This window comes from Schistocerca serialis, chromosome 1, assembly GCF_023864345.2.
Source record: "Schistocerca serialis cubense isolate TAMUIC-IGC-003099 chromosome 1, iqSchSeri2.2, whole genome shotgun sequence".
Taxonomy (NCBI): domain Eukaryota; kingdom Metazoa; phylum Arthropoda; class Insecta; order Orthoptera; family Acrididae; genus Schistocerca; species Schistocerca serialis.
In genome coordinates, this window is record NC_064638.1 from 84,359,725 (window position 1) to 84,495,681 (window position 135,957).

A 135,957-nucleotide genomic window follows, 5' to 3' on the forward strand; every position below is an offset into this window, starting at 1 on the left:
GCGTCATCCGCGATAGCAAGAAGGCAAGCTGGAAATACTTTATTAGCTCATTTAACACCTTCACTCCCTCCTCGGAAGTTTGGAGTCGGCTTCGACGGTTCTCAGGCGCGCCAAGTTTCTCCCCGGTCTCTGGGCTCACTGTCGCGCATGATACCTTAGTGGACCCCGTCGCAATTTCTAACTCATTGGGTCAGCACTTTGCTGAGATTTCGAGCTCTTCAAATTACCCGCCAGCGTTTCTCCCGAAGAAACGTGCAGCGGAAGTGCGACATCTTGCTTTCTCCTCTCAAAATCGCGAAAGCTACAATACTGTTTTCTCCATGCGCGAACTCCAACATGCACTCTCTTCTTCTCGCTCCTCCGCCCCAGGACCGGATGGTATCCATGTCCAAATGTTGCTGCATTTATCAACCCATAGCCTGCGTTACCTCCTTCGCCTTTATAATCGAATTTGGACAAACAGTACCTTTCCCAGGCGATGGCGGGAAGCTATTGTCGTTCCCATTCGGAAACCTGGAAAGGACAAACATCTCCCCTCTAGCTATCGCCCCATTTCTCTCACGAGTAGTGTCTGTAAGGTTTTGGAGCGCATGGTGAATTACCGTTTAGCTTGGTGGCTGGAGTCCCGCAGTCTTTTAACACCAGCCCAATGCGGATTCCGAAAGCATCGTTCTGCCGTTGACCATCTTGTTGCTCTCTCCACTTATATCATGAACAATTTTCTCCGGAAACGCCAAACGGTAGCAATATTTTTTGATCTGGAGAGAGCATACGATACCTGTTGGAGGACAGGCATCCTCCGCACACTGTTCTCTTGGGGCTTTAGAGGCCGGCTGCCCCTTTTTCTTCGCGAATTTATGGCAGAGCGCACATTTATGGTGCGGGTGAACACCACTCTCTCCCGTACTTTCTCCCAAGAAAACGGGGTACCCCAGGGCTCCGTGCTGAGTGTTGTACTGTTTGCCATCGCCATTAATCCAATTATGGATTGTCTCCTTCCTGATGTCTCGGGCTCCCTCTTTGTGGACGATTTTGCGATCTACTACAGCTCTCAACGGACCAGCCTTCTTGAAAGACGTCTTCAAGGATGTCTCGATCGCCTCCACTCTTGGAGCATCGAAACCGGCTTCCGTTTCTCACCCAGTAAGACCGTTTGTGTTAATTTTTGGCGACGTAAGGAGTTTCTTCCGCTCTCCTTACATCTAGGTCCTGTCAACCTTCCGTTTTCCGACGTCGCTAAATTCTTGGGTCTTATGTTTGACAGAAAACTGTGCTGGTCCTCCCACGTTTCCTATCTTTCGGCTCGCTGTCTGCGTTCCCTTAACACCCTCCGTGTCCTGAATGGTACCTCTTGGGGAGCGGACCGAGTGGTCCTTCTCCGCCTCTATCTCGCCTTAGTGCGCTCGAAATTGGATTATGGAAGCATAGTCTACTCCTCTGCACGGCCGTCTATTCTTCGGCGTCTCGACTCTATCCACCACCGTGGATTACGTTTAGTGTCTGGAGCTTTTTACACCAGCCCTGTGGAAAGCCTTTATGCTGAGACTGCTGAACCTCCGCTGTCCAATCGGCGGGCAGTCCTTCTGAGTCGTTATGCTAGCCATCTGTCTTCCATGCCTGCTAATCCAGCCCATAACCTTTTTTTCGACGCCTCCTTTGATGTCGGGTATGCAGGCCGCTCCTCCTCCCTACTACCCCCGGGAGTCCGCTTCCGTCAACTGATCCATTCTCTTTCCTTCCGCTTTCCTAAAACCTTCTTGACAACTTGGGGTACAGCACCGCCTTGGCTCCGTCCCCGGATCGACTTGCTCAGAGACCTATGTCAATTTCCCAAGGATGGTACCCCTACGCTTGTTTACCGTCAGGCATTTGCTGCTCTGTGCACAAATGACGGAAGCCACATTTATTTACACCGATGGCTCGAAAACATCGTTAGGTGTAGGGAGTGCCTATATTGTTGGCGACACCCCAAATCACTTTCGGCTTCCCGACCAGTGTTCGGTTTATACTGCGGAGCTTTACGCTGTTCTCCAGGCTGTCCACTACATCCGCCGCCATCAGCGGATACAGTACGTAATCTGCTCAGATTCTCTCAGCTCTCTCCTCAGTCTCCAAGCTCTTTATCCTGTGCACCCTCTGGTCCACCGGATTCAGGACTGTCTGCGCTTGCTCCACCTGGGGGGCGTCTCAGTGGCGTTCCTCTGGCTCCCGGGACACACTGGTATCTGTGGAAATGAGGCGGCCGATATAGCGGCCAAGGCTGCAGTCTCTCTTCCTCGGCCAGCTATTCAGTCTCTTCCGTTTACCGATCTACGGAGCGGTTTATGTCGCCAAGTTGCTCATTTATGGCATGCGCATTGGTCAACACTTCCCCACAATAAATTGCGGGAAGTGAAAGCCCTTCCTTGCGCTTGGACCTCTTCCTCCCGATCGCGTCGTCGGGAGGAGGTAATTTTAGCTCGACTCCGGATAGGGCACTGTCTTTTTAGTCATCGACATCTTTTAAGCGGTGATCCTCCCCCACTCTGTCCCCACTGCTCTCAGCTGTGGACGGTCAGACACCTTTTAATTGAATGCCCCTATTTTAATCCGTTACGCTCCCGTCTACAGCTATCGCCTGATCTATCGTCGATTTTAGCAGATGACACGCGCTCAGTTGACCGCGTTCTACAGTTTATTAGTGACAGTGAAATGACGTCAGTCATTTGAAGCTTTTTTTGGGGGACAACCAACCCCTTTCTATAGTGGATTTTTAAGCATTCCTTCTGCCTTTAGTTTCTCAAATTTTATGACTTTGTACCCATTGCTGCTGATTTTAAATTTCGTTTTTTTCCTGTTTTCTACGTCACGGGCTGGGCGCTAATGACCATAGAAGTTTTGCGCCCTAAAACCACAAAAAAAAAAAAAAAAAAAAAAACCGGCTGATCGCTGGTGGCAGGAGCTGCTCCTGACCAACCTATGGAACAGGATCTTCTGCCTTCGGCTGAATGCCATTCCATGCTGTCGGTCGCAAGCTCTGAGCAGTCGTTGAGTTGACAGCTACCTTGGTCACATTCCTCCATTTTCTGTTCACCCTATGTCCATTACCCACTGGAATATCCGCGGAATTCGAGCCAATCGGGATGAATTGTCTATCCTCTTACGATCCTACTCGCTGGTCATCTTCTGTCTTCAGGAAACAAAGCTGCATCCCTATGACCGCTATGTTCTCCCTCATTTTCAGTCTGTCCGATATGACCTCCCCTCTGTTGAAGGCACTCCAGCCCATGGAGGACTCATGATTCTTCTCCATGATACTCTCCATTATCACCCAATCCCCTTAAACAGTTCCTTCCAAGCTGTCGCCGTCCGTCTTTCCCTTTCTGGATACACGTTCTCTCTTTGTACTGTATACCTTCCATCATCCACACCAATGGCACGAGCTGATCTCCTTCATCTTCTTGGTCAGCTTCCACCCCCCTATTTGCTGGTTGGGGACTTCAATGCCCACCACCTGCTTTGGGGATCTCCACATCCTTGTCCACGTGGCTCACTATTGCTAGACGTCTTCCACCAAGCAGATCTAGTTTGCCTCAACAGTGGGGTCCCCACATTTTTGTCTGCCTCCACGACAAATTTATCTCATTTGGATCTTGCCGTCGGTACTGTTCCGCTAGCTCGGCGTTTCGAATGGTTCGCCCTTGGTGATACACACTCGAGTGACCACTTTCCATGTGTCCTTAGACTGCAGCCTCAACTGCCATATATGCGCCCTCGACGCTGGAAGTTTGCCCAAGCCGATTGGACACTTTTTTCGTCTCTAGCGACATTCGATGACCGTCACTTTCCCAGCGTCAACGATGAGGTCACACATATTATCGACATTATTCTTACAGCTGCGGAACGTTCAATACCACACACCTCCGAATTGCCCCGGCGCCTCCCAGTTCCTTGGTGGAACGAAGCATGCCGTGACGCAATACGTGAGCGGCGACGTGCTCTTCGCATTTTCCGTCACCATCCTACTTTGGCCAACTGTATCAGCTATAAGCAGCTCCGTGCGCGATGCCGTCGCGTCATCCGTCATAGCAAGAAGGCAAGCTGGAAATACTTTATTAGCTCATTTAACACCTTCACTCCCTCCTCGGAAGTTTGGAGTCGGCTTCGACGGTTCTCAGGCCCGCCTAGTTTCTCCCCGGTCTCTGGGCTCACTGTCGCGCATGATACCTTAGTGGACCCCGTCACAATTTCTAACTCATTGGGTCAGCACTTTGCTGATATTTCAGGCTCTTCAAATTACCCGCCAGCGTTTCTCCCGAAGACACGTGCAGCGGAAGTGCGACCTCTTGCTTTCTCCTCTCAAAATCACGAAAGCTACAATACTGTTTTCTCCATGCGGGAACTCCAACATGCCCTCTCTTCTTCTCGCTCCTCCGCCTCAGGACCGGATGGTATCCATGTCCAAATGTTGCTGCATATATCAACCCATAGTCTGCGTTTTCTCCTTCGCCTTTATAATCGAATTTGGACTGACAGTACTTTTCCCAGACGATGGCAGGAAGCTATCGTCGTTCCCGTTCCGAAACCTAAACATCTCCCCTCTAGCTATCGCCCCATTTCTCTCACGAGTAGTGTCTGTAAGGTTTTGGAGCGTATGGTGAATTACCGTTTAGCTTGGTGACTGGAATCCCGCAGTCTTTTAACACCAGCCCAATGCGGATTCCGAAAGCATCGTTCTGCCGTTGACCATCTTGTTGCTCTCTCCACTTATATCATGAACAATTTTCTCCGGAAACGCCAAACGGTAGCAATATTTTTTGATCTGGAGAGAGCATACGATACCTGTTGGAGGACAGGCATCCTCCGCACACTGTTCTCTTGGGGCTTTAGAGGCCGGCTGCCCCTTTTTCTTCGAATTTATGGCAGAGCGCACATTTAGGGTGTGGGTGAACACCACTCTCTCCTGTACTTTCTCCCAAGAAAACAGGGTACCCCAGGGCTCCGTGCTGAGTGTTGTACTTTTTGCCATCGCCATAAATCCAATTATGGATTGTCTCCTTCCTGATGTCTCGGGCTCCCTCTTTGTGGACGATTTTGCAATCTACTACAGCTCTCAACGGACAAGCCTTCTTGAACGACGTCTTCAAGGATGTCTCTATCGCCTCCACTCTTGGAGCATCGAAACCGGCTTCCGTTTCTCACCCAGTAAGACCGTTTGTGTTAATTTTTGGCGACGAAAGGAGTTTCTTCCACCCTCCTTACATATAGGACCTGTCAACCGTCAGTTTTCAGACGTCGCTAAATTCTTGGGTCTTATGTTTGGCAGAAAACTGTGCTGGTCCTCCCACGTTTCCTATTTTTCGGCTCGCTGTCTCCGATCCCTCAACACCCTCCGTGTCTTGAATGGTACCTCCTGGGGAGCGGACCGAGTGGTCCTTCTCCGCCTGTATTGCGCCTTAGTGCGCTCGAAATTGGACTATGGAAGCATAGTCTACTCCTCTGCTCGGCCGTCTATTCTTCGGCGTCTCGACTCTATCCACCACCGTGGATTACGTTTAGTGTTGGAGCTTTTTACACCAGCCCTGTGGAAAGCCTTTATGCTGAGACTGCTGAACCTCCGCTGTCCAATCGGCGAGCAGTCCTTCTGACTCGTTATGCTAGCCATCTGTCTTCCATGCCTGCTAATCCAGCCCATGACATTTTTTTCGACGCCTCCGTTGATGTAGGGTATGCAGGCCGCCCCTCCTCCCTACTACCCCCGGGAGTCCACTTCCGTCAACTGCTCCATTCTCTTTCCTTCCGCTTTCCTAAAACCTTCTTGACAACTTGGGGTACAGCACCGCCTTGGCTCCGTCTCCGGATCTGCCTGCTCCGAGACCTTTGTCGATTTCCCAAGGATGGTACCCCTTCACTTGTTTATCGTTGGGTATTTGCTGCTCTATTGTGCACAAATGACGGACGCCACATTTATTTACACCGACGGCTCGAAAACATCGTTAGGTGTAGGGAGTGCCTATATTGTTGGCGACACTCCAAATCACTTTCGGCTTCCCGACCAGTGTTTGGTTTATACTGCGGAGCTTTACTCTGTTCTCCAAGCTGTCCACTACATCCGCTGCCATCAGCGGATACAGTATGTTATCTGCTCAGATTCTCTCAACTCTCTCCTCAGTCTCGACGCTCTTTACCCTGTGCACCCTCTGGTCCACTGGGTTCAGGACTGTCTGCGCTTGCTCCACCTGGGGAGCTTCTCGGTGGCGTTCCTCTGTCTCCTGGGACACGCTGGTATCTGTGGGAATGAGGCGGCCGATATAGCGGCCAAGGCTGAAGTCTCTCTTCCTCGGCCAGCTATTCAGTCCCCCCCTGCGGGTCCGGGGATTAGAATAGGCCCGAGGTATTCCTGCCTGTCGTAAGAGGTGACTAAAAGGAGTCCCTCCCCCTCACGGGGGTAGTTAGCGCCTGCGTCCGGAGACGGACAGTTCCACGACCTCTATTTGCGGTCATTTTGCTTTTTCACTTCTCGTTTCTTCCTACCTTTGGTTGGTTCCTTTCTTTGCTCTTCTCCACCTCACTGTCTTCCTTAGTCTTTCCCCTGCAAAATCTCATTGCCTTCTTCTCCTTGCCTTCTCATTGCCTTCTTCTCCTTGCCTTCTCATTGCCTTCTTCTCCTTGCCTTCTCCTTGCCTTCTCATTGCCTTCTTCTCGTTGCCTTCTCTGGTCTCCGCCTCGGCGTTTGAGACAGTCTCTCTCTCTCTCTCTCTCTCTCTCTCTCTCTCTCTCTCTCTCTCTCTCTCTCTCTCTCTCTCTCCCTCTCTCCCTCTCTCCCTCCCTCCCTCCCTCTCTGTCTCTCTCTCTCTCTCTCCTTTTTCCTCTTCTTCCTTCCTCCCTGTGCGCGCCTGAAGGCCGACCCACGCGTTCGCACGCGTAGCCGGTGACGCGGTAACGCGTAATTCCCCGCCCTGGGTAGACATGTAAGGCACGCACATACCCCCTGGTAAAGGCCAGGCCCGGGGAGGGGTGATTGCCTGAGATGATACCTTCTGACCATGCCGATTGGTCCCTCTGTCTGTTTCTCGGGAGGTGTGACCTGAGGTGTAAACATTCACCTAAGGTGGGAGTGCCCTCTGAGAGGGTCCCCACAAGGAAGGAGCGCACCATCGGAGACGCTGGCAATCATGGGGGATTCCTCCGCAATGAATTTCACCCCATCTCTCTCGACTTATGCCCAAAAACGGGAACATGACCAGCCACCAGTGACAAAAGTACTACCACCTGCCCCACAGTTCCTCGTCGTTTCTCGATCTGAGGATGGAAAGGATTTTTCCTCTGTCAACCCTTTCGTTATCCAGAAGGACGTAGATGCCATAGCCGGATCTGTCAAATCTTGTACCAGGTTGCGTAACGGTACCTTATTACTAGAAACTGAGAGCGCCTTTCAGGCACAAAAACTGCTTCGGGCCACACTCCTGTACACGTTCCCTGTCCGGGTGGAGGCTCACCGAACTTTGAATTCGTCTCATGGTGTAGTCTATACTAGCTCCCTCGACGGATTGACTGACGAGGAGATTCAATCTTTCCTCGCTGAGCAGGGCGTGACGGCTGTCCACAGGGTGATGAAAAAGGTCAACAATGACCTTGTACCGACCCGGACACTTTTCTTGACCTTCGATAGTGTTAAGCTGCCATCGTGCATCAAGGCGGGCTACGAGTTTATTTCTGTTCGCCCCTATGACCCGACACCTACGCGCTGCTACTAGTGTCAGGGTTTCAATCACACTCGACAGTCTTGTTCCAATGCGGCTAACTGTGTCACTTGTGGCAGGGATGCCCATGAGGGTGACTGTCCACCTCCGTCTCCTCGTTGTGTGAACTGTCAGGGTGACCATGCCGCATCCTCCCGCGACTGTCCTGTCTATAAGGAAGAACACTGTAGCCAAGAAATTCGGGTCAAAGAGAAAGTGTCCACCTCGGCTGCTCGCAAGCTATTGGCTAGTAGGAAGCTCCCAGCGGGGAAATACAGTACTGTCCTCGCCTCTCCTCGGACTACCAGGGAGGTGGCAACCCAGACATGTGATCTGACCTTCAGCACCACGGTCGTCCGTTCGGCCAGTGCTAAGATCGCACGGTCGACGTCTCCTCTTCCTCCTATCACCCCACAGACACCAGCCCCTTCATCAGCTTCTGCTAAGACGAAGACCCAGAAGTCAGATGCACGGGCCTTCAAGAAGGAACCGTCCCGTGCAGACTTCCTACGTACCTCGACCTCCCAGCCTTCGACCGGTACTTCCACCAAACGTCCTTCCAAGAAGGCTCATAGGAAGCACAGTTCTCCTTCTCCGCCACGGCGCATTTCTTCTCCTGCGCCACCCAGCGGTTGCCGCCCCAGGCCGTCATCCGTTTCGCCTGGCCGCACCGCTGGTAGCCGAACATCTGGCCGTTCACCGGCGGAGGAAGCTCCCCCTCCCGGCCATCTTCCCAAGATGGCCGATGAACCTATAGACCCAATGGACGATGACTGTCCGCCTACTGACAGCGGCGGCAGTGCTCGCTCGAAGCCAGGCCCTCAGCAGCCTTCGAGGTGACCCCTTCTTTCATCTTCCTTTTCTTCTTATGATGGCACTTATTCACTGGAATATTCGCAGCATTCGCTCCAACTGAGAGGACTTGAAGTTGCTGCTCCGCTTGCACCGTCCGCTCGTCGTAGCCCTCCAGGAAACGAAGCTACGCCCATGCGATCAAATTGCCTTGGCACACTACACCTCTGTGCGTTTTGACCTACCCCCTGTGGTAGGTATTCCGGCTCATGGAGGGGTTATGTTGCTGGTCCGGGACGATATTTACTACGATCCCATCACGTTGCACACTGGCCTGCAGGCAGTTGCCATCCGCATCACTCTCCCCACTTTTACATTTTCCATTTGTACCGTTTACACTCCATCGTCATCTGCCGTTACCAGGGCAGACATGATGCAACTTAATGCTCAGCTACCTGCACCATTTTTGTTAACTGGAGACTTCAATGCCCACCATCCCCTTTGGGGCTCTCCAGCATCCTGCCCGAGGGGCTCCCTGTTAGCAGACCTTTTCAACCAGCTCAATCTTGTCTGCCTCAATACCGGCGCCCCTACTTTTCTTTCGTACACATCTCACACCTACTCCCATTTAGACCTCTCTATATTTACTCCCCAACTTGCACGCCGGTTTGAGTGGTATGCACTTTCTGATACATATTCGAGCGACCACTTCCCGTGTGTTATCCATCTCCAGCAGCATACCCCCTCTCCATGCTCCTCTAGTTGGACCATCTCCAAGGCAGACTGGGGGCTCTTCTCTTCCAGGGCGACCTTTCAGGATCAAACCTTCACAAGCTGCGATCGTCAGGTCGCACACCTCACGGAAGTCATTCTCGCTGCTGCTGAATATTCCATCCCTCACCCTACTTCTTCTCCACGTCGCGTACCGGTCCCCTGGTGGACCGCAGCATGTAGAGACGCTTTACGTGCTCGTCGACGTGCTTTACGCACCTTTAAACGCCACCCTACAGTGGCGAATTGTATCAATTATAAACGATTACGTGCTCAGTGTCGTCGTATTATTAAAGAAAGCAAGAAAGTCAGCTGGGCTGCTTTCATAAGCACCTTCAACAGTTTTACTCCTTCTTGTGTTGTCTGGGGTAGCCTGCGCCGGCTATCTGGCACTAAGGTCCACTCACCAGTTTCTGTCTTGACGGTCGCGAATGACGTCCTTGTGGCCCCTGAGGATGTCTCCAATGCCTTCGGCCGCTTTTTCGCCGAGGTTTCGAGCTCCGCTCATTACCACCCTGCCTTCCTCCCCCGCAGACAGGCAGAGGCGGCTAGGCCACCTAACTTCCGCTCCTCGAATCGTGAAAGTTATAATGCCCCATTCACCATGCGAGAACTCGAAAACGCACTTGGCCGATCACGGTCCTCCGCTCCAAGCCTGATTCTATTCATATTCAGATGCTGAAGAACCTTTCTCCTGCGGGTAAAGGTTTTCTTCTTCGTACTTATAATCGCATCTGGATTGAGGGACATGTTCCCGCATGCTGGCGCGAGTCTATTGTTGTCCCGATTCCTAAGCCGGGGAAGGATAAGCACTTGCCTTCCAGTTATCGACCCATCTCGCTTACCAGCTGTGTCTGTAAAGTGATGGAGCGAATGGTTAACTCTCGATTGGTTTGGCTGCTCGAGTCTCGACGCCTACTTACCAATGTACAATGTGGATATCGTAGGCGCCGCTCTGCTGTTGACCATCTGGTTACCATGTCGACCTTCATTATGAATAACTTCTTGCGGAAGAGCCCAACCGCGGCTGTGTTCTTTGATTTGGAGAAGGCTTACGACACCTGTTGGAGGGTGGGCATTCTCCGCACCATGCATACATGGGGCCTTCGCGGTCGCCTCCCTCTTTTTATTCGTTCCTTTTTAATGGATCGACAGTTCAGGGTACGTGTGGGTTCTGTCCTGTTAGACACCTTTCGCCAGGAGAATGGGGTGCCACAGGGCTCAGTTTTGAGCGTCGCTCTCTTCGCCATCGCGATCAATCCAATAATGGATTGCCTCCCAGCTGATGTATCAGGCTCCCTTTTCGTGGACGATTTTACCATCTATTGCAGCGCGCAGTGTACACGTGTCCTGGAGCGTTGTCTTCAGCGTTCTCTTGACCGTCTTTACTCCTGGAGTGTCGCCAATGGCTTCCGTTTTTCTGCCGAGAAGACGGTCTGTATTAACTTCTGGCGCTACAAACAGTTTCTCCCACCGTCCTTACGACTCGGTCCCGTTGCTCTCCCAATCGTGGAGACAACAAAATTTTTAGGTCTTACATTTGACAGGAAACTTAGCTGGTCTCCACATGTGTCACATTTGGCTGCCCGTTGTACCCGTTCTTTAAATGTCCTCCGTGTTCTCAGTGGTATGTCGTGGGGAGCGTATCGAACCGTCCTGCTTCGTCTATATCGGTCGATCGTCCGCTCCAAGCTGGCTTATGGGAGCTTCGTATACTCCTCTGCATGGCCATCCATCTTACGCCGCCTCAACTCCATACAACATCGGGGTTTACGACTTGCGATCGGAGCGTTTTATACTAGTCCCGTAGAGAGTCTTCATGCTGACGCTGGCGAATTGCCACTCACCTACCGGCGCGATATACTGCTTTGTCGGTATGCCTATCGGCTACTGTCAATGCCCGACCACCCATCTTATCGTTCCTTTTTTGACGACTCTCTCGAGCGTCAATACGGGTTGTATGTCTCTGCCCTGCTACCCCCTGGAGTTCGCTTTCGTCGCCTCCTTAAACACCTTAATTTTTCACTCCCTGCAACCTTTCGAGTGGGCGAGAGCCACACGCCACCTTGGCTCCAGGCTCAGGTCCGCGTTCACCTTGATCTTAGCTCGCTCCCAAAAGAGGTTACCCCCGGTTCGGTCTACCACTCCCGTTTTGTTGAACTTCGTTCGAAGTTCATCAATATGACCTTCATTTATACAGATGGCTCCAAGACCAATGACGGGGTCGGGTGTTCTTTTATTGTCGGGGCACAAAGTTTCAAATACCGGCTCCATAGCCATTGTTCGGTCTTCACAGCTGAGCTCTTTGCCCTCTACCAGGCTGTTCTTTACATCTGCCGCCACCGACATTCTGCTTATGTCATCTGCTCCGATTCCCTGCGCGCCATCCAGAGCCTCAGTGATCCGTATCCGGTTCACCCTTTCGTGCACCGGATCCAACGCTCTCTTCAGCAGCTGGTGGACGTCGGTTCTCCGGTTAGCTTTATGTGGGTCCCTGGCCATGTCGGTATCCCTGGGAACGAAGCTGCAGATGCCGCGGCCAAGGCTGCGGTCCTCCAGCCTCGGACAGCTTCTTGTTGTGTCCCTTCATTAGATTGTAGCAGGGTTATTTGTCGGCGCATTTTATCGCTGTGGCATGCCGATTGGGCTGCACTTACAGACAACAAGCTTCGGGCCTTGATACCTCTTCCCGCGGCTTGGGCGTCCTCCTCCCGCCCTTCTCGGCGGGAGGAGGTCGTTTTGGCCCGGTTACGCATTGGACACTGCCGGTTCAGCCATCGCCATCTGCTGATGACTGCGCCGGCGCCGTTCTGCTCATGTGGGCAATTGCTGACGGTCCGCCACGTTTTAATGTCCTGTCCGGATTTTAACACACTGCGTCTAGATCTTAACCTGCCATGTACTTTCCATGCCATTTTAGCGGATGACCCACGAGCAGCTGCTCATGTTCTTCGTTTTATCAATTTGACAAACCTCTCTAAGGACATTTGATGATGCTGTTTTTTAATCCTATGCCTGTCAGTCTGTCTTTTATCGTGTTTTCCCTTTTAGTTGTTGTTTTAAACTTTTGCCTTGCGGTGCATTCTTAACGTAGTCAGGGCGCTAATGACCATTGAAGTTGTGCGCCCTAAAACCACGAAAAAAAAAGCTATTCAGTCGATTCCCTTCACCGATCTACGGAGCGTTTTATGTCGCAGAGTTGTTCTTTTACGGCACGCGCATTGGTCGACACTTCCCCATAATAAATTGCGGGACATCAAAGCTCTTCCTTGTGCTTGGACCTCTTCCTCCCGAAAGCGTCGTCGGTGGGAGGTAATTTTAACTAGACTTCGGATAGGGCACTGTCTTTTTAGCCATCGACATCTTTTAAGCGGCGATCCTCCCCCACTCTGTCCCCACTGCTCTCAGCTGTGGACGGTAAGACACCTTTTAATTGAGTGCCCCTATTTTAATCCGTTATGCTCCCGTCTACAGCTATCGCCTGATCTATCGTCGATTTTAGCAGATGACACGCACTCAGCCGACCGCGTTCTCAAGATTTAGTGCCAGTGAAATGACGTCAGTCATTTGAAGCTTTTTTTGGGGACAACCAACCCCTTTCTGTAGTGAATTTTTAAGCCTTCCTTCTGCTTTTAGTTTCTCCAGTTTTATGACTTTGGTTCCCATTGCTGCTGGTTTCCATTTTCGGTTTTTTACTGTTTCCTAAGTCACGGACCGGGCGCTAATGACCATAGCAGTTTTGCCCCCTAAAACCAAAACATACAAAAAATCCTCCGTTTTTATCGTGCTCTAGTTCTGTCTCGCTTGGACTATGGTTGTCAAGTTTATGGTTCAGATGCTCCTTCCACGCTGCACGTGCTGGATCCAGTCGACCATCATGGTATCCGTTCGGCCACCGGTGCCTTCCCTACTAGCCCTGTTGATAGTCTCCTGGTTGAAGCTGGGACCCCCCCCCCTTTCTGTTCGGCAGTCCCAGCTTCTGGTGTCTTATGCACTCACTACCCGTTTCTCTCCCACTCATCCTTCCTATTCTATCCTGTTCCCAGACCATGGATGTCGCCCACCCTACTCCCGCCCTCGGGCGGGTTTACCGGTTGGGCTGCGCCTTGCGTCTCTTTACCGTGATTTTCACCTTCCTTCTTTGTCCTGTCTTCCTCGCTCCCTCCCCTCCGCCCCTCCTTGGTTAGTTACACGGCCTCGAATTCGGATGGATCTCCGCCGAGGTCCGAAAGATTCCATCCCCCCGGTGGTGTTCCGTTCCTTTTTCCGCCAAATTTTATGGGAGTTTCGGGATGCTGTTGTTTTTTACACTGATCGTGTTGGGTATGCCTTCACGTCCTCTGTTGGAACGGAAAGTCATCTGCTGCCACCTACATGTGGGGTGTTTACTGCGGAATTGATGGCAATTTTCCAGGCCGTTATCTTTATTAAACAATCCCAACACAACCGCGTTTTGTTATGTACTGACTCGATGAGTGGTTTTCTTGCTATTGACCGGTGTTTTTCGCGACATCCCTTGGTCTCTGCCATCCATGACCATCTCGCTGATATTCACCGTGCTGCTTGTTCTATTGACTTCCTTTGGGTCCCTGGCCATGTGGGTATCCTGGGTAATGAGCTCGCTGATCGTTTGGCTGGGGGAGCAGTTACTTACCCCCCGTTTTCTGTAGCCCCTCCTGCAGCGGATTTACGGCTTCACATCAAATCCCACTTCGCACAGTCATGGGCCAATTCTTGGGAGGCTACTCCCCTGTCTAATAAACTTCGTGCAATTAAGGTGACACCAGGCCCGTGGCGTTCTTCCTTTCGCATCTCCCGAAAGGACTCGACCACACTGTGTCGTCTCCGCATTGGCCATACTCAGTTGACCCATGGTTTTCTTTTGCGTGATGAGCCACCCCCACTATGTGGTTGCGGAGCCTTCCAGTCAGTAGCCCACATTTTGGTTGAATGCTCCCTTCTTTTGGCTCTGCGTGCTAAGTACAGGCTCCCCCACACTTTACCTTTGATGTTGGCTGACGATTCCCAGATGGTCTCTCTGGTTCTCGGTTTCCTCCGGGAAAGTGGTTTTTATTCTCAGTTTTAAGGTTTTTAATCTCTCTTGTGTTGGGGCAGGGCGGTGAGTGTTTGGGTGTGTCTCACTGTACGCAGTGTTCAGAGATTCCCAATTCACCGCCCTGACCGGAATCCTCTTTTCTTCCCCTTTTACTCTGTTTTTACCGTTTTTTTAAGGCTTGGTTAGTCTTTCAATTCCCATACGTACTTTCTACCTTATAGCAGTTGTACCTTTTAAGTCACAGGTGGTCTTGCCTATGCTGCTTCAGCATAGTGTTGGGTTCATTCTCTTGCCGACTTCCCTCATTTTGTTTTTTTACCAATTACAACATGACTGCCTTTTTACGTTTTTTCCATTTCTCCGTTTTATTGTTCTGACTTTACTGAGTTGTCCCATTAGTGGAATGGTGCATATTCGAAACAAGGGACTGATGACCTTGCTGTTTGGTCCCTTAACACTCAACCAACCAACCAACCAACCAACCAACCATCAAGTGAGATATTAATAAAAAAAAACCAAATTAAATATTTAGAAAGAAGGAAGGAAGAGAATTGCATAGAGAAGAGATAGGTATAATATTGCCCGTCACCTGCAGTTTGTCCAGCTCCCCACCCCCTCACCGGCACACTGTCTCCCCGCCCCCTCCCCAACGCTCCCTGTCTGGCCACCTGCCCCTCCCCCATACCCCCTGCCCAGCTTGTCTCCCCTTCACCCTTGTTATCTGTCCTGCTCATCCTCCATAACCCCGGTATCTGTGTCCATCTTCTAAACCCCTCTCCACACAAAATCTGTCCCACTCCTGACCCACTTTCACCACAATCTCCATCGCACTCCTAACCCCCTTCTCTGCAGTCTCCATCCTGCTGCTAACCTCCTACCTCAGCAGTCTCTGTCCTGCTTCTATTCCCCTTCCTCCACACACTCCATCCAGATCATCCTCCCCTCTATCTGCTTTCTCCATCCAGCTGATTCTTCTCTCTATCTGCATTCCCCATCTGCCTCCATCTGGTTGCTGCTCCCCTCCTGCCACACTCTCCATCTGGTTGCTGCTCCCCTCCTGCCACACTCTCCGTCTGGTTGCTGCTCCCCTCCTGCCGCACTCTCCGTCTGGTTGCTGCTCCCCTCCTGCCGCACTCTGTCTGGTTGCTGCTCCCCTCCTGCCGCACTCTGTCTGGTTGCTGCTCCCCTCCTGCCGCACTCTGTCTGGTTGCTGCTCCCCTCCTGCCGCACTCTGTCTGGTTGCTGCTCCCCTCCTGCCGCACTCTGTCTGGTTGCTGCTCCCCTCCTGCCGCACTCTCCGTCTGGTTGCTGCTCCCCTCCTGCCGCACTCTCCGTCTGGTTGCTGCTCCCCTCCTGCCGCACTCTCCGTCTGGTTGCTGCTCCCCTCCTGCCGCACTCTCCGTCTGGTTGCTGCTCCCCTCCTGCCGCACTCTCCGTCTGGTTGCTGCTCCCCTCCTGCCGCACTCTCCGTCTGGTTGCTCCTCCCCTCCTGCCGCACTCTCCGTCTGGTTGCTCCTCCCCTCCTGCCGCACTCTCCGTCTGGTTGCTCCTCCCCTCCTGCGGCACTCTCCGTCTGGTTGCTGTTCCCCTCCTGCCGCACTCTCCGTCTGGTTGCTCCTCCCCTCCTGCCGCACTCTCCGTCTGGTTGCTCCTCCCCTCCTGCCGCACTCTCCGTCTGGTTGCTGTTCCCCTCCTGCGGCACTCTCTGTCTGGTTGCTGTTCCCCTCCTGCCGCACTCTCCGTCTGGTTGCTGTTCCCTTCCTGCCGCACTCTCCGTCTGGTTGCTCCTCCCCTCCTGCCGCACTCTCCGTCTGGTTGCTCCTCCCCTCCTGCCGCACTCTCCGTCTGGTTGCTCCTCCCCTCCTGCCGCACTCTCCGTCTGGTTGCTCCTCCCCTCCTGCCGCACTCTCCGTCTGGTTGCTCCTCCCCTCCTGCGGCACTCTCCGTCTGGTTGCTCCTCCCCTCCTGCGGCACTCTCCGTCTGGTTGCTCCTCCCCTCCTGCGGCACTCTCCGTCTGGTTGCTGTTCCCCTCCTGCGGCACTCTCCGTCTGGTTGCTGTTCCCCTCCTGCGGCACTCTCCGTCTGGTTGCTGTTCCCCTCCTGCCGCACTCTCCGTCTGGTTGCTCCTCCCCTCCTGCCGCACTCTCCGTCTGGTTGCTGTTCCCCTCCTGCGGCACTCTCCGTCTGGTTGCTGTTCCCCTCCTGCGGCACTCTCCGTCTGGTTGCTGTTCCCCTCCTGCGGCACTCTCCGTCTGGTTGCTGTTCCCCTCCTGCCGCACTCTCCGTCTGGTTGCTCCTCCCCTCCTGCCGCACTCTCCGTCTGGTTGCTCCTCCCCTCCTGCCGCACTCTCCGTCTGGTTGCTCCTCCCCTCCTGCCGCACTCTCCGTCTGGTTGCTCCTCCCCTCCTGCCGCACTCTCCGTCTGGTTGCTCCTCCCCTCCTGCCGCACTCTCCGTCTGGTTGCTCCTCCCCTCCTCCCCTCCTGCCGCACTCTCCGTCTGGTTGCTCCTCCCCTCCTGCCGCAATCTCCGTCTGGTTGCTCCTCCCCTCCTGGCGCACTCTCCGCCTGGTTGCTCCCCCCCCCCCCTCGTGGCGCACTCTCCGCCTGGTTGCTCCCCCCTCCCCCCCGTGGCGCACTCTCCGCCTGGTTGCTCCCCCCCCCCCCCCCTCGTGGCGCACTCTCCGCGTCTCTTCTCTGTTTCCACTTTCTACACTCCTCTTCTCTCTCTGTGTTATGTTTCCCAGCGCAATAGGAGTTTTCTTGCTCTTAGCCCCACAGTATTTCTTTCCGGATTATAACTAATGTGTCAAATTATGGTGAAACCTATCCGTGGGCTTAGGATGAGCTTTTCACCCATGGATTCCTGTGTACACGTGTCACATTTATTTCACATGTCCACACACATTTCTCCTGTATCTTTAGCGAATATCACCTTGCAGTTTCATTTGCACGCCACTTCATGTTTATGAAGTCGCATCTCCTGAACTATGTATTGTACAATGATTTTGCAGGTACATCCAATGGGCAATGTGGCTGCTACCTGTGAATTGTACTGTGAACACACGTAATAAAAAAGTAATATAGTACAGTGTAATGCATGATGCGGCAGTTTTCACGCACCCAGATATTTGACGTCATACCTCCTGAAGCATGAATCGTACAGTGATGTAATTTTGCCGGTACGTTCAGTATATGTGAACACTGTCTGTAAAATGTGTTGCAAATACAGTTAATAGTATAGAAGTAATATATTAAAATGTAATGCTTTATGAAGCGGTTTTACTGAATGAACGGAGATAATGTAAGAAGCGTTAAACTTTTTTCCTTTCATCATTTTGTGGAGGTTGACAGCGAGAGAATGTTACATAAAGGTTTGATATTATGTGTAAAGTTGTTTGCAAGTCACTGAGAGCTTTCATTTTAAAAAATGAATGCATAATGTATAGGTATTCGCGCGTGGTGTGCTACCCTTCATCACCTCTTTCGTCTGATAGGTAGGTGCGTATAAGGTAACGAAAGTGTTAATTCAGTGTATAAGCTATCTCCAGTCCAAATTTCATGTAGATACGTCCTTGAGGTAAAATAGCTTGGTGTACAAGGTAATCTGTTTCTTCCTGTTCATGTCAGCTAAGCTTTCCATGTGACTGCAATTTATTCCAGAAACATGTATTCACTCCATAGGAAACTGGACAGCACGTCCCTGTTGGCAGCGAACAGAGCGTGTCCCACGTGGGCGACCGTCATCCAGGGCCACCGCGTGCTTCAGCTGCGGCTGCGGCGCCGGCGGCGGCACGAACGGCTCCTGCTGCATCACACGGAGGCGACGCTCGCCGCCTCCAGGTAGGAGCACGTCGCGCCGCACAGTGTCCTAAGTTTTCTGAAAGTTCGCGTACTGTTTTATATGTCAGTTTAGTGGAAGTCAATTTCAGCCTCACTTCTTGTCAGTACCGTTCTGGCATACCTGGTCCAGATTTCTTGAAGCTCACCCTTGCCACTTCTTCGGGAAGTAAGCATTTTTTTATTTCGTAAGATCGCGGCTGCACGATGGATGCATCGCATTGCACATTATCTATAATCAGTGCTAAATATAGGTTTCTTTCGTAGGGTGGTATCTACTATCTGATCTGCCAAAAGAGACCTTTCGCATCCGTCATATGTTTTTGCGTTTACTTTTTTTTTGTCATCAGTCTACTGACTCGTTTGATGCGGCCCGCCACGAATTCCTTTCCTGTGCTAACCTCTTCATCTCAGAATAGCACTTCCAACCTACGTCCTCAATTATTTGCTTGACGTATTCCAATCTCTGTCTTCCTCTACAGTTTTTTCCCTCTACAGCTCCCTCTAGTACCATGGAAGTCATTCCCTCATGTCTTAGCAGGTGTCCTATCATCCTGTCCCTTCTCCTTACCAGTGTTTTCCACGTATTCCTTTCCTCTCCGATTCTGCGTAGAACCTCCTCATTACTTACCTTATCAGTCCACCTGATTTTCAACATTCGTCTATAGCACCACATCTCAAATGCTTCGATTCTCTTCTGTTTCGGTTTTCCCACAGTCCATGTTTCACTACCATACAATGCTGTACTCCAGACGTACATCCTCAGAAATTTCTTCCTCAAATTATGGCCGGTATTTGATATTAGTAGACTTCTCTTGGCCAGAAATGCCTTTTTTGCCATAGCGAGTCTGCTTTTGATGTCCTCCTTGTTCCGTCCGTCATTAGTTATTTTACTGACTAGGTAGCAGAATTCCTTAACTTCATTGGCTTCGTGACCATCAATCCTGATAAGTTTCTCGCTGTTCTCATTTCTACTACTTCTCATTACCTTCGTCTTTCTCCAATTTACTCTCAAACCATACTGTGTACTCATTAGACTGTTCATTCCGTTCAGCAGATCATTTAATTCTTCTTCACTTTCACTCAGGATAGCAATGTCATCAGCGAATCTTATCATTGATATCCTTTCACCTTGTATTTTAATTCCACTCCTGAACCTTTCTTTTATTTCCATCATTGCTTCCTCGATGTACAGATTGAAGAGTAGGGGCGAAAGGCTACAGCCTTGTCTTACACCAATCTTAATACGAGCACTTCGTTCTTGATCGTCCAATCTTATTATTCCCTCTTGGTTGTTGTACATATTGTATATGACCCGTCTCTCCCTATAGCTTACCCCTACTTTTTTCAGAATCTCGAACAGCTTGCACCATTTTATATTGTCGAACGCTTTTTCCAGGCCGACAAATCCTATGAAAGTGTGCTGATTTTTCTTTAGTCTTGCTTCCATCATTAGCCGTAACGTCAGAATTGCCTCTCTCGTCCCTTTACTTTTCCTAAAGCCAAACTGATCGTCACCTAGCGCATTCTCAATTTTCTTTTCCATTCTTCTGTATATTATTCTTGTAAGCAGCTTCGATGCATGAGCTGTTAAGCTGATTGTGCGATAATTCTCGCACTTGTCAGCTCTTGCCGTCATCGGAATTGTGTGGATGACGCTTTTCCGAAAGTCAGATGGTATATCGCCAGACTCATATATTCTACACACCAACGTGAATAGTCGTTTTGTTGCCACTTCCCCCAATGATTTTAGAAATTCTGATGGAATGTTATCTATTTACTATCCCCGTCATTCTAATGGTAGTGTGGTAGTTCTCTCTACGAGCTGTTCCCTACATCTTCACTTAACAATATTCGTTACAATAGCATCGCGGTCGGAAATTCTCGCCGGCCGCTTCAGTCCGGAACCGCGCTCCTGTTTCGGTCACAGGTTCTAATCCTGCCTCGGGCATGGACGTGTGTGATGTCCTTAGGTTAGTTAGGTTTAAGCAGTTCTAAGTTCTAGGGGACTAATGACCTCAGCAGTTGAGTCCCATAGTGTTCAGATCCATTTGAACCATTTTTTCGGAAATTCTCCTCAGGAATAGTACGTTACTAAAACCGATCTTATTCTTAGCTGCAAGCATTCCACCTGGCACCACACATCCTTCCGGTACACATCGCCCATTTCGTGATATAACTGTAATAAGAGCTTTGCGTCATGATATTGAATTTCAGTGTCTACGAGTCACTGCTCACCAGACTTCTTGACTCCAAGTCCACAGTTCATTGCTTCTTGGATCCGTAGGTGACTAATGAAGACAGTCGAAGAATTACCGTACGGCAGACACAACCAGTCCGTGACATAACTAAAATTTTGTTTGGGCAGAGATGAGGTATCTTTGTCGTACTGTGAAAATGGGGAAATTGGTAATATTAGATCGCCATTTTTGTAAGTAAATCTTGAGAGTTTGCGGAGAACTATATGAACTGGAGCTGTTGCTGCAGACAGATCATGGTCTTACCTCTACGTAGGCACATTGTCCAGTACAGAGCAGCAGCAGCATGTTGCCGACACTCAGACTCGTGTGTTATAACCAGCCGCAGGTTGCAGTGTCACCCGAGTTCAACTTACTTTGCGTCACTAACTCGTCACATATGCTTCCTGTCTTATATTTTACGAAGTTCCGTGCATTTCCAAATATACTCCGCAATCCACGTTATTGTGTGTCTGAGGGTACGCTGTGTACCATTGTCGTTCCCACCACCCCCTATTCCAATCTCGAATGTTCCCCAGGAATAAAGCGTGTTATTAATCCTCCGCGTAAACTCTAATCACCCTCATTTGGCCTTTATGGTCTTTCCACGAGGTACACTTAGGAAGAAGCAATAATTCATTTAACTCTTGCAGGAACGTCCACTCTCTGGGTTTTATCAGCAACCACAACGCCTCTCTTGTAGTGCCTGCAACTTGAGTTGGATGAGCATTTCCATGATGCTTTCACTCTTACTAAATGAGCCTATGAAGAAGAGCGCTATGTTTATTTGGGTCTTACCTGTTTCTTCTGTCAATCCTAACTGGTATGAATCCCACACTGGCGAGCAATATTCTAGTATTTTTCCAACAAGAATTTTGTATATTACGTCCTTCGTGCAAGGAGACGTACTCAACGGATCTGTCTGGCGTATGCCTTACCTGCGATTAATTTTGTTATCTTTCTACTTGAAATCGCTTCGTATACACACCCCAATACATAATTTAGAGGTGCAACTGGCCCCAGTGATCGTTCTGCAGTCGTGATACTACAATAACGCGCCTTTGTCTGCTCATGTGCCACACGTATTTGTTTAGATTGGTGGACCCCTGCACCAAGCGCCGTCCCGCTGTAGATCTTCCTACATATTCCTAAAATTTTCTAGCGTTGCTACTTCTCTTTATACAACATCATCTTTACCGAAAAGTCACATGGAACTTCACGTTATTCACTATATCGCTCTTATATGTCGCGAAAAGTAATGGCCCTATAGCACTCCTTTGGAGTACGCCAGAAGATATCTTTCTCTTACGAATGACGCTCTGTATACTGTTAGACAGATACTCTTCAAGTGAGTCATAAAGCTGGTCTGATGTTCCGTGCGCTCCTTAAATATCATCGCTTGTCACGACTGGAAAAATATCAACGTTCCCAGTAGCAACTAAGATGGTTTGTTTATTAGCGAATGGATAGGAGTCTCTTTTCGTGGAAGTGTGATGAAAGCCACGTGATGGAGAATTCAGTAGTGCCACCACGCAAAGTACATGGCAGGTTCCCTTCCCATTCTTTAAAACAAAAGCTGTCTCCAATGACCTCAACATCGGTAGAACGTCCAAGACTGAACTGTTTCTATATCTCTTAAAATCTATATTTATATCTTTACCTTTCAAAGACATAATGCTTAATCACGTGTTACTCAGCCTTAAGCCATCTTCCCTGTAAAACAGATAGGTTATTAGCCAACTTGTTTGTCATACTAAGGCTTCCTGAACTGTAAATTTGATTGACAAGATCACTTGACAGTCGATCCGAATATGCTGAAGAAGTTAATATTAATGGCTTGTGATTACAGATCGGAAGAGCCTATAATTAATAGAGCAGAACTACCAAACACAGCTGTTGCTTGATACCTTAAGTCAAAAGTGATTTTATTACAGATCTGAGTCGTGCCAAAAAACACCCACACCTTGGAAACAATGTAATTGCGTTTCTCTCAAGCTTCCTTCGTTCATTTGTATCGCCTTAATCATGCTTATTGATATAGATATTATAAAGCTTCCTTTCCTCTGTAGCACTACTTGTATCTCGCAGGTAATATTTAAGGTGCGGTTACTGCATCAGAAGTTGCTGCATGTCTGTTCCTGCCACTAGAAAGCCAAACTCTCGGCACCAAAAATATCCGATTACAGTATAGTGTTTCAGAATTTGACTCCTTGTCTATGACATCCTGTGTACAGCGTCTAAGACTACATGAATGTGATGTATTTTACAGGCACCAGCGACACGAGAAACGAGTACCTGAAGACTATTACGTCGTTAACTACGAATGTGTGACGCGGCCGAATCGTCTGAAGGAGAGTCCGGATGACAATAACCAGCCTGGCGCGTCATACATTTCCACTGCGCCTTCGTATGAAGTCCCTCTTGATTCATAACACAGGGGCACTCAGTGCTTGCGGACAACTTACAGTTGCACCGTGTCGTGTGGTTACTGCTGGAAAGTTATTGCCGAGAACTTGAAATCGCACATCCTAAGTAATTACTCACAAATGCTCACTATTTGAAGCTGTTGCTCCAATGCCTAGATGAAGCAAAGTCGTGAAGATGGTACATCGAAATTAGAATCTTAGTGCCGCCCACCTGTTATGTCGTTCCTCTACAGTACGGATCCTGAGAAAAGCATGCCTGTTTGGCATACGGGAGGCGAGACGGACTCATTATTCCTATCCAGTTAATGCTGGACATACGCCGGCGACGGTATTCAGATCCTACCGTTCAGGCATTGTTGACATACCAGTAGCTACTGTGGATGGGACTGACCCTAACAAAAATTTACACTTTTTTGACGGCCATCCAACTTTGGAAGCAAATGTACAGTTACGTACTGTCTTTTTATGAGGATTAAACTGACGACGCTCTTTGGTAACAGCCTTTTGAGACGCAGAGAGCGGATGATACATCATACTTTCCACGATAAGATAATGAAGTGGCGAGCCTACAGCATTCAGGGCACCTGGAACAGTCCATAGACCTCACCTGTGCTCAAGTAACGCCCGTACGATGACGCCGGCTTAGAGCAGCTCTGTGTACATTAGCCAGTTTACGTTTGAAAATGCTCAAGAGACTCTGCATCGAAATATAAGTAGCAGTAAAGTATGAATTTTCGCCAGTTTTCTCGAAATTTTATCACACAGTTGACTTACATTGTTCTCAAGTAGAGCTTTGCTTGTTGTGTAAAATACCTGCTGTTTGACTCTTTTTTATGATGAGATTATTGTAATAATAAATACTGATCATAGAATAAAGAAAATATAACTAATTCCATACTGAAATGGAACATCAGCATAAAACTTTAATCATTGGAAAACAATGTTCTGTTTCTTTCTGCAGACAATCAAATCTTTACTTAAGTAAATCTCTTCCTAGCTCACGCTTAGAAAATAATAATAATAATAATAATAATAATAATAATAATAATAATAATAATAATGTTTCCCGTGGAGGCCCGGGAAAAGAATAGGCCTCCGGTATGTTCTGCCAGTCGTAAAAGGCGACAAAAAGAACAAACCACTAATAGGGCTAACCCCCCCCCCCCCCCCCTTTAGTGTGATTACTTGGTTCAGGACAGAACTAAAGAAGCCTCGGACAAGTGCTGTCATGGTCGGGGACGACGCTTGAACCCTATGCCCGCCCACAATGGTAACGACACTGCTAGCCAACTGGAAAAGGATTTAAATCCGAATAGAGGTGTTTTGCAGGATATGCTTCCTGCAACCACCCTAGAAGGAAAACAACGACAGAGGATGAGATGGTCATATGAAGTTAATCGACACCTCATGTTCTGTTATTACCAAGCAACAAACCTAGGAACCAACACAACTGGATACAGATCACAAGTATACACAACATTTATTACCAGATACCCGGAATTAAAATTTTTAACAGAACAACGACTAGCTGATCAGATCCGTGTAATAATCAAAAATAACAGGATACCCCAGTCAGAATTAGAAAACATCAAACAACAAGCACAACAAATACTGGAACAAAATAATGTGCAATCAGAAGAGGAAGAAAACACAGTAATGGACTCAAACATCCCAGAGCAAACAAACAAAGACCAACACGCATCAATTAAACAATCAGAGGAAAACGAAATCTTAAGACAGCCACCAGAACAAGCACAAATAGAACACAAAGAGAGACACGTGTTAGATATAGAAGAGAAATTTCAGCTGACATATATAGAATACAAAGACACAAATACAGACATTAGACCATTCTTGCATAGACCGCCAAATAACCCACAAGTCGAAACAACAATAAAAACTATCAACACAATCATACACAACAAAATAAATGAAAACACAACTATGGAAGAGTTACAACTACTGGTTTATATAGGAGCACTCACTACACTAAATATACACACTAGGCAGAGATCAGAACAAACCAACACACAGAAGAAACGCACAAAACCAGCATGGCAACACAGGTTACAGATCAGAATAGAAAAACTGAGAAAAGACATCGGACAGCTAACACAATTTATAAGAAATGAAATATCAGACAAAAAACGAAAAAGGTTAGGTAAAATCTCACAACAAGAAGCAATAGAGCAATTAGATGAAAAAAAGCAGAAATTGCAAGCATTGGCCAAACGACTTAGAAGATACAAAAAAAGTGAAAATAGAAGGAAACAAAACCAAACATTCATCACAAACCAAAAGAGATTTTACCAAACAATGGATAACACACACATTAAAATAGACAATCCACCAAACATAACAGACATGGAACACTTCTGGAGCAGCATATGGTCAAACCCGGTACAACATAACAGGCATGCACGGTGGATACAAGCAGAAACAGACACATACAAGATGATACCACAAATGCCTGAAGTGATAATTTTGCAACATGAAGTCACCCGAGCAATTAATTCTACACACAATTGGAAAGCCCCTGGAAGTGATAAAATAGCAAATTACTGGCTAAAGAAGTTCACCTCAACACATTCACATCTAACTAAATTATTTAACAGTTACATTGCAGACCCATACACATTCCCTGATACACTTGCACATGGAATAACCTATCTGAAACCTAAAGATCAAGCAGACACAGCAAACCCAGCTAAATATCGCCCCATAACATGCCTACCAACAATATACAAAATATTAACTTCAGTCATCACACAGAAATTAATGACACATACAACACAGAACAAAATTATAAATGAAGAACCAAAAGGCTGCTGCAAAGGAGCACGAGGATGTAAAGAGCAACTGATGATAGATGCAGAGGTGACATATCAAGCTAAAACTAAACAAAGGTCCCTACACTACGCATACATTGATTACCAAAAAGCCTTTGATAGTGTACCCCACTCATGGTTACTACAGATTTTGGAAATATACAAAGTAGATCCTAAATTGATACAGTTTCTAAACACAGTAATGAAAAACTGGAAAACCACACTTAATATCCAAACAAATTCAGATAACATCACATCACAGCCAATACAGATTAAGCGTGGAATATACCAAGGAGACTCATTAAGTCCTTTCTGGTTCTGTCTTGCTCTGAACCCACTATCCAACATGCTAAATAATACAAATTATGGATACAGTATTACTGGAACATACCCACACAAAATCACACATTTGCTATACATGGATGATCTAAAACTACTGGCAGCAACAAAGCAACAACTCAACCAATTACTAAAGATAACAGAAGTATTCAGCAATGATATAAATATGGCTTTTGGAACAGACAAATGTAAGAAAAATGGCATAGTCAAGGGCAAACACACTAAACACGAAGATTACATATTGGATAACCACATCGACTGCATAGAAGCGATGGAAAAAACAGATGCCTATAAATACCTAGGATACAGACAAAAAATAGGAATAGATAATACAAATATTAAAGAAGAACTAAAAGAAAAATATAGACAAAGACTAACAAAAATACTGAAAACAGAATTGACAGCAAGAAACAAGACAAAAGCTATAAATACTTATGCTATACCAGTATTGACCTACTCATTTGGAGTAGTGAAATGGAGTGACACAGACCTAGAAGCACTCAATACACTTACACGATCACAATGCCACATATATAGAATACATCACATACATTCAGCAACAGAAAGATTCACATTAAGCAGAAAGGAAGGTGGAAGGGGATTTATAGATATAAAAAACCTACATTATGGACAGGTAGACAATTTAAGAAAATTCTTTCTAGAACGAGCAGAAACTAGCAAAATACACAAAGCAATCACTCATATAAATACATCAGCTACACCATTGCAATTTCATAACCACTTCTACAACCCTTTAGATCACATAACATCAACAGATACAAAGAAAGTAAATTGGAAAAAGAAAACACTGCACGGCAAGCACCCGTATCATCTAACACAGCCACACATAGATCAAGACGCATCCAACACATGGCTAAGAAAAGGCAATATATACAGTGAGACGGAAGGATTCATGATCGCAATACAGGATCAAACAATAAATACCAGATATTACAGCAAGCATATTATTAAAGATCCCAATACCACAACAGATAAATGCAGACTTTGCAAACAACAAATAGAAACAGTAGATCACATCACAAGCGGATGTACAATACTAGCAAATACAGAATACCCCAGAAGACATGACAATGTAGCAAAAATAATACATCAACAACTTGCCATAAAACATAAACTAATAAAACAACACGTTCCCACATACAAGTACACACCACAAAATGTACTGGAGAATGATGAATACAAATTATACTGGAACAGAACGATTATAACAGATAAAACACCACCACATAACAAACCTGACATCATACTCACCAATAAAAAGAAGAAATTAACACAACTAATTGAAATATCCATACCCAACAAAACAAATATACAGAAGAAAACAGGAGAAAAAATTGAAAAATACATCCAACTGGCTGAGGAAGTCAAGGACATGTGGCATCAGGATAAAGTCGACATTATCCCAATTATACTATCAACTACAGGAGTCATACCTCACAATATTCACCAGTACATCAATGCAATACAACTACATCCAAACATATATATACAACTACAAAAATCTGTAATTATTGATACATGTTCAATTACCCGAAAGTTCCTAAATGCAATATAACATATACCGTACAGTTAAAAGAAGTCGCGCTTGATCAAGGTCCATGTCACTTTCATTTCGAACCAGACCTAAGATCTGAGAAAGGAAAGAAGATAATAATAATAAACTTTCTTGAATATCTGCCATAATGTTTATGATTAATGGTTTTCAGCTCCATAGGCAGCTATCATGTGACAACTGACGGTCGCACCGTAAACACGTAACTTGGATTACACAGATGTATTATGTTAGAGAATTGACTACACGCGCACACGCGCACACGCGCACACGCGCACAGCGCGCGCTCGCCGTTTGCCTTATATAGGCATTGCCGACCACTGCGCCGTATTATGCCTGTTTACATACCTCTGTGATTGAATACGCGTGCTTATACCAGTTTGTTACCCCCCTGCCTGTCGTAAGAGGCAACTAAAAAGTCTCACTTTTCGGCCCTTTAAGTTCATGTCCCATATTATGGTTTGACCTGTCACTTTCCAAATTCTACAGAAGTGCGGGCCATATGGGGAAGGACGTCTTACGTGGTGCACGAGTCATCCGTAGTGCCCTTAGATTAGATCTCCTGAACCTCTTGTTATGGCTTTGCATCTCCACCTGCAATTCAACTATCTGGGTGAGGACACTTTCCGGGCTATGTCATCATCTTCCGTTGTCTCCTGTCCTCTTTCGCCCCCCTGACAATATTGGATTTCTCTGCGCCCAATATCCAGCATGGTAGCCAGATCGTTGTGGTGGGGCTGTCATGTACATATTTGGTGGTAGTCCCCTGACAATACAGGGATCGAACTGCTGATGCCTGAGCTGTAAACTCCCCACATACGCCAAGGAGTGGTTGCCTGTCTTCCTGGGGCATCAGGACTCCCGGCAACGGCCATCATGGCAGGTGGCGCCCATAGGGAGAGCCCCTGATCGGAGTGGGTGGCATCAGGGTGGATGACCCGCAATGAAGCGGACTAAGTCATCTCTTGCTGGTGACTGTACGGCGCCAGCATCTCTAAGAACGGCAAGATCGAGCACAATGCTGACAGATATGACCCTAAATCCTTTCCCTACCTCGCTACACCATGGGAGGGACGTAGAAAGAAGAGCCATATTCACCTCGGTATTTATTCTATAGCACAATGGATGGGGACTCCTTTTTACCTACCTATGAAGCCTCAATGTTTTTAACATCATGAGGATAAGTTTGGGGAAGCGACAGCGCCGTCCAACATAAGCGGTGCAGTCTTGATTCAGACAGCATCCCCAGCCCATTCCCCTGACAGAGGTTAGAGTCCTCCCTAGGGCATAGGTGTGTTATACTTCGTGTGACTTAGATTAAGTAGAGTGTAAGTTTAGGGACCGATGACCTCAGCAGTTTGGTCCAGGGGATTATTTTCCATCGCGACCTCTTCTTGCAGTGTGACGACGAGCTTCGCGCCAATCTAGAATGGCGGGCTGTCCATTTCATCTGGTGCTTTCACAGTGGACCCAAAGACAACAGGGTTGCTACCAGTGCCTTCATCTTAGCCTTTGAGGGTGATCCATTGCCTTAAAAGGTTAAGGTAATGGTTCACTGCTGTAACATTAAACCATACGTCCCTTCCCCTACGCGCTGATTTAAGTGCTGGAAATTTGGGCTCATGTCTTCCTGCCACGCTTCCAGCAGAGGTCGAGGCTGCAGACGTCGACGACATCCAGATACTCCATGTGCGCCTCCTCTCAATTGTATCAACGGTGGAGAGCAGCACTCTCTCTGCATGCCAGACTGCACAGCACTCCAAAAGGAGCGGAAAATCATAGAGCACAAGACACTAGACCAGTTGACTTACCAAGAAGCTAAACGTAAATCTGAACAATTACACCCCAGTTGGTTGACTTCCACATATGCTGCAGCTACATTACCATCGCTGTCACAAGTACCAGGCATACCACACTCTGTGCTACGAACAGTGGGGCCTCTGAGCCTCCAGAATACATCTGCCCCCTTGATGGTAGGGGAAAACCACTTTCCATCGCTCCCAGAGTACCTACTTCGAGAGCAAGGCCTCCCCAAATGCAGGGGACATTGATCCCCTCCCCCTAGCTGGAGAAGCAATGGCCTCCTCCGGCTCCTCTCATGCGGAAGTGGTCCCTTGGGACATACTCTCCCAAGATCTCCACTAACGCCACAGCAGACACTCGCCAGTGGCTAAAGAAGCCAAAATATTCTGGATGAAGATCTTCACGGTCTTCCTCCGTGCCTGAAGCTACTTTGGAGAAGTCCTCCCAGCAAATCCCTAAAGAGAAGTGAGAGGGCAAGCAAACAAAGATGTCTGCTAAGAAAATGGACTCCCTGATGCCCCAACAGCACCACTCCCTACCAATTCTGGACCAGAGGATGAATTGGAGATCTTAGTGTCCTCTGAGGACCTGGATCTCACTGATGTCTCGTCCACTATAAGAATGGGTGCAAATACTCAACCAGTGGCAGCAGCTGACCTTAGGCATAACCTGCCTCCTCACGTGCTTCATGCCTTCCCACCCTCACGATAACGTCATCTTCCAGTGTAATTGCTGCGGTTTTTTTTCCACTTCCTGGCTGAGTTATGGCAACTGTTAAGCTTTATACCGGCTTTCTGCATTGCCCTCCAGGAAACCGGATTCCCAGCAATGCGGAACCCTGCCCTCCATGTCTGTAAGGAATATTACAAGAACTGTAGCGATTGTAATAGTGTCAGGTGGAGTATGCATCTATGTCCTGAACTCGGTATATAGTGAATCTGTGCCTCTTCACACCCCTCTTGGAGCTGTGGCTGTCAGGATAAGGATGGTCTGCAACATATATCTTCCTCCAGATGGTGCAGTACCCCTGAACGTATTGGCTTCAGTGATTCAACAATACCCTAACCTTTCCTCCTTTTGGGAGATTTTAACATCCATAACTACTTGTGGGGTAGCACCATGCTTACTGGCTGAGGCGGAGTTGTCAAAACTTTCCTGTCTCACCTCCACCTCTGCCTCTTAAATACTGGGGCCCCCCACACATTTCAGTGTGGCTCATGGCACTTACTCGTCCATTGGTTTATCCCTCTGCAGCTCATGACTTCTTTCATCTGTCTACTGGAGAGCCCACGACGACTTGGGCTTCTTCTCACTCTCCAAGCGCCATTCCCCCAGACGTCAAATAAGACGGGCTTTAAACAATGCAGACTGGAAAGCTTTCACCTCTGCTGTCTCCGTTGAATCTTCCCCACATGGTACCGTGATGTGGTAGTTGAGCAGGTCACTAGAACGATCGTTTCTGCGTCGGAAAAAACCATCCCTCCTTCTTTAGGGTGCCCCGGCGATAGTGAATACCTTGGTGGTCGCCAGAAATCGCTGAGGGCACTAAAAATCCTAGGCGAGCTCTACAGCGATACAAGCGGCACCCTTCCCTGGAGCACCTAATAGCTTTTAAAAGGCTTCGTGCCAGCGTTCGCCAGCTTACAAAAAGCCGGAAACAGGAGTGTTGGCAGAGGTACGTCTCGACCATTGGGTGCCATACGTCACCTTCGCAAGTCTGGACGAAGATCAGAAATCTTTTTGGGTACCAGACCCCCAACAGTTGTCACTGGCACTAACATGAATGGCGTGTTAGCTACCGACGCAAACTCATTGCCAAGGACTTTGATGAGCACTATGCTCGAGCTTCTGTGTCAGAGAATTATCCCCCAGTATTACGCACCCTCAAACGACAGATGGAAAGGAAAGCCCTCTTGTTCACTGAACGTCACAGTGAACCCTATAATTCTCCATTTATTGAGTGGAAGCTCCTCAGCGTCCTTACACATTGCCCTGAAACAGTTCCTGGGCCAGATCAGATCCACAGTCAGATGATCAAACATCTATCATCTGACTACAAGCGACATCACCTCGTCATCTACAACCAGATCTGGTGGGATGGCGACTTTTCATCGCAATGGCGAAACAGCACCATCATTTCAGTGCTCAAACCCGGAAAATACCCGCTTGATGTGGACAGCTAAAGGCCTAGCAGCCTCACCAGTGTTCTTTGTAAGCTGTTAGAACATAATTCGGCGGTTGTGTTGGGTCCTGAAGTCACGTGGCCTACTGGATCCATTCCAAGGCGGTTTTCGCCAGGGTCGCTCTACCACTGATAATCTAGTTCCCTCGAGTCTGCCATCCAAACAGCCTTTTCCAGACGCCAATGCCCGAGTGCCGTCTTTTTATTTACAAAAAGCTTACAGCACGACATGGCGACATAAATCCTTGACACATTATATGAGTGGGGTCTCTGTGGCCCACTCCAGATTTTTATCCAAAATTTCTTATTGCTCCGTACTTTTTGTGTCCAAGTTGGTGCTTCCCATAGTTCCCCCTCCCCCCAATATCCAGGAGAATGGGGTCCCACAGGACTCTGTCTTGAGTGTCTCCCTATTTTTAGTGGCAATTAATGGTCTAGCAGCAGCTGTCGGGCCGTCCGTCTCCATTCTCTGTCGGCAGAATACTTCATTTCGTACTGCTCCTCCAGTACTGGTGTTGCTGAGTGGTGCCTACAGGGAGCCATCCACAAGGCGCAGTAATGGGCTCTAGCCCACAGCTTCCAGTTCTCACGCGCAAAGTCGTGTGTTATGCACGTCTGTCGGCGTTGTACCGCTGATCCAGAACCAGAACTTTACCTTAATGACGATCTACTCCCCATAATAGAGACATATCGATTGTTAGGACTGGTTTTCAACGCCCAATTGACTTACTGTACCCAGTGAACACTGTGGCATTCGCTTAGCGACAGGAGCTTTTAGAACGAGTCCAGTGGCCAGTATCTGGTGTCGGCCGGAGTCCCTCCATTGGAGGTTAGGCGTGCACAACTGCTCGCCAGTTACGTTGTACACGTTCGTAGTTCTTCTGCGCACGCGAGTTACCATCTCCTTTTCCCAACCACGGCGGTTCATCTCCTTCATCGGCGGCCCAGGTCAGGGCTTGCGATTGCAGTTCGCGTTCGGTCCCTTCTGTCTGAACGGGAGTCCTTCCCGTTACCACCTCTCCTAGACGTCCATTCACGTACACTTCCATGGTGTACACCTAGGCCGCAGATTCTTCTGGACCTTTCGCGTGGCCCTAAGGTCTCCGTTAACCCTGCGGCTGTTCGGCTATCACTTCCTCTCGATTCTCGACATGTACTGGGGCCATGAAGTGGTTTACACCGACGGCTTGACGGCTGATTGTCACGTAAGCTTTGCGTATGTTCATTGAGGACATATTGAACGGCACTTCGCCGGCCGCGGTGGTCTCGCGGTTCTAGGCGCGCAGTCCGGTCGCAGGTTCGAATCCTGCCTCGGGCATGGATGTGTGTGATGTCCTTAGGTTAGTTAGGTTTAAGTAGTTTTAAGTTCTAGGGGACTGGTGACCACAGCTGTTAAGTCCCATAGTGCTCAGAGCCATTTGAACCATTTGAACGGCACTTCTTGCCATATGGTTGCAGTGTTTTCACTGCAGAGCTGGCGGCCGTATCTTGTGCTCATGAGCACATCCGCTCCTGTGTACTGACTCCTTGAGCAGCCTACAAGCTATCGACCAGTGCTACCCTCGCCATCTTTTGGTAGTGTCCATTCAGGAGTCCATCTTTGCCCTGGAACGGTCCCGTCATTGGGTGGTGTTTGTGTGGACCCCAGGACATGTCGGAATCCTAGGCAACGAACTTGCCGACAGGCTGGCGAAACAGGCTATGCGGAAACCGCTTCTGGAGATGGGCATCTCCGAAACTGACCTGCGTTCTATCTTACGTGGCAGGGTTTTTCGGCTTTGGGAGACGGAATGGCATAACAGTACAAATAACAAACTGCGTGTCATTAAAGAGGCTACAAATGCGTGGAAGTCCTCCATGCGGTCCTCTCGCAGGGAATAAGTTGTCCTCTGCCGGCTCCACATTGGCCATACGCGGCTAACGCATGGTTACCTCCTCCGTCATGACGACCGACATCGGTGTCACTGGTTGCTCACAAATGACAGTCGTCTACCTCTTGCTGGACTGCCCACTTTCAGCCTCTCTGCAGCGGACTTTTAACTTTCCCAGCACCCTACTTTCGGTGTTGGGCGACAATGCCTCAACAGCAGCTTTAGTTTTACGTTTTATTCGTGAGGGTTTGTATTATCATTTGATATAAGTTTTAGCGCATGTCTTTTGTCCCTCCGTGTCCTCCACCCTAGTGCTTTTAGAGTGGAGGTTCTAATGTGTTGCAGACTGGTTGGTTTCTCCTGTTTGTTCTGATGGTCAGCCAGCCATGGTAATCTGCTCACTTGTTTTGATCTCTTCGTGTTTCTTGTGCCTCTCTGTGGTTTTCTTGTCCGATTTTGTCGATTTTAGTATTTGTCGCCATTCTGTCATTCTTGTTGTTTTCTCCTTTCTTCCACCTGTGTTCTGTATGTCTCGATTATTTTACTCCCACCCTTATGGAATTATTCAAATCGGAACGAGGGACCGATGACCTAGCAGTTTGGTCCCTCCCCCCCTCTCTTAAACCAACCAACCAACCAATCAATCAACCAATCAATCAATCAATCAATCAATCAAAATATCCAGGATGCCCTCCTGTACCTACAACGACTGGGGAAGGTGGTGTCTTTCTGTTGGGTTCCTGGACACATTGGAATTGCGGGGACTGAAAGGGTGGATAGAACAACCAAGGAAGCGTATCGTGATCTTCTGCTAATTAGGTGCTCTATCCCCTTGGTGGCTATCACGTCGCTGTTGAGGTACAAAGTCATGGTTCGGTGGGAAGACTATTGGCTGGAAGTGACCGATAACAAGCTCCGTGTCATGCTGCCCACAACTAGGCCGTGGAGTACTTCTTTTCAGCTACGTCAGCAGGACGAGGTCTTTCTTACTCGTCTTCGCATAGGCCACAGCTCTGTGACACATGGATTCGTACTCGGTCGAAAGGACCCTCCAATGTGTGATGATTGTGGCGTGCACATCACGGTGCGCCACATTTTATTGGACTGCATTTAAATTGCCGGCCAGCGGACTGCGGCGGATTTGCCGGCAGAACTGCCGTCTATTTTATGTAATGATCAAATGGTTAGGGTTTTAAAGTTTTGTTTTAGGGATCTGTTCTTAATGTATCAAAGGGTGGCTGCTCAAAACACGCACACAGGATTCCCTCGTGCAGTGCTGGAAAGGAAGAAAGAAATGAGCCTTTTCTCGAAAGTAATAAAATAAGAAATTCAAGAAACACGCAAGTAAAGCAAACACGTAACTACACACATCAAAAAACGTTTTGCATCACCTCGGTTCCGAAAGTTCCGGAACCTGTACAGAAAATTGGAAAATAAATCAACATAAACATCAGTTCTGCCCTCTTTATTGCTCATGAAAACCACACATTGCATGTTGTACCCCCATACAGCGAGACCTTCAGAGGTGGTGGTCCACAACGGTACCTCTAATACCCAGTAGCACGTCCTCTTGGATCGACGCATGCCTGTATTCGTCGTGGCATACTGTCCACAAGTTCAACAAGGCACTGTTGGTTCAGATTGCCCCACTCCTCAACGGCAATTCAGCACAGATCCCTCAGAGTGGACCGGCCGCGGTGGCCGAACGGTTTTAGGCACTTCAGTCCGGAACTGCGCGACTGCTACGGTCGCAGGTTCGAATCCTGCCTCAGCATTGATGTGTGTGATGTCCTTGGGTTAGTTAGGTTTAAGTAGCTCTAAGTTCTAGGGGACTGATGACCTCAGCAGTTAAATCCCATAGTGCTCAGTGCCATTTGAACCTCAGAGTGGTTGGTGGGTCACGTCGTTCATAAACAGATCTTTTCAATCTATCCCAGGCATGTTCGATAGAGCTAATGTCTGGAGAACATGCTGGCCCCCTCTAGTCGAGCGATGTTGTTACTCTGAATGAAGTCTCCAGAATGCGATTTTCATTCAGAAGCGGAGTGTGCGCTGATATGAAACTTCCTGGCAGATTAAAACTATGTACCGAACCGAGACTCGAACTAGGGACCTTTGCCTTTCGCGGCTGTACCATCTGCGCTATCCAAGCACGATCCACGCCTCGTCCTCACAGCTTAACTTCCACCAGTACGTCGTCTCCCACCTTCCAAACTTCACAGAAGTTCTCCTGCGAACCTTGCAGAACTAGCACTCCTGGAAAAAAGGATATTGCGGAGACATGGCTTAGCCACAGCCTGGGGGATGATTCCAGAATGAGATTTTTACTCGGCAGCCGAGTGTGCGAGGTACTGGCGGAAGTGAAGCTGTGAGGGCGGGGAGTGAGTCGTGATTGGGTAGCTCAGATGGTAGAGCACTAGCCCGCAAAAGGTAAAGGTCCCTAGTTGGAATCGCCGTCCAGCACACAGTTTTAATCTGCCAGAAAGTTTCTGAATGAAGTCATTCACAAGATATGCACGATGGGGTCGTGAATTGTAGTCCATGAAGACGAATGCCTCGCCAGTATGCTGCCGATATGGTTGCACTGTCTGTCGAAGGATGGCATTCACGCATCGTACAGCCGTTACGGCGAATTCCATGACAACCAGCGGAGTACGTCGGCCCCATATAATGCCACCCAAGAAAAGCAGCGAACCTCTACATTGCTGCACTCACCGGACAGTGTGTCTAAGGCGTTCAGCCTGACCGAGTTTGTATGCTCTAGGAGGTTAGGTTAGACTCTATTCTATGTATGAAATAGGTTAGATTTTAACCTCTTAGAGTGGGGTGGATACCACGACGCCTCTGTGTTTGGATACGGATGCTGCATAACGGCTTCTTATATTAAAGAGACGCCGAACGCTTATGAATGAGCTTTCCTGTCTATACACTCTGCCCTCAGTTATTGAAATAACCAGACAAGTTTTACGAATATGAGATGACGGGGGAAACGTTCCGTTACATAGTCGAGCTTAATCGTGGTGACCTTGAAAAGCAAGTTACAAACACACTGTTTCGCTGTATTTATTTAAAGTTGTGCCGACGTGCCTCAATTGAGCTTCAACGACTGTCATTTAGTACATGACGGAAAGACAAACATAAAGTGTAGCGTAAGATACTAAGAAAACCTACGAGTAAAGCACTTAAAAGTGGAAAAACTTACTATACACCACATTTGCAAAACCCACTTGATATAAACAGAATTAATACCCCACTGGCATAAAACGCTGTTAAGCAGTAATAATAATTTGTAGACAAGTAACGACAACCTACCACAAAAAAGATCCAGTCCAGTACCTGTAAGCATATGATACGCCACCTTTTGCGCTTGAACAAATTGTTTTTGAGGTTTATAATCTAAGCCTAAAATTTCTACTTAAGGTTTTACCTATTTGAGGTTTCGAATAAACCTGCGATTTCAATCCGTAGATTCCGAACTACAACTCGGTAACGATATTTTCATTGTCAGGATGCCACAAAAACACTCTTCGTTGCACTAAACGTATCGTTTCTCACGCTGCATGTTTCGTGTGCGAGAACGTCAGTCGATTAGACTGAAGATAACAAACTGATTTCAAAATTTCACCGACGGTTGTCCGAAGTCTGTAGGTTCGGGAGATAGGATCGGCTAGAGTGTGACCACACACGTAAGGGCGTACTGATTTGGAAAGGGCGGCGGCGGCGGCGGTGGCGGTGGTAGTGGCGATGGCGGTGGCGGAATAATCCACCGATATTGGAGCCACTGTGACCGCAGCCGTATACAGGGTGTTACAAAAAGGTACGGCCAAACTTTCAGGAAACATTCCTCACACACAAATAAAGAAGAGATGTTATGTGGACATGTGTCCGGAAACGCTTACTTTCCATGTTAGAGCTCATTTTATTACTTCTCTTCAAATCACATAAATCATGGAATGGAAACACACAGCAACAGAACGTACCAGCGTGACTTCAAACGCTTTGTTACAGGAAATGTTCAAAATGTCCTCCGTTAGCGAGGATACATGCATCCACCCTCCGTCGCATGGAATCCCTGATGCGCTGATGCAGCCCTGGAGAATGGCGTATTGTATCACAGCCGTCCACAACACGAGCACGAAGAGTCTCTACATTTGGTACCGGGGTTGCGTAGACAAGAGCTTTCAAATGCCCCCATAAATGAAAGTCAAGAGGGTTGAGGTCTGGAGAGCGTGGAGGCCATGGAATTGGTCCGCCTCTACCAATCCATCAGTCACCGAATCTGTTGTTGAGAAGCGTACGAACACTTCGACTGAAATGTGCAGGAGCTCCATCGTGCGTTAACCACATGCGTCGTACTTGAAAAGGCACATGTTCTAGCAGCACAGGTAGAGAATCCCGTATGAAATCATGGTAACGTGCTCCATTGAGCGTAGGTGGAAGAACGAAACTAAAATGAGCTCTAACATGGAAATTAAGCATTTCCGGACACATGTCCACATAACATCTCTTCTTTATTTGTGTGTGAGGAATGTTTCCTGAAAGTTTGGCCGTACCTTTTTGTAACACCCTGTATAGGGGCCACGCAAGGAGCGACGGCTGACCTGGTTACGTGAACATCAAAAAAGACCGAGAAAATTGCTATAGGATAAAAGACATTCGAAAACACAACGGGACATTTCCAACTTTCCAAAATGAGTTACAAAACTGATGTCTCGGATGGCCTTTTTTTCCCCCCCTGAAACTGGAAACAGACTCAGGAGACCAGCTATGGTTGTGAGCTTTCGTGATCACTAGATGGCAGAAGACTCTTTTAAAAAAGTCACTGAGCATTGTGATACTTCGCTGGTTGCTATACATCAACAACACTATTGAAATTAGTCTGAAAATTTTCGAAGTAGCTGACGTTCGCCAGTTAATGTGTAGAATGTAGTTGAAATGTGGACTTAATCATTTGATAACACCTCTTGAGGGTGTTGCTAATTACTACTTTATCAGCCTGATAAGCGATCTTTCGACAACATTGCATCTCCTCCTGCCGGAGAGGGACGATAAAAGCGGGCTAAACGTCGGACGGCAGCTCGCTGCAGCAGCACCAGCACCATGATGCGGACCGTGCTTCTCTCCTTGGCGCTCACTGCCTGCGTCTTCGGTGAGTGTTTGCTGCCTCTGTTCTCCGTCTCTGCATAGTAAAATCCAGAAATTGTTAATATTCAACCCTGTCAAACAGTGAGCGTAATGTCCTTTTCTCATTACAAAGATACACTATTGGCCACTAAAATTGCTACACCACGAAGATGACCTGCTACAGATGCGAAATTTAACCGACAGGAAGAAGATGCTGCGATATGCAAATGATTAGCTTTTCAGAGCATTCACACAGGGTTGGCGTCGGTGGCAACATCCACAACGTGCTGACATGAGGAACGTTTCCAACCGATTCCTCATACACAAACAGCAGTTGCCCGGCGTTGCCTGGTGAAACGTTGTTGTGATGTCTCGTGTAGGGAGGAGAAATGCGTACCATCACGTTACCGACTTTGATAAAGGTCGGATTTTAGCCTATCGCGATTTCGGTTTATCGTATCGCGACATTGCTGCTAGCGTTGATCGACATCCAATGACTGTTAGCAGAATATGGAATCGGTGGGTTGAGGAGGGTAATACGAAACGCCGTGCTGGATCCCAACGGTCTCGTATCACTAGCAGTCGAGATGACAGGCATCTTATCCGCATCGTGCAGCCACGTCTAGATCCCTAAGTCAACAGATGGGGACGTATGCAAGACAACAACCATCTGCACGAACAGTTCGACGACGTTTGCAGCAGCATGGACTATCAGCTCGGAGACCATGTCTGCGGTTACCCTTGACGCTGCTTCACAGACAGGAGCGCCTGCGATGGTGTACTCAACAACGAACCTGGGTGCACGAATGGCAAAACGTCATTCTTTCGGATGAATCCAGGTTCTGTTTACAGCATCGTGATGGTAGCATCCGTGTTTGGCGACATCGCGGTGAACGCACATTGGAAGCGTGTAGTCGTCATCGCCATACTGGCGTATCACCCGGTGTAATGCTATGGGGTGCCATTGGTTACACGTCTCGGTCACCTCTTTTTCGCACTGACGGCACTTTGAAAAATGGACGTTACATTTCGATCCCTGCGAAGCCCTACATTTAAGCAGGAAATGCAAGACTGCATGTTTCAGGTCCTGTACGGGCCTTTCTGGATACAGAAAATGTTAGACTGCTGCCCTGGCCAGCACATTCTCCAGATCTCTCACCAATTGAAAACGTCTGGTGAATGGTGGCTGAGCAACTGTCTCGTCACAATACGCCAGTCACTACTCCTGATCTGTGGTATCGTGTTGAAGCTTCATGGGCAGCTGTACCTGTAGACGCCATCCAAGCTCTGTTTGACTCAATGCCCAGGCGTATCAAGGCCGTTATTACGGCCAGAGGTGGTTGTTCTGGGTACTGATTTCTCGGGATCTATGTACCCAAATTGCGTGAAAATGTAATCACATGTCAGTTCTAGTATAATATATTTGTCCAATGTATACCTGTTTATGATCTGCATTTCTTCTTGGTGTAGCAATTTTAATGGCCAGTAGTGTATTTTTCTAAGAATATATAGTACACACAGATATGCGGCTTGTTGCAAACAGTAGCTGAATTCATTAAGTTTTTATGGCTACACTTCTACTCGTCACGTTACACCTCAGTTACAGGAATTTAAATAATGAGTAGGGTTTCAACAAGATGGTGCAGCGCCACACCGAGGTAATTTGTTCGCCAGTTCGTGGATGAGCCCTTTCCGGACACATGGATTGGTAAAACTGTCCAACATCATGGCCTCCTCATACATCAGATATAATCCCTGTTGACTTTTTGTAGGGTTACGTTAAGGATGTAGTTTTCAGTCTAGTTACTGACGTGCAAAGTCTTTGAGCACGAACACGAGATGGTGTAGAGGCGGTGATCGAGAAGATATTGGCACAAACATGTGAAGGAACTGAGTATCGTCTAGACGTCCTTCTGTAACAGAGAGCACGTGTTGACGTGTATCCATAAAAAAAATTCGTCTTAAGGTACCATTTGCTACAAATCGTACAGCTGTATCTTGCAGAGTTTCTTAGAAGTAATTTTTTTGCGGCCAGTGAAAGACTTTACGCCAACCGTTTATTACTGTTAGACCACTTAAGTGGCAAACAATGAGTAGGTCTTCAGATGTTAACGAAAAACTGTTGCTCTCCCTTAGGTGTACTACAGTTTTTCCGCACAAGATCACGTTTTTCAATTTCTGTAGTGTCTAAGTTTTCTATGGAACTAACGCTGTGGTCCCTGACGAGGTGAAGAAAAGAAAAGAGAAAACGGAGCTGTTTCCTCTTCCTACTATTTTTATTGTCCACTTTTTAAGAATCTGTCTTACGATTATGCCCACGTTCGTTGGAAACTTCGTTCAGCGCCTGCAACCAGATTGCTATGAGACCAAGTCACACGTTCATTTCATGTTGGTTTCACTGATTTCCACAGGTACTTTGCAGAACGTAGTAATTTAAGTGGAATATTGTCATGACAATCGCTACGCTAATCATGAAAATTTTACTACGATCATGTAGGATTTATTTTGATTACTGCAAAAATAACGTTTTACGAGTATGTACGAATCTTCGTTTAGAAGCCAGAATTTGCACCTAAAAGTGAATTGAAATGTAAATGAAGTGTGGAAACCTTCTATTTAGGCTGCCCCTGAAATTATTACTAGCATGTACCTTGCTATGGTAGGCAATCCCATGGAAAAAAGTAGAGCCGTCGTATGGTATGGCAAGACCATCTCATATCACGTATTGTCTATGCATATCGTCCTGCTGAGAGCCGATAGCTGACATTTCCTTTGCGATCAACAAATCTGAATGCTCTTCGGAATGTGTGAAATGAAGATTCTGCGAGCAAAGCTAAAATGAGGGGACAGCTGTTTCTTGTTACTGTTAGCTTTACATCTCACAATTAGCTCTCGATTCAAACAACACTTAATCAAAATCGATCTACAGCTGCGGAAAAGTTACGAACTCCATCGATGAACCCGACCGTGATGCTTCAAGGAGACGTAACTCATCATGTGAAAAATGAAGAAGTTCCTCCAGCTGTATTTAAGGCGTCGATTTTATTTTGGCAACTAGTTTCAACGTTGTAACAACGTCATCTTCAGGCCCATACACTTGTTGACGTCAACTGCGTGCGGCTGATACTAGAAGTATCTGAGTTCTAGAATCAGCCGCACGGAGTTGACGTCAACAAGTGTATGGGCCTGAAGATGACGTTGTTACTACGTTGACACTAGTTGCCAAAATAAAATAGACACCTTAAATACAGCTGACTCATCATGGGCTGTAAGGTACCACAGTGTTAGCAACGCAAACTGACTATTAAGAAGGCAATAGCTTGTGTATACTTACATGCAACAGTGCGTATATCTTTGCTTGGAATTTTTGTCTAACGTTATGCTTTAACGCCATCTCCACTATCTTCGCTCTTGAAAGACGTGTTAAAACTATTTTGCTATTTGGACATCGCTCTGAATCTGATCTTCACTGAACCGGCTAAATTCGGCAAGAAAGTCGTTCTCAATTCCCCAGTCATGTTTAGAGTGAATCAAACGCTCATTTGCTCACAAGGTTTTTTTTAAAAAAATCATTTTTTGGGCAGATGTGAAAATTAAATTTCGGCTAGAATCTACAACCTTCGTGTTTGTACGGTTTCTCGTAAGGTGTACCACCCAAGATTGGCAACAAATATAAATTCAGCATGATGCTCTGCCACTATGTTTTATGCTAGAATTAGAGTATCATCTCCACTGAGAAGATAATTATTACAAACTCATCCTGAAGTTTGACTTACACGATTAGCGAGTTAAACACCGTTACACTTTGCCGTGGTTTTCATGGGACAATGTAGTCCGAAAAACACAAACTTATGAAAGATGGCTGTCACAGAACAGGTTTGACAGCTATCAAATTTTGTATGTCGTGGCAGAATGTAGCTGGCGAATGCAAGAAATGCATCCCCGTTAGCAGCAAGCGCACAGAGCTGCTGCCGTTCAGCAGACTCGAGCGACGCGACGATTGTCTCAGCAAGGACTGCCGTTCGGAAGCAGGAGGCTTCGCAGCTCCGTCCAGACATCCAGATTTATGTTGTTTTTTTTTTTCTCTTCAGGGTTTCCGTAAATCGATCAAGGCATATACTGGAATGATTCCTTTGCTGAGTATAGAACAGATTCTCTTTCCCATTCCTAACCAAAATAAGTTCTTAAATCCCAGTCTTTCTTTTCTTTTCAGAAGAAAGTGAAACACAGTTTCAAAGCAGCCACATATAGGTGGGGGTTTAAAGAAGACTGTTTCAAAATTCAAATTTTAGACTGGAAATGGAACAAAAGTGGAAAACTTGAACATTAGCTTTTAGTTTTCTTCTAGCTGTAACTGGCAAATGGTGCACCCTTCTACATAGGTTCCTGTTCAGGAATCACTGAAAGCTGTAGAAATGTGTAACTGGAATTTCTAATGCCCTACATTCCAGCAATATAAGATAACTATACTGAAACCATAAAGGTAGGTAACAGTTTCAACCAGTTGTGACATATTTTTCACTTCCATTAAATTTAGGACAATAAGAATCTAAACTTGTTCGAATAAAGCTCGTAGTGGTGGCACCTGAAAATCATCTTATTCAGACTGTATTCAGACCTATCCCAGGACAATCTGTGATCAACGATTGTTTAGTACATTTATATCTTTCGTTGGTAAGACGAAAATTTCTGATTATTTATTCTCATTATCTTGAGAACGATAAGGATTAATATTCCGCTGTGTGTTCATGTGTATCAGTATTTCAAACACACTAGGCATATTCTGTTGTGGGTAGCAAAAGCTATCACATCATGACAGTCACATTCCGTGTGGCAGTTGGAAATGGTTCATAAAAGGCGAATTACATGAAAAACTGTACTCACCTACTTATTTCATATGTGGCGTAACATCTCAACACCGGAAATTCATCACGAAGTGCAGAAACTCTGGATTTTTCGTATCTGTCTCTGCAGAATAATACGAGTACAGAGGTTTGTATTACATCAACGGGAAGAAGAAATAACTATAAATGGAGATCAGGATATGATAAACGACCACATACCACCATTGTCCATCTGGTGATGATTCCTGGTGGTATTGTAATACAATGGGAATGATCGACCTAAATTTATGTAGTGTAAATTATCTTGCAATCAAGTGGTGACCTAATTTTATGTTACACTGAATCAACTGGAATGTTAGCCAACAGTGATTAATTCCATGCGAGGTATTTCGATTCAAAAGAAATTAAATTTAATGTGCACCTCTGCCGGCCGAAGTGGCCGTGCGGTTAAAGGCGCTGCAGTCTGGAACCGCAAGACCGCTACGGTCGCAGGTTCGAATCCTGCCTCGGGCATGGATGTTTGTGATGTCCTTAGGTTAGTTAGGTTTAACTAGTTCTAAGTTCTAGGGGACTGATGACCTCAGCAGTTGAGTCCCATAGTGCTCAGAGCCATCTGAACCAATGTGCACCTCTAAAAAAATAAATCTGTATTCATATACTCATCCTGTACCTTTTCGCCAAAATACAAAAATCGGCATAAAGAGAATAGAACAAAAATCATTTTCTGGAATTAAATAAAATTGCCACAAGTGTACAGTACCATTTTTATTGAATATTAAGTACGCATGTACCTACAAATGCACTTAATTATTCGAAAGAAACCGACGCACCCGGCCCATACAACTCGCGAAATATTGGAAGGAAATCAGCCCAAAACGCGTGTCTTGTGCACCAGCTGTCGGGCTCGAATACCGTGGGACCTCTGTGGGCCTAAGTTCTCCGACAGACAGAACGAAGTACAGCATGATAGATTCGAGCGCACGCCGAATAATGGCGGTTTCCAAATTAGTTCACTTCTTAAAAACATTTGTTTATTACGTAAAAAAATCAAAACCTTTGGAACATGATTGATGGATGAATAAATGTAAGCATGTGCGAGTACACTACATCTTCGTTTCCTTTTTTTTCCAAAATAACCAGAAAAATTGTTGGAAGGTACGTGATGCAAACACTACGTTAATATGTTGGTACTGCTGCAGCAATGTCATGCAGTATTACGACTGGAACCGCATGTTACTTTAATGAGAAAATAGGTACTGCATTACTTTTGTTACTGAAAGCCTGATCTCATTTAGCAGTCATTTTCAAAAAAAATCTCGGCTTTGGCTTCACCTCACCTCGTTACATGAGTCCGATACAATGATTACTATGATGCGGTATGCTGATTTTTATCGATTCTGCGTTGGAAACAATGTGTGTAAGTATACAGGTGTTGCTGGTAATAAGAGGACTCCAGAATATCGCAGCTGTCGTCGTGAGCCTGAAGTTCTAAAGCGAGCACAATTTGAAATACACATCGTTTGTGTATGTACGGACTATATTTGTCTACACAATGTCGTACTCCATGACACCCGAAAAACTGTTCCATTTCATATGACTCATACGGACAGTTCTAGGATTATTCACATAAAAGCAGTCCCCGAAACGTTCAAACCAGATATCGTAACACGCATTGTTTCACCAATGACGCACCCATCTGCAGCCATCGAACTTACGAAAACTAAGTTCATCCACAAACTGAGCGCACCTCTCATTGTTTTTCTGTAGACATCAGTACAATGAACATGTTGATTTAAATATTTTTCACATTTTTGCACTGCGTGCACTTCACAGTAAAAGTTTCTTCTATGTTTATATTACAAACAAGTTTCTTGCACGTTACACAACAGAATTCTGTTTTCCGACCTGCGTTTCTCTTGCAATCTTGACATCGTTGTGGCGTTGGTAACGTGGAACACTGGGTCTTGATCACTGCTGTAGGAATTGCAACACCAGAAGCTTACGGTGCATCTTGTACATCTTTATGAAGACCGTTGACATTTTGGCTCTTTCTTCCATGTTGCCTTTGCTGAGTCCAAATGCCAATTCAGTCGTGAACGTGAAGAGTTTACGTCGACTTCGGTTATTCTTCTGCCATTCAGGAAATCTTTGAGTGTACAGAATATATGCATTCAGTGCTGCATAATCTATCATTTCCATGAAGATTCTTAGAGACCACTGCCTCGTTCCTCTAACAGAACTGTATTCTCTTGTCATTTTGTCCCCATTATCTACAGCACCTTTGGTTTTGTTGTGGTGCAGTATGATTTCGGGTTTGCGTTCACTTTCTTCACCACTCACTTGTGTCTCATTATGCTGAGTAGAGAGTAGTATTACAGCCTTTCCCTTCTTTGCAACATAGGAAACTAGGGTCAAGCCATTTGTGAAACCAAACATTGAAGAGTGAACTTCTCTCTTTCTGTTTGGCAAGAATTCCTTCGGAATCTTTCTTATTGGAACGCAAGGTACCAACCAATGTCGTGTTTCGTTTTAGTAGTTCAGCAGCCAATGGAAAACTGGTGAAAAAATTATCAGTTGTTACACCATGACCGTTATTCAGAAATGGTTCCATCAGATCCAAAACAACTCCCTGTCCGTGATTCACTTCCCGAGCATTGTCCACCATTCCTGTGTAAATTTGGATCCGTAATAAGTAAGATGTCTGCACATCAGCACAAACCCAAATTTTAGTGCCATACTTGCTCTTCATATAAACCCTAAAAGGGCAGTTTCCTCGGTACGTTGCTAATCGTTCATCAATAGTCCCGTATTCATAAGGATAGTTCTTGCACAAGTTAGATTGAAATTTGTCGAACACTACCCTGATGGCTTGTAGCTTGTCCTTGGTTTCTTCAATTCTCTGTTCTCTTGTGTCTTCGTTGTCAAATCGCAAGAATTTCAGTGCAGACAAAAATCGGTTTCTTGACATGGCAGCAGAAAAGAATGGTTGCCGAAAGGCAACATTACCTCCCCACAGATCGGTAGCACTTGTGCGATGTCCATAAGTTCGACCAGCTGCTATTAGAATTGCTAATACAGGTACACTTAAGTTGCATTTATTTCTCTCCATGTCGTTTTGTTCGAAGAATGAGCTGCATTCCACAAAGAAATTACTCATTTGGCTTCCCTGTTCGTTTATTCTACAATGATGCTCACGATTTCCGGTGAAATCAATAATGAAAATGATTCTGTTATTGCTTTGATTGTTTTTCCATCATTCACTGGGCCAGGTGTTACGTTCAAAATGTTGCGACGTCGACGCCGCCCACCTTTTGGTGGTTCACTAGAAAATTGTAGTCAACTTCTAGAAACAAATAGATCTCCATTGTCTTTGTCGTCTTCTACTACTTGTTCACGTGAATGTGTAGTGTCTTCTGATATTTCAGCTTCATCTGATGCTATGGTTGGTTGGTTGGTTGTTTGGGGGAAGAGACCAAGCAGCGAGGTCGTCGGTCTCATAGGGTTAGGGAAGGATGGGGAAGGAAGGGGAAGGAAGTCGGCCGTGCCGTTTCAAAGGAACCATCCCGGCATTTGCCTGGAGCGATTTAGAGAAATCACGGAAAACCTAAATCAGGATGGCCGGACGCGGGATTGAATCGTCGTCCTTCCGAATGCGACTTCTGATGCTATGATATGGTCTTTGTCAAGAGGTTCCATATATTTATTCAGGTCATTATCAATGTCCAATTCATTTTCATTGTCACTGACATCAGAATTGTATAGAATTTCCATGATCTCTTCGCTAGAAAGTCCTTTGGACATCCTTACTTGCAGATGAAATACTGACTCGTGTAATGTCAGCTCAACAGTGAACGTCAAATTCAACTCAACAATAGTAAGCAGCAACAATAACAAACATTGGATCTATGGCAAAGCTCAACAAAGAAGATGGATGACATATATTTCCCAAAACCTTTTTCTACAAATAAGAAAATAAGGCGTTTCATACCAAGCGGGGTAGCCTCACAATCCCACCAACAAATGGCTTGAATAACAATGATAAAGCCAAAAAAATTACAGTCGTGAGTGTGAATTCAACGTCAATCATTTTAGTTCAAAGTCAAAACCACGGGCATGTGGCCTTCAGATAACATTATTATAGGGGGAAAAAAAATTAACTTGGGGTAGTCAGAATACCCCACTTGGTAATGCGAGAATGAACTTCAAATTTTTGCACGATGTTGTAATAAACATTTGGAGAGATGTAGGCTATAAATTTTTGTGATATATATATAAAAACACACACACACACACACTGAACAGACAAAGAAACTGGTACACCTGCCCAATACTGTGTAGGTCCTCCGCGAGCACTCAGAAGTGCCACAACACTCGATATGGACTCGATTAATGTCTGAATCCTGCAGAGCTGTCCATAAGAGCACGAGGGTGTGAAGATCTCTTCTGAACAGCACATTGCAATGCATCCCAGATATGCTCAATGATGTCCCTTTCTGGGGAATTTGGTGGCCAGCGGATGTGTTTAAAGTTTGAAGACTGGAGCCACTCTGTAGCAATTCTGGACTTGTGGGGTGCCGCATTGTCCTGCTGAAACTGCCCAAGTCCGTCGGAATGCGCAATGGACATGAATAGATGCATGTGATCAGACAGAATTCTTACGTACGTTTCACCTGTCACAGTCGTATCTAGACTATCAGGTGTGCCATATCAGTCCAGCTATACATGCCCCACACCATTACAGAGCTTCCACCAATTTGAACAGTACCCTTCTGACATGCAGGGTCCATGGAGTCATGAGGTGGTCTCCATACCCTTACACGTTCATCCGCTCGATACAATTTGAAACGAGACTCGTCCGACCAGGCGACATGTTTCCAGTCATCAACAGTCCAGTTTTGGTGTTGACGGGCCAGGCGTGATGTGAAGCTCTGTGTCGTGCGGTCATAAAGCGTATATGAATGAGCTTTCGGCTCCGAAAGTCCATATCGATGAAGTTTAGTTGAATGGTTCGCACACTGACACTTGTTGATGGCCCAGTACTGGAATCTGCAGCAATTTGTGGAAGGGTAGCACTTCCGTCACATTGAACTATTCTCTTCAGTCGTCCTTGGTCCCGTTCTTGCACTATCTTGTTGCGGCCGCAGCAGTGTGTAGCCTGGGAGCCTCGTCCAACATTTTGAAGAGACTATTCCTACAGCCGCTAAGAGAAGAGAGTGCAGCCAGCTGCAGAATGTGGCGCATGTTGGAAAAACGTGATGCCTGTCGTCTGAAATCCTCGGATCATTCCAGAGAATTGCAGAGAAGCTTGAGAAAACGAGCCTTGCTCACGGAGTTTCATCGAAGCTCGCAATTTGCAGCAATGCCTCCAGAACGTATCGTGGCCCCCCTGGTTCTAAGTGGAGGGGGAAGATTGAACCAGCGAAGGTCCTGTGACAACCTAGACTGCGACTTCCTGGACTTGCGCAATGGAGTTGAGAACTGTAGGGTCCCCTAAATGGGTCTGGTGTGCACTGTGCATCATAGGCAACTATCCAGGTAGCTGCATGTGACTAATAAACAAGTGTTCTTTAGAATTGGCTATTGTCCTTGCTGTGAAGATAATGAGAGCTGTAGTAGACCACCTCAGGTGTGGGCACTAAAATTCTAGTGATTAGCTGCCGAAAAATCGCAGTGAAGTATCAGAGTTTGAAGCTCTCCTAAAAAAGCTGTGGAACTCACATTATATTAGGCACAGAAAACTGGATGAAACCAAAACTTGACAGTAGTGAGACATTTGAGTAAAGTTTAAGCGTATATCGAAAGAATGGGCTATAGGTAAATGAGGGTGGTGTATTTGTCGCCGTATACATGAAACTAAATCCTCCGAGATAGAGAATGAAACTGCATGCAAGATAGTTTGAACGAGGCCCAATATCAAGGTGGGCATAAACTTCTTATCAGATCCTTCTATCGACCACCAGACTTACTTCCAGATGTAATCAAAAACTGTAGAGAAAAATCTAAGTTCAGTGGTGTGTAAGTTCCCCAATCATACCGTCATCCAACAATCATTTAGGAAAAATACAGTTTTTTGAGCGAAGAACGTGACAAGACGTCCTGCAAAACATTGCTAAGTGCATCCTCAGAGAACTACCTAGAACAGACTATCCGGATTCCCACTCATGATGGAATTAAGTGTACTGGATCTAGTAGCACCAAACAGAGCTGACCTCTTTCAAGATGTCTGCATACAAACTGGTATCAGAGACTATGAGGCAGTTGTATCAGCATTCAGTAGCAAAGTGCAAAGGGCAACTAAAGCAAGTTGTATTTTCAGCAACGTAGGTAGAGGCAGTAGTGTCATATTTCAATAATGAACTCGAAAGATGTACTCTGGAGAAGAGGACGTAGAAAAACTGTGGCAAACGTTCCAGACAACAGTTCACCATGTACTTGATAAACATAAACTTAAGAGCACAGTTCATGACTGAGGAACCCTTCGTGGTACAGTCACCGTAAAGGAACTGCTAAAGAAACAGCTACTGGATAAAAGGTGTAAAAGAAAGCATAGGGCTACAGATGGGATAAATTAAATGAAACGCGTCTGCATGTCAAGAGTTCAATGCGTGAAGCCTTTAACGACTACCGTAACAGAATACTATCGAGCGATCTTCAGATAACACACAGGAATTCTGGTCATGTGTAAAGACTGTTAGTAATACAAAAGCTATTATCCAGATATTCATAGGTGTGACACTGACTGAAGTAGAGGGCAGAAAAGTAAAAGCAGAAATACTGAATTCAGTTTGTAAATGTTCCTCTACAAACGAAAATCCAGGGAAATCGCCCCAGATTAATTTGGCACCGCCGCAAAGATGATTGATGTACATGGTGTTTCAAAACTACTTTTACAAATATTGGAGACAAGTTCCTTGCAGCAAAACAAGTTCATATTAACATATGGCTGAAAAAATATTTAGTTTTCGAGTTATTAAGGGAAGTTTACCTCACATATACGTATAACAAATGCTCAAAATGCCATGTTTCTTCTATGCAAGCTCTTTTCGAATGATGGTCTGTCGCATCCGTTCAAATATTCCCTGACGGTTCGAAGGGTTTCGCAGGCTATCATGACAATTCGATGAAGGCGTTCTGCATCCGAATTGTCTGCTGCATAGAACAATTATTTAAGATGCCCTCAGAGATAATAATCGGAAGGATTGACGTTAGAGAAAAGTGCAGGCCATGAAATTGGTGCTCCTCTACTTACCCATTTGTCATGGTAGACACCAGTCGGAGCATCTCGAATATTGAAACTGAAATCTGCTGGAGCTCTATCATGCATAAACCACGTATTTCTTCTTATTGGCTGGTGCACATCTTCTAGTAGGTCTTGGAGTGTGTTATGAAAAAGCCCGGTAAACACCACCTATAACATGTGCTGGGGAAATTTACGGCCCCATTAGACAGTCCCCTATTACTCTAGGCCACACAATTGTCTTAGACTGATGTTGATGTCTAGCCTGTAATGTAGCAAGAGGATTGCGATCGGCCCATGTGTGCTGATAGTGCAATTTGTTGCTCCAAATCTTACGTCCTCCCGTTAATTACTTATTATCTCCAGTTGTTCCTCAGCTAAGATTCACATGTGTGCCTACGAAACCAACCTAGTCAATTTCCATCGGTTCCGAAGAGCCATATATCTTCCCCAACAGAAAACATTGAGTGCATCCAGGATATACAATACTGCAGATGAAACAATAGCGTGGTCACTGCTTACTCGTCAAATCTTGAAACTCCACAGCGACCTGTGTCGTTATACCCTTGATGCTAAAATCATCTGTAAGAGGACGAGCAATGCACATGATATTGCATCAGTGTTTGATTCGAAAATCCTTTCCATTATTTTTATTTCCATTATTCGAAAATCCTTTCCATTATTTTTATTTCCATTAGTGTGCTTGTAGTCAGAATAACTTCGATTGTACCTTTTTCTTTCCTGAAATCAACGTGATCATTGTTTAGTAACTCTTTATTTCCGTATCTGTTCTTCTGCATATTATTCTGGCAATTACTTTTCAAGCATGGCATGTCAGAATGGTTGTTCAATTGTTAGCTTTGTATGTCATTTGTCTGTATATGAAACATTTAATAACCTTTTTCAAAAATTTTCTCCTCGTATAAAATGTCCTTCAGATATCGTATTCAGCTGTTGAGTAATACTGACTATTGGCTGGACCTGTATTGCGCTCGTGAACAGCGCCGTGAAACAAGACTTTAATCCTAGTGAAACACTGAAATTGAAACACTGAAATTGAAATACTGAACATGAATCTGATTAAATCGCAAAATAAACTAATTGTATACTCAGTGGAAACTATTTAACTGAGATTCAATACTGAAGTACGTTATCAAAGTTACTTAAATGAAGAGCAGTGTCTGACTTGAAATATCCACAAAATGAAATATTGCTCAACTCGGAAGAAAGTAACTGTGTAAGATGACCTGCTGTGTTCACTGTAAATTAATCTGCTTACTTAACACAACAACTGAAAATTCTGCCTACATCCTGTTTGCTCACACGAATGCAGAATGAGATCTGCCTTAAAGAAAAGTAAGATAACTCATGCTCAGCATGCTGTTTTGTGTCTGGTGTTCTGATGTTCTCGAAAGCAAATTGAAATCCGCAAAAGCAACAGCAAAAGAAAAATAATCTACTCACCACTATTTTTTTCTTTGGTCGTCGGAAACCGCAGGTTGCTGCATTTGGGATAAGGTGCAATGCACACACGACAAAATACTGTATTTAAAACTTTACTAAGTATTATGGAGGAGAGTTTTACTTCAAAGCGTTCTTGAAAAATTAAACTGATTATCGTCAGAAAAGGCTGTACGACTTGAGTTGAATAAGAATTACGAGGTTCTCTCATCACAAAAACTACAGACACTTAAACCAGTTGCGTTATTTGTGACATAATGAAAACAAAGAGATCAACTTAACACTAGTCATGAATATTAATTGTTGTCCGAGTGGTTTCCTTCGCAATCGTTCTGATAAACATTCCATTCTTGTGCGTGCATTGGTTACTTTGAACTTCTCCATACATACAGTCAAGAAAATATCTTTTTATAAAGTTTTCATCTCCGTAATAAAGTATTCCAGATAATTTCTCTCAGATTCACAAATATCAGATATCCTTCTCCTATACTCATCTGTTCGATACTATTCTTCTAATAAGAATGCTCTACCGCTGCACATTTGACTAGCGACCAAGCGCTCCACCGATAACATTAAACACAGAGCAGAGATCCTATCCACTACTCATTTAGAGCGGCCATGTTATCTTTTTCCCTATCAGCAAAAATGCTTCGGTAATATGATTTCTCTAAATCTGATGGTAAGTCACATGTTTCATAGATTCCTGATTCCTATACTTCCAAAGATTTCAGTAATTGTCGTAGTAGTGGGAGTGGTGGTGCCGGGTTCGAGGTTTGTGTGCAACAACATCCCAAAAAACAACAAATTTTTGTTTGTATGTAGCACAAAACATGCATCTGAAACGAAAACCCGATCGATAGGACAACCTCGAATCACAATTTTACTATCGAGATGTAAAATAACCATGATGCTCATAATTATTTTCTTAAAAAATATAACACCACTTATGGGTGGCCAACAACTTTACAGTTTTCCTTTAAGAAGGTTAAATTGCAAAAAATATATATAAATAAATAAATAAAAATAAAAATAAAATCTACATCCCTTTAAAACATCAGTTTTGACAAATACTGCGATATAGTTTGCATTTCGAGCTAGCAGCTACAGCAATTAAACTTCAAACTTGCCCAACAATAGTTCGATTGAGAGAGCCCGGTAAACTACACAGTAATCAAAAGAAGCCCATAACGTTGACTGATAATCATTCAGAAACCAGTCATGGTGACTAACTAGGGCACACAAGATAACACAACGTTTCTTTGTCAATTAATAATGAAGAGCAAGGGTTTGCAGAAAACAATTCACCTTGCTTGATTAGCCAACAGGGTCTGTAACCCAGTGCAACTTGACACAATACACTTTCTGGATGTATGGATCTCCCACACACATTGAACAAAATAGATTGGACCATAGGTCGAAATCGTATGCTGACTAGAGGATTAGTGGTTAGGTCCCACTTGTCGCTGGGTCGGTGCACGTGCTCATCCAGAGCAGGTCGTCTCTCCGATCTTAGCTAGTTGATCGCTAGGCATGATTTGAGGCCGCCCCGGTAGGCAGCACCGCAGCTGCAACCACGGAGCCCTGTCTCAGCAATTTGGCCCAAGTCGACACTATTCGGTCAAAGCGCGCTGGCCATGCTGGAGCCGATGGGTGGGTATTCAAATTGGCTCGTGAACGCGACAGAACTGAACATCACACCCTCCCCCGCCTCAGACACTAAAGTCCCTGAGGAGGGGAGAAAACTGAAACTTGCATTTATACTCATCACTCACAGGATTATAGAATGGTGGTACCACATATCAAATACACCAGTCTACCATAGAACAATACTTCCCGATTGAATCTCGTTACTGTCTGATATAGCGACCACCTCCCCGGTTTCTCAAGGAGCCTTTCACAATTAATTTATAATGAAGTATATGAGTTACATCTAAAATATGAAAGTGGCCCGCCTCACTAGTGAAATAACAAATATTTCAGTTTTCAGAGTATACCACCTTCAGTGCAACACGACATAACTTTATGCTACCTGGAAGCACCAGGCTCTTGAAAGAGCTTTGTCTGAGAAATGTGAACCCTAAAAATTCGCCTGGTCTGAAGATTATTGACGACGAAGGTGGCCAGCGTCATTGAGCGAAGGGTTTGAATTGAGCCCACAAATATAGGCAAGAGTTTCCCTATCGCGTTATGTTCCTCACGGCTCACTGCTGCAAAATTCTTAATCCAGACACTGTCGCCAGGCTTTAACGAGATGGCCGCCTCTCAGCATTAGCTCAGCATTAGCTTCTCATGGGCGAACTTTAGATTACTCCTCGCACTGTTTCATTTAGCTCCAATTTGCGCAGCATCAGATTTCTCAGGAGAAAGTTGACGAACGCCTGTAGATTGGACAAGTGAAAGTTTGGCCTAAAAGCGAACATAAGGGCGGCCGGTATTTGCTTATGGCTGTATTGAACACAAACCTCAACAAAGGAAATGAGCTATCCCGACGGGTACGAAGTTTATGGTGGAAACCGATAAACGCTACATGCAAATTCCGGCTCACTCTCTCTGCAAGCCATGGATTGGGGAAATACACAGTTGTTGTGGAGTGACTGCTACCAGTTTCTAAAGAGACTTTGTGGAAAGCTGCAGAAGCGAAATTCGGAGAGTGATCAGTAACTAACAGTGTACATGGGTCAAAGGTTCCAAATATAGAGTGAAAGCATTTCGTAACCTGGGAAGTAGTACCATACTTCAGAGTAAACCAACAGAAATGTATAAATGCGTCCACACATGAGTATGTACCAGTACTCTCTCTCACGAACTTGGGAAAGGCCTCACATGATCAACATCCATCCACTCCGATGCCAGGAACCCTTGGCCATTATTCAGTGATAGCCTACTAAATGCACACGTCTTACAGGTCGATAAAAAGCCCCTAATTTGCTCGTCCATGGCCTTCTAGATGAATTGCTCCTTAATCTAAATCTTGGTCCCGCAGATGACCACCTACAAGGTATCATTTGCTTTCGTAAACCTATTTTATCCGTATGACTTCCCCGTGAGGTGCAACGCAGAGTGTTTCCCGTTTCCTGACTGTCTCATTCAGCTCGTTTAGCTCCAGGTCAGAATCCTGTTGTTCTGCAACATCTTTATAAAGCAGAGGACAGCCCCTTAAGACTGGAGAAACTATATGGCCTGCGGCATCACGTTCATTGGGTTCACAGACCCCTTTGTCCGAGAGGTGATGTTGTACCTCCCTGATAACCTACTTAGGCCATATGCGACAGTATACTCTACTTAAACTTGCACTGAAATGCAGAAATACTCATGCCCCCCCTCGTCACACATCTGTTACGTCTCGGTCTTACTACTACCCAGTTAAGGGTCTGGTTATGGCTTTCTAACAAGAATGGACGGAGCTCAAGACAGATTTTAAGCTTCTCGACTGTGAACAACTCCGCCAGTATCTCTAGCTCGTATACAGAATATTTGGCTTTAAGAGAGAAAAGGGCACGTGAAGTGTAAGTAATAGGCAGCTGCTTCCCATCGTCCAGTAATGAACCGTGGTCTTACTTACAAAACCTTTTCTTAAATAATTATTTTATTTACTAGCGATTCATCAAGAACATCAACGCATTTAATCACACTATGTGAGCGTCGAAGTAGTTACCAGTGGGTAACTGATGAAAACAAATTTCTTTCAACAAATGGAAATTTTACTACTAAAAACCCTCTAAAAATCAAGTTACAATTTATTCAGAGGCAGAAAGAAACAAATTTTTGACTCTATGAGCTTTCGGGCTGAGAATCTTGCCGCTCCCTTTTAACACGGCCGTAGTAACGACCGCTCGCAACAACCTCCGAAAGACTACACTGGTGCAAATCTGCAACACACCAGATTACTTTAACCTAAAAATTTTAAAAACTCACACAAACACATAAACTATGCACCCCGTAGGAGGGGTGTAAATGGTACAAAACAGTCAGTAAAATTACTTGCCACCGAAGGTGCAACTTTTTTTTAAAAGAAAACTCTTACGGTGGACGGGTGGCAACTTTATATACTAAAATGACTATTTAAATAAGAACCCATGAAATGCAGTCTTACATAAAATATACGGCGTCGCAGCTCGCGCCGGCCATAGCGATGTCGTGGGTTGACTCCTGTTGCTCTCGTGTCGGCCGCGAAGCCACTACCCCTCGCTATACGACGCGGCACACTGGACTGATGGCTACCTCGCATGCGCCGACGCTCAAGACGGACAAGTCATCTTGTGTCCCAGTGCGCGACCGACAAACCGATCGATCCAACCGCCTATGACCATTGTCTGAACAGACTCGAGCAGACTGGCGGCCTAACACATACTAGCACTACGGAGGACAGACAGACAGTGACTGCCGCACAAATGCGAACGAGAGACAGACCAGCAAATGGTGACGCGAGGCTGACCCAGCCTCACTCCCACTGACCAACTGCCCAAATGGTTCAAATGGCTCTGAGCACTATGGGACTTAACTGCTGAGGTCATCAGTCCCCTAGAACTTAGAACTACTTAAACCTAACTAACCTAAGGACATCACACACATCCATGCCCGAGGCAGGTGTCGAACCTGCGACCGTAGCGGTCTCGCGGCTCCAGACTGTAGCGCCTAGAACCGCTCGGCCACCCCGGCCGGCCCAACTGCCCAGACTCGCCGCCTAGCGAGCTCACAGCGCCCCTTAAATGCACGTGAACAGGCTACCTTTCCCCTTTCCCACCAGCTGCGACAGCCACAGCGGCGCCACCGTCAGAAACGGAGGGCGACTGCTTCACACTACACGCTGCGGCGCGCTCTTCAAAACAGCAAATTTTACCACGGCTCAACTTCCTGTAAAAGTACAGTTGTGACACCCGCCATCGATGCAATTGTGTGGAACATAAACTCCTCATTGAAGTCGAGCATGACCAACACCGGGGAAGTTGCCAAAGCCGCTTACAAGGCCACCATCGCTGCTTCCTGGAACGCTTCCCACTCAAATTTTTTTTCCTGAGACCATGTAGGGATGCTATGACCTGAGCAAAGTTGGAAATATTTTTCTAAAACGATCGTGCCAATGAAATCAGCCGTGCCCCTCATATTTTTTGGGGGTGAGACAACTGAATAGCTTTAGTGCGGCTCTGGTCTACTCTGCCACCTTGGGCGGAGATTAGGTGCCACAAAAATAAAATTCGGGTTGCACAAAACACACTTTTCATGGCTTAACACAGAATCCAACATTGCGAAGACGCAGCAAAGCTAATTCACTCCTAAACATTATAAATAATCTCATGCTCCCTAAAATCTAAGCATACCCTTATAACAGTGTCCTTAGCTCTCTTTACAACTTCTCCAATAAATTGTAATGGCCCTGCACATCGAAATAATTCTTTTCTATCAACTGATAGCGCACTCATGCAGATAAATAGTTCTTACATACTGACCGCCTAAATTCTGAAAGTGAAAAAATTATGCTGTATCACCTCCTTCAAAGATTGATCGAAGAGTAACCATTGGACAAAAAATTGGTCAGACTACAGGTAACTCAAACCAAACAATTCACCATGATCCTGCAATTCCAAAAGAAAATACAGCAACCATTCAACCTCCTCAACGCATGTCACTGACTATACTCCTTGTTCAAACAGCGATCCCAGTGAACGGTATACATCTGATCCTCTTCTGCATTCTCACAACCAACTCATAAACCAACTTTGTTTGCAGTTTGTACACTCTGCGCTGACGCTATGCGAATCCCCAACACTGTTAATGCCATGCATCACACCTGTCCTAATTCTACTCATTTTCGAGTGTGCAGCTATTTCAAAAGAGAATTGTGACGAAAGAAGTTTCTCTAGCACAAACTGAATACTGGCGATGGCATTACTCACCTGGGTTCCAAGTTAAACGCGGTCACAGGTTCAAATGGTTCAAATGGCTCTGAGCACTATGGGACTTAACATCTGAGGTCATCAGTCCCCTAGAACTTAGAACTACTTAAACCTAACTAACCTAAGGACATCACACACATCCATGCCCGAGGCAGGATTCGAACCTACGACCATAGTGGTCGCGGGTTCCGGACGGAAGCGCCTAGAACCGCTCGGCCACAGCGGCCGGCCGCGGTCACAGGTGGTTGGACGCCTCGCTGAGTTGGAGAGCCAGTTCAGCCACGCTTCCGGGAACAACGCATTCTGTAATGGACAACTCACGAACAATTTCCTCCTTGTGGAGTTCAGTGGTACCGGGCACCTGCCTTGCAGACATTCTGAAACACATGTACTAACAAGTAGTACCTGAAAAACCAAGCAAATAACACAGTAGGCCTCCTTATTAAGATCCAGAAAAATTATAACTTTTGAAACTCGACACTCCCCACTTCCTACAAAACTCTCGTTGTACGCACCACTCACCGTACCCGTAACGATGTTCTGCCACCAAAATGTGATGAAACTGGGAGTGGTGGTGCTGGCTTTGGGAGGTGTGCACAACATCCCAAAAATAACAAATTTTTGTTTATATATCAGCGCAGAACATGCATCTAAAACCAGAACCCAATCAAAATGGGAACTTACAGTTACAACTTCGTTACTTCAATGTATTGTGACACCAATATTTACAATTATTTCATAAAATGTAAGAAACTTACATGGTTGGCCAATAACTTTAGAATTCTTCTTTAAGAACACTAAAACGCAAAAATAGAGATAAAAGACATTGCCTAGTTTCTACGCTCCTCTAAAAACATCAGCATTAACACATACTCCCATATATTTTGAATTTCGAGTTAGCAGTTACAGCAAATATCGGCCCAACACTAGTTTGAATGAGGGGTCGCAGTAAATACACAATAATGGAAAGAGTCCCGAAATGGTAAGTGATATTCTTTAAAAAACACAATTGTCTCATTATACCAATTAATAATAATAAGGGTTCGCAATTACCACATTCACCAGACTTAAGGGGGGGGGGGGGAGGTAGGACGTCAAACGGGCCGACTTGGAGCAGGAGAGGCACCACAGGACATTTTAATTTCCACTGTCTATACTTTTACAAATAAATTCATAAGACTTTGTCAGCATGATCAGGAAGGATTCAAAATTCACACTCATAACAGTGGAAGTAATTTTTTTTACAAGTAAAATTTCATCATTTTTTTTTTCACTTACTGATGGCAGCATTTGTTGCTATAGGTACACTTTTCTTCATAAGTAAGAGAGATGGTTCGATGAATTTTGCACAGCATACAAACCATACTTAAAGGTGTATGAAACTCTAGAATTTTCCAAATCTATTAAAAACCGTGGTAAAAATTGAGGTAATTAACTACAAAATTTGTGTTTTTTCTAACCATGCAGTTTAAAATACAACAGATGATTCGTTTTTTCATAAATTAAATAAATTCTAGAGTTTCATACACCTGTAAGTATGTTATGAACGCTGTACAAAATTCATCGAAGAATCTCTGTAATTTATGAAGAAAAGTGTACCTATAGCAACAAATGCAGTCATTAGTAATTGAAAAAATGATGAAATTTCGCAAAAAAAAATTATTTTGTTATGTTTTCGAACTTCCACTGCAACGAGTGTGAATCCTGAATCCTTCCTGGTGATACTGACAAAGTTTTATGAATTTATTTGTAAAAGTATAGACAGTGGAAATTAAAATGTCCTGTGATGCCTCTCCTACTCCAAGTCGGCCCGTTTGACGTCCTACCCCCCTCAATTAGCCGACAGTGTCTGTAACCCAGCGCAACTTGGCAGGATTCAATTTCTTGTGATCCAAATATCTCACATAATTTGGAAAAAAAAGATCGAACTACGGCGTCTGTAACCCACGCAAGTATCCTCCAGCCAGCGTATGATCAGAAACGACTGTGACGACACTATAGCCTATAATATAAAGCGAGGAACTAGCAACGATAGTGTCATCTGAATGTCAAAGTCACAAAATATCGGCTATTTCCATCTTGAACAAAGTCCACGAACCATAACCACAAGCGTTTTACTATGTGGCGTTCATTTCGTCAAAAGACAACACACACACACACACACACACACACACACACACACACACACACACACACACACACAGAGGCGCGCGCGCTTCGATATCAGACAGTTATTGTCCTTTAGCTTTCATCAAAAATAACATGGCACTCAACGCTCCAGGGCGGCAATGGAACGAATGTCAGGACCATATCTGATGACTTTTCAGCCCACGAGGTCGTCAGCAGAAGCCCATAGTGAAGTCTTGTATAAACATTAAGATTTTAAAAGCATCTCGGTAGCGTGCTCATGAAATTTCAAATTGGTTATGAGCTTACAGTTTGTAGTAATTACAAAAGCATTCGGTATTTGAAGGTTACCAAGACAGGTACTAAAAAGCGACGGCCTTAGAAAGTATTTGTTCACCAGTTTATAGGGCTGTATAAAGACAAGTCTTTGCTTAACTTTGTTATCAAAATTCTTGAAAAGCTCGTACTTGACCAGTTTACTTAAAATTTATATACGATATTCTAACAAACGTGCGGACAGACACAGGCTACGTATTTTTTTAATATGTATGGCATAAAACTACCGTTTTCAGATTAAAACTGTACGAAATAGCGTCATTGAAGCTACTATTCTCACGGACCTAGCAGGAGGAGAGGTATGTCATGCCCGTAAGCCAATGATGGAGGAGAGTGATAATGGGGAGTAAGAGGAGATGGACAGAGAGAGAAGGAAGAAGAGAGAGAGAGAGGAGTCAGAAGGGCATCAGAACGTATATCCGAGTCCCATACATATTTAGTAATTGCGAAGCACTGCCAGGTTCACTAATGAAATTATAAAACGATCAAGGCAAACAAGTCAGGATATTGCTGATCGTACCCAACTGTGCATAGCAGCATAATTACAGATAATCATATGTAGCTGTGCAGTCTCTCAAGAAGCATTTCACTATTAGGAGACAGGGTACAGCTACAGTCTCAGGATGTATCAAACAATGACTTGCGTGTTCCCAGTTAGTTTTCCGAATTCTGTAGGAGATGACACTGTTGAATACGGATAATCAAGTCGCAACGGAAGGGGTAGTGGAAAGGTTGGAGTGGGGAGCATGGCGGGTATTGCATGGCTCACTCGTAACTTTAGCTACCTGTGACTGTGTGGTGACTCCGATGCTACCTCCTACAGTTGCTGCTGGGGACACTACTGCACTTACTTAGAATAACATTTACTTTCAGTGACGCTCCCAGCCTGTACTGGAGCAGTTCACCTTGTCTGTAAGGACTTTTACCCCATTCTTTATTCGGGTTTCATTACTAAGCTGTCACGGGTCCTGGTCAGCGTGTATCTTTTATTAAATGGATTATTCTTTCTTCCAAAAGCATGTCATGGAATGATATTCACTCACTGTAGATGTGCACAGCTAGCTACTCTATGTGATCTAAAGCTTTCGGACACCCCCAATAACATACGTTGTTCATATTAGGTGCATTGTGCTGCCACCTTCAGCCAGGTACTCCATATCAGCGACCTCAGTAGTCACTAGACCTCGTGAGAGAGCAGAATGGGGAACTCCACGGAACTCACGGGCTTTGAACGTGGCCAGGTGATTGGGTGTCACTTGTGTCATACGTATATACGCCGAGATTTACACCCCCCTAAACATCCCTAGTTCCACTGTTTCAGATATGATAGTGAAATGGAAACGTCAAGGGACACGTACCGCAGAAAGGTGTACATGCTGACCTCATCTGTTGACTGACAGAGACCGCCGAGAGTTGAAGAGGGTCGTAATGTGTAATAAGCAGACATCTGTCCAGACCATCACACAGGAATTCTATACTGCAGCAGGATCTACTGCAAGTACTACGACAGTTTGGGAAGAGGTGAGAAAACTTGGCTTTCATGGTCGAGCGGCTGCTCATAAGCCACACATCACGCCGGTAAATGCCAAACGACGCCTCGCTTGGTGTAAGGAGCGTACACATTAGACAACTGAACAGTGGAAGAACGTTGTGTGGAATGACGAATCACGGTACACAATGTGGCGATCAGATGGCGCGGTGTAGGTATGGCTAATGCCCGGTGAACATCTGCTAGCGTGTGTAGTGGCAACAGTAAAATTCTGAGGCGGTGGTGTTATGTTGTGGTCGTGTTTTTCATGGAGGGCGCTTGCACCCCTTGTTGGTTTGCCTGGCACTAGCAAAGTACAGGCCTGAATTGATGTTTGAAACACCTTCTTGCTTCCCACTGTTGAAGAGCGATTCGGGGATGGCGTTTGCATCTTTCAACAAGATCGAGCAGCTGTTCGTAATGCACTGCCTGTGGCTGAGAGGTTACACGACAATAACATCCCTGTAATGGACTGGCCTTAATCCTATAGAACACCGCTGGGGTATTTTGGGCCGCCGACTTAGTGCTAGGCCCCATCGACCGACATCGATACCTTTCAGTGCAGCACTCCGTGAAGAATGGGTTGCCATTCCCCAAGAAACTTTCCGGCACCTGATTGAAGGTATGCCTGCGAGAGCGGAAGCTGAAATCAAGGCTAAGTGTTGGCCAACACCACACTGAATTCAGCATCAGCGATGGAGGGCGCCACGAACTTGTAAGTCATTTTTAGCCAGGTGTTCGGATACTTTTGATCACATAGTGTAGTTACCAAAAGAACTATACATGCTTTTGGATACTAGGGAGCCTGAACGATGAACGCACGATATAGCGGCTGTTTAATAGAGTCAAAGGTAGTGTGGTATCGTTCAGCTAGGGAAACACATGCAGCACTACATGTGACAACCAGGTAAAGACCCGTAATTCATGCACGAATGATACTATGTTTTATTATAATGTAAAATAGTACCTGTCGGTGTGATAGATCGAGCGAACAATTTGAACGTAAACGAGGATTCTTACGTCACTTTGAAACTGCAGGAAATATATTAAATTATGAATAAATTGACGATATAGTCAACCGAACGTGTATTATGGCTATTTTTAACGCATTAGTATCGACACGAGTTACTTGTATTAGTTATCTTTTATTTATTCAAACTATTCTACCTGATGAGTTCAGGTCATTAACGTCAATCACCTACGGCTAGAGAACATACAGTCATTGAGTATAAAAACGCATCATCTACGTAGTCTGTTATTATAACCTCTTATGCTGTTTCCAGTACCAAGTAGCTGTACATGACCCCCTCACTCACGCCTCCACTTGTTTCCTTTCAGCGGCCGAGCTGCCTATTCGTCGCATCCCGCACAGCGGAATCCACCGGGGGTTCGGCCGCTTCCGAGGCCGCATCGTCGGCGGCCAGGACGCCACCAAGGGTGAGTGTGAGCACTTCAGCTTTGCAGTTAGACTGCACTTAAGAGCTCAGCAAATCTGCACGCTGGAAAATGAACGGACTGTTTTGCCTCAACTGTACCTCAGAAAGTGTCAGTAAATAGCTTAATATTACGCAGAGATGTGGTTCTTGTTGGAGCAAGGAATCTGGCCTCGGATGAAGAATTTCTACGCTGCAGAAACTGGTTTTTAACAAAACCTACAGATAAATGAATGTGTGGTAGCCTGATCGCACATTGTTCTAGTGATTATGGAAAGATATCTATATGTACGTAGCAATATTTCAACTGTAAAGTGAATCTGCATATTATACCAAGAGCACCATGGAAGAGGTCACCCGACCTGGCTGTTGCCGAGACTGAAGGACGCGGTGAAAGCTTCCGTCACACAATACCAGACAAAATAAAGCAGAAATATTTATCTGCGCGAGAAGTGTGCGTAATCGAAAAGGTGGGTACCGTAAGTTTACGGTAAATAAATAAATAAAACAGCGATGTCACTGGAACAGAAATAGTACAGTCGCTAACTGAAGAGTCAAATCTCTATTTGGGAGAGTTCACTTCAGAAGGGGATGTAAAAGAAAATTGCAGTTGGTGGGAGGCTCCTGCGTAGTGGTCGCCAGTGACATCAGGTGGCTTACTTTACATTAACTTAAACACAAAGCACATCGGTACTGACCGGCCGCCGTGTCATCCTCAGCCCACAGCCGTCTCTGGATGCGGATACGGAGGGGTATGTGGTCACCACACCGCTCTCCGGGCCGTATGTCAGTTTCCGAGACCAGAGCCGCTACTTCACAGTCAAATAGCTGCTCAGTTTGCCTCACTAGGGCTGATTGCGCCCACTTGCCAACAGCGCCCGACAGACCGGATGGTCACCCATCCAAGTGCTAGCCCAGCCCGATAGCGCTTAAATTCGGTGATCTAACAGGAACCGGTGTCACCACTGCGGCAAGGATGTGATGTGATGGAGATGGAAAGGGTTGTATGGGCGCACGACGGCAAGATTTCAACGCCCGCTCAGTAACAATTGAGACGGAAGTCAACAAAAGACTCAGAACAGTAAGATAAAACAGAACGTAAAACACGGGTAATAAGCTTGGGAAAATATGTACCTACCCACGCCGAAGCGTGGGACGAAACGTGCCATCAGCAGTAAAATATGGGCCGTTGGCTCCTTACATTAACTAGGAGTAAAAAAGAAGTTGAAATTTGTGTGGATTCCTAAGAGACCAAACTGCTGAGGTCATCGGTCCCTAGACTTAAACACTACTTAAACTAATTTATGCTAAGAACAACACACACAACTATGCCCGAGGGAGGACTCGAACCTCCGGCGGGAGGGGACGCGCAATCCGTTACATGGCGCCTCAAACCGTGCGGCCACTCCTCGCTGCTAACTAGGAGTAAACATACGAGTAAAACATAAGATGTTATCAAAAGCAAAAATCACATAACTGAATTCCAGTCTTCATGTTCTCTGTACTATATAATACACGACCCATTTCGACTCACACGTCGCTTTAAATCTGCCTTCTTATTGTATTATAGTTTTTAATATATGAAGATGTATTTTTATGTGATGGATGTGTATACCGCGTTTAAAGAAGAGAATATGATCATTGCAAGTGGAACGCACTTCGGGAAACCGACTCATTTACACCGTTCGAGAATTTGGCACTCTTTCCTTTCTTCTTTAGGTACTGACATTATTTGTTTTGTTGAATATTAAATTGATAAGTCGTTGATGATCGTAGTTTGATTCCGTTCGTAGCTCTGTCGCGCTTACACTGTTGTAGTGGGTAACCGTTACTGTGTTACCACATATACAGTACCTCACACTTCTTCATCTATCTTCAATGTAATTATGCAACGTGACGTTGGTTTACTGAGATATTTATAATATTCTGAAGCTACTGTCAATCATAGCTAGTCTGATGCAGTCTCCACTTTCGAACCAAGACCACTGACCGACTCAGCTGTCTGCTTTGCTTCTGTATTAAAGCCAGCAGCTGCTCTTTCCGCTCGAAGTTGGCTCGGTATTGCACAAGTCGTAACTATGTGCAACACACAGCTTCTGTTTCTACGTATGCCTACTGAATGCACTGCTACAGTCTTGAAGCTGTCATCATTATGCAAAAATGTTAAAACATTGCAGTTCTTCGTGGTGCCTCAAGTACGTACCAGTTGATTATAAAAGACAGTGCTCACGATCTGCTTCAATTGCGAGAACAGTGAAGTTTTTGGTAGTTACAGCCAAATACCTACACTTTTAATTGTATTGTGCACCCATAGTTCTTGATGCCAGATTAATGTTCTGCAGTCAAGAGATTTACAAATTAAGACGGCACCCTAGAGCAGGAAACTTTTTCTGGTATTACAATGTACAGTTTCTCTGTCAGAACAGTGTTTCGTCTCAACAGCGGTAAGGTATAGAGCGAACGAGATGGCAAGATGGCTAGAGGGCTAGACTTGCATTCGGGAGAGCAGCGGTTCACTTTTACATAATCAATTTTCATAGTGTCCCTAACTAATTACAAATGACTGCTGAAATTGTCGTTTAAACATTCTTTTCGAACTGATCATAATTAATGCTCTGTCTCTCATAAAATCACTGTCGATCTGGCATTAACCTCTAACCTACCTTCCTTCTTACGCAATTCATAGAGCTCCATTATTCTCTACTCGTAAGCCTCCCAGTATTCCTCTGTTTTTACCAACAATGCGTTGTGTGTGTATTTTCACAGTAGTCTGTTCACCGAACTTCTTGAAGAAATCTTACTGCCGCGTTTCATAACAGACATTTACTCTTCTACGGGCTTAGTCAGTTCGTTATTGAAGTCAAAAAACTCTTCTTTCGAGACACCCTCCAATTGCATTCAGAGTGTGTTTGAGAAATTACATCGATTTTCACAAAGCGCCCCGCAAAAGTAGTAAAATGTTGAGAGCGCTCAGATTGATCGAATAATATATTTCGAGCACACAATGCGTCACGCAGGCCCCCACACAGAATTATTCTTCGGGAGGGGGGAGGGAGGGGGACTGTGCAAATCGGAAAGCTAATTTTACCTAGTGTGACTATATTATAATATAAATACAAATTCCATTAAAATTTTTAATAGACGCAGCCAGGCGGATAAGAATTGATTTGCTGTTTTCATTTGCCTTAAGTGATCCATAAACTAGTTAAAAGCTCAAATTTCCGCAAAACTACAAGATAAATATATATTTAATTTGCAGCAGTGTTACTGAAATGTCATCTCACATAGTAAGCAGCAGAAAAACAAATACCTCGAAAAATTCAAAGAATCTAACAGGAGATTACAAAATAAGGCCAAGTCGTCGAGGGAAAATGTTAATTATAACTTCGGGATTCACGTTAATATGTTGGGTAATGGGCAGGTGGTGTCAGTCGATTCAGCCTCCCTTCTTTCACTGTAGAGCGCAAAAGCAGGCAGCTAAAACTTTGCTCATAACTGCAGGTTGATACAGGAAGGACAAAAATTCGTAGTGTTCGAGTGTTAAGAAATAAAATCTCCGACACGTCTGTAATGTTTGAACTGTGTTCTTTGGCTTGTCACAGCGGTCAACATTTTCCCCATTTCTAATTTACATTTAAAGTGTATTTTTCTGGCTTAGAAACGTTTATAGTGTAGATGAAGTGCTTAACGGCAAGGCACTTCGAAGAACTGAAATAAGAAATTAAATGATTCGCCTTACTCGCAATGTCAACGGCCTTGCCACGGTGGTTGCACCGGTTCCCGTCAGATCACCGAAGTTAAGGGCTACCGGTCATGGCCGGCGCTTGGATGGGTGACCATCTGGACCGCGATGCGCAGTTGCCATTTTTCGGGGTGCACTCAGCCTCGTGATGCCAGCTGAGGAACTACTCGACCGAACAGTAGCGGCTCCGGTCAAAGAAAACCATCATAACGACTGATGACCACACGCCCCTCCTATCCACATCCTCAGTTGAGGATGACACGGCGGTCGGATGGTCCCGATGGCTACTTGTGGCCTGAAGACGTAGTGCTTTAGTGAGTGCATTACTCTCAATAATCCTACGCAGATGCTATGGTGACCCTGTTCCTATTTACAGTACAGTTGAAGTAAGCTTGCAAAATTTTGAATGTGCTGGCTTACCAGACACACACACGTTATACCGGACTAACTGAAAATTTACTTCGAGTAGCTAACTGGGTGGAAAGCTGTCTTATAAGATGATCGATGAAAAATTCCTCGCTAAGTGACTTCGCTTTTTTATATGGTTGGAAGTGCTTACTTTGATATGGTTGGACAGGGGCTTGAAGATCGCTCGCTTTGATAGGTATATTCTACTCCACGTGAAGCTGCTAAAATCATTCAGTAACTTTTTTCTGTGTGAAAGGCATCTATTTACTTTACACAGATTTTCTAACGAAGATACTGACTTTGAGTCTATTCTGCTTTCTTCCGAAATAGCCCAGACTCAGCCATGTTGCACCTGAACTTTCCTTGTGTTGCTAAATATGGCACTGAAACTGGAGGCGGAAAAAGCTAATTATCTCAAACACGTCCTTGGGTGATCTATTTTCAACCATGTCGAAATCTTTAGGCAAACACACAATTAGTAATGTTATGAAACTGTTCACCATCTACTCCGCTTTTCAAAAGTTAAAGCTTGATATACACTCCTGGAAATGGAAAAAAGAAAACATTGACACCGGTGTGTCAGACCCACCATACTTGCTCCGGACACTGCGAGAGGGCTGTACAAGCAATGATCACACGCACGGCACAGCGGACACACCAGGAACCGCGGTGTTGGCCGTCGAATGGCGCTAGCTGCGCAGCATTTGTGCACCGCCGCCGCCAGTGTCAGCCAGTTTGCCGTGGCATACGGAGCTCCATCGCAGTCTTTAACACTGGTAGCATGCCGCGACAGCGTGGACGTGAACCGTATGTGCAGTTGACGGACTTTGAGCGAGGGCGTATAGAGGGCATGCGGGAGGCCGGGTGGACGTACCGCCGAATTGCTCAACACGTGTGGCGTGAGGTCTCCACAGTACATCGATGTTGTCGCCAGTGGTCGGCGGAAGGTGCACGTGCCCGTCGACCTGGGACCGGACCGCAGCGACGCACGGATGGACGCCAAGACCGTAGCATCCTACGCAGTGCCGTAGGGGACCGCACCGCCACTTCCCAGCAAATTAGGGACACTGTTGCTCCTGGGGTATCGGCAAGGACCATTCGCAACCGTCTCCATGAAGCTGGGCTACAGTCCCGCACACCGTTAGGCCGTCTTCCGCTCACGCCCCAACATCGTGCAGCCCGCCTCCAGTGGTGTCGCGACAGGCGTGAATGGAGGGACGAATGGAGACGTGTCGTCTTCAGCGATGAGAGTCGCTTCTGCCTTGGTGCCAATGATGGTCGTATGCGTGTTTGGCGCCGTGCAGGTGAGCGCCACAATCAGGACTGCATACGACCGAGGCACACAGGGCCAACACCCGGCATCATGGTGTGGGGAGCGATCTCCTACACTGGCCGTACACCACTGGTGATCGTCGAGGGGACACTGAATAGTGCACGGTACATCCAAACCGTCATCGAACCCATCGTTCTACCATTCCTAGACCGGCAAGAGAACTTGCTGTTCCAACAGGACAATGCACGTCCGCATGTATCCCGTGCCACCCAACGTGCTCTAGAAGGTGTACGTCAACTACCCTGGCCAGCAAGATCTCCGGATCCGTCCCCCATTGAGCATGTTTGGGACTGGATGAAGCGTCGTCTCACGCGGTCTGCACGTCCAGCACGAACGCTGGTCCAACTGAGGCGCCAGGTGGAAATGGCATGGCAAGCCGTTCCACAGGACTACATCCAGCATCTCTACGATCGTCTCCATGGGAGAATAGCAGCCTGCATTGCTGCGAAAGGTGGATATACACTGTACTAGTGCCGAAATTGTGCATGCTCTGTTGCCTGTGTCTATGTGCCTGTGGTTCTGTCAGTGTGATCATGTGATGTATCTGACCCCAGGAATGTGTCAATAAAGTTTCCCCTTCCTGGGACAATAAATTCACGGTGTTCTTATTTCAATTTCCAGGAGTGTAGTTTGTGGATCTTCCCCTGATGTTCTTCATCAACATGTTTACTCCTGGAACACCTTTCATAATCAAGAATGAATAATATGGTACTAGAAAGTTTCCACTGTATCTAGTATAAGCCCACACATTTCGAGGGAGGAGGTGGGTGGAGGAGGAGGGGGGGGGAGGGGCACTGGAACCCTGGGTCACCCACTGCCTGCGGCCTGGCATCACGTCTAGCTACCAGCCGAAGAGATGTAAAAAGTCAGTATCAAGAGAATGTCTGCCTGGAAGATTGTCAGATGACCAAGAATTTTTAAGTGCTGCTGCTAGACTTCCTTTTTTGTATGTGAATGCTTTATTAAGATTATTAAGATTTTGTGCACCTCTTCTCAGTGACAGTAACTTTCTACAGCGTTAGCGCCTCGCCTTTTGTGGTATCTTTTCTTCTTCAGTATTTTTAGATCTTTGGTGACAGATTTCGCCTACTCTATTTTTTGATACCCGCTGCTGAGTGTGTAGGTTTTGGCCCCGAAGAGTTTTTCGTGGAAGACGTGTATTCAGAAGTTCACCCAGAATTTTCGTTTCCTACGGTGGTTTCCCTCATGGTCTAGCGGTAGCGTTCTCGCTTCCCGAGCACGGGGTCCCGGGTTCGATTCCCGGCGGGGTCAGGAATTTTTCCTGACTCCAGATGACTGGGTGTTATTGTGTCGTCTTCATCATTATCATTTATCCCCATTACGGTCGGAGGAAGGCAATGGCAAACTACCTCCACTAGGACCTTGCCCAGTAAGGCGGCGCAGGTCTTCCGCGTCGCTCCCCTACGCTCTGTAAAGAAGTATGGGACTCATCATCATCATCAAAGTAATGAGAGAGACAGATATGTCTCATTGGATCTCAAATGTGGCGCTGTTACGCGAAGAGTTATTTTGAAATTTGAATTTCTCATCGAGAGGCGCTTTTAAATCTTATAGCTCATCATTTGTCTCCATGTCACCCACCCACTTATCCAGTTCATGTTCATTCTCAGAAAGAGAAGAAAGATTTTACGGAATATTTTAAGGTTTCTAGAGATTTATTTGGGTTCGGAAACTTACTGTTACACACAAACAGAAGTAGAAATAGTACCATAATAGTTTACGCAGTAAAAGTTTTACACTTGGCATATAGTTAAGGAAGAATTTGAAGTGGAAGACATTATTGTCACATAGTGAAGTCAAGTTGACTGGTTAGTCTCATTACGAAATATGTGAGATTCTCCGATATGAATATATAGAATATTTTGCGCAGGTAATACACATTCTGTTTTCTTGCTTCAACAAATGATGGCAGAATGCATTTTCATTGTTTTGAGGATCCACAACAGGTACTTTATCTCAAAACAAATCAGACTTTGTTTTCCATCATACTGTCTCGTTGACGTTACTGATGCTGATCTGACCTTTGACCAGCCAAAGTAAACTCTGCTTTGTATCGTATAACGTGTTTTCCGGCATAGTTACCTGTACGTTGGATAAACTGATCTGAAGCTGACTTTGTTTTTTTGATTGCGTACTGCATATAGCACAGTGCGTTAAATACTGCCTTGTTTAACCTACTGCTCTGCCAGTATTGAAATGGGCCACAAGTGGCATAAAGGCAACTGAAACCACTGCATTAAAAACGCACAACGTTTATCCACAGGACACGTGGCCTGTAATTGAAAAAGTGTCATAATGATGTCACCATTGGCAAACATTTCCGGATTAGTCCCCGATTCTGATTTCTAGGAGTGGACTACTAAGGAGGAGATATCCACGAGAACAAAGATTGAATTACGAACAGAAGGGTAACATTTTACGAGGTGGATCGGGGAGAAGTTAACCATGAGAAGAGAGATTGGAAAACGAATGGAAAGGTAACATTCTGTAAATCGGAGAGTGGAATGTCAGAAGTTTGAACTTGACAGGAAAACTAGTAAATCTGAAAACGGAAATGCAAAGGCTCAATGTGAATATAGTGGGGGTCAGTTAAGTGATATGGAAAGAAGATATATACTGATTCACATATATGGTCATGGCAGCAGAAAATATTTTAACGGGATTGGATTCGTTACGAACATGAAGGTAGAAAGAGAGTGACCACTGTGAATAGTTTAGTAGTAGGCTTATTCTCAGCAAACTCGACAACAAATCAACGCCAACGACAACAGCTCAGGTATACTTGATGACGTAACAAGCAGAAGATGAAGACATACAGAAAGCATACAAGGATATTGAACGTGTAATTAAGTATGTAAATGAAGATTTAAATGTAACAATCTTAGCCATTTTTAGGAGAAGAAATATAAAATAAAGTTACGAATGAATATGGGGTGGTTACCAGGAATAAGCGAGGAGAAATACTAATTAAGTTCTGAAGTAAAATTCAGCTAGTAACGTCGAATACACTGTTTAGAAATCTTAAGGGAGGGAGGCATATTTGAAGAATGATTGGAGACGCTGTACAGTTGCGGATGGATTTCACCATGGTCAGACAGAGAATCCTAAATCACATATTTGATTATAAGACGTGCCCAGTAGTCGATATAGACTCAGATTTGTGACGAAGAGCAGGTGAAGTTCGTGAGAATTGTCCGGAGGAATCAAATGGTTCAAATGGCTCTGAGCACTATGGGACTCAACTGCTGAGGTCATTAGTCCCCTAGAACTTAGAACTAGTTAAACCTAACTAACCTAAGGACATCACACACATCCATGCCCGAGGCAGGATTCGAACCTGCGACCGTAGCGGTCTCGCGGTTCCAGACTGCAGCGCCTAGAACCGCACGGTCACTTCGGCCGGCCCGGAGGAATCAATCTGAAGTAATGAAGAATACTGAGCTGGAGAGGCACCAAGGCGAAATGGCAGCAGGAAAACCGAGAAGACATTCAAAAAGAAATGGTCGTCGGAAGGGATAATCAACAATGCAATATTTCGTGAAATTAAAAGCAATGACATCAAGCTTATGAGTCCAAGGGGAGTTCCATTGTTAAACGCCGAGAAGAGAGCGTATAGAAATAGCAAGTAGCAGAAACGAAACTGGTGACAAACTTAATATCAAAACTGAGGAACACGAAGTAATCAAACTGAGGGAATTCTGCAACTAAACTTATGGAGGGCGAATCAAGGGGGCATAAAAAGCAGAGTAACACCTGCAAAGAGTCTAAAAGGAGCTCGCTAGCATCAACTATCGGCCTCAATGTGAGGAAGAAATTTCTAAGCGTTTGGAGCACGGCTTTGTACGGAAGTGAATGACGGACTGCGGAAAAACCTGAAAAGAAATGAACTGGTCTTTGAGATGTGGTGCTGTACAAGAATGTTGAAATTTAGGCGTCCTGATGACATACGAAATGGGGAGATTCTCCACATAATCGACAAGGAGAGAAGCACGTAGAAAACACTGACAAGAAGAATAATTCTGTGATAGGACGTACTTTAAGGCATCAGGGAATAACTTCCATGATGCTAGAGGGAGCTGTAGGGCGTAAAAACTGTAGAGGGCTACAGAGATTAGAATATATCCGACAGATAATTGAGGGCTTTGGATGCAAGTGTTGCTCCGAGATGAAGAGGATGGCACAGGAGATGAAGTGGTGGGCCATTTCAGAAGGCAGATGATCCAAGAGAAGTCATTATCTATCTATATCCTACGGTATCGCAGTGCTGGGCTCAATAGTTCGTCAGGTGGTAATTACAGTTAGCCTTTTTTTCGAACATATTCATGTATTTTAACTCTTGTCTAACAAACTGTGGCTCTAAAATGATTACTTACATCTACAAGAGCAACTGAGGCTGTCGCCGCCGATTAATCTTCAATGAACACTGACGTACCTTTGCAGGGCAGTTTCCGTACCAAGTATCGCTGCAGTGGGTGGTGCTGGGCATATCTTCTCACACATGTGGTGGCTCGATAATCAGCACCAAAGCCGTCCTCACAGCTGGACACTGTACCCAGTCCGGTTTGTTGGGATACTATGTGGTGAGTAAAGGAATGGATGTCATGGACCAGACAGTCGAGAATTTTGTGTGTGTGTGTGTACATATATGTGTGTGGCCATAGACATTGGATAAATGCATTCTACACTTAAGCAACGCCACAGAAAACCAATCGTAATAACATGGTGCAGTTTGTGTGCTGTGCCGACAAATATCCTCAGTAAAAAGCTCAAGATCCGCAGACTGGTCCTAACATGCAATTCGTTGCACACTGGAAGCTTTTCGTAATGCTGAAGGCAGAACAACTACTTTATCAGCAGATTAGTATTCACATTGCGAACAACGCCTCCACATACGATGTAATAAAACGTATGTACTGAGCAAGTGAGTGTCGAGGTTGGTACAACATGTATTCTCAGTTAAAAGTGCTGCATGTAGGTCAATACGTATATGTATTGCACACCTTTAAGATGTCTCAATAAATGGTGGGAATGCACCCCTGGCAAAATGCACACTTAATTTACGTATTTGACAGAAATAACCAAGATATCATTTATATAATATTACTAGCTGAGTTCCCAGGGTTGCTCCTCTATGTATTTATGTATCTACTCATCTATTAGTCCTTCTCCTTCTTTTACCCCCTCTCTGTCCACTTCTTCCACCCTCCCCCACTCTGTCTGCCCCCCTCATTGTCTGTCCATCTCGTCGTGCCCCTCTCTCTGTCATTCTCCCCCTCCCCCCCCCCTCTGTCTATCTGCTGCTCCCCCTCTGCCCATCTGCTCCTTCCCACTCTGTCCACCTACTCCTCGCCCTTCTAATCCCATCTCCTCCTCCTCCTCCTCCTCTTCTTCTTCTCTTTGTACATTTTCTCATCTCCCTTTCTCTCTTCATTTCCTTCTCCTCACTCTGTTTGCTCCTCCTCACTCCTCTCCATCTTCTTCTCTCCCCTCTTGCTGCTCATCTAATCCTCTCTCCTCTCTCTGTACATCTCTTCCTCTTTTCTTTCTCTGCCCATTTCCTCTTTCCCTCTATCTGTATCCATTTCCTCCCCCCCCCTCCCCGCCCTTCTACTCTCCACGATGTCATTCCATTCCCAGTAGGAGGGTGATGGTTCTTAAACCCACAGTATTTATTTCCAGATCGTAGCTAATTTTGATACCAAATTAGTTTGAAATTGTTCCATAGTTTAAAATCAGGTTTATAACCTTGGCTTTGCACGCATACACACATGGCAGATAGACTTCGCATACATTTAACATATTTCTCAAGTATTTGTACACGCATTTCACCTGTATCTCTAGTCAATTTCTCCCTGCAATTTCATTACGACGCAGCTCAATATTTATGGCGCCGTATCTTCTCAACTCTGTGCTCTACGATGATAAAATTTTGGAGGTTCATCCAGCTCAGTCGTACATGTAGCTGCTGTCTGCAGTGTGTGTTGTGAATAGAGCTAGCAATAAAGAACTAATAAATTAAAACGCCATGCATTATACGGCATCTCAGAATTTGATGTCATATATCCTGAACGGTATCCTACCATAATATATTTTCTGGGTGTATTCAGCGGCATATGCGGGTTCTGCCTATGAAATATGAAATATGATGCGAACAGAGTTAGTTGTAAAGAAGCAACAGATGAAAACGTCATGCATGATGCGGTTGTTTTTCAGGCATTCCAGAGAGTGATGTCATATCTCCTGAACTGTGTGTCGTACAATGACATATTTTTGTAGTTACGTCTGTCAAGTGTTGTAAATAGACTTAGTAACAACGAAGCATCAAATTTAAACGTATTGCTTGGTGAGGCAGATTTTCACTTGTCCCAGCGTCTATGACGTCATATCTCCTGAACTATGTCGTACAATGATATAATATTTCTGGTACACTCAGTGGCATATGTGAATACTGTCTGTAAAATACATCATGAATACGGTTAGTAGTAAAGAAGAAACAGCGAAAATGTAGTAAGAGATTAACTTTTCTCTTTTTGTCATTTTGTGGGGTTGTTTCGTTGCATCCAGTACGCGATTGTGTACGAAGTTAAGTTGAAATCGTCCGGTGGTTTAGGAGGAGATGTGGCACACACATATGTACATGTACACATAAATACCTACATATATCCATTTTTATAATATGTATGGTTAACTACTGAGGTTTCATGGACCATGTTTATATACAACCAGCTTGCATGTAGTTGATGTATACGTGTCCCGTTGAAGAGTGAAGTCGGAACGCAGACGAATGGGAGTAATTCCAAACATATTTCACTTTAATGTGCCATAGTTATTTGATCTTATATTCTGCAGTTAGTCTACATCTACATCTACATTTATACTCCGCAAGCCTTACCAACAATTAATTTTATATGATCATTCCACTTCAAATCGTTCCGCACGCATACTCCCAGATATTTTACAGAAGTAACTGCTACCAGTGTTTGTTCCGCTATCATATAATCATACAATAAAGGATCCTTCTTTCTATCCTGGCATGTAATGTGATGGTGATCTAACTTCTATTGAAGCATTTACTTTTAACTTTCGAGTGACAGTAAAAGTATTGGGTTAATACTTTTATAATTCCAACTCACATGTATTTCTGCCATATGGCACGTAGATCAAATAAACAATGTACAACTGACTGCAGTTATCTCTCGTTAAAGTTAAGAGGGCAGTATAGCCCTATTTAGTAAATAATTGTGATTAAAATATTGTTTAGTCCACCAGAAAAGTAAAATGGTTAAGTAGTAATGTTAATATTTAGTAGTAGACTGCCCATAGCTTCCTCTACCCCAGTTCACTCACCAATAGCGCTCCGACAGGTAGGTCTGAATAGAGTTGGTTTAGTACAGTTTATTGTGGATCGGTGATGATACGACTGTCAAAAGTTTTATGTTGAGCGGGAGTGCTTTCTGAAATGTGAAGATTCTCCTAGCTGAGCAAAGTAAGGCGTGATACTCAAACTGCATCCAGTAATAACAATGCCTAACACTACCTCTAGTTTTATTTTTGTGCTTATGTTTTTTTCCTTAAGTACCTATCAGTACTCGGGAGTTCAGCCCAGACTCGACGCAGCTGAAAAATAAAACGGTTTCCAAGAAACTCTCTGTGGAAAGGAATTTTTTTCTGTCTTCAGTTGAGACTCCTGTAAGAAACACGCTGCAGAATCAGTGTATTGCCCCTGTTCCAAAGTAATCACTGCCACGTGATATACTACTTGATTCGATATCGTTATAAGAATAATCTTGCTGTGTACACTCTACAGTAGTCGGTGCTTGACCGCTAAACAAACTTTGCTGAACACGCACATCCCCAGTCCCTGTTTTCTCATTTATCAAATGTTCTAAATTACCCATCGCAGACGTAAGTAACTGAATTAGTGTTAACCAACTCTATTGGATTTCGCGGCGAGAGACAATCGGGACTCTAAAAGAAAAGTAATTTCTCGCCGTAAGCGTGATGTCTCTGACATCCACCAATGCGGATAGGTACTGAAAACGATGCAAAACATGATAAGTTACTGGCACACTAATGTTGGTACAGATGCTACAACATTTCTAATAATGAGTGGTTTTACTTCACAGTTCCTTAATCTCGTAGGAGACACCTGTGCACTTCTCTCTGTCTTTCCCTGCGTTGTTTCGTCCGCTTAATCTGTGACCTTGTTACTTATCTGATAACGTCTCAACAACGTATGTGAACTCTCACGCTTCCTCTCGTACAAAGAACGTCTACTCGGGAGAAGGATTTTTCTATATTCTTTAATAAATGTGATGGACACCTAGTACTCTTTTATATGTGTAAGATACAGGAATTTATCTTGAGGACCAGTTAAACACGAACCAATATTGTCCATAGGTTCATGGCACTAATCCCATCTACATCTACATGACTACTCTGCAATTCAGATTTAAGTGCTTGGCAGAGGGTTCATCGAACCACAATCATACTATCTCTCTACCATTCCACTCCCAAACAGCGCGCGGGAAAAACGAACACCTCAAACTCTCTGTTCGAGCTCTGATTTCTCTTATTTTATTTTTATGAAAATTCTTACCTATGTAGGTTGGGCTCAACAAAATATTTTCGCATTCGGAAGAGAAAGTTGGTGACTGAAATTTCGTAAATAGATCTCGCCGAGACGAAAAACGTCATTGCTTTAATGACTTCCATCCCAACTATCGTATCATATCTGCCACACTCTCTCCCCTATTACGTGATAATACAAAACGAGCTGCCCTTTTTTGCACCCTTTCGATGTCCTCCGTCAATCCCACTTGGTAAGGATCCCACACCGCGCAGCAATATTCTAACAGAGGACGAACGAGTGTAGTGTAAGCTGTCTCTTTAGTGGACTTGTTGCATCTTCTAAGTGTCCTGCCAATGAAACGCAACCTTTGGCTCGCCTTCCCCACAATATTATCTATGTGGTCTTTCCAACTGAAGTTGATAGTAATTTTAACACCCAGGTACTTAGTTGAATTGACAGCCTTGAGAATTGTACTATTTATCGAGTAATCGAATTCCAACGGATTTCTTTTGGAACTCATGTGGATCACCTCACACTTTTCGTTATTTAGCGTCAACTGCCACCTGCCACACCATACAGCAATCTTTTCTAAATCGCTTTGCAACTGATACTGGTCTTCGGATGACCTTACTAGACGGTAAATTACAGCATCGTCTGCGAACAACCTAAGAGAACTGCTCAGATTATCACCCAGGTCATTTATATAGATCAGGAACAGCAGAGGTCCCAGGACACTTCTCTGGGGAACACCTGATATCACTTCAGTTTTACTCGATGATTTGCCGTCTATTACTACGAACTGCGACCTTCCTGACAGGAAATCACGAATCCAGTCGCACAACTGAGACGATACCCCATAGGCCCACAGCTTGATTAGAAGTCGCTTGTGAGGAACGGCGTCAAAAGCTTTCCGGAAATCTAGAAATACGGAATCAACATGAGATCCCCTGTCGATAGCGACCATTACTTTGTGCGTTTCACAAGAACGATGTTTTATGAAACCATGCTGATTACGTATCAATAGATCGTTCCCTTCGAGGTGATTCATAATGATTGAATACAGTATATGCTCCAAAACCCTACTGCAAACCGCATGACGTCGCATGTCAAAAATCTTTATTATGAAGAATCCGTGTCTTAGTACCATGAAGCAACATTGGAAGAAAGGAAGCCATAGAGACAGGATTTATCACTCAAGACTGAATACTGCAACATTCAAATCCAACAAAAAGAAATGCAAAATATACCTATTTAAAAAATCAGATAAAACTTCCCCTGGCATCTTCCTAAGAGACACTCTCCACTCCTTCCAAACAATGTAAGCGTAGACCAGAAGTGGTTTACATTGAAATACACTGTGTTGACGGCAGTCGATAGATACACACCAAATAAATCAATAAGAGATGGTACTCATCCCCATGATACACAAAACATGTCAGAATGTAGCTGCAGAAACAACGAAAAAGGATGTCATGTTTAAAAGAACGCCAAATCTCCAGGATCTGCGATGTTTCACTACAGCTGGACACTTAGCGCAGATTTCAATGCGAAATACTTTTAATGGTCTTCACAACGAAACTCTGTTTCTAAATCTGGCAGAAAATCCAAAGAGATTCTAGTCGTATGTGAAGTACACATGAGTAACTTATTGAGGGAGATAGCCTCGGTGTAACGAAGCAGCTTAATAAAGGGAAGGCCTCTGTCCCAAATTTTATAGCAGTTCGGTTCCTTCCAGAGTAGCTAATACAATAGTTCCGTACGTAGGAGTCATACATGTATGCAACCCCTCGCTCACGAAAAATACGTACCTAAAGACTGAACGGATCACACCAATACTCAATAAAGGAAATAAGAGTAATCCACAGAATTACAGACCGATTTAACTAACGTCGATTTGCAACAGGATTTTGGAACATATACTGTGTTCGAACTTTGTGAATTCCCTCGAAGAAAATTATTTATTGACAAATAGACAACACGGATTAAGAAAATATCCTTCTAGTGAAAAGCTACTAGACATTTATTTACACTAAGTAATGAGTGCTATCGACAGGGGATCTCCAATTTATTCGGAATTTTTAGATTTACAGACGGCTTTCTACCCCATTTGTAACAAGCGACTTCTAATCAGATTGCGTGCCTATGAACTGTCGGCCAGTAGTGCGACTGGATTAATAATTTCCTGTCAGAAACGGCACAGTTCGTAGTAATTGCTGGAAATTCATAGAATAAAACGATAGTGATATCTTACGTTCCCCAAGGTAGTGTTATAGGCCTTCTGCTGTTCATTATCTATATAACAGATTTAGGAGACAATCTGAGCAGCCATATTAGATTGTTTGCAGATGATGCTGTCATTTACCACCTTGTAAAGTCATCCGATGATCAAATCCAATCGCAAAATTATTTAGACAAGATATCTATATTTTGCGAAATGTGGCAATTATCTCTGAATAATGAAAACTGTAAAGTAATCCAAATTAGAAGTAAAAGGAATGTGCTAAATTTCGGTTACGCAGTAAATCACACAAATATAAAGGACGTGAATTCAACCGAATACTTCAGGACTGCAATTACGAATAACTTAAATTACAACGATTACATAGATAACATTGTACATAGATAACATTGTGGGGAAAGTTAACCAAAGACTACGATTTGTGGCGAGGACACTTAGAACATACAACAGGTATACGAAGGAGACTGTATACATTACACTTGTCCACCCTCTTCTGGAGTATTGCTTCAAGGTGTGGAGTCCACATCAGATAGGATTGACGGGGGACATCGACTAAATTCAAAGAAGGACAGCTCAGATTGTGTTATCGCGAAACAGGGGAGAGAGTGCCACAGAAATGATACGCGAATTGGGGTACCAGTCATTGAAATAAATGTACACTCCTGGAAATGGAAAAAAGAACACATTGACACCGGTGTGTCAGACCCACCATACTTGCTCCAGACACTGCGAGAGGGCTGTACAAGCAATGATCACACGCACGGCACAGCGGACACACCAGGAACCGCGGTGTTGGCCGTCGAATGGCGCTAGCTGCGCAGCATTTGTGCACCGCCGCCGTCAGTGTCAGCCAGTTTGCCGTGGCATACGGAGCTCCATCGCAGTCTTTAACACTGGTAGCATGCCGCGACAGCGTGGACGTGAACCGTATGTGCAGTTGACGGACTTTGAGCGAGGGCGTATAGTGGGCATGCGGGAGGCCGGGTGGACGTACCGCCGAATTGCTCAACACGTGGGGCGTGAGGTCTCCACAGTACATCGATGTTGTCGCCAGTGGTCGGCGGAAGGTGCACGTGCCCGTCGACCTGGGACCGGACCGCAGCGACGCACGGATGCACGCCAAGACCGTAGAATCCTACGCAGTGCCGTAGGGGACTGCACCGCCACTTCCCAGCAAATTAGGGACACTGTTGCTCCTGGGGTATCGGCGAGGACCATTCGCAACCGTCTCCATGATGCTGGGCTACGGTCCCGCACACCGTTAGGCCGTCTTCCGCTCACGCCCCAACATCGTGCAGCCCGCCTCCAGTGGTGTCGCGACAGGCGAGAATGGAGGGACGAATGGAGACGTGTCGTCTTCAGCGATGAGAGTCGCTTCTGCCTTGGTGCCAATGATGGTCGTATGCGTGTTTGGCGCCGTGCAGGTGAGCGCCACAATCAGGACTGCATACGACCGAGGCACACAGGGCCAACACCCGGCATCATGGTGTGGGGAGCGATCTCCTACACTGGCCGTACACCACTGGTGATGGTCGAGGGGACGCTGAATAGTGCACGGTACATCCAAACCGTCATCGAACCCATCGTTCTACCATTCCTAGACCGGCAAGGGAACTTGCTGTTCCAACAGGACAATGCACGTCCGCATGTATCCCGTGCCACCCAACGTGCTCTAGAAGGTGTAAGTCAACTACCCTGGCCAGCAAGATCTCCCGATCTGTCCCCCATTGAGCATGTTTGGGACTGGATGAAGCGTCGTCTCACGCGGTCTGCACGTCCAGCACGAACGCTGGTCCAACTGAGGCGCCAGGTGGAAATGGCATGGCAAGCCGTTCCACAGGACTACATCCAGCATCTCTACGATCGTCTCCATGGGAGAATAGCAGCCTGCATTGCTGCGAAAGGTGGATATACACTGTACTAGTGCCGACATTGTGCATGCTCTGTTGCCTGTGTCTATGTGCCTGTGGTTCTGTCAGTGTGATCATGTGATGTATCTGACCCCAGGAATGTGTCAATAAAGTTTCCCCTTCCTGGGACAATGAATTCACGGTGTTCTTATTTCAATTTCCAGGAGTGTATTTTTCGTTGCGGGGGGGATATTCAAGAAATTTCGATCATCAACGTAATCCTTCTAAACCGAAAATATTTCGTTGGGGCATACGTACATAGCTGGAAGCTTTCATTGTAATAAAATAAGAGAAATCAGATCCCGCGCGCTGTTCGAGAGTGGATCGGGAGAGAATTAGCTTGAAGGTGGGTCGATGAACCCTCTGTCAGGCACTTAACTGTGAATTGCAAGAGCAGTCATGTAGACATAGATAGAAGTAGATGAAACAGCAACTACTGAATTGAAAGGGAGAACACGAACTGTTTTACGGCCACATCATGTAGAGGCTATACTAGCGAGCAGGGCTAATAGCGCAAAGGGATTTCCTTCAGTCGGCAACAAGATCACCTGTGACATGACAGAAGCGTATACCAGGGAACACCAGGTCGTATACCATGAACCTATCTTTCTTTTTCCAAAAAGGATCTACATGAGCAAATTTTGTGCAAAACTTACACCACACAAGACGAAGATCATAAATCTTTAACGTTTCACTAACAGGATATGAGCTAAATTTTATGATCTTAGACGTATGGACTTCTTTCTGTCTTTATTTCTTTCACTTCATTTAATATTAAACGGAGACAGTCTGATAAGATTTATTAACAGTTACTTCAATGCAGAGTAACTTTGAAAGTAAGCTAGAATCTGTTCTTGATTATCAAAGCTTTTATTTACCTGTGCTCTTCTTTGCTTCATCTTCAAGTAGGTATTATTTCGTTGAGACTTCGAACTTGAATGAATCCTTGATTCAACAGAAAAAAACGCCTAATAGATATTTTCAACCTAGCGATTCCGTAATATACTTCAGCAGCGTCAGTGTTGTTATGACCAAATAAAACAGAATCATTTTCAACTGTTGCAGTAATGTCGTCCTCAGCTACGTACACACACACACACACACACACACACACACACACACACACACACACAGAGAGAGAGAGAGAGAGAGAGAGAGAGAGAGAGAGAGATGGTTCAAATGGCTCTGAGCACTATGGGACTTAACATCTATGGTCATCAGTCCCCTAGAACTTAGAACTACTTAAACCTAACTAACCTAAGGACAGCACACAACATCCAGTCATCATGAGGCAGAGAAAATCCCTGACCCCGCCGGGAATCGAACCCGGGGACCCGGGCACAGAGAGAGAGAGAGATCGCAGATATCACAAAAACACATTCAATAGTTGGCAATAATATACAGTAGTTCGTAACACCAAGCAAAACAAAACATCAAAACGAATGTCTGAAAACAAAATTTCAAACGGGAGTTACAAGATGCAGAACAGCTACAAGTACGAAAAAAAACACAACATGTAGACCAACATCCACGAAATCTGCAAGCAGAAATTTAAATTATTACCTCATCATAAGAATGCAAAAAGTGCTAGAACTGCTTACAATCTTCATATACACGTACAATCTCCAAAACGTAAACTGAATAGTATAAACAAAAAAAAATGTACATATTCCAGGCCACTAAAGATGCGTTGCAAGGAATAAAGGCGAAACGCGTATGGCACAAAACCTGTTTTTCATTCATTTGTAAGTAAACATTTCCAAAATAAAAATTATCAACACCCCATAAAATTTTTTTATCAATCAATAGCCGGCACATTTTCGCAAAATTCCGCGGTATTGTACTGTTTTGTTTCAATGGAAAGAAGGAGTTATCACAAAAATGTATTTGAGATGACAAACGTGTGTACCATAGAATATGATAATTTACAACAACTATATTGCATTACAGGTTTTACCTTGGCGCTCTTAAATCGCAAGTAAATTATATTCACTGAGATCCAGAAGAAACACCATAAATTGTTAAAAGTTGCCTGCTTCATTCTGTAAGACGCTTCCGTATAAAACAGAGTAGGGGTTTGATAAAAAAAGTTATACAAATAAATAATAATAATAATAATAATAATAATTGTAAAACATCCAACATGACATCTTCACTTTATGTTTTTTCCCTTCTTTTTCCTTTCTAGAACTACTTACCCCCAAGCTACGTGTAGCACAATACTAACACCTCTTCCTGTTTCTGAGCACAACATCTCACTCATTATGGAGGGATGCTGTCTCAGTTTTTCAGGATAGCAAATGGGAGATCACCAGTGTGTGTGTGTGTGTGTGTGTGTGTGTGTGTGTGTTTTTTGTGGTTTTAGGGCGCACAACTGCAATGGTCATTAGCGCCCAGACTAAGTTATGAATGCACCGCGAGGCACAAGGTTAAAACAGCAACTAAAAGGGACAACACTATAAAAGACATATTGACAGGCAAGAGATTAAAAGAAAACAGCATAATCAAATGTCCTTAGACAGGTTTGTCAAGTGGATAAAACGAAGAACGCGACCAGCTGCTCCTGGGTCATCCGCTAAAATGGCATCCAGAGTACATGGCAGGCCAAGATCAACGCGCAGTGTATTAAAATTCGGACAGGACGTTAAAATGTGGCGTACCGTCAGCAACTGCCCACATGGGCAGAACGGCGCCGGCGCAGCCGTCAGCAGATGGCGATGGCTGAACCGGCAGTGATCAATTCGTAACCGGGCCAAATGTGTGTGTGTGTGTGTGTAGCGAGTGAAGTGTTATGGAACAATGTGTGTATAGTGTGTGCAGTGACTGATAGTGAGATATGAGTGAACAGTGTGCCGTTAAATTATTTAATAAGTTATTTGTAAAAAAAGTATTGTATACCAGGAGTAAATCTAATGACTGTCTCTTACTAGAAGTCTGTAAATATATATGTATACGAATTAGCTTATTTTAAATTGATCTAAACTTCTAAATACTTTGACATGTCCTATATCCTTGTAAAAAGAGATCTATGGATGAATAAAGCTACTACTACTACTACTACTACTACTACTACAACGCCTGTCGAATGTGTGTTTGCGTGATATAATAATGTATTCAGTTTGTTGTCATAAATTGATGACAACGTCTGGCAGTCATTTTTTAAGAACAACACGGTTTTTGTAATGATTACATCATACTTAAATTTTGCTTTTTTTGGTTTAATTTCCTACAATGGTTGTTACTACCACAACAAACCACGTTTTGGGTTCAGATTTTTGTGAATTAAGATGGGTGGGCTCACTTAATAAGTAAGAGTGCTTCATATTTTTGTTGGATACGAAGAGTCTGATGATTCTACCATTATTAATTATATACGATGCTGTGCACTCGATTGTTACTGAATGCAATAATAATATCACATCTTCAGTTCACATGACGAAATTTGTGTCTGAAGCTATATGAAACAGCGTGATGAACAGTCAGATCTTTATAAGGAGCTACTTACATTAGTTGATATGACAACCTTGCGATTTTATTGTACATCCTGTATTTACACTTTACAGGCAGTAGCCGGAGAACACGATTTAAGTGCCGACGAAGGGACCGAGCAGACGATCGAAGTGGCAGACCAGATCCTGCACCCTGATTACAAGCCTTGGGGGTAAGGATGCATCACAAGATGGTGCCTTTTATTTGGCATAAGCTGAGGCCCATGGCTTCTTCTTATTAAAATATAATTCTTTTATAGTGAAAGTAAACTAGAATCTGCTGGAGCTCGTGGTAACTATACAAGTTTATAGCTTCGTTTCTAAATAACTTTTGCAATTCATGTGTCACTATTAATGGTTTGGGGATAAAGGTTTCATACCATTTTGAGTTAAAAGGAATGTTATTATTCTGTTTTGCACTACAGTATGGCTAGTTTGTCACTAAGGCAACCTTACATTAGTGGATTCTTCCATCGCTTCTTGATAGAACAATTTCCTACATGAATGAAAATATTGATGGAACGTTCTATAGTAATTATGAAACGTCCCCTTTGGAAAATTATAAATGACTGTGCTGGTAAAGCTCTTACGTTATTTGATTTTCAAACAGTTGAGCAAAACTGAACGTACTCAGACATTTCTCTCTTTCCTTATTCTGATCATCAATAAACTGACACACAATATTTTTAGCGCAACGCAATCTGACTTTCAGTAATCCCTACAAAAGAATGGGCCTGACTAACAATAACCTATACCTTTCACGAAACACTTACCTCACAAAAATCTTCGTTACTCGAACTACTGCAATAAAGCGAGCGCCAATACTGCCAGCGTAATAGTGTTCAAAAGTCATCATATATATATATATATATATATCAGTTCATGACATCCAGTCTTACAAATTTCCTTTTTCTGACGGACACACGTCCAGATCGTCCGCTCTCAAAGTTCTGCCATCTCTCTCCCCACATCCACCACTGCTGTCGGCTCACCTCCAACTGTGCAACGCTACGCGCTGTTCACATCCAACTGCCCAACAATACAATAGCAAATATCCCAACTACGCAAATCAGCCATAGACTGCACACAGCAGTCAGTGATTTTCATACAGAGCGCTACGTGATGTTACCAACATAAAACAGCCTACTTACAGTTATTTATATTGTTGATCAATCTTGCTACCACATGATCATCATGGAGCAATTATTATGACTGTCACCCAACAATGTAGTGAACACTAGAAATAAATGCATTAAAAAACTCACCTTCACTTTCGTTCATAAAAACGATAATTCCTTCCATACTCCTCATAATATACGTAACAATCATCATTTTGTAGCGATGTACATTATTCAACTTTGTACTGGACGAACAGTTACGTTGTCATGATTGCCAACAGGTTCATTGAGTATCACGGGTGATTCCAATTCCTTCGTGTTGCACTCGCAATATGAGGGAATTTGAAAAGTTTAAATTGCTGAGCTTCTTTCGATGGGTTCTCGCAGTTGTGGTGAATAACAAATGCACATCCACAAGTCACATAGGAGGTTAAAGACTACTCCTCTATAGAGTGCGTGACCTGTTCTCTGACCTGCACATTAACGTGATACTTGGCCTTTTGAAGAGGTTTAAAATGGTTGGGATTCCGTCAGTCGGCTGCTACTTTGTGGTGCTCGTCCAGAGCTGGTTCAAATGGCTCTGAGCACTATGGGACTTAACATCTGAGGTCGTCAGTCCCCTAGAACTTAGAACTAATTAAACCTAACGAACCTAAGGACATCACACACATCCATGCCCGAGGCAGGATTCGAACCTGCAACCGTAGCGGTCGTGCGGTTTCGGGCTGAAGCGCCTAGAACCGCTTGGCCCCAGCGGCCGACCGTCCAGAGCTGAACACAGCTGAAATTTGAATCATTACATTAGCCAAAACAATGCCTCTCCTCAGATAAAAATTGAAGCATCTGTAATGTACATATAAGGTATCTTCCCACAATGTGTGGTTCACTTCTAATATTTTTATTACATTTTACGTTTAATCATTTCTGTTATATAGCTGGTTATTTGCTATGTAAAATCCACTCATTTCTGGTGATTCATTTTGGGCGATTTAATATTCACTTATAAATAACAGCATATAATTCAGTTACAAAAAATTGTATCTTCTCTAGAAATGACAGGATCTGTTAAAGTAGGAAAGGAGTCTGCAAGAGGGGACCAACAAAAGACTAAGAGAGAACGGAGATTGACCGGTGTATCTTGAAAGACTGCTGTAGTCCAGAAAACTGGTTCGTCCCGTTACTCGACAGTTTGGAGGCACTTGGACACGCCTTAGAATAATACTGACTTAACAACAGTTTATCACATAACTAATGAGGAAGTATTGAATAGGATTGGGGAGAAGAGAAGTTTGTGGCGCAACTTGACCAGAAGAAGGGATCGGTTGGTAGGACATGTTCTGAGGCATCAAGGGATCACCAATTTAGTATTGGAGGGCAGCGTGGAGGGTAAAAATCGTAGAGGGAGACCAAGAGATGAATACACTAAGCAGATTCAGAAGGATGTAGGTTGCAGTAGGTACTGGGAGATGAAAAAGCTTGCACAGGATAGAGTAGCATGGAGAGCTGCATCAAACCAGTCTCAGAACTGAAGACCACAACAACAACAACAACAGTTTGCTCGTTATTACGAATATGCGTATTACGAATATGCGTATTGTCGCCGGTATCTCAAGCAGTTGCTCTGGCATCAGAAAGCCCACATGCCTAAGTAATGGGATCGATAACCACGAAACAATACGGAGCATGACAATAATGTGTGCATCTCATGGGGCCCTGTCAACAATATAACGCACTGATTATGACAGTGTGTTTCGGGGAACCGGCCATCGGCTGTATGTAACATTTACCGTGTGTGATGGCCTTTATTCGTGCCATGCAGAACGACAGTACAGAGTGTGATGTACAACATACAATGCACGTCTCCCCACCAGCTGTACCGTGGATTAGGCAAAGAACACGGTTTAGAAAACACTTCCCACCGGTGACAGGCATTCTCTTGAGGTCAATAGTGGAAGTGGATACACTTTCAGAATTAGTCTCTCGGCCGATAGCGTACCACGTTGATTCTGGCCTGTCTATAACCAGCCATTTTTGCTGTAGCATTCACATACGGTCGTTGTGCCATCTTCTTTCTCCATCTCTAATATGTCTCAGACTCGCACAACACGGTGTCTGACCCACAGTACCGACGAATTCTGCCCATACTAGGGGTCTCCTTCTGATGTGCCGTGTATAGCACACTTTCCTTTGTGTCCCACCACTGTGTAGCATATTGTAATTCAGTGTCATCTTGGTGCAATGCCTTTTCGTGCAATAAATCTTAGCTTATGGATACAGATGAACAGCAATGGATTATTTTGAGACTCTACTATCCTCTTCTCGCCGTTATGAAGTTAAGTATATTTGTTTTCGTACCTCGTATTATTTCATAGGCGTTAGTTTAATGCTTACAGATCAGTAGTTCAGCGACATGTGTAGAGACAAAAAATAGAGTTGCAGGAACAATGAATAAGATCTGTGTTCACAGGAACGTTGCAATCAACGACGTGGCCGTCTTCACCCTGCAGTCGGAGCTCACCCTGGACACCTACGTACAGAAAATAGCTCTTCCCGTTGCTGACAGTGTTCCCACTGGTAAGTAAACTTCACCTTGAGGCTTCTATTAGGCTTCTATTTGTCTTAGCACCTTTAGTCATTGACAGTGCAAGAAAATAGAATGGATATGCTTTCCGTGGCGTCCCTACGAACTGCTCTTTGATAGCATCAAAGCGAAGTGTCAGTATACATCGTTAGTCTGACGATTGAAAGTCATCCTGAGCAAGACCTTTCATCTACATACCTGCTGCAACCTATAACACCTGCTTACTTCAGTCAAAACATGCTTTCTCGCTACAACTTTTAACCCTCACACTTACCACCTCAGGATCCTGTCACTCACTGCCTTCTTTTCGTCAACTTGGGCAATAAATGTCTCGTCTCCCTCGTTCGAATCAGTACGCTCTCATTAATTATCCGGTCTATCCACCTCATCTCTAGCACTTCCCTGAGGCACCACATTTGAATGGCTTCTATCTCTTCTTATTTGAAACATTTGTGGTCCACGTTTCACTTCCGTACAAGGCTACACCCCAACCACAAACTTTCAGAAAGACTTTCTAACACTTAAATTTATAACACATTGCGCAAAGCAAATAAAGGGTCAAACTTTAAGACCTCGTAACTGTCTCCCATTGCGACACACAAGTTTGAAGTTTGGCTCAAAGGTGCCTACAACATTCCTCTGTAAAAGTGGAAAAGCGTGGCTCCCTGCAACTTCCCTCAGCCTCGACGACGCATCAGAGAGCTAGTTGTCAACAAATGCGAAAAAAAATGCCAGAGATCAGAAGTTCATGTGACGTGTAAGGTGGGTTAATAATGTGACATTGAAACCAAACTTCACTACGAGTCTGCCCAATGTCACCGTGAACGTGTCACACGATGGCAAGGTCGTCACAGCCCCTCGTACCCAAATTTTACCCCATCTTTTGACTCATCTGCGATAAAGGTTAGAACGCGACGCTCAGCGTTGAAATAACACGGTTTTATTGTGAGTGGCCGAGGGGAAAATTTCAGACACACCCCAGCTCAGAACCGATACGAAAAGGCCTCAGGGGGGTGGCATAAAAGACCACAATGAAATCGCCTCCTAGCCTGGGAAGTTGATTCCCACACATTTCCCGGCCGAAAACGACAGTTCACAGTGCGATGTGCAGCAGGAAGACGTTCTTGACAACCTTTGGCACTGCTGACAACTCCCGGCCGATACAACCTTTGTCTAACGACATTGTGGGCCTGCAACACCATAAACACGATCATAACCTTTCGAGCGTAGATCAAGCGTAGCTCTTTCTCTGTTGTACAGCGTGAAACCACTAGGGATCTTTTGAAACCATTCGACGAAATCTGAACATGAATCGAAGCAGGAAGGGTGTTCGTGTCCTCTAGTATTCGTATTTGGCGCCCTTCTGTGGCGTGATAATGTGGTGAGGGGGAGGAGGTTCGCGGCGTTGATACGTGCGTGAATAAAACGCAGAAGGACCCTCTAAGCCCCCCCTCCCCCATCAAGTTCGGCAACACGCTCGGTGTTACTTGCACCTTTGCTGGACTCTGTATAAATGTTTCTGTACAAAGACAGCCATTCGTTGATTCCTTCCGACACACCTCAGCTGAGTGGTGCTACCTCGCTGAACTGGCCCCTGCAAAATCCAAGAGCTGTCGAAAGGGATTGCCGTCACGCCTGCGCCTAGGATTCAGTGAATGGCTTTCTCTGTACAGGAACAACTATAAAGTGTCCATCAAAGGTACGCGGTTGTCACTGGGAGTGTTGAGAACTGGGGAGTCTTAGAGGGATCCTTTGCCGTTTTATTCATCCACATGGCACGAAACAGCAGCGCTCACAAAGCTTTGGATCACTTTCAGATTTCATCGAAAGGTTTTGAACGGTCCCTAATGGTTATGCCCTGTACACTACAGCAAAAATTGAGGTCACGCTACACTCTAAAAGTGTACAATCACGTTCAGTGACGTTGCAGTCCCAGAATGCCCTTAGAGAAGGATTGAAACGGCCTAGGTGTGTCAGCAGTGTCAAAGCTTCTCAAGAACACGATTGCATTGCTCACCGCACTGGCTCTGAGCACTATGGGACTTAACATCTACGGTCATCAGTCCCCTAGAACTTAGAACTAATTAAACCTAACTAACCTAAGGACAGCACACAACACCCAGCCATCACGAGGCAGAGAAAATCCCTGACCCCGCCGGGAATCGAACCCGGGAACCCGGGCGTGGGAAGCGAGAACGCTACCGCACGACCACGAGATGCGGGCCTCTCACCGCACTGTGTGCTGTCGTTTTGGATCACGAAATGTATGGGAAGCAACGCCTCAAGGGAAGGGATGGTTTCATTGTCGTCCTTTATGCCCACCTCATGAGGCCTTTTCGTGTCGATTGTCAGTGGCGCTGTCTGAAACGTTTCTCTTGGCCACTCATAAGAAAAGTGGGTGATTTCAATGCTTCGCGTCTCGGTTCTGCCCTGAGTCGCAGAGGCGTAGAGAAAAGGGGCGATATGAGGGTAAAAGCAGGTGTGACGACCTTCCCATCGTCTGACACGTCCACAGTGGCGTTGGGCAGAATTATAGTGAAGTTTGATGCAAATATGACCTCATTAACCCATCTTAGACGTCATGTGAACTTCTGAAATCAGTCCTTTCTTTGACATGTATCGACGCCTTGCTGTTTGAAGCGTCATCGAGCCCGGAGTGGCGTCGGAGAACTACCCACTTTTGCCTATTACAGACGTAGGTGATGGGCACCTTTGAATTAAATGTCAAATTTCGGAGTCGCAATGGGTGCTAATTACAGAGTCTAGAAAAAGTGACATATTAATTGTGTTGCGTCGATGAAAATCTGCGTTTTATCTCTTCAGGTCTTCATATACCGTCAATTATTTTTCTGCTTAAAAAGCAAAATACATCTTTTGCTTTCAGTGTCTTATTTCCTGATTTAATTTCCTCACAGCAGGCTGATGTAATTCGACTACATTCCATTAATCTTGGCTTAGTTTTGTTGATGTTCATCTTATAATCTCTTTTCAAGACACTATCTATTCCGTTCAACGGATTTTCCAAGCCTTGTGCTATCTCTGACGGAATTACAAGGTGATCGGCAAACTTGGTTGTTTCATCAGTCTTCTGACTGGCTTAATGCCGCTCGCCACACACTCCTCTCCTGTGCTACATACTCTCTACGTATCACAGTAGCACTTGCACCCAGTACCCTAAATTATTTGTTGTGCACATTCCAATCTCTGTCCTCCTGTACAGTTTTTACCCTCCAACCTCCCTTACGTACCAAGTCTTAACACATGTGATATCATATTGTCCCTTCTTCTTCTCAATGTTTACTGACAGTGGTTCTCCTCGCCGATTCTGGGAAGAACCTCCTCATTTCTTAAATTTCAGTCCACCAAATTTTCAACGTCTTTCTGTAGTGCCACATCTCAAGTGCTTCGATTCTTTTCTTGTCCAGTTTTCTCACCTTTTTGCTTCTTGTCACTGAACGTTATTCATTTTCAACATTTCTCTTCGGCTTCACTTGCCCGCATCTCGTGGTCGTGCGGTAGCGTTCTCACTTCCCACGCCCGGGTTCCCGGGTTCGATTCCCGGCGGGGTCAGGGATTTTCTCTGCCTCGTGATGGCTGGGTGTTGTGTGCTGTCCTTAGGTTAGTTAGGTTTAAGTAGTTCTAAGTTCTAGGGGACTTATGACCACAGCAGTTGAGTCCCATAGTGCTCAGAGCCATTTGAACCATTTTTCGGCTTCACTTATTGCTTGCTTAACATACAGTTTGATTAACATGGGGATAGGCTACAGCCTTATCTCATTCTATTTTCAATTACTGCCTGATTTTCATATCCATCGTTTATGGTTTCTGTATAAATTGTAGATAACCTTTTTCTCTTTGTATTTTATCCCTGATAATTTCAGAATTTAGAATAAAGTATGTCAACATAGTCAAAGTTTCTTCTACACCTACAAATGCTGTAAACATAGTTATGCCTTTCTGTAACTTTATCACGTAGAAAGTATATCATTTAACTGACATCCTGGTCCAAATACTTATATATTCTGAGTGATTAATACCAGTAGGAAAAGAGCATCAGATATGACCTGTTCTCTATCTTCAGCTGACAGTCATCATTAACGCATGCGCGTGTCTGTTCGCCGTGACTTGTTCTACTAACACTGGAGAAGAAAGCAAAATCTGTCATCGAAGAGCAGAAATATCAGATAGGAAGGCAGGGGGTGGAGGTAGGGGAAAACAGTGATGACGCCTTCTGTGCTACGGACTGCTTAATAAAGGAAGAATGGAACTATTCTCTATAATTATTTTCTGTGTGTAAAGTATTAGCAGCAACTATGTGACAGTGTGGAGAGAATCGACTTAAGGGGAGGTTTACTATCTTTAGCCCGAAAAAAGCATGTTCTTTGAGAATTTTTTTCTCGGGATGTGTTGTGGATATCAATGTCAAATTTGGTCAAAATATTTATTGATATTTCCTCTACAAACTGAAATTTTTTCGACCGGAAATGTCGAAGAGAGAAGGGGGAAGTGCCGTCGGAACGAAACAAAATTTCGATGTAGACCTCCACGCGCGGCCTGTCAAAGGTCAGCCGGCTCGTCCGAAATCAAGATTGAGTTGACGTTAGCGAAGTATATAAGATTCTTTAGGAGTTGTACCTCGCTTAAGTTATTTGGACCATAGAAAACAAAATGGCGGCCATTTGAAAAAAAATAGGGTTTTTTCATCGATTTTTCGACCTCGTCGGCCAAGAAAAAATATTTATAGCTGATGGATCGGAATAAAAGTGGTACAACTCCTAGACAATTTACTTAGCTTCGTCGGAAACAAAGAATCATGCCAGGCGGTTCAGTAGTGTTCAAGTTACCATACTGCGCGAAAAAAAGTCATTTCGAGAAAAACGCGTTTGAAGTTTTGACTACATATAAATGCAATATTATGCAACTTACGTTGAATCTGCTATAACGGGTCCATAAACTAGTCCTTCCTCTTCCTCATAGAGAGCGTTCTGCTCGATCTGGGCCATCCTGAGCTGCTCCATAGCCGCTCTTACGGCCGATGACAAGCGATTTTCGGCCACTTGAATCCGGTGGTCGTCCGAATGCTTGGCGAACTGCGTCTATTAGAGTCCCAGGGTGATGTCCATCGTTGTCATTGTCTTCAGAATTGCTGGATACTCTTCGTTGAAGCTGCTCACCGCCAGGAAAGTCGCAATCTCCACAGTTTTCGCACCAGGGGGCTAATTTCCAAACACACGCGTTTAAACTTTCATTTGAATTTTGTGTGTTTCCTCCCAAGCACCGGCACAATAACGCGTCCTCCAAAAGAAAAAAAAACTGGTGCGTGAAAAAGGCCGATTTCAGACAGGTGCATTTTTCTGTTCAGCCGCGAATAACAAAACATTTCCATTCCATTTTCGGAAAAACCGTTTCAGGGATGGATTCTAAACACTTGTATAGATCCCAAAACGCAATTTAAAAAATATCGATTTTTTTAACCAAAATATAGTAAACGTCCCCTTAGATATGTTTCTTGTAGGCTAGAGGATTATTTTCAGTAGGTACGTAACAACAGAGCATCGTGTAGGTCTATAGTTGTCATGCAGCGACATTAAAAAAAATTGTAAATTTCAGATTGGCATACTCGAAATCCTGTACTGAAGTCTGACGAATAGCCATGTAACAGGAAGTCGTCTCCGCGCCTGTATTACCTAAGCAGTAGGAAGCAGAAATTTTCTTTGAATTATCAAATAACAGTAAAAGAGTTTGTTTCCATTGTGTGTGCCATCATATTCCATGGCAGGGTAGCATTTTTTCCTTGTCTTTAACTGTAGCGGTTAACCCAAAAGCTGTTTTCGTTTGTGGATGAGAATAGCTGTTATAGTTAAGTCGGAAACTGAATAACATAGCATGTCACTCTCTGGGGAAAAGCAACTAAAAGGCTGAGTCTTGATCGCAATAAAATATATCACATACAGCCTTAGACACGTCTAATTGCCCCGACACAGTACATTGGTAGCAATAAAATAAATACATATTGCATGCCACATTGGTGGCTAGTGTGTCAGCTTCACTTCTTCTTTTATTCAAGCGGCTCCTCATATGGCCTCACGAGACTGGATGTATAACATTCCAGACATTTCAACAACAAAAAAAGTCTCAAGTGGTTTAGGGGAACCGAACTTGCGATCTACGTGATTGCTGAAAAAACAAGAATGTTTCCTTGAAGGAAGACAGAAGCAATAACTCTTCTTTAGATGAACTATAGCGCCGCGTGAAGAAATTCTTGAATTGTTCCCTGTAATTGGCACGTGTCCTATTGTAGGCCCTACACCTTCCATTGGTGATACGCGAGGTATTCTTTCTTTTAACTAAGGACACATGCTCAAGAATATGCATTATTTTTCGTCACAGGGAAGAATTTCCAGTCTGGGATCAGAACTACTTTGAGTGTTTATGCCCACTTGTAGACCTACGAGTAAGGGTCAGTTTCTTCTTCGTACAATTACAAATTTCGTACAGCTTGCACCCAAATTAATAAAGGGTCCCTCAATTCTACGTTCAAAAGATATAGAAGAATCAGTCATTTTCATCTTAAAATAATTTTCCTTTGTGTTTATCGTTTCTGTCATTAACTCATACAATCTTCTTCGTGCGTTCGTGGGGAGGGATGGATTTAGAATTTTCTGCCATAATTGCTGCTAATTTTCATTCTGATGTTTGGCGCCCTGAAGGCGTACCGGCGCGCCCATCATGAATTTATTGTAATACCACGGAGACGGTCTGTAGTACAATGAGTGAAGTCGAAGACACTAGGATTCTCGAACAGAGGCACAACTGAGTGAGTTATAGCAGCGGAAAAACACTGGATTCTTCCAGGGAGGAGGGCGAAACCAATTCCCGTTCGCCCATTAGGTTTAGATTTTCCGTAGTTTCCCTCAAGGCAAGTACCGGAGCGGTTCCTTTGGTAATGTTCAGATGTTCAAATGTGTGTGAATTCCTATGGGACCAACTGCTAAGGTCATCGGTCCCTAGACTTACACACTACTTAAACTAACTTACGCTAAAGACAACACACACACACCCATGCCCGAGGGAGGACTCGAACCTCCAGCGCGAGTGGCCGCCCGATTCGTGACATGGCGCCTCTAACCACGTGGCCACTTCACGAGGCCCTTTGGTAATGACATGGCCTATTTGTTCCTCCGTTCTTCCCCCAATCCGAGCTCCGCCTCTAATGACTTCGTCACCTACGGGATGTTAAACCTTATGGTTCATTTTGGTACTGGGATATATAAGAAACTCTGAGCCAGGACATATGCTCATGACCTCTTGCATAAGATGGATGCACTTATTTTCACCGTCAGAAGGAAGAATAGAGTTTAACCTCCCGTCGATGAGAGGGTCATTAGGGACGGAGGATGTACTTGGATCGGGGAATAACGAGGTAAATTTTGGTAGTATCCTTTCAAAGGAAACCATCTTGGCATTCCCCTTAAGACATTTAGTGATATTATGGAAAACCTGAATCTGGATTCCAGGAGGGAATTACAGCTGCCGTCCTCCCGAATGCGAGTACAATATCTCAGCAGTGCATGTCCTTGTTAAGTGATAAGCGTGATGTATGTTGGAATAAAGCCGTCGACTGTTTGGCTGATGTCGTTTGCCAAGTTTTAGCGATTGGCTTTTTCTTTGTGGTGATCAAATAATCATTGAGTTAAAATGATATTAAATAATGATCGCTCTCGCTAATTATTCACGAATTTTATGAACCATACGATAAAATTTGATAACTATATGAAATACATGTTCTGCATGCAAGCTTCAATGCTTTTCTCAGCTGGATCCATTGCCGCACTCTCCGGCTGGGGTAGCACCAAGAGTGGTATTCTGCCGCACGACCCGGACATCCTGCAGTACGTCGACGTCAGCGTCATCGGGATGACCGAGTGCTACGAGCTGCTGGACAATTACAGCGCCCTCAACGACAACAACGTGTGCACCGGGCCGGTCACTGGGGGCATCGCCGCCTGCACCGTAAGCACTACTCACGTACTTCTCTTGTGGCATATGCCTCTGTGAGCAGTTCCCCATTAGCGGGACGTGTTAGCTCCTCTTCGGCACTGCAGAGGGTTGGTGTCGTAGGTACCAATAATTTCGACCTGTCCTCGCGCTGTGCTGAAGTCTGAGTTCCATGTCTTCATGGTTCAAATGGCTCTGAGCGCTATGGGACTCAACTGCTGAGGTCATCAGTGTCCTAGAACTTAGAACTACTTAAACTTAACCAACCTAAGGACATCACACACATCCATGCCCGAGGCAGGATTCGAACCTGCATCCGTAGCGGTCGCGCGGTTCCAGACTGTAGCGCCTAGAACCGCTCGGCCACCCCGGCCGGCTGGGACTAATGACCTCAGAAGTTAATTCCCATAGTGCTCACAGCCATTTGAACCATTTTTTTCTCTAACACTTCACTTTACCTTGGGTCAGGACCTATGATCAATTTTCCAGCAGCACTAGAAGCGGCTACATAGCAGGTAATAAATACCTGCCATGAAATGCATTGATAGCTAGATAAATATCTTTTATTCTGTAAGTTGCACTCCACAGCTTCTATAAAAGACATTTATTACACATGCCATCAAAAGCTGCTATTAAATAAAATTTACATTACAGGAAAATTATCATATATACAAAACAAAGGCTGCAAAGAAATAACTACTAAATGACCAAGTAAAAATGACTAACAACTCACTGTTTGCACTGATATATCATATAATAGACAGAAATCCCAACAAATGATTACACATCTGATTCCTCTCGTAAGTGTATACAGGAAAATATAGTAATAACAATTATTATTGTTATTTTTAAGAATATATATAAAAAATCTCTCTCCCCCTCTCTAATACACACACACACACACACACACACACACACACACACACACACACACACACACACATACACATACACACATTCACAAAACAGGTGCTAACACTTGAATCTCTGTATTAAATCTGTATAAAATTTGTATTAAATGTGTATAAATGAATCTCTGTATTAAAAAGATGTCAAGTTACAGTGATGTGTAACGAAAACAGTGAACTGAAAGTGAACTGTAAGGTGTACATCTGGTAGCCAGATGAGAAAGAGCAGTTTGCTTGGATGCAGTGAATTAGAAGTTACCTGTAAGTATCTTTCCATTTCGTAAAAAAAGTTAAGGAACTGTTTTTAAATCTATAACCTACATTTGAAACCATAACCTATGTGTAAAAAGGACAAATAATGTAATATTTCAGGACACCCACTGAAGATGCCTTGCAAAAAAGGCGAAACGCGCGTGGGTGCATAAATAAAAATAAAAATTTCAATGTGCAGCATGCAAAAGGCATTTTCTTTGAAACAACTGCAATTTAAATAATTTTTTTTTTTTACTGCAACTACGCATTTCCAACTTTGGTCATCATCTGGTAGAATTCACTACTATAAAGGCTCCAGATGACGACGAAAATCAAATATCATATCGTTTTACACCCCTCCCCCACTCCCAAAGATGGATATATACTGGGAAAGAAATCATCTGTGGCTTTGTTTAGGGGAAAGATCAAGCACTCGCCTCAAGCGATTTAGGACATCCACAGAAAAGCTATCAAATAGGTAGCACAATACGAATATACCACGATTTAAATCCTGTTTCTCCAGTCTGAGTATGAAAGACTTCACCATTGCACTACCTTAATCCGTGTTTTTGAACGTCGTGGTACTAGAGAGACAAACACAGAGGAAGAAACTCAAGAGGAACTCAGTCAGATTCACAAACAATGATGAATGAATTTATACTCTTTTGCGCATATGATGTAACACATGCTGCAGCCAGGAGGCTGAGCTGTCAGCTTCGAGGATCGTTGTTAGTGCGAACCTTGCAGTAACTGTAGCCAGTTGTAGAGCCCTGGAGACAATGGAAGGCTTCAGACTGATTATGCATTATAGTCTCGTTAAACTCGAGTTAGGCGAACTCGCGGTAAAAGCGAAAACATACTGGCTCCTCCAGGAATATATTAGTTCTTATGGGAGTTTATCGGTTAAAACAAATTTCAGTTAAGGAGAATCACGAATTCTTTTTAAGTCTTTAGCGTAATTAAATTTCATTGTAAAACAAACTTCCGACGTTACAGTATTTTCAAGTATTAATTTTTTTCCGAAATGAATGCCAGAAATGCAACTACAAAGCAAACTACCCATTGTTGACTCGTTTCTAACGTACTGGGGGCCGGCAGCCGCGATTATCACTTCAACAATCAGGGCGTACGTTACATTTGAATACATTCAATAATGTATGCATTAACATTTGGAAACATATTCGATGTGCAGTATTCTTTTAGTCACAGCAAAATCGAGTTGGAATACTGAATAAGAACCTACAAGCGATAGAATGCGAAACATGGTAAAGAAGAAACAGACAGCTGTAAATGTGTAAGTAGAGCTTAAGATTCTGGATGAAGTGGACCGTTTTAAAAAGAAAACAATTCCGGAGCAGTTAGAATTCCCAAGCCTGCCTTATCTACAATAATAAACAATCGAGAAAAAAATAATTAAAGCTGCTGCATCTGGTTCCGAAAACAAATCCACACGACTTCTTAACGCTAAGTATGACATCGAGACGTTACTGCTAGAATAGTTCAATCATGTGCGTACATCTAATATACCTTTAAGTGGCCCTATGATTCAGTTAAAAGAAAATGAGATTGCAAAAAATACCGTCATCGAAGATTTTTGCTGGTTGGCTGCATCGATTCCAACAGTGATATTCAGTTTCACCTATACAAATTTGTGCTGAAGCAAATAAAGTTGATTGAGGAGGTACGAACAGCTGGTTGCATGAATTCAGCCGAGAGAGGGAAAAATAAGCCTCATGTGATGTGTTCAGTATGGATGAAACTGTATTTTTCTACAATTTTTTTTCAAATCACTCTTTGGATATAGACAATGATAAGTGCCATGCTGGAGAACGCAGGAAACATCGTGTAACTGTTCCACTTGTATGTAATGCTGACGACAGTGAGAAGTTTCGTCCCTGGGTTATCGGTAGGTATGAGAAACCGCTTTATTTTAGAAGCATAAATATGGACCCTTTAGCTTGCATCTATTCTCACCACAAGAAAGCTTGATTGGACGGCCCATCATTTCGCAAGAGGTTCCTCCGTTTCAATAGTCGAATGGTTGCTCGAAACAGACGTAATCTTCTTATGTAGGGCATATGCCCTGCCCATAACGTACAGGATCTGAAACTAACCAACGTAAAGATTCAGTTTTATCCACCGAACTCAAAAAGCCACTTTCAGCTCTTGAATCAAGGGATCACTTCTCTCCTGAAAAGAGCTTATTATAAGCGACTTGCGAGAGCTGCATTTCGTGCTGCTGAAAACAATATCGCCAACCGCAAATTGGAATCTGCTTGATGCAATAAAAGCCATTGAAGCAGCCTGGAACTCCGTGTAACCACATCATTTACAGAAGTGCTTTAACAGAGCCTGGAGATATAGCAACACTGAAGATGTCTGCTAGTTGGACACTGCCATTTCACCAGATGAATGGACAATTTTGCAAGATGTTGCAAACCCTGGGATTAAGTTTGAGGAATTCATTAGTGCAGACGATGGTGTTGCCGTATGTGCTTCTGTGGAATCTAATGTGCTGAAAGCTGTGACCAAGATGCAAGAAGGGTCATCAGAAGAAAGTGAGGAGGAGGAGGATACAGATATTATTGCACCTACCAGTCAGGAGATGTTTACAGCCTTGGATCGTTTAGAAGGCCGCGCGGGAAAGCCGCGCGGTCTTTGGCGCCTTGCCGTTGTTCGCACGACTCCCCCCGTCCGGGTCCTCCCTCGGGCATGGATGTGTGTGTTGTCCTTAGCGGAAGTTAGTTTAAGTAGTGTGTAAGCCTAGGGACCGATGACCTCGGCGGTTTGGTCCCGTAGAAACGTACCACCACCGTTCAGAGCAGGGGCGGCCAATATTCCGGCTCATGGGCCGTGCCCAGGTCCGGTTGCCAACGTACTAAGCCTCGTTTCACATTTACCCCATCGCCACGCCACTCTGACGGCGAGGAGTGGGAAGAACTGAAAGCCGCGAACGCGCCGTGTTCAAATGAAAGTGCTGTCGCACTGCATACATCTTTGTTTTATATTTAACATTTCTCAAAAACATTGGTCACAAACAAAACAAATTTTCAGTATTGTCTAATTATTTTTGGTGAGCTGAAGACAAAATATAATTTTTTTATGGGACAAACAGCCGGATACAGGCACACGCCTAATCCAAAAAAAGGTCTTTCACACAAATGTGTCCATCGCAGTATTATAGCACTTTTGAAACCTCATTATGGGGACATGAGCCTCTACCTGAGGAAAGCAATATAGACGTCCTGGGCAGTTTTAACGTAAAAAGATTTGTCATAATTGGAATTAACTTGCAGGGTAGTCAGTTACATCTACATATGGAAAGGGGCTCTTTCAACTGAGACAGTAAACAGCCTCGAAATTAGCTTGGAAACAGTTGTAAGGTTGATAATGTCCTCAAAATCTTTATAACTACCGGTACCCTTGTAATTCTTCAAACTTTGCATTTCCTTTAGCGCCAGTGAGCTTCGGGAACTGGACTGTCTTTGTCTTCTACAACCCAATTTTCTTTCTAAGTGCATCCCATCAAATCAGAAGGAAGTTACCTTGCAATGTCTTACTGCCGGCAGTGTGCAGTCAAATCCACTTAAAATGCGAAGTCTGCACTTTATTCCGGATGTTCTAATTTTTGTTCCTCTACTCATTTTTGCTTCATAAATTCAACAGAAGCGAGTTCTAATTCGAAAAGTCGTTCCAGACATCCCCCTTGACTTAATCTACGTACTTTGCATTAACATATGAAGTCTCCATTCTCTTCGTTCGGTTCGACTGAAAACTGTTGCAACTGACAATGGAATAATGCATGCGACTTCAGAAATTTTACTATTCGTACCACCAATTTCTTCACGTGCTCCAGGCCTCCAATTTTGGTCCAAAGTGCTTTTTGATGTAGAAAACAATGAATCCCGTCCGTCGGTCTTTATAATTTTTTGTTCATTGTCAATTAAATCTGTAAATACTTTCTGCGTGGTATTGTAACGTCGCTTCATAGCAAATATGCACTAACTGCCACTTATGCGAATTGAGAATCCTCATCCCTCTCTTTTGTCATTCCCACTCATTTTAAAGGATTCCGACGATAGATCGCTAGATTGCCTCCTTGCCCATATTTTAAACTGGGAAACAGTTCAAGGGGCAGATGCTTACTCTGACCATAAAGTACTGGTCATGAACTGCAATTTGCTGTCCGGTGGCTGTTTGCACAAAGGGGGCAATCTAGCGATCTATCGTCGGAATCCTTTACAATGAGTGGGAATGACAAAAGAGAGGGATGAGAATTCTCAATTCGCCTAAGTGACAGGTAGTGCAAATCGCAAAAAGGTAGAAATTACAGAGATGAGACGTGGATAAGATGAAAGAACCAGAGACTATTGGGAGTTTCAGCAATAGGATTGGGCAACATTTGATTGACATATGGGAAGATAATACAGTAGAAGATTAATGGATGGACTTGAGGGATGAAATACTGAAGGCGGCAGACCAGCAAGTAAGTAAAAGGCAAGGCGCAATGGAAGTCCTTGGACAACAGAGGAAATAATTTAACTGAAGAAAGGGAAAAAATATAAACTTACAGTGAATGAAGTAGTCGAAAGGGAATACAGACGTCTAAAAAATTAGATTGGCAGGAAGCGGAAAAGCCGGCCCCGGTGGCCGTGCGGTTCTGGCGCTGCAGTCCGGAACCGCGGGACTGCTACGGTCGCAGGTTCGAATCCTGCCTCGGGCATGGGTGTGTGTGATGTCCTTAGGTTAGTTAGGTTTAAGTAGGTCTAAGTTCTAGGGGACTTATGACCTAAGATGTTGAGTCCCATAGTGCTCAGAGCCATTTGAACCATTTTTTTTGAAGCGGAAAAATGCCTAAGCAGTAATGGCTAGAGGACAAACACAAGACTGTAGAAGCGAGTAGAACTAGGGGAAAGATAGATACCGCCTACAGGAAGATTGTAGAGACCTCTGGAGAAATGAGAAACAACCGCATCAGTATCAACAGTTCATATGCATAAACGAGTACTAAGCGTGAAGACAAAGATGAATGGTGGAGGGGACATACAGAAGAGCTCGACAGTGGAAATGAATTTCAAGAGAATATTCTAGAAAGGGGAGAGCAAGTAGACGAAGGTTAGATGCGAGATACGATACTCGAGAAAAATTTGACAGAGCACTCGAAACTCTAAGTCGAAACAAGACCCTTGGGTTCGACAACCTTCCCCCAGAATTATTGAGATCCTGGAAAGACACAGCCATGACTAAACTAATCCACGTGTTGTACAAGATGCATGAATCAGACAAAATACCTTTAAACTTCAGAAATAATGAAATAATGTAATAATTTCAAAGATGGCATATACTGGCAGGTGTGAAAATTACCGAACTATCAGTTTTATAAGTCATGGCTGTAAAATACTGACACGATTGGAAGAACTGGTAGAAGCCGATCTCGGGGAAGTTCAGTTTGGGTTCGACAGAAACTTAGGAACACGTGAGATAATACTGGCCTTACAACGTACCTTGGGAGGTAGGTGAAAGAAAAGCGAACGTACGGTCGTAGCATTGGTAGTCATAGGGAAAACTTTTGTGAATATTAACTAGAATACTCTTCTTGCAATTGTAAAAGTAGCAGGGATAAAATACAGGGAGCGAAAGGTTATATACAGCTTGTACGGAAATCGGACCGCAGTTGCAAAAATCGACGAACATGAAAGGGCAGCACTAGTTGAGAAAGGAGTGAGACAGGGGTGTGGCCTATCCCCGATGTTATTCAATCCACACAGAACAATCAGTAAAGAAACACAAAGAAAAATGTGGAAATGCTGGAATTAAACTACAAGGAGAAGAAATAAATACTTTGGGATTTGCTGATGACATTGCAATTCTATCAGGAACAGCAGAGGGCTTGGAAGCGCAGCTGAACGGAATGAATAGTGTGCTGGGAAGAGGTTATAAGCTGAGCATCATCAAAAGCTAAACAAGGATAATGGAACGTTGTCAAGTTAGATAAGGCAATGCTGAGGGGATTAGATTAGAAAATGAGACACTGAATGTAGTAGATGTATTTCACTATTAGGACAGAAAAATAACTAATGACGGCCAAAGTAGAGCGGATATAAAATACAGACTGACTATAGCAAGGAAAGCATCTCTCAAAAAGAGGAATTTGTTGACATCGAATATAAATTTAAGTGTTAGTAATTCTTTTTCTGAATTTATTTGTCTGGAGTGTAGTTCAAATGGTTCAAATGGCTCTGAGCACTATGGGACTTAACTTCTGAGGTCATCAGTCCCCTATAACTTAGAACTAATTAAACCTAACTAACCTAAGGGCATCACACACATCCATGCCCGAGGTAGGATTCGAACTTGCGACCGTAGCGGTCGCGCGGTTCCAAACTGTAGCGCCTAGAACCGCTCGGTCACTCCGGCCGGCTGGAGTGTAGTGTTGTACGGAAGTGGAATGTGGACGATAGGCATTTCAGTCACGAAAAGAATAGATGCATTTGGAATGTGGTGCTACAGAATAATGTTGAAGACTGGACGGATAGGTCGCTCATCTAATGAGTAGGTACTGAATCGAACAGAGGAGAAAAGAAATTTCCTGCACAACTTGAATAAAGAATGAATCAGTTGATAGAATACATTGTGAGGCATCAAGAAACTATCAATTTGGTATTACAGGCAGAAATTGTAGAGACCAAGGCATGAAGACAATACGTAATTTCAAATGTATGTAAGCTGCAGTAGTTATTGAGATTTGAAGATACTTGCACAGCATAGACTAGCGTGGAGACCTGCGTCAGACCTGTCTTAAGACTGAAGACCACAATAACAACACAGCGAGTAATGTAGTTAATTGCTCTCTATGAAATTATTGCACAAGTTGTGAATTGTTAACCAATAAGTATTACACAAATAAGTTAGGGCAATCATTTAAAGAATATAGTCAAGGACACTCTTCTGATTATAGATGTCTCAGGATCCGAGGGAACCACAGCTGCAACTACATACTAGCCCCATCTTCGTTCATGAATCTGGCGGTAGGCCAAGAACAAAATGGTTCAAATGGCTCTGAGCACTATGGGACTTAACATCTATGGTCATCAGTCCCCTAGAACTTAGAACTACTTAAACCTAACTAACCTAAGGACATGACACACATCCATGCCCAAGGCAGGATTCGAACCTGCGACCGTAGCAGTCACGCGACTCCGGACTGAGCGCCTAGAACCGCCAGACCACCGCGGCCGGCGGCCAAGAACAGGTCGGCTACAGAAACAAACGAGATGTAGTTCTGTCTGAAAGACGCCTTCACGATACTGTGGTCTTCAGTAAGTATTCGACAATCTGGGTGATATAATAACTTGAAATGCCGAGAACAGCTGCGAAAAAGTAGTGAGACAGTTGAGTAATTTACCATACCTCCAGAAATTAAAAGAGGAAGGTATGTGTGTGTTGAATACTAGGTTTTAGCTTGCGAAAAGGAGAGGTCCCAAGGGGTGAAATGGTCTTTTTCGTTATTCTGCGTGATGTTCTTGAGCTTTAAAGTTGATAGTTCTACATACTGTGGGACTGCAGTGTAGTGATGAGTGTATACCGTTTCCAAAGGTTTAAAATTTTATTTTTAAATAGTTGTCGAAGTGACTTCATTCGTAATTTTTATTCAATTAATTTGTTTAAATGTATTATTTTAAATTCCTAATTCGTTGCACACCATATTAATCAGCGTATGAACTTTTTCATGTGCTCTTATTTCTTCTTACCATCATTCTGTTTTCTTTTATAATCTTTGTGTGTTTCATTTTGATTATATTTGTATCACAATATTTAGATGTTTCAAAATGCTAACCTATAGGTAAAAGGCAAAAGACGAAATAATATAGTTAAATAGGCTCTGCAGTGGTGTCAGTTACGTTCAAGGTGTACATCTTTTGGATTGTTATCATTATACCAACATGTAAAACACAAATACCTGTTGCACAATGAACAAATTAACGCAGATGCAGTTTTAAAAGAAGGAAGGGATTATAAAAAAATGCGCAAATGAGGAATAGAAACAATTAATGCAATAACATGGACAAAAACATAAGATCATAAAATGAAAAAAATTAAATCGAAATTAAGAAAAAAAACTACGACTCCAAATAAAAAAAAATGGTAGAAAAAAAAGAGTAAATGTAGAAGATAATACGATGATTAAAACGACTTGTCAAAGGATTAGAAATTAAAAGAATACATTTAAACAGACTAATCGAATAAAGATAATGATCAAAGTCATTTCGATAACTATTTAAAAATAAAAACTCTGAAGGACCTGACGAGATTCGAATCCACAAGCTTCGGCCCATGACGCACATATGTTAACCAGTGCGCTGCAACGCCGCTGTATGTACAACAATGAATTATAAACATATACAATAACATGCAAAATTACGAAACTTTTTTTTCCCTCGATTACTCGTAAACGAGGGCCCATCAGAGTCAATGGCTGCGGGGTAAGAAATCTGAGACCCTAACTTCCATCACCATATAAATGATTTTAAAAAAGTCAATCTCATCGCTGAGGATTTCCCCTTGTTAGACACCGAATTCAGATCCTTTAGTCCCAGTATGATGGAAGTAGAGGAACTGTGGCCAAAGTTTAAACGGATTGTAAATCGTGATTTGGAGAAGTATGTTCCTAGTAACTGACTTAAGCACGGAAAAGACCCACCAAGGTTTAATAAAATCGGAAAACGCTGTGGAAACAAAACGCTCTCGATTCAAAAGAGAACGGGCAAATGACGACAGGTAACATTTAATAGAAATTCCTGCCTGTGTAAAAAGATCGATGCGCAAAGCATACAACTACCACCGTCATACCTTAATAAAGTATTTAGCCAATAACCCGACAAAATTTTTGTCTTGCGTAAAGTCGTTAAGCAGGTCGAAGGCTTCTATCCAGTCACTCTTTGTCCAAACAGGTGTGGCAATAGAAGAGAGCAAAAGAAATGCTAAAGCTTTAAATTTCTCGGTTATTCACGCCGAACGATCGCACAAACGTACCGTGGTTCGACCACAGCACATACTTCCGTATGAGAGACGTAGTAATAGGAATCCCTGGTGTAGAGAAGTAACTGAAAGTGTGGAAAACAAATAAGTCGCCAGGTCCAGATGGAACCCCAGTTGGGTTTTGCAAAGAGTACTTTACAGCATTGGCCCCTTGGCTTGCGATTGTCGCAAATCTCTCGCCCAGTGCACAGCCCAAGCGACTGGTAAAAGCGCAGGTGACTCCTGTACACATGAAGGGTAAAAGAACTGACCGAAAAATTCTTAACATTACTTTGCTGCAGAATTCTTAAATATGTTCTCGTTTCGAACACAATAAAGTTCCTTGAGACGGAAAAGCTCTTGACCACAAATGAGCACGGTTTTAGAAAGCATGGCTCGTGTGTACCCTTTTCTCACATGATATCCTGAGAACTGTGCATGAAGGGCAGCGGGCAGATTCTCTAGATTTCCGAAATGCGGTCGGATTAAAGGAAGATATCGAAGCAGTTCAGTGGAGGGCTGCTAGACTTGTTGACTGTAGGATCGATCAACTAGCAGGTATTACGGAGTGGAATCTCTGGATAAAAGGCGACATTCTTTTCCAGGGTCGTTATTGAGAAAATTTAGAGAATTGGTGTCTGAAGCTGACTGTAGAACGACCCTACTACCACCAAAGCATATTTCGCGCGAGTATCACGAACATAAGATAAATTGGGGTTCGTGCGTAGGCATACAGACAGTCGTTTTTCCTCTCGCTCTATCAGTGAGTGGGACGGGAAGGGGCATGACTAGCAGTGGTGCAACGCACCCTCCGCCACGCACCGTACGGTGGCTTGCGGAGTATGCATGTACATGTAGCTGTAGATGTAGAAAACACGTAACTCTCATACCAGAAAGTAACGAGACCTTATCAAACGTCTGAGTGGAATGGGCAACACCTCTGTCCAGAGCATTTGCTAAATCTGCAGAAAACGAAGGCGGAAGTGCTGAAGAGAAAATGGAGACTAGTGGCCTAACAAATGTGAAAATCGAAGAAGAGAAAATAGAGAGAGTAAGGGAGATTACGCAGTGTAGTCAAAGCAAGAGATATATCAGGGGCAGATAGTATGCAGATATCTTTAATCAAAATCAACTGTGGGCATCTAACACTGACGCTGAATTTAAAAAAGAATTTCGGAAATTGTATTCTGATGGTATGTCATTGTATAGAAATGAAAGATGGATCGCAAGAAAATGAACTACAGAAATTGCAAAATATCTTATGCTTTATTAAAGCTGTCAGTGGCTCAGAAAGGAGCCCAATATGCTGCAACGAAAATTTTTGATCATTTCACCAATAATATAAAACATCTGACAGGTAGCAAAGCAAGTTTTAAATCTAACCTAAAGCAATTCCTCCTGGACAACTCCTCCTTTCATGTGTGAATTTCAGTTTAAAAGCTGTTAAGTTGGAAAAAACTTCTTTTTTTTTTAAAGTACAATTGCATGAGGAGACTAAATAAACGTTCATTACTGTTAATACTGATCACATTAATCATTTATACGTATCATATAAACTGACTCGTTACTCATAATTTCGATGAAAGAATCATTCAGATTCAGTTTGCCGTTGTCGTCAAGTAGCGTGTGTGCAGTTTGCTGTGTTCGCTGGAGGAGCACTTCCGTCGTTATCCGGTGTTGTCTAGTGGCTAAGATACCTGGCTCTCACCCAGGAGGCCCGGGTTCGATTCCCGGTACCAGAAATGCGCATTTTGTTGCTCCTCTTATGCAACTTGACCCGACTTAGCTCGACTGCAGAAAATTACGTTAAGTACGATTCGCGGTCACAAGTGACGGCGAGAGCGATGCGACATCTGTCCACCTCTTATCGAGGCACATACCTGTGGTCAACAGAGTTGGAGGACTGCAAGACATTGCCACGGGGATTGAATGCAGCTAACCACACTGCTTAGTGTCCTAACAGCGCAGACACGTTCGTTTGCCAGTATACATATAATGGAGACCGCGTCTGACACAGCTGTGGCGAGACACAGTGGGCGGAGCTTTGCTGTGCACAGCCACTTGCAGGCGCGAGAACTGCTTTCGGCGGTGCCTCCGCGGCCGTGATCGTCTAGTGGTTAGGACATTGCGTTGTGGCCGCAATAACCGAGGTTCGAATCCTGGTCACGGCACTTTTTAAAGTTTTGCCTTGCTGTCGCTGCAATGACGATAGTGACCCACTGTTTGAAATCACGGTGCCCTCCTGATTGTTCGCTCATGTTCCGCAGGCTGCAAGTGGCACTACCAATTCATTATCAACACGTAATGCCGCCGCACCAGAGCGCGGGCTGCTGCCTGTGTAGTTAATCTCTATTCGAAAAGGGTAGTTGTTTGAAGTGCAATGGATGAGCAGCTGCCGGCCGGTGTGGCCGTGCGGTTCTAAGCGCGTCAGTTTGGAACCGCGTGACCGCTACGGTCGCAGGTTCGAATCCTGCCTCGGGCATGGATGTGTGTGATGTCCTTAGGTTAGTTAGGTTTAAGTAGCTCTAAGTTCTAGGGGACTGATGACCTCAGTAGTTAAGTCCCATAGTGCTCAGAGCCATTTGAACCATTTTTTTTGATGAGCAGCTAGTCGCAGCAGAACAGGAAGCTGTGTCGTGCGCTGTCTCTACAAAAGCGAAGAGCACTGGCGCAGGTAGCGTGGCCGTAGCCGGCCGAAGTGGCGATGACGTGGTGTTCCTGGCCAGATCAGATGATGAAATGCATATGGCGCTACAGTGGCTACGCCAGGACGGGGCGGTCGCTGGGAGCGTCATCAACGTGAAGAAGACAAAATTCATGGCTGTCGGAGGGGGGCTTTCCCACACAACGGCGGTGCCCTTTGACAGAGTGTCCGTACTCAAGTGTTTAGGAGTGCAATTCTATAGCAATGTCCGCCGCACCGCGGCGGCTGCGTACCGCCGGCTCCTACACCAAACACGTGCTCTGCTGCAGGACAACAAACTGCGTCGCTTGGATATGCTCCTCAGAACACGTTATGTCAACACCTATCTTGTCTCAAAACTGAACTATTTTGCGCATATCCTTCCCTTGACGGCTACGATGGCCGACAGATTTCAAGCAGCATATGGACATTTCGTAAGCACCGGTCTGGTTTTTAAAGTCCGATACGCCACCCTGGCGCTGCCGCAGCGGGCGGGCGGTATCGGTTTGATTCATGTATATAACTGTGCGCGATCGCTTTATCTCAACACTATGCGTCGCAAGTGGACCTCTGCCCACGCCACTCTGACGGGCACCCTGATAGCGGAAGTGGCACCACACTCTCTGCATCCCCCGGTTTCTGTAGGACACATTTCACCGCCACTGGCACTCACCCACATCAGAGAGTTCTTGATTGACTTCAGCTACTTACGGTCAGAACTTCCGACGACACGGAAGCCCAGCACAAAAGATTATTATCGCCTCTATCAACAGCAGCAACCTGTAAATACGGTCACCCATAGACGTCCAGAAGTTGCCTGGAACACGGTGTGGCGAGCGGTACACACGCCTTTTCTGCCTACGTCGGTGCGTTCATTGTGGTACGTGGTTGTGAATGGGAAGTTCGCTACTCGTCAGAGGCTACATTCCATACATCTGACGGACGACCCCTTGTGTCCGACATGCTCAGTCGCTGACTCGGACGCACACCGTCTGACGTGTGCCGCGACTAGCGAGTGCTGGCTACTGACGCAGCGCATGCTGGCGTTACTCTTGCGGCGATTGCCGGAGTGTATCTCCCCTGATGAAGTATTGCGCCCCGACAGCGTATACTTTCCATCAACCAGAACGAACGCCGTTAACTGGCTAAATGGCATGGCCGTTTACTACATATTTTGCGACGCTCCCAAAGGCACATTCGACTTTTGGTCTCTATTGATGACGACACATGCAGCTTTCAGCCGCCACCCGACGTACGGAACTCGTTTCGCAAATTATTTAGGTTCATTATTTGCGGATCCTCCTGCTCACTGGGGCGTTCCGGGTATGAGACGCTGAAAATGAAGAAGAATCCTGGAGCATATTGATCCTCTACGGACGGTATAGGGGGGAACCCCTCCCAACAGACGAGAAGACGACTCGGACGCACGGCTACGGCGGTTGTAGGATCTTTCTTTGTAATGAAACAAAAATAAATCTATAAAATTTTTTTAAAAAATGTTATAAAAATTGAAGAAATAAATAAATAAAACACATCCTCTTCCTGATCCTTCGATCCTCGAAATCGAACACGTTGCTTGGGCGTGGCGGCGGGATGGCCAGGCTTCGGGTGTCGACCCCTGCCCTACCCGTCGTCCTGCTCCTGCAGCGGTTCATTAGAAAAAAAAAAAAAAAAGTGGCCGTGCGGTCTGGAACCGCAAGACCGCTACGGTCGCAGGTTCGAATCCTGCCTCGGGCATGGATGTTTTTTAAAGCCCCCACCGGTCCACTACAAAAAAAATAAAAAATAAAAAAAATAAAAAATAAAAAAGTGGTCAGCGCGAATAAAAATAAAAATGAAAATAAAGTGGTCAGCGCCACGAAAAAAAAGAAAAAAAAACAAAAAAGAAAAAAAGAAAAAAAAAACAATAAAATAAAAAATAAAATAAAATAAAAAAAGCGGTCTAAGGCGCTGGTTTCAGGCACCAGTCTCTTCGGAGGCGTGGGTTCGAATCCCACCGCTGCCAATGTTTTCTGTCTCGAAAGCAGGAGCAGTGATTACTCATAATTTCGATAAAAGAATCATTCAGATCTTATATGGAACAGCTAACTAACTAACTACACTCCTGGAAATTGAAATAAGAACACCGTGAATTCATTGTCCCAGGAAGGGGAAACTTTATTGACACATTCCTGGGGTCAGATACATCACATGATCACACTGACAGAACCACAGGCACATAGACACAGGCAACAGAGCATGCACAATGTCGGCACTAGTACAGTGTATATCCACCTTTCGCAGCAATGCAGGCTGCTATTCTCCCATGGAGACGATCGTAGAGATGCTGGATGTAGTCCTGTGGAACGGCTTGCCATGCCATTTCCACCTGGCGCCTCAGTTGGACCAGCGTTCGTGCTGGACGTGCAGACCGCGTGAGACGACGCTTCATCCAGTCCCAAACATGCTCAATGGGGGACAGATCCGGAGATCTTGCTGGCCAGGGTAGTTGACTTACACCTTCTAGAGCACGTTGGGTGGCACGGGATACATGCGGACGTGCATTGTCCTGTTGGAACAGCAAGTTCCCTTGCCGGTCTAGGAATGATAGAACGATGGGTTCGATGACGGTTTGGATGTACCGTGCACTATTCAGTGTCCCCTCGACCATCACCAGTGGTGTACGGCCAGTGTAGGAGATCGCTCCCCACACCATGATGCCGGGTGTTGGCCCTGTGTGCCTCGGTCGTATGCAGTCCTGATTGTGGCGCTCACCTGCACGGCGCCAAACACGCATACGACCATCATTGGCACCAAGGCAGAAGCGACTCTCATCGCTGAAGACGACACGTCTCCATTCGTCCCTCCATTCACGCCTGTCGCGACACCACTGGAGGCGGGCTGCACGATGTTGGGGCGTGAGCGGAAGACGGCCTAACGGTGTGCGGGACCGTAGCCCAGCTTCATGGAGACGGTTGCGAATGGTCCTCGCCGATACCCCAGGAGCAACAGTGTCCCTAATTTGCTGGGAAGTGGCGGTGCGGTCCCCTACGGCACTGCGTAGGATCCTACGGTCTTGGCGTGCATCAGTGCGTCGCTGCGGTCTGGTCCCAAGTCGACGGGCACGTGCACCTTCCGCCGACCACTGGCGACAACATCGATGTACTGTGGAGACCTCACGCCCCACGTGTTGAGCAATTCGGCGGTACGTCCACCCGGCCTCCCGCATGCCCACTATACGCCCTCGCTCAAAGTCCGTCAACTGCACATACGGTTCACGTCCACGCTGTCGCGGCATGCTACCAGTGTTAAAGACTGCGATGGAGCTCCGTATGCCACGGCAAACTGGCTGACACTGACGGCGGCGGTGCACAAATGCTGCGCAGCTAGCGCCATTCGACGGCCAACACCGCGGTTCCGGATGTGTCCGCTGTGCCGTGCGTGTGATCATTGCTTGTACAGCCCTCTCGCAGTGTCCGGAGCAAGTATGGTGGGTCTGACACACCGGTGTCAATGTGTTCTTTTTTCCATTTCCAGGAGTGTACAAAGATAGGAGTAGGCTCACCATACAATTGCTATTAGCTCAGACAGTCCTGGCTTTCTAATGCGGTCTTGATAATGTCCGAGGTTAAAAAATTTTTGGTATTTGAGACCGGGTGGATTTTTAAAAAATATTAGGCCTATTTGTTTAACATCGTGTTTTTAAATATTCTTTTGCGGCGTGCCTCTCTAGGCCGACGTTGGAGCAAGTGCTGTCGTCGATGGAGATGTGTGGCTATGGGTTCCGTCGCAACTATTCATTTAGTCATTTAGCAACAACGCATTAGCAGTGTGCTGATGTTGTTCTTCTGTGTGCAGTAAGTTTTGATCATTTTATCCTATTTGATTATTCTCTCACTGCTTAGAAATTAGCAAAAGGAAGTGTGTGTTTAATGTTTAAACGGCCTCCTGCAAAGAACTGCTAGGCACTCTGAAGGTAATAAAGTTGTCAAGGAATAAATAATGTTTTCTGCCATGGACAATTTTTATACTTGTAGTATCCAATACTACGAGTTTTGAAGAAACCAATTTAGATAAAGTTAATAAAATTAAAGGGATAAATTAAGGAACGAAAATAGTTTGGTCAGATTTAGGAGAGAGTGCACAAGTTATTAATGAAAGATTCTATTAATATTGAGAACCTTCTTTATGGGCATACATTGTTGAACCAGATGATTGGAAGCTGTAATGGGTAGGATGTGTTCCAAGTTTCGAAAAGTACCAGATATATAAAAGAAAGAAGTGGAAAGCAACTTTTTAAAGTGTTTCAAAAGACTGATATTTCATATTGCAATACTTATAAAATGGTTTGTGGAGTCTTTGCCTGGGATAAAAGGTTCAAATGGCTCTGAGCACTATGGGACTTAAATTCTGAGGTCATCAGTGCCCTAGAACTTAAAACTACTTAATCGTAACTAACCTAAGGACATCACACACATCCATGCCCGAGGCAGGATTCGAACCTGCGACCGTGGCGGTCCCGCGGTTCTAGACTGTAGCGCCTTGAACCGCTCGGCCACTTCGGCCGGCTGCCTGGGATATGTTCCACTTGAGAGAGATTTTGCAATCATGGTGAACATACGGACTGCAGAAAGGGATACATTTTCAGTATGTAATGTTAAAAATCAGCTAAATGTTAAACGTTCTTGTTGTAAATTATATGATGTAATTGAAACAAACAATTTCTGAAAAAGTCATGTCTAGTAAAAAAATATAACTGAATAAATAAATAACTGCAACTGAAAATTTGGTCAGATTTAGAAGAGAGGGCACAAGTAATTAATGAAATTAGAAAAGATTCCGTTAATATTGATTACCTACTTAATGGGTGTAATTGTTGAACCAGTAATTGAAGACCAGTGTATTCAATGTGCTGGGTTGGACTCAAAAAAATGTAGTCATAATTTCTGGGGTAATCCTAGTAGGATGCTCTACATGACTCGCTTACTTGGCACTGTCATGATATGTATACCGTTTGCTATAGCACACGGACGGCCAAGAATTCTGCTCACATGCGGAAATCTGTCGACTTGAGTACACATCTTCCCCCCCCCCCTCCCCCCCTGCCACACGTCCTCCATCACACGACATGCTGTCTGAGCAGGAGAAGAAAGAGAAGAAATGGAGGGGAAACTGGAACTCTCTGCATAACTATGTAATCGCGGAAGGAACATTGAATGCACATTAGATGTTGCTTGATTTCATATTTCTCAATAACACAGATCGGAAACAAAACATATTTTCATTATTACTCAGTTACACTCCTGGAAATGGAAAAAAGAACACATTGACACCGGTGTGTCAGACCCACCATACTTGCTCCGGACACTGCGAGAGGGCTGTACAAGCAATGATCATACGCACGGCACAGCGGACACACCAGGAACCGCGGTGTTGGCCGTCGAATGGCGCTAGTTGCGCAGCATTTGTGCACCGCCGCCGTCAGTGTCAGCCAGTTTGCCGTGGCATACGGAGCTCCATCGCAGTCTTTAACACTGGTAGCATGCCGCGACAGCGTGGACGTGAACCGTATGTGCAGTTGACGGACTTTGAGCGAGGGCCTATAGTGGGCATGCGGGAGGCCGGGTGGACGTACCGCCGAATTGCTCAACACGTGGGTCGTGAGGCCTCCACAGTACATCGATGTTGTCGCCAGTGGTCGGCGGAAGGTGCACGTGCCCGTCGACCTGGGACCGGACCGCAGCGACGCACGGATGCACGCCAAGACCGTAGGATCCTACGCAGTGCCGTAGGGGACCGCACCGCCACTTCCCAGCAAATTAGGGACACTGTTGCTCCTGGGGTATCGGCGAGGACCATTCGCAACCGTCTCCATGAAGCTGGGCTACGGTCCCGCACACCGTTAGGCCGTCTTCCGCTCACGCCCCAACATCGTGCAGCCCGCCTCCAGTGGTGTCGCGACAGGCGTGAATGGAGGGACGAATGGAGACGTGTCGTCTTCAGCGATGAGAGTCGCTTCTGCCTTGGTGCCAATGATGGTCGTATGCGTGTTTGGCGCCGTGCAGGTGAGCGCTACAATCAGGACTGCATACGACCGAGGCACACAGGGCCAACACCCGGCATCATGGTGTGGGGAGCGATCTCCTACACTGGCCGTACACCACTGGTGATGGTCGAGGGGACACTGAATAGTGCACGGTACATCCAAACCGTCATCGAACCCATCGTTCTACCATTCCTAGACCGGCAAGGGAACTTGCTGTTCCAACAGGACAATGCACGTCCGCATGTATCCCGTGCCACCCAACGTGCTCTAGAAGGTGTAAGTCAACTACCCTGGCCAGCAAGATCTCCGGATCTGTCCCCCATTGCGCATGTTTGGGACTGGATGAAGCGTCGTCTCACGCGGTCTGCACGTCCAGCACGAACGCTGGTCCAACTGAGGCGCCAGGTGGAAATGGCATGGCAAGCCGTTCCACAGGACTACATCCAGCATCTCTACAATCGTCTCCATGGGAGAATAGCAGCCTGCATTGCTGCGAAAGGTGGATATACACTGTACTAGTGCCGACATTGTGCATGCTCTGTTGCCTGTGTCTATGTGCCTGTGGTTCTGTCAGTGTGATCATGTGATGTATCTGACCCCAGGAATGTGTCAATAAAGTTTCCCCTTCCTGGGACAATGAATTCACGGTGTTCTTATTTCAATTTCCAGGAGTGTATTTTTGATGCACTGAAGACACAACACATATACACACAGATATATATTGGATACATCTACTATAAAATGTTGGCATATGGACGGATGCGGACAATATCGCAGATTTTTGTCACCCAGTAATCACGACTTATTTAGTTTCATAATAGGAAAAAGCTTTTCACGCACATATGTTGATCGAAACATGGTATCACGTTTGCAACTTTAGTAGGGAGAGTATGGAAAAAATGGAAATCTTCCGAAGGAAACCAAAGTAGAGCTCCTGGACAGTTTTAACGTAAAACAGTTGTCTTTTAAACAGCAATTAGCTTGCCAATAGATCAGTTCCATCTGCACAAGCACCGGGGTATTCTCAACTGAAACAGCAAACGGCCTTGAAAACAGCTCAAAAACAGATGTAAACTTGGCAGTGTCCTCAAAACGTTTAGAAGACTGTTTTGTAATTCTTTCAATGCCACAATGAAATCTTCAAAATTCTCGTTTTTTAAGCTACAGTTAGCTAAGGGAAGTGGACAGTGTTTTTGTCAGAAAATGTTCCTTCCACAATTCGATTTTCTTTATACGCATCCTCATAAAATCAGAAAGAAATTCTTCTCACCTTGCAACGTCCTACTTGTCCGCCCCTGGTAGCTCAGTGGTCAGAGCGACGGAATGTCATGCCTAACGGCCCGGGTACGATTCCCGACTGGGTCGGAGTTTTTCTCCGGTCAGGGACTGGATGGTGTCCTTATCATCATCATTTCATCCCCATCGACACGCAAGTCGCCGACGTGGCGTCAACTCGAAAGACTTGCACCAGGCGAACGGTCTACCCGACGGGGGGCCCTACCCACACGGCATTTCAAAAAAATGGCTCTGAGCACCATGGGACTCAACTGCTGAGGTCATTAGTCCCCTAGAACTTGGAACTAGTTAAACCTAACTAACCTAAGGACATCACAAACATCCATGCCCGAGGCAGGATTCGAACCTGCGACCGTAGCGGTCTTGCGATTCCAGACTGCAGCGCCTTTAACCGCACGGCCACTTCAGCCGGCCACGGCATTTCATTCGTACGTCCTACTGTGGGCAATGTGCAGGAAGAAACCACTTGATATGCGGGGTCTGTAATCAATTCAAGACTTTCTACACTGAAGCGCCAGAGAAACTGGTATAGGAATGCGTATACAAATACAGACGTATGTAAACAGTCTGAATACGGCACTGCCGCCGCCAGCATCCATATAAGAAAACAAGTGTCTGGAGCAGTTGTTAAATCGGTTACTGCTGCTACAATGGCTGGTTATCAAGATTTAAGTGAGTCTGAACAAGATGTTATAGTCTGCGCAAGAGCGATGGAACACAGCATCTCCAAGGTAGCGATGAAGTGGGGATTTTCCCGTATGACCATTTCACGAGTGTACCGTGAATACCAGGAATCCGGTAAAACATCAAATGCCCGACATCGCTGCGGCCAGAAGAAAATCCTGAGACAAACGGGACCAACGACGACTGAAGAGAATCTTGCAGCGTAACAAAAGTGCAACGCTTCCGTAAATTGCTGCAGATTTCAGTGCTGGGCCATCAGTAAGAGTCAGAGTGCGAACCATGCAACGAAACGTCATTGATATGGGCTTTCGGAGCCGAAGGCCCACTCGCGTACCCTCGATGACTGCACGACACAAAGCTTTACGCCTCGCCTGGACCCGTCAACATTGCCATCGGACTTTTGATGACTGGAAACATGTTGCCTGGTCGGACGAGTCTCGTTTCAAATTGTATCGGACGTGTAGAGGTATGGAGACAACCTCGTGAGTCGATGGACCCTGTATGTCAGCAGGGAACAGTTCAAGCTGTTGGAGGCTCTGTAATGGTGTGGGCCGTTTGCAGTTGAAGTGATATGGGACCCCTGATAAGTCTAGATATAACCCTGACAGATGAAACGTACGTAAACATCCTGTCGGATCACCTCCATCCAGTCATGTCCATTGCGCATTCCAACGGACTTGGGCAATTCCAGCAGCACATGCAAAACCGTACACATCCAGAATTGCTACGTATTGGCTCCTGGAACACTCTTCTGAGTTTAAACACCTCCGCTGGCCACTAAATCCTCCAGACATGAACATTATTGAGTATATCTGCGATGTCTAGCAACGTGCTGTTGAGAAGAGATGTCCACCCACCCGCTCGTACTCTTACGGTTTTATGGACAGCCCTGCAGGATTCATGGTGTCAGTTCCCTCCAGCACTACTTCAGACATTAGTCCAGTCCATGCCACGTCGTGTTGCTGCACTTCTGCGTGTTCGCTGGGGCCCTACACGAGATTAGGCAGGTTTACTAGTTTCTTTGGCTCTTCAGTGTAATTTTCGTTCCTTTCATTTTTCCTTTCAAGAATTCGGCGACGGTCTCGATTCGAAAAATCGTTTGTGGCATCCCCCTTGACTTAACCAACTTTCTTAGTAATAATGTATTATAATGTCTCCTTACTCTTCATTCAGTTCCATTATAACTGTTGCAACTGATGGTATGATAATGTGTGTCATTTCTAAAAATTTGCTATTCTTATGATAAATTCATGACGTGCTCCATGCCTACATTTTAGCACAAAGTCCTTGTTGACGTACAAAACAAAGAATCCCTTACAAATCGTCTGTCGAGCATTGTAACTTTTTCTTTTTTATTGTTAACTAAATCTTTAATTTCTTTCTGCATAGTGCTGCAGTGCCGTTCTACAGCATATTACCTGTACCGACAATTATGTGACTACACAATAAGCATGGAGAATTTTCATCCTTCTGTTCTGTGACACCTATTAATTTTTAAAGGTTTGTGACGATATATCGCTAGACTGCCTCCTTTTCCTTAATTCCATGAACGAATATCGAAGGATAAAGAATGTTATCATCACGATTCTGCTTAACTGAAGAAAGTCGTGCTGGCTGAAAAACGCCATACGAGATGCCTGAAGAAGCAAAGTAGCATCACACTGCGAAACGAAATGTCATGCAGTACCAAGCAGTTCCAAGAAGGACCAAGCAAACTGAGACGCACCGAGTACTGCTGAGAAAGACCGAGCCTGGGAGCGCACACGTGCAGCGTATTGCGCAAGTGTGCATTTTTGCACTTCGTGGCTAACTCTGCTGCAGCATTTGTCTCGGATGGTATTCTACGAATTTCATTTGGAGTCACTTGTTATTTCATTCTGTTCTCAATGAACAGAGAAATCTGCTACAAGCTTTCAGCTTGGCAGCTTCTATTCATCACGAATGTAATTGACCATCAGTAATGGACATGGCACGATTCTCTCAAGAAACCACCTTAGCGGCGCCATGACTTGTTTGGCAACATTCCCCTCCTAGCACTTTCAGCTGCCATAACTTACCCAGAAATGATGGTCCACCAATAAGTGTCTCACGAATATCGTCCATCAATTATCTAATTTCACAAAAATGCGAAAGACTCTTCATCTGTATTTGGATGAGATACAGCTGTTTGGCTGTCTTCAGCCATCTGAAGAATTCTTGGAGAAGATCGCTGGAGTGAGGCCAAATGTTGAGTGGAAAAGGAAGTAGAAGAGGAAAATGACACAGTTCAATAATCTAGTAAAGTTAACTTTTGTTGACAATGGCTACTGAAGCTTGTCGTCAATTTGTGCGGTAACAATCTGCTGCAGTTACATAGGAAAGCGTTATAGTCAATGTTAATTTCTTGTTTCTTCATCTCATCGAAAGAGAGGGCACTGTGGTAAGACACTGAACTAGTATTCGTGACGAAAGAGATTGAAACTCGTATCGAGCTAACCAGATTATTTTCTGTTACTTACCTAAACCACTTAAAGCGAATGCCGGAATGGTCCCTATCCTTGTCTAGAATATGACTCTTCTGTATCGACCTCTTCACAGAGGAGACATTAAACCCTAATCTCCTTTGTATGTAGTATTTACAAACTCTCTGTGTTAATATCGCTAATGAACGCTAATGTAGATTGAGAAGCCGGTTCGAATTCTGGTGTAGAACGAAGTTTCACCATCGCTTTTTGGTTTGTAAGAGAGATGAGGAGAAAGTGTTAAACTCCTTATCGGCAGAATGGTGGCAGTACTCATATAAGTCAAAACCTCTGCGCAATTTATCATGCTGTGAACTTTTATTGTGGTGGACGAAGATGCTAGACACTGCAGCCCCGTTGATACTTCCGTAGAAAAAGGATTCGAGCGGCACCAGTTAACATCTCTACTTTCACTCTGAGCTTAATCAACAACATATACCACGCTACACTTTAAATCTACTCATCAAAATGTCTACGACGGATCAGTTACATATAAAATATCCTCCACGCAGATCGCTTAAATGACAGAATGTCTTTTTCATTTATAATTTCAGCTAGGCCAAGCACTCTGAAAAGGGGTCTTTGAACATTAAGCTGCTGATCACAGTTAAAAACTTATAGTGAAAACGCCTGTGTTGCAGGGGGACTCCGGCGGTCCATTGGCCCAGGATGGCACAGTGATCGGGATCGTGTCCTGGGGTCTGATGCCGTGCGGCTCCGAGGGCGCGCCTACCGTCTTCACCAGGGTCTCTGCCTACGAAGACTTCATCAATCAGTACCTTTAATTCAGCGGCGCTGCAGCTGTTATCGGTTTCAGTGACATAATAAATTGATCTTAAGAGCAGAATACAATTTCTTTTTATTCCTTCTGTTTCACTTTCTTCTTGCTACAAGACGGACATACAGATGGCCATTAAAACTGCAACGTTATAAACGAGACGTGCAACGAATGGCAAATCAGCGTTAAGTGTACTACATGTCTGATGATGATTAGCACAACTGTGAAAAGGAGGCAGTAGTAACAGCATCTACATTCTGTAAATAAAGAATGACTTCATAGCAGGAAGCTCAATTGGAAATAGCACTTGAATGTTGTTTGTTTGTGAGAAGATTTGGTAATGCCTCTTGTGAAAAGGAGAAACGTTCATTGGCACGTGTTGGAATTCGAAAACAGCAAGGTCGTGGCCTAACTAGGATATGGTTATCATTCCCCGATGTTCGCACTGGTCAGTACCCCACAGCTGTCATGCAACTATGGAATCTATGATATGAGGAGGGCCATTCTCAATGCCATGCAAGATCTCAACGGTCCCCACGATCAGAGAAATCAGACATATTGTTCACTCGGCCTTGCAAATTTGTACAGCAACAACACGTCCCTTGAGTCAGGTAATGGACTTCTTAGGAACGAGACAAGTAAGTATTCAAGGGCAGTGCGACGACGTCTGGAGCAGTGCCAACCGTCAGCACGGCGTCCCTCGCTGCAGCCTTCGTTGCTGTGGCAGCTGCGAGAAACGCTGCGACAGTGGTGTGCCCAATCACCGCACTGGACACGGCAATGGCACTGTGTGGTCTCTATAAAAGATTTTCCGCTCTACGTCTAGCATCACAGCGAGCGTATCAATCTGTGGAGGCCCCAAGAAGAGTGAACAATGAGTTCGTCATTGTCATAAGCACCAAGCTCCTGGTGTGGCCATACACAACACAATGGACTCTCGTTTGCATAGCTGTAAACGTGGACAGCAGGCGTTACAGGTTTGTTGTGTTAAGACTGGTGACTGTGCTCTGTCTTCTAGGCGTAGGTGACATTACGTTTCCAAAAGATAATGTAAGACGCCATGTTGCCCATTCTGTCCTATAATTGACAGTAGGTCCGGTCAGCACGTTTTCCAAATCCCTCACTCGATACAAACAACTGCTCACGGGTTTCCGAGAAACTGGCACAACCACCATCCACCACTACTTCTATTGAATAAATGGAGTATGTATCCATATCCGTCATCCAAGTTCACTTTAATTGGGCATCCAAGTGATAAAAACAATTGTTGCTGCCAGAGGAGACAACTACGTGTACTAAATTTCGCACCCTGTGTACCCCCAAATCACCTAAAAATTTAGTCAAGTATTCTTCTTACTGTAGTGTATATGCACAAAACGTAAAATTTCGATTTTTGCTAGCATTCCCGGGATCAACATTTTATTGCCAACAGTGTGCGTTCTGGCGACTTACGATTTTTACTTCGCTCTCTGGGCAATCTCATTTTACCCCTGTCAGCTGCCTATATAACAGAAATCATTTAGGAATTTAAATCTGACAGTCTTAGATATGGAGGTAGCCGTTTCGGATCCTGGTAGAGGAAGAAATTTTAAGCACAAGAATTTATCAGGTAAGGAAAGTTGATGTTACTGTCATGCAGTTTCCAGTCAGTACTTGCAGATTAATCAAACCAAAATCATTTTAGGTTAGAAAACAGAGCTCCTTTCAACTTATCTTCGCTGTTGTGAGGAATGGAACAGATGTGATTATTTTCTTGTGTAGCATAATATGGAACATCTTGTCGTAGGTTCACAAATGTAAAATTACTTTTGAACAAAATGCTAACACAAGTTGGACTTTCCTGTTTATTATAAAACAGCTGGTTTTTACCATGTGGCCAATTTTCAGTGGTATATGTTAGGTTTCACGAGAATTGTGCCGTGATTACTCAGAGCACCTGACATATACCACTGGTTAATGGCCTTTGGGGCTGAAACCATTCATGATTTTCAAAATTAAAAGAAAATTTTCTAACAGGAGTTGACATTTTATTCAAGATCTTAGTAGTGGAACAGACTCCATTCTGACACATTTATTTATGGGCCTTATGTAAACAAACACCCCCTGTCACTTTCAAAGTCGCCCCCCCCCCCTCTTCTATCCAGTCTCCCACTATTCCACCAGTTATCTTATCTAGAATTTAATTAGGTCTTAATTTATGACCCAGTCATCTTAATAGCTGTAATGTATGACACATTATCGAAACATCTCTGCCTTTGTCTTTATGCCACTTTATCTTTATTACAATAATTTATGACCCAAAATGGCCACTGGATACTTTTACAAGATATGCTTATCTTAATTACTCTAATTTATGACCCACCTGATGTTAATTATTATAATTTATGAGCCAGTATCGCAATCTAAGATTTTTCTCACCATAAAACAAAAAAACTAGTTGTTCCAATTTCTGTGATACTGTAGGGGACGACCCCCGCTACTTAACCAGGCAAGCTAGCCATAGTTATCAGATGGATTTTGCTTTTGTGCTCTGTATGTTGGTAAATTGTCATCATCGTGAAGCATCAGCAGATATCATTCACTGCTATCAGCCAGAATAAAAAGAAAAAACCGACTCTTACATTTCAATGTAAGTAATACTAAACTTTTTCTCTCGTTGCTCATTATTATTATTCATTGCATGTATGTGTACTTTCGTTTATTCTTATTTCTCCTTTGGCACAACTGCTCCCTGATGCAGTGGAGCAGAATACACAATAACTGTGTATTTTCCATTGTCCATACCACCATCATCATCACAGCAGCACACAAACAGGTTACCTGATTTATCAGAGTACAACACAAAGCTATTCAAGTTTCCAGTATCTACGCCACTAATCAAGCTGCAGCAGCACGCTAATAGGCCACCTCATATATTGCGAGCAGCAGGACATACAACAAATATTTTCACACTTTGAGTTTCCACTATAACCCGCATTGATACTGCTTGTTGTGCCATTACCATGATGTAGGTCACCTATGAAAGTAATGTTATTCTCTCCAAGGCATAAACTGAATGCGAATGGTAGTTAAAGTGCAATTGTAGGCATGTCCTTTGGTCATGAGTTTAATATAACAGTAATTTCTCAGAACCCCCATTTTAGAGGCATGAGAGTTGCACTTTTAAGACTCTATACGCTATGAATTTGGTACAAATAACTGGAATGTACAGTATTCAAAAGCCTGTAGTGCTAATGGATTTTGTTACAATATGTGTTGGTGACTACTGAAGAACGTTTGTTTATTACTAGTTGAGTACCCCATGTTTCCCAGGTATATATTTATTTCAATTTTATTAGTCCATCTCTTCCTTCCCCCTCTCTCTGTCCCTCTCCTCCTCCCACATATCTGTGTTCATCTCCTCTTTACCTGTCTCTATCTCTCCACCTCCTCTTCCCTACCATTCTCTCTCAACGATACAACCCCACCTCAAAAGGATGTAGCTAGCTGTTACCCCTACAATATTCCTACCTAGGCATTAAATACTATGTGTAGCAAGTATGGCTGAAGTCGATCTAGGAGTTTAGAAGGGATCTTGTAACCGCAACTTGGCCCGAATATGGATGTGTCGCGCACGTTAACTCATTTCTTACATATTTGTACACATAATTCACTTGTATCTCTAGCGAATTTCGCTCTGCAGTTTTGTTTACACACAGCTTAGTGTTTGCCGTCGCATCTCCTGAACTATGTGTTGAAGAATGATATAGTTTTATATGTACACACATCAAAAAAAGTTTTTCATCACTCTGGTTTCCAGAACGCCTGAAGATAGATGTTGACTGTGGATATTGTATCACAGACACAGTACCTTTGACTGTTCAGAGACGTCACTAAACCCGCCCAAATATGTAACAACCATGCAAGAGCAGAGCCTATTAGACGGAGGGGGCCCGACAGCCGATCAGTTCCGGTCATTCGACCAGGAAGGAGGTACACGGCTTGTGTTGTCTGTAGTTCAACCATGCCTATACGGTCAATACCGCGGTTTGATGGCGTCCGCATTGTTACTTTGTACCAGGAAGGGCTCTCACCAAAGGAAATATCCAGGCGTCTCGGAGTGAACCAAAGCGATGTTGTTCGGACATGGAGGAGATACAGAGACAGGAAGTGTCGACAACATTCCTCGCTCAGGACGCCCAAGGTCTACTAATGCTGTTGATGATCGCTACCTACGGATTATGGATCGGAGGAACCCTGACAGCAACACCACCATGTTGAATAATGCTTTTCGTGCAGCCACAGGACGTCGTATTACGACTCAAACTGTGCACAATAGGCTGCATAATGCACTCTGGACGTCCGTGGCGAGATCCATCTTTGCAACCACGACACCATGCAGCACAGTACAGATGGGCCCAACAACATGATGAATGGACAGCTCAGGATTGTCATCACGTTCTCTTCACCAATGAGTATCTCATAAGGCTTCAATCAGACAATCGTCAGAGACGTGTTTGGAGGCAACCCGCTCAGGCTGAACGGCTTAGACACACTGTCCAGCGAGTGCAGCAAGATGGAGGTTCCCTGCTGTTTAGGGGTGACATTATGTGGGGCCGACGTACGCCACTGGTGGTCATGGAAGGCGCTGTAACAGCTGTACGATACCTGAATGTGAATGCCATCCTCAGACCGCTAAAGCAAGCATATTGGCGAGGCATTCGTCTTCATGGACGACAATCCGCAACCCCATCGTGCACATCTTGTGATGACAACATCGCTCGAGTAGAGTGGCCAGCATGTTCTCCAGACAGGAGCCCTATCGAACATGCCTGGGATCGATTGAAAAGGGCTGTTTATGGACTACGTGACCCACCAACCACCCTGAGGGATCTACTCCGAATCGCTGTTGAGAAGTGGGACGATCTGGGCCAACAGTGTCTTGATGAACTTGTGGATAGAGTGCCACGACGAATACAGGTATGCATTAATGCAAGAGAAGGTGCTATTGGGTATTACAGGTACCGGTGTGTACAGCAATCTGGACCACCACCTCTGAAGGTCTCGCTGTATGGTGTTACAACGTGTAACGTGTGGTTCTCATGACCAATAAAAAGGGTGTAAATGATGTTTATGTTGATCTCTATGCCAATTTTCTGTACAGGTTCCGGAACTCTCGGAACCGAGGTGATGCAAAACTTTTTGTGATGTGTGTATATTCAGAGATATGTGTGGACATAGAATTAGTAGCAAAGAAGTAATACATTTAAAGGTCCTACGTAATATGATTGTTTTTCAGGTACCTCAGTGTGTTTGACGTTATATATTCTGAAATATGTGTCATACAATGATATAATTTTGCAGGTACATTCGCTGATATACGTAAGTACTGTGTGCAAAGTGTATCATGAATACAGTTAGTAATAAAGAAGTAGTAAATTAAAACGTCACTCCTGATGTCGCAGTTTTACTGCGTGAACAGGAAGTGAAAATCTTTTGCTTTTCATAATTTTACTAGGATTGTCAGCGAAAAAAAGTTTCTTAAAGGTTTGAAGCTATGTGTAAAGCTTGTTGCAAGTAACTAAGTGCTCTCATTCGTAAATACTGGACGAATAAATTCCAGGTATTCTCGCGTCATGTAGTATCCTCCTTCTTCACTGTCACCCTTACCCCATTGATAGGAAGGTGGTTCTTATCCAGCAGCGGTTCTTTCCAGACAGTAACTGATATGTGTACCAAATTTAGTTGAAATTGGTCCAGTGGTTCAGGAGGAGATATGGAACATATTTACATCCATTTTTATATGTGTGGGATTATTTTCTATATTGCAATGCATGCTGCCTAGTTTGCAATAACCAGTCACAGAAATGATTATACAAATGTGAAATGTTGTCCACCACCAAATACATCAAGTACATTTACTAGCCTGTAACCTACATAGAACACTTTAACATAAAATTTGAAGCAAGATAATGAAATAAAATTACTATAACTATAATAACAGTATACGCTTATACAAACCAGTGGAAGTCTAAGCACTCCTAAAGATAAACTAAAAGCTATTCCAAAACAGCTACATCAGACTTGCATTATCAAACTGAACTTCATAATAATCAAATCTAGTAGAGCCCGTTGGGTCTGCTACTCTTCTAAACATATACAATACACTACTATTGATCTAGATCTACAACATTCTGTTACTAAGTTTCTACTGAAAAGAACTGCCCAAGAACAATTAAAATGGACGACAATACCATGCAGTGCCTTTACTTTCAAGATGGCCGAGCGGTTCTAGGCTGCGCGACCGCTACGGTCGCAGGTTCGAATCCTGCCTCTGGCATGGATGTGTGTGATGTCCTTAGGTTAGTTAGGTTTAAGTAGCTCTAAGTTCTAGGGGACTGATGACCTCAGAAGTTGTCCCATAGTGCTCAGAGCCATTTAAATCATTTTGAACCACTTACTTTTAAGAAAGCACATTCAAAAACTTCATGTGTGTGAGCTCAGCCATGGATTGTGGGATTTATAAGTGTCTTGGGGGGGGGGGGGGGGGGCAGTGTGTGCATTGATTTTCTAGAATGCGTGACACATTCTTAAAAAGCTTACCTGTTATAACACATCAGAGGAAATCTTTGCTATTAATTTCAGTCCATGTTGTGCTTCAATATTCGGTACATATGAAATGTGAACTTCATCACTACTTGAAATTTCGACAGAATTATGTGCATATTTGGGCATATTTGTGTAGTCTACAGTTTTACTGGGAGTAGGTGCTCCGGACACAACGGCAAGTCATTGTGCTCATCTTGCAAATTAGTGGGATATTCCACATCTGCCTCCAGGACATATTCCCTACCAGCTTCAACACCCACATTTAGGATCTTATCCTCCAGTCTGAGGATCTGACCTTTGGCCAGCCACTGGAACACTCCTCACGACAGAATTTGTTGCATGGTCAAGATTGTTTACGTGCAAGTAAAGTATGTACATCAAACTGTCAGGTGGCCTGTATGACCCTCACTCAGTCACAGGTTTTTCACCTTGGCCTACCACCGGACATACTGGAAAAGTCTCCCATGATCCCGCATTAAAAAAAGAAAGCTACATATTAGCATCGGTTGACAGCTTGAGATTGATACATGTCTTTTTAACATTGTGTCCCATGAAAGCCACGGCACAGTGCAAAGGAAAGCTACATCCAGAGTGGATGTCCTCAGACTTTCTCAAAAACATCTGTGAGAATGTACATATCTGTCCCCATTTACACTTTAGCATAACTCTCTAAATCTGCAACGTTGAGCTGCTGCCAAGCATTCACCACATGCTTATCCTTGGCATACGTTATGGCATTGCCTGTGAGTGTGCTGGTGAATGCTGTTATACTGGGCTTGTGCTAATCAGCGCTTTTGTATGGAAAGAACCCTTTCTTCGTTACAAACTGAAACTTCGCGTCACCAGGAAATACAGATCAAATGATATACATGTACTCTCGAACCATCATATAAACAAGATTCTAAAGAGGTGCCTGCGTAAATCGAAGGGAATCCAGCGAATCATAGCGATATTCTTGGTGTCATTCAGTTGGAGAATGAAATGTATTTTTCTGCATTGTCAGCTATGATACTGACCTCACCATTCTACAACCCAAAAGCACCCAAGTGCTTAACAAGGAACTGAGCGTCATATGCGCTCAAATTATGGAAGAAGATGAATATGTGTCACTGCATGTGATATGAGCTGCGCTGTGGAACTTCCCCATAAGTTAACAATGATCTCTACATTCAGTTTGTGCTTTTCTACCAAACGGCAATTCACAAATATGATATTTAACTATGTGCTTGTATAAGACAACATTATTCTGCAAGATGTTTATTGGAATGTTTTTCCTATAAGCCCATTAAAAATCTACTCAAATTCTTTGAGCTCAGAGAGAGAGTTCACCTCACACTATTATCCCTGCATATGTGTCAGATTTGTTGCTATGGGAATCATGCAAGCATACAGCCTGATACGCTGCTGCATACAGTGTATGTCGTTCTGAGAAACTGGCATGAGAGGGATTGTATACACCTTCATATCATGCCGCAGGAACTAGGAAGCACTCAAATTCAGCATCGTTCCTGGTGGTGGGCGTTCTTATTAAGAACTTTTTATCCTCAGTAGGCATTACCAAAAGGAGAGATTTGTGGCTCAGGCAATCAATCAGACGTCTTTCTAAATATTCACACCTAGTAGAAGAATTGAAAGATCTGCTGCAAAAGCTCCTTGTGACAGAATGCTTCGATATTTGGGTGGAGAGTAGGTAGAAAATTCTTTTGATCCAGATGTAGTGTTGCTTCTCACCTCTGGAGAATAACAATAAATCTACATGTTTCCAATAATGACCAGCTACTTTGAAAAAATAGAGGGGTCCAATTGCGTTATGCTTCACATGTCGTGACATGCTTTTCTCCTCATCTACATCCAGACCATAAATGTGAACCAAGTAATCAGGGTTCTGCCTCTCGAAATTTGGCAAAAGGAATTGTAGTGGGGAATGAGGTTCCTTCGAAATTATAATACCCAGAGATATTAGATGTCTTGTATGTATCTGTAAGGTGAGCATGTTTAGGCTAGTTTATATTGCAAGCCAGAAGTGACAGTTCAAAGTAGTAGTCATCCAGAGGTATGAAACTGGATCCTCTAATAACCAGATCAATAACACGTGCATACACATCATGGTGGAGTACACATTTGAGCACCTTACCGGAGTCTCTTCCCTCCATATCGGAAAAATACTTTAGTATGACACACTCGACAAAAATGCAATACCTCTCCACTATTGACATCTTTTGCGATGTCACGCCCTCCTTCCCCCACAGTTTGAATATGCTAGTCCCTGAAGCACCATTGCTGCCTACCTTCCTTAGGTGGGTACAAAAGCTGTCAGTAGAGAACTGCTTTGCACCTGATGACAGAATACCCCTGGGCTTTGATGATTTCAGGGGGCTCCCTTTCAAACACTGCTTGATAGGCATGAAGGAAGGTGGCTGGATCTCAAAATCCTGCATTGACATTATCAATGCGCGACTGTATTATGATCCTATCCCTGAAAGCACCAGCAGCCACAGAGTAGTCTAATGGGGCTGCATGATTTACCTGGTGTTGTTGAGCAAGGTGGACTGTTGGGCTGCTACTGCTAGACTGGGGATAGGACTGGAGATGGGGTGATAATAATGACGTTGGGAGCACCACCTGTTACCGCTAGGCCAAGGTAAAACATCACTAGAGAATCTGGTGGCCAGTAACACTGGCCTGTTAGTGAAAATTAACGTGCATTTTTAATTTCTGTTCATGTGTTGCCGACAATCACAGCAGGTGCCGTTATTTCTGGTCAAACACACACACATCTTACTATTGGTGAGTAAACAACTGATACTTAATCTATATTCGTGGATGCACGGTAGGTGTGCAGTTCGATTGTCGCTTAGGCACAAAAGTTTGTATCCTTATTTTAGATTCAAACACCTAGCAGCTGGTAAGAAAATCCTATACGTAACATTTGATTTTACTTAGTTAACAATCCGATTACGTGTTGGGTTCCTATCTCCGTCACAGAACTTCACATCATGCACTTCATCTTTAAATGCATGCACACTTTGTTACTTCAGAATAGAGGTATATCAGACATCTTTCGTGGTTAGTTAACAGGGACAAAAGGGTCTTGATAGAAGTCCCGTATTTTACAAAAATTGTCGTCTTTTATTTTCAAGTTAAAATATGGTTACTTGTATTGGCAAGAATTTCGGTAATTCATAACTCTTCATGGCTAGTCATCAATATGATATGATCAGATTACATTACATTACATTAGATTAATTCTTGTTTCATAGATCATGAATACGATATTTCGTAATGAAGTGGAACGTGTCATTTTAATGAAAGATTTCTTTACATACCATGATTCTATTTCTTTACAATTTTTTACTCTCTCTCTCTCTTTCATTCTTTTTGATTTTTATCTCTCTCTCTCTGTCACACACACACACACACACACACACACACACACACACACACATTTGACTATCGGCGGGGCACGAAAACGTCTGTGAATGAGTTTCTTAGTTTTGAGTACACTTATGAAAGAAATATCAAAACAACTATGGGAGTTACTGATTTATGATGCTTCGTTTGCAGTCAGTTCTGAGTATTATTGGTAACTACGCTCCAGTCCAGAAATGCGAATCAGACGCATTACGTATTCCAGGCCGTAGTAGCCGCGACTTGGAGACACCAGCTATGGTCACTTCCCAGCCCGCTATAGGATCACATCGGTTCGTCTTCTTGCTGCTGGTATTGTAACTGAGATTTGGCAACAAGGCAATGTATGTTTGGCAACTCTGTGATCGACGAGTTTCTTCCTGGTGTGCACGGAATTCAGCCTCAAAGTTCACTTGATTTTACCTGCCATTTCCATTGAATGAGGTATTATCGCTTGAGGTGTAACAAAAAATTGTAAATTTACGGTTTTCAGCCCAGTAAAGTCGTTTCACGTGGAAATCGCAATTAATCTCGTCCTTCAAATAGCGGTTTACGAGTTCTAGCCACTATTGGTCGCGTAAAAGGAAGCTCAGACACATACTTCTTCGCCAGCTCTGTGGTAACGTGCTGACGTTTGAAAAAGCGTCTGTTATGGTTCGCAATTCCAGTCTCACTGAGTGTAGCGTTTTTATCCCTTCTGTGAAAGAGCTACAAACAGTCACATCAAACATCTATAAGGAAATCGCAAGAAAATACTTTTGGCTCATAGTGAAATGGTGAAAAACTTACAATGCTGCACAACAGGTAACGCCTCTTTCCGCTGCTGACAAGCAAATTTTGGGTTTCTAGGAATACAATACTTTACTTATGAAATGCCACATTTGCATCCCTTTTGAGTATGACACAGCATACCAATTAAACACAGACCCAATCAAAGTCTAAGTGAGTAGTATTTTGCCAATTCGTGTCGATAGCGGCACGCTTGTGTACAGATACTCAGTTTTATTACAACATACTTTCGTCGTAAGGTTATTGTGGGTAGTTTTATTACATTTCTTATAATACAGCTCACAATTTTCATGAGGTTTCCTTTAGTGTTGTTAAAACAATAGTAAACATGAGTGAGAAATTAATCATCAACGATACATGCGAATTCTCTGATGTTATCTATAACAGTCTGAAAATGCACATGCAGTTTATTCATTACATGCATGTAGAAAACTTGTTCTGAGTTGAAGCTGTCAAAGAAGGTTTGAGGAAGAATAAAATGTCACTACCAGACGACTGCTAATGTAGAAAATACTTTTCCGACGTATTTTGGCACGATGCGCTCTACCCATACATAATACAAAAGTTTCGAGATCCATCTGCTGCCTGGTTGTCTATTAAACCTGAAAAGAATAAAATGTCGCAGAAGTTAGCCGTTTCCCCACATGCGACTATTTTGGGTTGAGAAGTGAAGAGAATTATGTTACAAGTTCCATTACGTTGATAACTTAAACAAACATTAGAATTGCGTTTTAAAAAATGTAGCAATAAATGTACTCAGAATCGCGACATTTTTTCTACCGTGCGTGATGCCATTACGCTACTAGCTGACAGTCCCGCGTCATTAGCCGCGCGGTCTAAGGCACTGCAGTCATGGACTGCGCGGCTGGTCCCGGCGGAGGTTCGAGTCCTCCCTCGGGTATGGGTATGTGTGTTTGTCCTTAGGATAATTTAGGTTAAGTAGTGTGTAAGCTTAGGGACTGATGACCTTAGCACTTAAGTCCCATAACATTTCACACACGTTTCAACATTTTTGAAATAGCTGACACATAGGTACAAGAGCTCCAGAACTGAAAAACAATTCCTCCGGAACTTCTGCATTCCACAGCACTGTGAGATAATGCATGTGGTCGGGTCTAGAATTCTGAGAGACAAACAGTTATACCTTTTCTTTTGCACTGCACGATGGTTTCAACAAACAGATAGTGCAATAGAGTAGCTCAAGTGGAAAGGAACACTTCCTATTTAAATTCCTGCATCCTACACTGTTGGCAGTTCTGTATAGGTGGCAGTTACGTGATTTTCTTTCGGTGATTACAAAATAGAGTCGAATGTATGCACTGGGTAGCCGAGGCAGCTAGTTCATGGTGATTCGGTCAACCAAGTAAATGAATTTACTGAACATGCTGCAAATTACTACAGGGAGCCGGTGTGTCAGAATTCTCATCCAGTGTGGCGCAACGGCGTTATGACAGAAAACGAGTCACAGAGAAGAGGGTTTGGTGGTCTGTTGGACTGTTGATAGGTTCATATATCTATGGTCTGGGTTCGATTCCAACTTCGGTCAGTGATTTCAGATGGGGAGACACAGATTCCATTCTCTTCTGACTACACCAAGTGAAGAAGATATAATGGCATTGTGGTCTGAAATTCAAATTAAAAATGATATTCCTTCTCTACCAAGTAGACGCTAGATTGAACCACAATAAAGTCTGGAGTGGCGACGTGTAGAAACTCTACCAGTAACCTTTCTTATACTAGTTATTTATTTCTAATGACGAAACAAACGCTATGTAGGCTCACAGGACACTTATTTCATCTTTTATCTGAGCTTCTGTATGTCGATAAAATTGGTTCTGAGCTGGGAATGCAACTCAGACCGCCCTTAACGCGGAATTTGATCCCTTCATGACAATACAGCTCAGCTACAATTTGTTGTTTGTTCAAAACTGCAGATTTCTCAACATCTCCGCATATTGCACGTGAATAGGTTTGAATCCTGGCCCGGCAGTAAAAATTTCATTATGTATTATCTAGCTCTAGCGTGAGAACACCTATCTGCTGGTGGATAATAATTTCGATTTTAAATGTATTTTCAATCGTTGTCAACACTAACGATATTGACGTTTTTGACTCCCAGTGAGACACAGAACTATTTGCGAGATCACTGTAAGTTCAAGATGTTATTCCGAGCTGCTGGTGGAGAAAACTTCGGTAGCTAATGTATCTTTGTGTGTAGTCAACAACGATATGTGTGAAGCTCAATTCCCAGTCAGCACTGAACTCTTCGTCGTATTATTTCTAGTTCAACATGCTCACATGTCGCTGCTGGTGCAACAAACCCATATTTAACGTTCGTTTTCTCTAGAATATAGCAGCGATAGGTGCAGGGTTGGGGTCCTGGGAAGGAAAAAATTAATGTTTCGTCTAGTCATTTCAGTTAAAACATCTAGGTACTGCCGAGAACATCCGATATGTCACAGTTGATTGTGCTTCAATATCTATCCGATTAGGTTCTGGGTTCGAATCCCTGTCCAACACAAAGCTTTACCTCACGGCATTTAAAGTAAGTTACTTGTTAAGAGGCAATATTTAACATCTCTCGTAGTTCGTTAACAGGGACAATAGGTGCTGGGTAGGAATTCGCGTCCGTTAAAAATGTTTGCGTTATGTAATTTAAAGTTGGTATTTTCTAATTGATACTGTCTAAAATCGAGGTATATCACTCTCTGCATGCCTAATCAGGAATGATTGTTAGTTTCCGTCAGTCACGAAATCTTTGCTTAGTCTGCATGACCTGGGTTTGAATCCATATGCAGAACGAGATGGTTCGTCGTGTCATTTGAAAAATGGTTCAAATGGCTCTGAGCACTATGCGACTTAACTTCTGAGGTCATCAGTTGCCTAGAACTTAGAACTAATTAAACCTAACTAACCTAAGGACATCACACACATCCATGCCCGAGGCAGGATTCGAACCTGCGACCGTAGCGGTCGCTCGGCTCCAGACTGCAGCGCCTAGAACCGCATGGCCACTCCGGCCGGCTGTCATTTGAAGTTCATACGTATTCTCAACTAGCTTCTCGTGAATAACTTAAATTTTTAATGTCATTTTGTGTTAAATAATAAGTACGGTATGTTACTTTGAAGAGGAAATCATGAATACGACGAACTTACTACGTGCATTACCTATCTGACGTAATAATGAGAGTGGTAACATTTCAGGTATGTCATTTATTATAATAAATGTGAGCTTACAAGCCTTAAGGACAGTCTTATCAGTGATAAGGTGTTCCCTGATATTTGTAGAATCGTAGTATTACTTTACATCTTGAGTTATTGCGATACAGAGCAGTGTTTTCTAGTGGTGCCTTGTTGGAACCATTTTCAGTAGTCAAACGACTGTACCAAGGAGCGATTAGAGGACCTGCTAGACAGCTACGTTATGTGGGTTGCATGCGAATCATGAGAAATGCAAATCAGGTCGTTCGGATACTTTTGAGCGTGACTGTACCTATGGACGTATCGAAACTTGAGGGTATTCTTGTATCACACCCTAAATGTAACTATTTCATTCATGTTTTGGCTTTTGCAATCATCTTTAGCAGCTATATGTAATCTGGGAAGGAAGAGGAAGCAACTGCATGCGTGACATCTTCACTGTGTTTTTTATTTTCTACAGTTTAAAACTGTTAGTTTTGTTTTCAGAATAAAAATAGACATTCTCAAATCTGAAAGAATTAGCAGAGTTGCAGATGGTGCTGCCTCAAAAGTAGCACGACAAGTACCACAGAAGGGAACAGAAGGGAGGAATAATTGTATTGGCTAAAAAAAAAAAAGTGCCTAAAGTTCAAAATTAGGATCAGAAAATACAAACTGAACAAATTACTTCAGAATAAAAGTTCGTTATTCCATATACATATGTTTATTTTCATTAACTATATATCGGTAAGAGAACCGTCTCTTGTGCAAGTTGTCCAGTGTCATACACATCCTTTTAATAGTCTTTCCGGCTGTCCACTTGCCAATACCAATGAAGTCGCCAACGGACAGAAAAAATCACCAGAGGCAAAATATTTAAGTGTCGATATTAGCTACTTCATTGGTGGAACAGGGTCATTTCTGAAAGAAAGAAAAAGAATGACATGAGACAATTTGTTCGACAATTCAAGAAAAATTTAAAAACGTAACTTGCTAGCCACTCCTTCCACTGTTA

At 44.4% G+C, this 135,957-nt stretch overlaps 2 protein-coding genes and 2 non-coding genes across 4 annotated transcripts; 3 read left to right on the top strand and 1 right to left on the bottom strand.

Annotated features, from left to right (window-relative positions):
• Positions 1-15,318: 15,318 nt before the first annotated feature.
• Positions 15,319-20,725, bottom strand: LOC126481189 (uncharacterized protein FLJ40521-like). Its single transcript, XM_050105186.1, has 3 exons — positions 20,684-20,725; positions 18,072-18,210; positions 15,319-16,679 (listed from the first exon to the last, which is right to left on the bottom strand). The coding sequence occupies exons 1-3, from the start codon at positions 20,723-20,725 to the stop codon at positions 15,319-15,321; spliced, it is 1,542 nt and encodes a 513-aa protein (XP_049961143.1).
• A 32,037-nt stretch (positions 20,726-52,762) lies between these two features.
• Positions 52,763-120,984, top strand: LOC126481986 (trypsin-1-like). Its single transcript, XM_050106327.1, has 7 exons — positions 52,763-52,783; positions 63,273-63,426; positions 73,367-73,506; positions 85,211-85,308; positions 88,721-88,827; positions 96,651-96,847; positions 120,841-120,984. Exons 1-7 carry the CDS (start codon positions 52,763-52,765, stop codon positions 120,982-120,984), a joined length of 861 nt encoding a protein of 286 aa, XP_049962284.1.
• Trnae-cuc (transfer RNA glutamic acid (anticodon CUC)) lies at positions 108,681-108,752 on the top strand. Its single transcript has one exon. It is a non-coding gene; the product is annotated as a tRNA-Glu (tRNA).
• Trnah-gug (transfer RNA histidin (anticodon GUG)) lies at positions 109,110-109,181 on the top strand. Its single transcript has one exon. It is a non-coding gene; the product is annotated as a tRNA-His (tRNA).
• Positions 120,985-135,957: the final 14,973 nt, after the last annotated feature.

Excerpts from the sequence above, each read along its gene's own strand:
- LOC126481986 (XM_050106327.1), top strand. The coding sequence starts at position 52,763 with ATGATTTCTCTAAATCTGATG. Across the intron at positions 85,309-88,720 it reads CCTGATTACAAGCCTTGGGG|GAACGTTGCAATCAACGACG; the intron begins GTAAGGATGCAT and ends CTGTGTTCACAG. Across the intron at positions 96,848-120,840 it reads GGGGCATCGCCGCCTGCACC|GGGGACTCCGGCGGTCCATT; the intron begins GTAAGCACTACT and ends CCTGTGTTGCAG.
- LOC126481189 (XM_050105186.1), bottom strand. The coding sequence starts at position 20,725 with ATGCTGCTGCTGCTCTGTACTGGACAATGTGCCTACGTAGAG. Across the intron at positions 18,211-20,683 it reads GACAATGTGCCTACGTAGAG|GACACTGTGCGGCGCGACGT; the intron begins GTAAGACCATGA and ends CAGAAAACTTAG. Across the intron at positions 16,680-18,071 it reads CCTGGATGACGGTCGCCCAC|GAGGGGAGGAGCAACCAGAC; the intron begins GTGGGACACGCT and ends AGAGTGCGGCAG.